General features: G+C 37.7%; 1 protein-coding gene and 1 long non-coding RNA gene across 6 annotated transcripts; one reads left to right on the top strand and one right to left on the bottom strand.

Moving 5' to 3' along the window:
- The first annotated feature begins 1,066 nt into the window (after nucleotides 1-1,066).
- On the top strand, nucleotides 1,067-110,777 carry VCAN (versican). 5 transcript variants are annotated; one of them, XM_055298137.2, is made up of 15 exons: nucleotides 1,067-1,893; nucleotides 13,352-13,427; nucleotides 20,083-20,457; nucleotides 23,525-23,699; nucleotides 23,783-23,910; nucleotides 42,324-42,617; nucleotides 49,479-52,439; nucleotides 67,110-72,371; nucleotides 75,633-75,746; nucleotides 78,076-78,189; nucleotides 83,818-83,976; nucleotides 85,405-85,487; nucleotides 101,762-101,906; nucleotides 109,304-109,486; nucleotides 109,632-110,777. In XM_055298137.2, the coding sequence occupies exons 2-15, from the start codon at nucleotides 13,358-13,360 to the stop codon at nucleotides 109,757-109,759; spliced, it is 10,191 nt and encodes a 3,396-aa protein (XP_055154112.1). In that variant the 5' UTR covers nucleotides 1,067-1,893; nucleotides 13,352-13,357; the 3' UTR covers nucleotides 109,760-110,777. The 5 variants fall into 5 exon arrangements, with proteins under 5 accessions (XP_055154112.1, XP_055154113.1, XP_055154114.1 ...); XM_055298138.2 differs by lacking the exon at nucleotides 49,479-52,439; XM_055298139.2 differs by lacking the exon at nucleotides 67,110-72,371 and having other exon boundaries at nucleotides 1,379-1,893.
- LOC129492828 (uncharacterized) lies at nucleotides 61,462-93,044 on the bottom strand. The gene is made up of 3 exons (XR_008660963.1): nucleotides 92,762-93,044; nucleotides 64,207-64,281; nucleotides 61,462-61,526 (listed from the first exon to the last, which is right to left on the bottom strand). It is a non-coding gene; the product is annotated as an uncharacterized lncRNA (long non-coding RNA).
- Nucleotides 110,778-144,179: the final 33,402 nt, after the last annotated feature.

Genomic DNA, 144,179 nt, shown 5'->3' on the forward strand with positions numbered 1-144,179 from the left:
GCAAAAACAAATTGATTTCCAAATGATGTAACTGATAGTTATATTACTGCAGTGAGCTGATAAATAACAAAAGAAATGGAAGATGCACATGGTGGAACTGAAATTATCCTTACAAGTCTTCTACCTGTTTATCACTTAAAATCAATGACCATGCTGAATGCCTACAAATTACAAAATATAAAAGAAATCTTATAAATGCGCATGCACAGGAGTCTAGGTTACTAAAAGTTTTAAAGCGTAAGTTTAAACCAAGCTAATCAAAGGATTTGAGAGGAAAAATTGGCTTTCATCTTTAATCACTACTGTTTTGAGGTCCTATGTTTAATATAATTTTCTAAGTAGAGGCTTCAGAGAGAAGAGTTGTGAGGACACTTTCATATTTGTGTAGAAGGAAAAGTTTGCCATCCATTCTAGTATCCCTAGTGTTATACTGATGTGCACCTTGGATTTATTTTGTTCCTATTGTATAAACTCATACTTGACTTCAAAGAAAAGGAAAATCCAAAGTCCCTCTCTTCTAAGGGGACAGAAATCCTTTGTGTCAGCTGTTTGACCCTTTGCTCTGTAAGGTCCTATTGGAAATCTTTTGTAACACAATGCAGGGGACTCTTCCATGTGTTAATGCTGTTTACACAGTGGGGTGGGCCTGACTGAAGAAAAACAATCGCATAAACGCATGAAAGATTATGGTCTTATTTCCTGACAGCATGAGAGGTGATTGATACTTCCAAGAAGTCCCTGTTACTCAGGAAAATTATCAAATATTCTACTCAGAGATACTTGGAAAGACTGAAGGAAAGGAAGAAGGAAGAAAGCAGAATCTAGACTTATGTGGGGAGAGATTCGTGGCAGAGGAAAAGTATTCTCTTTGAATCCGACAAGGGATTTGCCTGGGGGAATTTCCTGTCCGGCCTTTTATTACCAGGGTCTTTTGACGCCGGGCTCCCCGTTGGGCAGTTCCCTGGGAGTGCAGTGGGGAATTCTTACACTTTCCCTCTAGGTCCCCGAAGGATCTCGTTTTCTCAGTGTCTCTTTCAGGTTGGCAGGAGCCTTGAGCCTGACACTTCCCTTTGATGGGACAGGCAAGCTCTGTGGGCGCGTAAACACGCTGTAACCAAGTTCTTTGCTGATTTTACAGTTTTGTGTGCTCCCGAGAAGTGATCGTACTCAATTGTCTATTGCTGGCCTGCCCCCTAAGAGCCTGGGGGCTCCTTTCCCCTAACCCAGAACTAGCTGCAGGGGGGCGGGGAAGTGGGGGTGGGGAAGGAGTGGGAGGGCAGTGGTTTCCGCGAGCAGAGCGATGTTACTGAGTGAGTCCCTGAATGGGGAGCGCTGCTGTCCCCAAGCCGATTGGTACTTCTTGTCAGGAAGAAACGCCAAGAGGTGGGAGTGCCTGGGGAGGGAGGCAGGCGGTCCCTACCGCAGGCGCGGGGAGCTGCCTTTCCGCCCCTCCGCCTGCTTTCCAAGCCTGGACTCTTAGGAGTGGCTGAAGCTGCGGAGCGCTTTTGGAGCCTGTGAATGAACCCTCCTCCTCTCCCTCCTCCTTCTTCTCGCTGAGTCTCCTCCTCGGCTCTGACGGTACAGTGATATAATGATGATGGGTGTCACAACCCGCATTTGAACTTGCAGGCGAGCTGCCCCGAGCCTTTCTGGGGAAGAACTCCAGGCGTGCGGACGCAACAGCAGAGAACATTAGGTGTTGTGGACAGGAGCTGGGACCAAGATCTTCGGCCAGCCCCGCATCCTCCCGCATCTTCCAGCACCGTCCCGCACACTCCGCACCCTTCCCCGGGCCACCAAGCTTCCTATGTGACCCTCCTGGGCAACGCCGAACCCAGTCGCGCAGCGCTGCAGTGAATTTTCCCCCCAAACTGCAATAAGCCGCCTTCCAAGGTAATCACGTTTCTTTTGTTCCCCCTTTAAAAAACGAAAACAAAAAAACTTATAGAAAAAAACCCGCGAGCTTAGAAAAAAGAAGCAATTGGTAGAAGGCTTTAATTAAGGCAAGGAGCTGTAAGGCGAAGTTAAGAAAATGTAGGCACTTTAAAAATGCAGGTAACTTTCAAAAGGGCTTTTGGGGGAGAGGGATACAGAGGGACCTTGGTGATGAAAAGGATTCAGACAAAAGAAACCCAGGGTGGGGTGGGGGTAAAATGACTAACGGAATTGGGGGAAGGGAGGGAATAAATTGTAGAGAAATCATAGAAAAGTGGTGGGTTCTTGAGCTGGAGAGAAGAGAGGGACCTTTGGCACTTTGATTTTTTTTTGTTCTTAACACGCTCGAGGCAAAAGTTTGAATGGGGACTACCAAGACTTGCCACAGACAAGTCCCCGAAGCCGCCTTGGTGCAGGCCACCTGGTTTCCCAGCCCCTGGTGTGTGGTCAGTGCCTGGTGTTCCTGGAAAGCCACTCCCGGGCAGCTCCTGACAGTGCGACCCGGCGCCCAAGCAGCCTGGGACCTGCGCGGACCCGACCCCTTCAGACCGCAGGCAGTCTGGGAGGAGGTCCGGCCGGGGGAGGTGCAGGATCCCCGCCGTGTCTCTTTGACGACTTGGGGACTGTCACGGTTCTCTCCCGGCGCCCCTGGGTTCTTTTGTCCTGCGCGCGGTGCGAAGGGGCCAGCAGGGAAGGAGCAGAAGATGGGGGGTGGGGTTGTTGGAGCCCCGCGGAGGTCTGGGAGGCCCCTGGGCGGGAAAAGCCTGTTCTGAATCGGCAGGGGTGTGCAACAATTTTTCTCACCCTGAAGAGTGAAATAGGGTCCGTCGCTCCCATCTCAACAAGCAAACCGGCACCCAGAGCGCACTGCAGACAAAGGTGGCGCGGGCACCCGAATCAGGGGCCTCTGGGTCCAGTCCTCTCGCCCAGACTACAGGAGTCCTCCGTTTCCTTACATATCTCCCACCCTCTCCTAGTTCTCCGCTCTAGTTGAGCAACTTTACTGGCAGGTCTAGCGGCAGCGGCGCGCGCGTGTGCCGGGAGCCCCGGGGGACGTCCTCGGCTGGAGCGCCCCACCGTCCTGCAGAGGCGTGGGCGCTGTAGGGCGACATCCCTAGTGCGTGCAGACCTAGGGCATCCGGGTTGTTCTGGCTCGCGGACTGTGTCACTGGGCGTGGAGCGGTCTGGGTGTTAGGCAGCGGAGAGCGGGGTAGAAAAATAGTGTCATAGCCTAAACTATTTGTTCTCCAATCCAACTGCGTCTCGGCAAGTCCTGCATGTCCCTGGGAGATGCTGCGGGAAGGGAGCGAAATCTACACGGCGCCTGGAGAGTTGTCCTGCCGCGCGCAGACCCGCGGCAGTCTCTCTGGGTCGCGTTCCTCATCTTTGTGTCTCCCTCTGTCTCCATCTTCTCTGCCTCCCTTCCCCTCTCCCAGCCTCTGTTCTGTCTCTCTAGCTTCTGCGTCCCCTCCCCCACAGCTGACAAATGAATGGCTAGTGTGAAATCCCTGCCTTCGCCGTCCTCCAAGGCAGCAGGGAGGGAGGAGCGAGGGAGGCGGTGCGCTCCTTCGGATCTGCCCCCAGTTCAGCTCACAGGACTTGCAGAACCTAGATGTCTAGGAATTGGGAGTTTTGCGGCGGGTGTGGGCGCCCCCTGATGGAGAAGTCCCGCACGGGTGGAGAAAAACAAGCCCCCCCCCTCCCCGATCAAGCGAGCAGCTTTCACAACCTTGTGTTCCAGGATGGGAGGCCCTAGTTTTCCCTTAAGTCATTCATTTTGCACTCCACAATCTGCGGCGTACATCTAGGGGTTTGGAGGACCCTGAAAAAAGGTCTTGGTCTGTGCAAAGTGCAGGGATGCCTTCTCGCGAGTCGGCTGGAACGCACGCGGCGCCCTGGGTCCAGTTCGCCGCTTAGTGGACGAACGCACTTGGTCGGGGTGGAGCCAGGTTTCGGAGGTCTCCACGCGCCACGCTCGGCGTCTTTAAGAAAGATAATACACATACAGTGCTCTCAAAACCCATGACCACTTGAACCCAACGCTAGGGCCCCGCCCCAGGATATTGCAAAAGGAGGGCTCCTAATACAAAACTTAAACTTCCTCAACTTCAGGGCGCGCGTCGGACGGGAAAGTGGAGAGAAGGCGGGCAGCGGGAGGAAAAAAGAAAGGGAAGGAAGGGAAGTGGAAGGAAAGAGGACCGTGGAGGGGAGGGAAAGAAGAAAGGAACGGAGATGGGGCAGATGGCATTCAAACAGCCAGGAACGGACCGGAAGGGTTCGTTTCGGGGTTTGGGTCTGAATTTCGAGACTCGTTTTAGGATGCTTTTTCCTTTCCCAGCGGCAACAAATGTGACTGCAGAGGCGTGCCGGGATGGAAGGGTGGGAAAGAACTAGAAGAGCGGAGGTGGTCCAGCCCCGCCCAAAGGGGCTGGGTCTGGGGGCCGCCCCTACTCGCTCAGCTCGCGCCAAGGGAGGACCCGCAACGGGCGCTCCCCGCAGCGGCTGGGTTCGCCAGCCGCCACGTGGGTTGGAGCTTCGGCTCCCAGCCCGAGACGGGTGTGACTTCCTGGGCTCGGAGACAGCAGTACAGCCGCACAGGCGGACGGCGCAGCCAAGGCCCCCACCCACCGAGGCCAATGGGGGCGGGGCGGGGAAGGCGGGGCCCGGCTTAGCCTAGAGAGCCGAGTGGCCTCGCCCCCAGGATTCGGGGCCGGCTGCGACTGGAGCTGACCCGAGTTCCATCCAGACTGCGCTGACCACTCTTATTAAAAGGCTATTTAAGTTTTTTTTTTAATTTTTATTTTTTGCTTGCTTCTTGGGAGTGGTAGGATGGGCATAGTGCTTTTGTTTTGAGGCAGGGGAGAGGTTAAAATTCACTCCAAGCAAACTTTTTGTCAGAAAAATGAGACGACTTTATACTGTGTTCCATTTGTTGACTTTTTAAATACATTCGGGTCAGTCTAAAGACCATTTTTAGTCAATTAACAGATCCATTTCGTTCCAGACTGTCATAAAGAGTTCGCCTGGAATGGTAAATATTGCCATTCGACAAGACTAATAGAATGTCATGGGGGCAAACATGGAAGGGCTGCGAGGGTAACTGAGGTTCCTGTGCGTCAATGAAGAACCTTAGCGGGGACCTGGCGGGGACTGGAAGCTCAGCACCTATTTAGGGAGTGACTGAGCTGGAGACCTGGAGAAGCTTGGTGCAGACGAGACGGTGCTACTTAGAGCTGCATTTTAAGTCCTCCCATTTTGCTGTATATTGGAAGAACTGGATTTTAAAGGTCTCTTCCATCACCTCAGATTCTGTAGCTAACAGCCACGTCTTTTTCTTTTTGTCTGCTGAAAGCTGTGACCTAATTGTTTTAAGTACTTCTTGACAATTTTGCCAAACCCATCCTGAAAATATTCACATAAAGTCCTAAAATAGGATGTTGTGAGTGTAATATAAAAATAGGAAGGTACCAATGGAAGCAACAATTAGTGTTCTGAGATAGAAGCGGTTCCCAGTTTGTAACTTGTAAATGTTAAGAGCAGTACATCAGGGAGAAGGTCTCCAAGAGTCTGACTTCTGGTTCTCAGCTCTGAGTAAAGAAAGAAATATGTTAGAATTGTATTGTCTGCCGGCTCTAATATTGTAAAGGGTTCCAATGGATTCCAATGTGATTAAGCAATTACTTCCTCCAGCACCAAGTCCACAGTCCTTAATCTTCTTGTGAGAAGATTAGGTAGGAAGCGGGATGAGATTCAAGACAATCATTTAGGATTTATGTCAGAATTCAAAGTTTTGTTTCTTTTGGTAGATAAAAACAGAGTTGGTTTTAAATTGTATTTCCTGCTTTCAAAAAAACGAGGTTTGAAAGGAATCCCCCTAGATTTACATAGGTTTACAGATGTAAGTTTCTTCTTTTTCCCTGTGTTTGCAGACTGGAGGGAGATGCCTTTGATATTCCAGAATACCTGTATCTATACACTTGTAAATTCTGCTTGGAAAGGACCTAAACAGCTAAACCAAAGGTGACGATGATTAATGTTAAAGATACTACCCATTGTTCTCTCTTTTGTTGTATTATTAGGCTTAAATACTTTGGAGTTAATGATTGGTCACTTAATTGAGTAACAGAGCCTTTGAGAGCGCAAAGATCAACTAACTCTGTCTCCCAAAGTCTGGCAACTAAGCCCTCCTTTCCTGGTGAGATTTAAACACTTTTGTTGACGTCATTCATGGACAAACATCAGTAAACACTGTATTTAAAATGGGATATTGCCCTGTGATGGAGCAGAACTTCTCAAGACACACGGTTCTTTTGAGGGAAAGAATTAATGACTGTAGTAAGGTATTTTTTCACCACCCACATAGAGAAACCAGTTAGGACTGACAAACACTCATTGTTGGGAGTTACTTGCTCTGGTCTGAGAAAATATGCTGATTGTTACATAGGTCTGTATTTTACCAGAAAACACAAAGCATGCACTCTCCCTGCTTTGGAATCAGAAAAAGGGGGGGATTAGAGATGAATGTCTTGGCCAAGCTCCATTTCAATTAGTGAATTTTTGCCAGTTTCCTCTTGTAGCCTAGACTTGGTAAATTACATATATATATATAAAGTCTGTGTGTGTGTGTGTTGGGGGGGGGTGTGTATACAGGGTTTTTAAACACTGCTAAGTTCTTACCATTGAATGTGTTAGAGGTGGTTGTATTTCAGAGGTCAGTACAAAGAATCTTTGTTTAATGTGTCAGTTCTGTTTCCTGAAACACACCTCTGGGTAGATTTACCATCTATAAAATGATACAAATGTATATACTTTCCACATCTGTATACATCCTACCTCATTCTTCTAAGGATTTTAAGAGGAGTTTATGTCTATAAAATGAGATTACATATTTTACAATAAACATTTGATAAATTATAATCTTTTTATTATTAAATTATTGATTTGATATTACTTGAGGTATAGTGGAATGAGCACTAGACTTGGAATCAGAAAGTTTGAGTTGGACTCACTAGCTGAGAAAACCAAGCAAAGATACTACTTTTGGACCTTTAGAGTCATAATCTATTAAATGAATATGCAGTTATAAAGATCAAAAAAGTAAGTACTTTGAAAAACTATACAAAAAAGGGATGATAATATATTATGTCTGTGGGATTCATATTGATCGAATTCTATAATTTTAATAATAACTGCATTATCCAAGCCATGTAGTTTCTACTAAATCTATAAAATAAATCAGAGAGGGGCATATTGTTTTAAAAATTGTTTAGTTTCATTAATCAGAAGACAGATTACAGAAATTGACTCAAATGAAGTTGGACATTCAGTGGAAAAGAAGAATTATTCAATAAATGGTTTCAGGACAGTTGATGGGTCCACACAAAATAAGAATCAGTCTCTACCTGATTTCTCATCCTAAAAGAAATGTAAGATGAATCAAATATGAAATGTAGGGAATAACTTTTTAAAAAATGATAAAAGAAAATCATGGGATTAAAAAAATAAGTTAGGAATAGAGAAACCTGTTCTAAGCAAAACATAAAAACCAGTGCCATTCTAGGAAATATTGATAGGTCTGACTAAGTAAAAATTACACAAAAGCAAATAACACATTTGGAAAACATCTACAACATTTGAGTGACAAAAAGCTAATAACTCATGATATTCCATGGACTTTTATAAATAACTTTGAAAAGTCCACATCTATCAAAATATGAGCAAAAATTATGTACAGGTAGTGGCAGAAAGAGACATAGAGTTTTAAAATTATATAAAAAATCGCTCTGCCTCATCTGTAATTAAATAAATAGTAATTAAAACACCAATGATATGCTACACCATTTTTTCACCAATCAGAGGAGTAACAAAAAAAAATAATTTTTTTCTTTTTTTTCTTTGAGTTGGAATCTCAGTCTGTTACTCAGTTTGGAGTGCCATGGCACAATCTCAGCTCACTGCAACCTCCGCCTTCCAGGTTCAAACGATTCTCCTGTGTCAGCCTCCCTAGTAGCTGGGATTACGGGCACCCACCACCATGCTTGGCTAATTTTCGTGTTTTTAGTAGAGTGGGGTTTCACCATGTTGGCCATGGCAGTTGATCTTGAACTCCCGACCTCAAGTGATTCACCCATCTCAGCCTCCCAAAGTGCTGGGATTACAGGCGTGAGCCACTGTGCCTGGCAAAAATAAAATAAAAAAGTTTGATGCAAGTTTGTGTTGGCCAGGTTGTGGAGAAACTGGGTCTCTCATACACTATTGTATGAAAGTAAATAGGTTCCTCTACTTTAAAAAATAATTTGGCAATCACATTTTTTTTGATTCTTTATCAAAAGTTTTTAAAAGATGTATATACTCTTTGATCCAGCAATTCCACTTCTCGACATTGTTATATGGATGGATATTGGTACCAGTGTCACCCAAGACAAATGGACAAGGATGTTCTCTGCAGCATTGCTTCTAAGAGCAAATATCTGGAAACAGTGTAAAGGCTCATCATAGGGAACTATTTAAATAAAAGTTGCTGTATCCACCTAATGGAAAACTATGCAGCTGCCAAAAATAACATGGAAAAATTGTATTTGCTGATTTGGAACATTCTCCAAAATATATTGTATTTTAAGTGAAAAAATTGATAGACAAAACTGTGTATATAGTATACATTTAATTATGTAAAATGGGTGTATATTCATTCTTTTAACAAATATTTACTGAGTGTTCTAGGCATTGTGGATACAGGAGTGAACAAAACATCAAAGACTGCTCTGTTGGAACTTTTACTATGGTAGGTAGAGAAAGGCAATTCCCAATCACATATGCAAAATGGTGATATGTGCTAGGATGAAAACAGAGCATGGGAAAGGGAATAGAGTATAGTATGTCTTAGGTAGAGTAATGAGAAAGGAGTTCACCAGGCAGACAACAGAGGAGTGCTAAGGGGCGACAATGTGAAAAAGCTTAGCCAAGTCCAGGTTCAGGAATTCACATGATGCTATTACTTGTATGAAGTAAATTCATGAAATTTCACACCTAAATCATGTGATTTCTCTCTGCAGTACAATGGTTCTTTCTGTGAGAAAGAACCAATGAGCAATATGATATGCGATGCTCATTACATCCACTTTGTAGCTGAAGTATCCTAGAAAGTTGGTTGTCTAGGGTAACTAATTAGCAGAATGGTGGAAAAAACCATTGTGTCTGTGTCCTTAAGTCACCCCTTGTCAGCTAGGCTTCCCCAAAATCAAGGGAGAATACTAAATATCTATTTAATAGAATCTTGGCTTTCTGAGGCTGCCCATCCCTGGTGTGTCCCTTATCCTCCCTGCAGACATTTCTCATGGATAGGAGTTCTATTGACCTTGTCTTTTATGTCTCCCAGGCAATTAAACAGTCTCAGTACCCTGTACCTGGATTGTTCAATGACTTTCTTCCCTTCTCAATGACTTCACTGGAGTAGAAAGCTAAATATAGGCATTCCCTCTCATATCTCTCAGGTCTTTCCATACAGACAGACTTGTTATCACTAGTAGACGGTGCTTATAAAAGAGACATGGAAAAGTGGAAGAATGGAAATAGGGATTTGGAGTGGTGCTAAAAACAAAGAAAGAGGCTTCTGAAAGCTTTCCATTTAATAAGATCAAACATAGAAGACAAAAGATGTAACTTAATGACCAAGGATAGGGACATAGCCTTGAGAAAATTGGAGAAGTGGAATGAATGCCTTGGACTCCAAGGAAGAGGGAATGGAAATGTACTTCTGAGGCAGCTAAAGTCAATAAAGCCCTCTGATATATTTACTGTAGAAATAAATGATCATCTTTTAATTCAAGAGTTGCAAACTTAGGTGACTACAGGGGCGAGGCATGGAGTGGAAATGCGTAAGAGACTAAGTGGGGGCAGTAATGGCCTTGAGCACACGGACTCAGGGGGAGAGACTGCTGCTTGGTTAATGCTCATGATCAGCCAGCTGAAATATAGACTTGGTGTTGCTAGACCTTCTGATTTTTTGAAAGAAGTTAGAGATCTGATATTTAGTGTAAACAGTCTAATTTTTAAATTGAGTAACTTATTCAAACATATTTATGCAACTTATTCAAATGTATTTAGAGCATGTCTGATCTCCTTGTATTCTTACCTAGTCTTAGGGGTAATCTTAGGGAAAGTGATGTGTATACTTGTTATACCTATATTGATGGAGGACCATTCTCCTCTCCCCAACAAAAGACACATTTATAAGGATTGAGTGTGGCACGAAAAGTTCGATTTTTAGTGTTTAAATTGAGTAGGAAACTCAAATGCAGAAGATCCTCTCCTGGGTCACATCTTTGGCTTTTTTAAATGAGATTTGACTCTCTAGATATTGACAACTGGGTCATGGTAAATCGTCAAGTGGACTGATTCAAAAGTGTTCAAAAGTATTTCAGGTGTTAAGGAATTGTTGGCACTGTTTCAAAGGTGTTTCTGCATAAGAAATAGAGGCGTTGATCATGTATTTGATCTACAAACATTCCTCAAGGATCTACTCTGAACCTGGCACTGAAGAAATACTGTGGGAATTATTAAGTTGAATAAAGTACTGGCTCTGCCTTCCAGAAGCCTACTGTTCTACAGATGAGATTAGACATGTTTACAGATAAGAATTTGAAGTACATAGCAATAAGTTATAGGAGGATTTATTCCAAGCATAAAGTGTATATTGCTACTACAGTGGTAGCCTAGGTTATAATTTTCAAATGTAAGAGCCCCAAATACTATTCTTTTTACTCGTAGTGATATGAAACTATGTTAGAACATCTGCAGAAAGTCTGAATTAGTAATTTTAATAATAAATATTGAGTACTGATATATTGTATATCTCTGAGGTTTATTTTATATACATTATTTTATCAATTCCTATGATCACTTCAATAAGTACAAATTTTCACAACTAAGTAGCTACAGAAAATGAGGTTTAGAGAGATATAGTATTTTACCCAAAGTCACAGAATACAAGTAGAGAATGCAGAACTTGCATTCTGGGCTATTTGACAGTGGAGCCCAGACTTTTAAAATTAGGCTTATAAAGATTTCCTGGAAAAAAAGAAAAATAAAAAATAGAGAACAAATTTTCCTGAAGGGAAGTAGGAAATTATTATTTATAAGTATAATTAAAGAAAGATCTTTAATTTTTTTGAGACGGAGTCTCGCTCTGTCGCCCAGGTGCAATCTCAGCTCAGTGCAACCTCCACCTCCCGGGTTCACGCCATAAAGAAAGGTTTCTTATTTGGATTCAGCTAATACTCATGGAATGCATTTTCTTTAACACCTTTTTTATCATAAGATACAATCTTTTACTTTGTGCAATTGATACCTTTATTTTTCCTTGAAATTTTGTAATAGCATGGAGATGTGCTGTATACTTCCTGCTTGCTATGCTGTCTTATAAGAAATCCAGAAACGTAGAAACATTATGGCATTTCCCAGTTAGTGTTTAACAAAGTCTATTAGCAGATTCTAGTGATTATAGGATAAATAACAAACTGAATTATCAGGGTTAATTTAGGATTATCAACCATATGTTTTTCATTGTGAATTATCAGTTGGTCTATAGATGGAAAATATAAGATGTATAATGTATTAGCTTAAAAAATGTTCTTCAGAAAGTATCTAGAATTATAGAATTTTAAAATTTTGTTTTGAAAAGGTCTAATTCTTATTTCAAAATATATAAAGAAATCAAATGCAAAAAAATTAAGAAAAAAAGGTCTTAATTAATTAAATGCTGTACAAATCCAAGCCCTATTTATGTTCAAGATCAGTTTTGTAATTTATGACTAATTTCAGCATTTGCTTGTTTTCAATCTAGGTTTGCTAAATAATATAGAATTTATTTTCCAAGGAAGTTATTCAGGGTCCCAGCTGAAAAACATATACCAGTTAGGATGCTTTCAGCTGTAAAGAACAAAAAGTCACGATTTTATTGGGTTTAAACAATAATGACATTTATAATCTCATATAAAATGAAGTTCAAAGGCATGGTCCACTCTAGGTCTAATCCTTAAGGACTTACGCCTTGCCTTTGCTGATTCTTTCTCAGCTTCATTTCCAGAGGTATCTCACTTACTCATGGATGCAAAATCCCTGCAACAGTTCTAGCAGAAAGATTCCAGCATGATAATGTCCAGGGAAGAAAACTGACCACCTCTTCCTTTGTTCTCTTCTCAGGATGAATCTCTCTTTCCCAGGGACCCTTCACTGGAGGAAGAGATCCCCTCACATCTCACTGGCCAAAACTATATTATATACTGTTCCAAATCCAATCATTGGAAAAGGGAATGGGACCTCTATAATTGACTTAGGATATCAGGATCATCCCTTGGGCTGGGGTTTGTCCCAGGATCCTCCAAAGTATATAGCTGAGGGTAGGCACTAGAATGGAACCAGAGTCGTGTTAGAAAGGAGAAACACATGGCTATTATAGAATAGTTCTAAATGCTACCGAGGAGGGCACAACTGTGAAAACCAAATAATCTTTTGCCATTCTTTTGAAGTTGGCACTTTGATTTCTAGATCGTTCCCCAACACAAGTACTTATCCTCCTCATAATTATAACTGCCTTGAAATTTGAGCTGGAAGGGAACATTCTGAGACCCAGATTGTTAAATTTCTTTTCCAAAGTCATGCAATAAATTAAATGGCAAAGCCAGGGCAGTTTCTTGACTCAGTACAGGGTATTTTCTTTCATTCTTTACTCTTGAGACTGTAGAACTGTTGGTACTGCTTTAAAATTCATGGCAAGAACTGGTTACTTTTGTAATTAACACCTCCTTATAATACATTTATTTTGTTTGTTTAGCCAGCTAGAAACCACATGGAGTCTGTGCTTTGAAAAGCCTGCCGAAATCCGTATTCTCTGTTTTGGTATTATGTGCATGAACCACCAATTGGTTCCTTCTCACCTTACACTTGATGAAGATGTCTTTCTTTCAACATCTTTCTCTATTGCTCCCCATCTTCTCTTGCTCCATTTATGATCAGCTTTTCATTTCTAAATAGACTTTGTGGTCACCCATTTCTCTTTGTGCCAGCTCCTAGCCACTGGGTACTTGAGCTGTGGTCTCTATTGTTCTTCCTACAGCCTACTCACTTGTGGTTGTCACACACATCCACATTGTTATGTGTTCCCAAACTGTATTCTGGAATGATTTTGGTAATGGCTGCATTGGATGAGATTCAAACTAATAATTAAAGCACTGAGATAGCTTCTGCTATTACAAGTTTCCTCCTGTTTTTACAATCCAAGAGGAGCTACTACTTCTACTCTTATTACTTAATGCTTAATACTACCTTTATTACATACAATGCACAAAAAGCATGTGATTTATGACCTACTTTAAACCTGAATGCTTGTGATTTACTTTGTGTTTTTCTTCATTTCTAGGCCAAGATGTTCATAAATATAAAGAGCATCTTATGGATGTGTTCAACCTTTATAGTAACCCATGCGCTACATAAAGGTGAGTGTGCTAACAATTTCTTTGTTGTTAACTGAAATAAAAATGTAAGTGCTGGAGGATGAAATGGCAATGTGGAATCACTGGAATAAAAGATTGATTTTTAAAATCTATTAAGTGCTGAAAACTATCAGTTAAAATATTATTGGACTAAAAACTTTAGTTTTAAATAAATAAGTCAAAATAAAATAATAAGTAGGATGCTAAAGATGCAAGTGAGCTTTCAGTAACTTCCCTGATTACTTTCAGGCTTTGCAAAAAAGCTCATATATGGTATTGGGCATATTTTAAAATTCTAACACTATTTCTCAAAAACTTTCCTATGCAAAAAAAGAAACACTATTAAACACCCAGTGGGCTAGAATTTGAAAAGAATTGAGAAGATAAAGAGAAAGCTGACAGCCATGTTTTTGCCCTTAGTTCCTTTTCTTTTTTAAAAAAGCAGTTGGATATGCATATGCCCTAGTTTTTTAATTTGAAATTTTATATTCTTCCAATGAGGGTTCTATAATTCCAAATTTATTATTTAATATATTCAAGGAATTTGAAGAAAGATACTATCCAAGAGTTTCACTCATCTGCTTCTGTCTAGTGTACCTCTCCAGACTCAGATTCCATTTCTTCCTCACACTTATATTATGCATCAAACTCACCTTTTATGATTTTCCAGATGAATTCCTTTTGCTAAAGTTTAAGTCATCCATCTATTCATTACCCATCCATCCATCCATCCATCATCTATGTATTCATCCATCCATACCTCCAGCCATCCATTCAATTGTCCAAAATCTTTCCATCTGTTTGCTTATCAACATCTATCCATGTATTCATTCATCCATCCATCCATCCATCCATCCATCCATCCATCCATCCATTTTCCCCACTCACCCATTCATCTGTTCACCCATTGATGATATTTTTTGAATACCTTCTTTGTGCCAGATGTTATTCTGCGTGTCCGGGAATATACCCATGGATGACTCATAACTGGCCTATCTTTCATTAAACTTACTTCTCTAGTTGTGGGAGACCAGCAATAAACAAGTAAACAAACAATCCAGGTACTTTCAAATTGATGAACATAAAACAGAGTGACATCATAGAGAGTGGCCTGAGTTGGGGGAAGTTGATAAGACCTCCTTGAGAAAGTGACATTTAAAGTGAGATGAGAATGATGATGAGGAACCAGCCAGCCAAGACCTGTCTGTAAGTTAGGAAGAAACATCGTGTGTTTGAATAGCAGAAAGGTCACTATAGTTGGAGAGCAGTGATCAAGGGGAAAGTAGGAATCGTGAACAGAGAGATTAGCAGAAACCAGCTCATCTAAATAATAATAACATCCAAAACTTGAATAGAACCTCTATGATCCAGGAACTGTTTTAAGTGCTTAACGCTAACTCACTGAAACATCCATTACCCATGTATTCTATTGAGGAAACTGTGGTACCAAGAGAGGTTAAGCAGCTTGCTCGAAGGCCCATCCCAGTAAGAAGCAAAGCTTGGAGATGAACCAATTCATGGGAGTGTGTGCTCTTTACCACCATGTTATACTTCTTATCTACATGGAACATTGTAAACTTTAGAATGTCTAGATTTTCTACTCAGGAGGCTGAGACAGGAGAATTGTTTGAACCCGGGAGGTGGAGGTTGTGGTGAGCCAAGATCGCATCATTGCACTCTAGCCTGGGCAACAAGAGCTAAACTCCATGTCAAAAAAAAAAAAAAAAAGAAAAGTCTAGATTTTATTCCAAGTGCAGTAGGAAGCATTGAAGGGTTTCAGCAAAGAAAGAAATGAGTTGATGAATGTTTTGAAAATTCAGTTTTTGATAATCTATGCAGATTTGATTGTAGGAGAGCAAGAGTAGCAGCAGAGATATCATTTAGGAGGTTATTGTAGTAGCCTGTGCATGAAATGGGGCAGGGGGTAGTTTAGATCAGGTAGCAGTAGAGATGAAGAGAAGTGAATTGGATATGTGGAGATGGAGGAGTCAGACCCACTGATGGATTGGATGGGGTGTGTAGTGAGGACATGAGAGGAGTCAAGGATAAATTGACTCCTGGGATGGCTCTCTTTCCCCTTTTCACCTCCGGATTCTGCTTTCTAACCAATTTAAAAGCTCCTCCTTGGCTGGATGCAGTGGATCACGCCTGTAATCCCAGCACTTTGGGAGGCCAAGGTTGGAGGAGTGATTGAGCCCAGTAGTTCAAGACCAGTCTGGGCAACACAGTGAGACCCCATCTCTACAAAATTTTTAAAAAATTAACTGAGCATGATGGCTTGGGCCTGTAGTTCCAGCTACTGGGAAGGCTGAGGCAGGAGAATTGTTGATCACAGGAGGTCGAGGCTGCAGTGAGTCATGATCGCACCACTGCACTCCAGCCTGGATGTCAAAGTGAGATCCTATCTCAATAACTAGTAAATAAATAAATAAATAAATTCCTCCTCCATGTTCCCTTTGTCCCCGGTGCTGTTACAGATATAATAACATCTTCCATGCTCTTGGGATAAGTTATTGTTTTTCTTCCCAAGTAGGCTACTGTAAGCTGCAAAAAGGCCTTTCATCTTCTAGCAAAGTGCCTGACACACTGACAGCACTTAGTCATTTTGTGTGTTGACTAAATGAGTGAATAAATAAATAAGTGCCACAGTGGACCACCTGGATGGTTTTTAGAGTCTAGGCTCCACCAATTGGATCATGAAGACATGCTAATCAGATGGTGAAGCCTAGGAGTTGTCTTCCTCAAAGTTTTTGGGAGGTGAAGGTGAAGGTCACAGAGAGGAAAGGACAACAGCAACCAGTGAAGATGGAGAAAGGGATATGAAAAGGGGAGTGGTATTTGAATGGGCAGTATTGGAAGGGAATTTACAGGGAAAGTAGTAGGCGACCATCCCTCAGCTGAAATTTAGACTTTCCACTTAAAGAAAGAACTCATGCAACGAAAAACAACTTGCATTGTAGCTCCTTTACAGTATTTATGACAATAATTTTGATAGCCAACAACATTGAATAATTTCTGCATGTCTTTACCTATTCTTTGTAAATCCATGATCACTATTATTAGATGTCATTAGTTCGGGGCTAATTTCGGAGAATTTTTTTATATCAGAGGTGAAAGTTGCAAATATACGATCCATATAAAACAGATTTTCTGGGTTTATAGTGGAAAACACAGTAGTAACTTGTTGTTGAGTCAAGACAAGTACTTTCATCTTAAGTTTTTTTCTATTGGCCGGGCGCGGTGGCTCACGTTTGTAATCCCAGCACTTTGGGAGGCCGAGGTGGGCGGATCAGGAGGTCAGGAGATCGAGACCACGGTGAAACCCCGTCTCTACTAAAAATACAAAAAAAATTAGCCGGGCGTGGTGGCGGGCGCCTGTAGTCCCAGCTACTCAGAGAGGCTGAGGCAGGAGAATGGCGTGAACCCGGCAGGCGGAGCTTGCAGTGAGCCGAGATTGCGCCACTGCACTCCAGCCTGGGCGACAGAGCAAGACTCCGTCTCAAAAAAAAAAAAAAAAAGGTTTTTTCTGTTTATTCCCAGTCACTGATGAGGTCAACGACTAACATAAATGATCATCTTGTCTATTGTTATGGGCTTTATTTTAACCCAGGAAGAACTACTTCCTTTAACAATAGACATTATATTATCTTATAAACTGTCCTAATCGTTGATTATCTACCATTGGCCTAGTTATTTTGATGTTCCCCTTATAGTAGGAAAAGGAGTCATGCACAGTCCTGGATAAGTGAATGAACTAGATAGTGATATTTGTCACTTGAAAGAGTGATAAATTCCCATATTCTCAATTTGACATTTATTTGGCCAAGGTCTGTGTGTGTGTGTTTGCTCAAATTGTGCAGATGGAATTTACATCATCTTTACTCTAAGGAATCTGCTGACAGAGAATGAGGGGTAATTGGTTATTCATTATTTAGTGATTTCTCCCTTACTGTACTCATTTGGACCACAAACCATCTGGTAACAGCCAATGTTTTGTTAGGATTCATTTTTATTACTTGAATTGTCAGCATTTCAGACAAATTCCTGTAGGTAGCAGATTTCTTTTAAACATGCATACTCTATAAACATTATACTCTGAACTACTGAATTTCTTTCTTAAAATATTTAGATTTAGTGAATTTCGTTTTTGTGACCCAGTGCATTAAGACCGAAGATTTAATACACAAAAGATTTGACCACACAGCTTTTTGTTAATCTTGTTAAGTTTGTATTCACATGAATATATTATTTATATCCAACCAAAGCTTTTAATTTTCTTATATATATAAACATCTAGAACAATAAACAGCCCTTGGGAAATTGCTTTTTAATATTATTTTGTTCCAACATACCTTTTCTTTACAGCACAGCTGTTTAGCAAAGCTGTATGTTTCAGAAACCTCCCTATTGGGTACATTGGGTTGAATCTCATGTCTGTCCCTATATACTTAAAATTGTGAAGAGAAATATAATTTAGTAAGAAATATTGAAGAATTGGAAGACATATATTTTAAACTAATTTTAAAAGACATGATAAAGAGTTTCAAAATTCATACCAGAATTGAAGTTGATGATAAAGCTGTTTATTTTTGCATTTAAAAATAGTACTTTATTTGTGGCAAAGTTAGTCATCTAAATAATTCTTCAGGAAGAAAGATGAGATTTTCTAGAACATATGATGAATATAAATTTGGAGATTTTTAGATCACAAAATTCTCACCCTTTCTCTTCTCAGAACAATATCTTTGTGTTATCATCATCTCCCTAATTAGGTCCAAATTAAAGGAATGTGAAATAGGTAGAAGGTGCTTTCAGAGAGTCTTCGGTGAACCTTATGGATTTATTAAAAAGATCATGAAATTACTAAAATATTTCAGTTCAGATAGTAATTAAATGCTTATAGAAATAGGATGCACCTTGACTTTGAAAAGGAACTGAAATGAACACTTCTTTTGCTTAATTTAGGGGCAGAGGAAGCACACCAGAGCTAAAAGATTCCTTGATTAGGTGTCAGGAGACATGTGTTCTGACTCAGGTCTCTCACCAGCCATCTGGGAGCTTATCCTTCCTCTCAGTGCAGAATCCTTAGTAGGGAATTGGACCAGTTTTACTTTAAGGCTGAGCTAAGTTACTTTGTAAGCCAAGGAGGCCATTAAAAGTGGAATTATTTCCTTGCAATTTTATTCCAAAATGATAATGGTCTTAGCAATATTTCAAAGGATAATTTAGTATAGCTAATAGCACACTTCACTTTGTTTTTATTTAATTTCATTAAGTGCCTTAAGTCTGCTTTGGATAAGCTGCATGTAGATTAATAAAATAATAAACAAATGCACGACAGCAATGGTTATTATATATTTGAAATAAATTAGTGATTTATATTGTAAGTACATTAAATATGATACTATATTAATTATTTTGGATTTATTTGCATCACATGAAAAAATTTATAGGCCAATCTTTTTTTAGGTTAAAATTTTAATCTTCAGCAAGAAAGAGTATTTTTTTCTTAAAGGATATAATATCTCCATAGTATCTTCTTGCAATTTTCAAAATGCTTTTCTCTGTGTTTACATTGAGAATCCAGTGTTTACATTGAGAGTGATATCATTTCCAATGCATGCCCATGTTGAGATGTGTGTTTCCAATATGTTTGACCACTAGCAGAGTGTTAGATATACATCATTTCGTTGGTTAAACAATCATTATTTCATTTCACCTAGAGGCTACTATTAACTTGTTGACCATATTTTCATGAAGTGAGCATTGTTTGTGCATTATCAACAACTTCCGTTATTACTAACATATTGTCTAGCCTAATTAATAGAGGCTGGAAGATAGAGAGGAGAGTGGGAGAGAAAGGGATGGATTCCTCTAAGAGTGAAAGAACATTTATTTTGCATGTAATGGTGTTAAACTGAAGTCAATATATTCTTTATCATTAAAAGTTTAAGAGTTTAAACAGAAGGACATTCTGCAGATAAATATTTTAGGACGGTTAGGTGAACAGAAAGCAACCTTTCCCCATTATATAATTGAAGGTAATGTCTCACTACAAAGTGACGGTAGCTGGATTTGTTATAATTATGAAAGCCTTTGGTTCCAACACAGGACCAAAGAGCATCCTTCAAATGTTAGACTTTCCCTGGTTCCAGTCCTATGAAGCACTTTTTTATTTTCACTTCATCTTTGAATTTTGTTTTCATTTCCTCTAAGGTAATGTGGCAGTTATTGTAACATTTTTTGTCTTTTGACCTGTAGACATAATTTTCATCTTTCAGCTGCTCTTCCTAATGTTGGTCCAGTCCTTTAAACCTGCCCTACGGATTCTAGCCTGCCCTTCTTTGCCCTTAATTGCTTGACCTGTTACGCTTGCCTTTTTTTATTGCTTATTTTGTTCATGTTAAACACTAAGTTAAAAATATTTTAAAATGAATGATACCACATTTCTATATATAGAAATGAGCATTATTAATCCCTGTTGTTGTAAAACATCATTGAAATTGTATACTATTCTCTTTATGTAAAGTCATTCTAATTATTTCACATGTTGAAGATGTAACCAAACTATTATAAAGGCTGCTTATTCATTCACATATTGAATAGATTAAGTTTGGGTTTTTTAAGATTTTAATTTGGTATTTTCTCTTTCCTCTAGTCAAAGTGGGAAAAAGCCCACCGGTGAGGGGCTCCCTCTCTGGAAAAGTCAGCCTACCTTGTCATTTTTCAACGATGCCTACTTTGCCACCCAGTTACAACACCAGTGAATTTCTCCGCATCAAATGGTCTAAGATTGAAGTGGACAAAAATGGAAAAGATTTGAAAGAGACTACTGTCCTTGTGGCCCAAAATGGAAATATCAAGATCGGTCAGGACTACAAAGGGAGAGTGTCTGTGCCCACACATCCCGAGGCCGTGGGCGATGCCTCCCTCGCCGTGGTCAAGCTGCTGGCAAGTGATGCGGGTCTCTACCGCTGTGATGTCATGTACGGGATTGAAGACACACAAGACACGGTGTCACTGGCTGTGGATGGTAAGGCTTTTATTATCTGCAAGAAGATAGTATAACATGACACCTGGTTCAGAAGCATTGAGATATAGCACTCAGAAGTAACTGTTGTTTGGGGTTTGGATGAGCGGAAAAACACCCGTCAATTCAATAGTCCATGTCTTTCACCAAAAATGAACTGGTACTCATTCAAAGGTCAAGGCAGGTGCATTTTTGGCAGCCACTTCATTGATTCCATGGAGGAAAGTATTGTATACTGAAAATAACAAATACCTCAAGGCATGACACATAATTTAATAATCATTACTTCAGTGTTGAGTCTTATCAGTGAATCTTTTTCAAGACTTTGAAGGTGAATCTACATTTTAAAAATTATTACGTGTGTGTATGCACATGTGCATGCATATACACACATACGTATACATATATACATGAAAAGCCTTTCCCCCTTTTTTTCTCTTAATATGATTATTAAAATATTTGAGTTTGCTTTTAGGAAATTCTATCTTAACTTACATTGAAGAAATAAGGTATTTAATAAAAACCATGGTACATATCAGAGTCTTAAAAAGGCCAAGACTTAATAAATATTTGAATTTGATCAAACAGAAATTTGGTATATTTTTAAAGATTAATATCCTAGTTGTTATCCATTAAGTATTGAAGTGAGACATTTTAGTTTCACCCTCTTTTCAGGGGTGGTTTATATGTCATTTGAATTTAAGTTAGGAGACAAAGCAAAGAAAAATTGCTTTAATTGGGTACACACATAATGCCATAGCTCTTGGAAGCGTAATATTTTGGCAAGTTATTAAGCAAAATTCTAATACCCAGACATGATGGAACAGATTTTCCTCCAATCCTCCATTTCCCTATAAAATATTTACCTTTCAGAAATATATACAAAGGGTTTTATTAAAAGTCTTTCTTGTATAGCCAAAAGGAAATACTTTGAATTTCAGATGCAACACATTAACTTTCTGAATACCCTTTTATATTCAAATTCCATTGCCTCCTTCTATAAATCTATTTTTATGTTGTCTAGGCATCCACTAAGTATCCTGGGTTCTTCTAACCTTTTTATCATTATTTTCGTTAGCCTCACTACTGTGATTTCTCTCTCTGTCTCTCTCTTCTGTTTATATATCACTTTTTAAAATCCCCAAAGGAGTTTAACAACTTCTTACAATTTTTCATCATTAAAGAATTAGCAATGGATTTGCCCCTTGCCCCTCTGAAACAATGAAAATCCTCCACTTAATCTCCTTAGCTCCATGGGGTCTTCAAATTATTCCAGCAACTGCAGATACTTATACAGATTGAAGTTCCCTGCCTTGGTGGAGGAGGCCTCTTTGTGCCCCTTTACTGCCAATCTTCAGTGCACATGGAAGATTTTTAATTACCAAGAAGACTATTTGAAGCTTTGATCAACATTAAACTAATCTAAATCTATTCAAATTCTTGCTTAAGCCTTAGAGATCATTTTCAGCTATCTCTTAAATTCACCAGATAGCACCATATATATTTTCTGGCAATTTTAGAGAGGTTCTATAAAGGTACAAATTGGCATTTGATTTTTTTTTTTTGGCAAAATCTCTTATTTGAGTCATAAAATATCAGAAATGAGAAAATGAATGCTAGTTGTCATTGCATCTACTTGGTGCCTGTGCAGGTCTTTTTGTGTTGGCACTGATCTGAGGTACTTATCTATGAGATGGGTAGTCTTTTCCCCTATAGTTATATTACTACAGTAATATAACTCTGGAAGACAGAGACGATCTAAGGATAAACACATGGGAGACAGTCTTATAGCTAGAAGTCAGGCTGCAGAAGATAAACTGTTGTCAATCCCAGGAAATTACTAGGGATAAGAAGAGTGGCACGTATCTTGGAAACCACAGTTTATTCCAAATAACAACAATAAAAAGTGTTCTTAAATGGGATGACTCTTAATAAAATCTCATTCATAAGACCCAGTTGCCTCAATTTCTATTTTTCAGTGACTTCTCTAGCACATTAGTTTGATCCACTGTGATGTCTTGCAGAAATGAGTCATCATATTTACTCCAGCTAAAAATGGAGAGACTCTTGTTGACATGGCAAGAGAGGATCCAGAGCTCCACCCCCTTGCTTGCTCTATCCTCATCCCTTTGAAAATTTCTTGAGCCCTGGAGCACAGTTCAAAACCACTAGTTTATACAACCCCTAAAATGCAACAAAGTGGAATTTGAGGCAAGTATCAGGAGCTTCTACTAGGAAGAATTTGAGAATTTATTTCAGGCTTTCTTTGGATAAAAATTATACATGTTATCTGTTATAGCAGAGACCCTACGTTATGCTGGTCAGGTAAAGAATATGATAAACATTTGAATGGTACATGGTGGTCTACTCAACATTTTAAAATCCTTTACCTAATTTGACCTTCACACTAATCAAGTAACATACGTATTTTTAGTTCCACCTTATGGGACAGGAAATTAAAGCTCACAGAAACTGACTTGTATAAAAGTAAGGAGTAAATTAGGGATTGGAACAAGTCTTCTCACTCATAAATAGTCCAGTGTCTTTTCCACTCTAGTACATTGTCTCTGAAGGTAAATATCTCATTGTTTTATATTTGGAGGAAGTAGTGTTAGTGAATATTTTTATGAGACAGGTGAGTGTTTCATGCATAAATATTGGGTTGACCCTGGATAAAGTCCTGAAGTAGAAGTTGATCTGTGGTCCCCTTAGGTCTTTGTATCTTCTGCAGAATCTACTCCCTTTAGGTATCTGGTGTTCCCATGATTGCCTGAATACTGCCTACAATCAGGACAACTATTGGGATTCAGTGACTTAAATCTCTTCCTTGATCTAGGAGATCCACTAGGAAATTTTCTGGTGGAGCAGAACGGGATGTCTAGATGAATGGCATTTTTGGGGTCCCTCAAATCAACATGATTTTGCATAATGCCGTATAAAGTAAAAGTAAATAATTATTATGATATTACTATGTATCCAACTAAGTTGATACATTGCTCCAACGAGAAATTTTGCACAGGGCAGTGGGAGATTTGAACAGGCTGGCAATTGTTTGCTGTTGTCTTTGCAGGGGTTGTGTTTCACTACAGGGCAGCAACCAGCAGGTACACACTGAATTTTGAGTCTGCTCAGAAGGCTTGTTTGGACGTTGGGGCAGTCATAGCAACTCCAGAGCAGCTATTTGCCGCCTATGAAGATGGATTTGAGCAGTGTGACGCAGGCTGGCTGTCTGATCAGACTGTCAGGTAAGAGGTCTGGGGGCCACAGGCTTCATTATTAACTTGAGAGTGAGAAGAAAGTGCCACTGACTAGCCATTTGTTTCCCCAGATATCCCATCCGGGCTCCCCGAGTAGGCTGTTATGGAGATAAGATGGGAAAGGCAGGAGTCAGGACCTATGGATTCCGTTCTCCCCAGGAAACTTACGATGTGTATTGTTATGTGGATCATCTGGATGGTAAGATGTTTGAGTTTCTATATCTCCGCATGAACTGAGAAAATTGAGGGAAGACCAGAAGTGCATTGGAATAGAGCAAGTCTTTGTGCTTGTTTGGATTCCAAACGGTGGCATTTTGTTTATACGACTGTATGATTTTGTGGTAAAATAAGCCGAAATTAAAGTGGAAAGGGAAGGAGGAGTGTGTAAATGATTATGCAGGTTAGAAATGTCTTCAGTTAATGGCAGGTTTTCTTACAGTCATGCTGCTCTTGGACTGTTTCCAATACACTTTTAGAGCATTGAGAATAGAAAGCTGTAAGGGTGGTACCTATTCTGGTAAGAGCATAAGATAAAAATCATGTGATGACAGTCCACTGTGAATCCAAGTACTGATAAACACCCAGAGCTAACTAAATAACTCCATAAACTAGCCCCGCAGGAATTTTCGAGTTTCACTTCCTGTTTATTTTGTTACACTAATATTCAGAGCAATCCTTCCTTCATTCAACCAATCAATACATTAAACCAGTTAACACATTAAAAATCACCTACTGGGGTTTTTATAGGTACTCTGCTAGTTGTTAGAGATATGAAGTCAGTTAAGGTATAGCCTGTCATTTTAAGTTGCTTACAGTCTGATTTTGGCACTGTCATTTCTCCTTTGCCTGAGTTAGAGATTCTTAAAGACAAATTTGAGCTCAATAGTACCGACATTATCTAAAGAGCATGGTGCAGCTTTATTATAAAGGCACAGGAAGGTGGGCACAGGAAGGTGGGCACGGTGGCTCGCGCCTGCAATCCCAGCACTTTGGGAGAGCTAGGTGGGAAGATAGCTTCAGTTCAGGAGTTTCAGACCAGCCTGGGTAACGTGGTGAAACCATGTCTCCACATAATGCCAAAACTTAGCTAGGTGTCGTGGCATGTGCCTGTAGTCACAGTTACTCAGGGAGTGGGAGAAGTGTGGGGGTGGGGGGTGCTGAGGTGGAAGGATTACTTGAGCCAGGACGTGGAGGCTGTAGCGAGCCAAGGAGATTGCGCCACTGCACTCCAGCCTGGGTGACAGAGCGAGACCTTGTCTCAACAAATACATAAATATAAGTAAAATTAAGGTACATGGAATAGAAGTTTGTACAACTTTTGAAATGGATTTTCATTTGTATTAACAGCTATTATTAGAATCTTAAAGGCATAGATAATAGTGTTAAATTAAATTATACTTTTAATTTTGACTAGGTGCATATAAAAAGAATGATCTGAATTTTCTTATGTTTAAAATGAGGAGGCTGGACTAGATAATTTCTATGGTCTCTTTCAACATTAAAATTCTGTGATTCCCTGATTCTGTGAATTGAATAAGCAACCTTAGAGCCTGAAAGCTAGCATATAAGCAGCTTATATTTTCCTAATCCCTTGACTACATTTGCATCGGAAGGCCTGCTTTCAAAAAGGGTGTTTAGGTGTGGTTCTCTAGTATCTTAGCATTCTTATTTTCACTATCACTGAAGATCGCCAGATGTATTTTCTAAACCAAAAGTGCAGATGTGAGCAAATTTTATTTTTGTATATAGGAAAAGGGAAAACATAACATCCAAGCTATGGTTGAAATATATAAAATTAGAGCTTTTCTCTTGCCTTTATTTTAATTGATTTAAAAAAATAGAATAGAAGATGGTTGGTAGGAGAATCTGATTAAATAAACTAGGAAATAAATTGGGTTATTGCTATTTTGGTAAGGTGGGAATTTCTATCACTATTGTTTTAATTTAGTGTAATATCTACAAGGGTGATATTTATAAACAATACCTGAAATGCTAGTAATACTAGAAATGATCCAGAGGTAGCTTTTGCAAAAGTATATGTAAGATCTAATTAACCTAAAAGATCTTTACCAAATATTATTTAAATAGTGGGCTGTCATGGCCGATTCAAATATGAATAAGCATCCCAAGCCAGACTCCTTGGTGGAAAGACAGGCTTATGTACCCATGAAGCCACCAGCCGGAGAGCCCTAGAGACCCGCCGTGTGTTTGTTTTTCAGTTTACTCTGATAGAGGTACTATCAGCTCTTAGCTCTTTAAGGCTCTAGACTGCCCAAATTCAAAATTATTTTTTCAAGCCCAGAGAGGGATTTTATAGAAGCCCCAGAAATTTCAGGGCCTCTGCAAGTACTGTTTGAAGAACTTTTGACAAGTCTTGTTGGTGGGAGTCCTTCCAGGGATTTCCTAGCCACACTGTCTTCATTGAACGATGGCTCCCCAGAATCTGCTCATAGGATCATAACCAGTGTTCAGGAACTGGACTCTGTCAGAAGAGGAGCTCTGAGGATGTATGCATATCTCCCATGATGAGGGATTTACTAGTCTTATAGACGTCCTCTCCCACTTCCATAAACACAATCACTTCTGAGGAAGCCAGTTTGTGTCCCAATGTAACCCAACTGTATTTTATAAAGTAATTTTGCATAAATCTACATACTTGGTGACTGAAAACTTGTAATGTGGAATATAGCGCAACTTTACTTAGGGTCTTTATACCAAATCAACAGAATTTTAATCTTTTTGTTTTAATATGTAAAAATTGGAAGAGAAATATAAAAGAGTCGGTTCAAATATTAATTCAAGCACTGGCTGAAATTTGTGTCAGCAAAGTAATAAGGCATTTGTTTGTTTCATAGAAGAAACTTGACAATTCTGGAGGATATTCAGCATGTTTACAATAACATTGTTCCTGACATTTTTTTCCTCCTTGTTTATTGGTTCCTGGACTAAGTATCAAATCTTTGGACACTGTTCTTTTCTTTCTTGGCTTGAAAGTGAGCGGGAATGGGGGTGAAAGGTAACTTTTATGGCTGATGAGGTAAGAGGAAGATCACAAAATCATTCTTGTAAGGCTTCTCTCATTTCTTAACTGAAGTACATGTCTTCCCTTTTGAAGTACAGACCATTGGCTAATGTGTGAATTAATAAAAAATTCTTGTGGAAAGTTGACTACATAAAATTACATCTAGTATTTCAGTTGCCACATTGATAAAAGATTATTTGAAGGTGAGTCAAGATTCCTCATAAGAGGCATTGCTAAATTCATGAGTCAAATAATTCTCACCTATATTTTATTGTATTTGGGGGAGTCAAGTGTGTGTGTATGAGAAATGGTGGGGACAGTAAAAGATTTGATATATTCAGAATCATGTGATGGAACACACACACAGGAGCTATGAACCAAGGTGTGATTAATTTAGATCAGAAGCCATATATTCCAGATGGTCTGATGAAAAATCCAATTAAGTATAAAATGAAAACTTGCTCAAAAAGGCAATAAATTTTCTGTTTTAATTTAATTATTTATTGTGAAAGATAAATAGTTGACAGAATGTTGACCTGTTTTTTTCTCCTTTCTTGTTTTATAATGTCATATTTTCCTGACATATGTGTTTCTCTATAAAATTTAAATAATTGCACTAAATTAAATCCTGCCAGTTTTGGGAGAAAAATCTAGTAGGGTTCTTTTTCTAAGGTGGTGATTATAACAGTTATGCATATTCAATGAATATTCAATTCTGCTTTTCAAAATAACCTATTAAGTTTTAAAGAGTAATTACACTAGCTATATTCACTAGTAAACATTTCAGTATCAGCTCGTGTTCTTAGAAATGGTCTGGAAATTATGATGGCTTATTAGACATGATTCAGTCAGTAATAGAATGCTATTATTAAGAAATTAATGGAATTAAAATTTTAAAATGGGAATTTAGAAATTAAGATCCACAAAATAATCCTTATTAGGAATTTTAATCTTTGTTTCCCAGTAAGACAGATCTGGAAAACATTGGGAGGGTTTTAAGGTAGAGTTGAGATGATTAAATGGCTCAAGAAATTAGGTAAAAGATCGGAATTATTTAAGAACGAAATTAATAGACTATTTATTTGGTTTCCCGATGGTAGCAGGTACTTTAAAAAATAAGTTTCTTTTTTAGGCATTTAATTTATCCCACAGATAAATTGGAGGATTGCAGATGAGGTCCTACTACCTTCTTTCATTATTGACCCACTTAGTTTCCTTGCAAATGAGTCAATACTTCCAGTCTTGTCCCCAGACCTGACAAATGGTTGGTTCAGGAGCTTCTTTCCCCTGTGGCATAGGCCTATCCTCTTATGGCCTGCATTTTCTATGTAGCCCTGCCTTTTGGTATTTACTTCGCCTGGGTTAACTACTACCCTACTATTCCAATTCCCTGTTTTTTTCACACAAGCTTCCCAGCACTTTGACAGGCCTATACTGTGGGCACTCTCTTTCATCTCATATTCCCCCCTGAAGACCTAGTTGATTCTTCTCATCTTTACCATCTCTGAACCTTGAATGTATGACTATAATTACCCTCTTGTCAAATATTTGCTTATACTTCTTTCTCTCCTACTAAACTATGGATTTGGGGAAAGAAGGAAACATACAAATTCATTTTTGTATGCCCAATATGTCCTTAGCATATAGTAGGTGCTCCATAGGTAGAGCTGAATAAATGAGTGAATTAATGAATTAACTTCTAAACCATTAATGCCTGCCTACTCACCGAGCTTTACAATTGCTTTCTGGATAGTTTCACACTTCTCCAGCCTCCATCAGTATCATACCTGCTTCCTGATTTTTTCATTGCTTTAATTTTCTTATTAGTTTGTTTAATTTCATTTTTGTTCTCTTGTACATAACTTGTAAGCCAAAAGTCTTGTGGGACATATGGGGCATGAAAGAATACCAAAAGAACAAATACATGAACAATGAAGGTGTTAATTTCGTGTTTAGCTCCCGAATTCTTTTCTGAATTTCATACCCATATTTCTAGTTTGTGAATCACTTTTGAGTTTCATTTTTGGTTTTGGTTGTCACAAGTAGTCCCCATCACTTTAAGAGTCCTTCAGGGGATCTGTTTTACTACCATCAAAACACTGAAATACCCTTGCCATGTAATTCTCCTACTTAACGTTGTGTGTTGGTTTCGTTGGCTTCATCCACAAGCGCATACTCTGCCTGGTCTTCAAAACCTAGACCTGCTCTACTGCGATCTATTCACCCTTCGTTCCCACACTCTTCAATGTGACCCCACACGTGCATCTCGCCCTCCACAGACCCTTTGCTTGCTCCTGCTTGCAAGCCTGCTCTGTTCCTCTCAGGGAATACACACCCCTCATCTCTTCAACATTGTGATTTCGCCTGTGCTTGAAGACTTACTGCTTCCAGGATTCCCGTTTTGGCTATTGCAGCTCACACTGAAATTTCTTGACCCTGAACTTCTACTTTACTTAGAGTTAGTTCCATGTGATTTATTGCTTAATTGTTTTCTGGTTTCTTTGTGTTCATAACATATAAAATGTTATATGTTTGTTTTATTTCAGCAAATTATTGTAAGCTCCTAGTAGAGATAAGACCATAAACTTCTATATCTTTCCCAACTGCAATCAAGAGCCTGTTCCAATCACATTCACATAATAGTTATCCAATAAATAGTTGGTGGTAATTATAGTATTTTTCCAACCTTTGTCTCTTCTGGAAACTGCCTTCCACCACTACCTTTCCATTTTCTATAACACTTGAAAAAATGCTTTGCTTTATTTACCAAATTCAAAAAGATCTACTTTTTACCATTATTTAATCACCATGGTACTATTTTTTCCCCTTTGTATTTCTCCTCTCACTCTTTTCTTTGATGTCTCTTAGAAATTACTCCTTCCCAGAGATAATCCTTTCTGGCCTCTCAGAATAATTTATTTTCCTTGCTTTCCACTCCTTCCCAGCAAACTGTCCTCTCTGGGATTGCTTTTCTTGTATTAATACCTATTCATCAATTATAGGTTATTATTTTTACTGTTTCCTGGTGTCAAAGTCCAGGATGGCTTTGTCACCTCTGTGACTTACCTAATGCCTCCATATCATTCTTGTGCCTCATCTAGAACCAAAAACAACTTTTCCATTTTTTTTACTTTATGAGCTCCTTTAGATATGAAAATCTAAACATTTAGATAAACATCATCAAGTAGGTCTTAGAGCAGAGTTAGTTCTAGCTTTTTTAGAGGTTTTGGTTGGACCAAAATCAGATATCAAATCTAGAAATTGTGTAATTTCTTTCCTATAGATTCTCAGATTGCCTGTTAATTTTAATGAGATTTACAGTATGTAATCTACAGAATACTTCACTGATGGAGATTATTTAAGAATTAGTGATTTGTGTCCTTACTGGGCTTATTCAGTTAAAAAGCCACATATCAGCTTGAAGAACCTCTTGCACACTATGATTCAGCTGATGGTTAAAATCGTGATTCTTGATTTCAGAATCTCTTCACATTTGTGGCAGCTGGCCCTAGAAGATGCTGAAAACTTTTTAATTCTCCATAGCTTCCTATATAGACTTCGGAGATTAACATACCTTGCTTGGAGTTGCTTCTGTGTACAGTGTTTGAACAGTCTACCTAAGAGCCAATGAGGAAAGCAATCAAGCACAGCATGGTGGGAGCACCTCTGGAAGATGATGTCCTTATTCAGTATAGTGACTCCAGTAAGATTGACTGTGAGGTAGCTTCATGAATAGAATGAGGAAGGAAAACATCTACTGTATGGTTGGAGTATTATTTAACTTAAATCTTATGAAAACTTTGTCAGGTACTTTTTAAAAGAAACCTCACTTTTGCCTATAAGGAAACTGAGGCACAGACAGGTTAAGTGATTGGATATGCCTTTTTTCTTCTTCTACTGCCATAAACTCACAGGGCCACCAAAGATTCCCCAGGAGAGTAGCAGGCAGTCTTGCAAGCCAAGAAGATAAAAAGTACCCTCCAAGCTCCCTCAAATCTCTGGTATCTCATTAGAAAAAATCATAATTCTTATTTGAGCAATGGGTGCATTACAGATTGGATTACAATGATTGGGATTGCTGGGTCAAATGGTAACTCTACTTTTAACTTTTTGGGGAAATGCTAGGCTGTTTTTCAATATGGCTGTACCATTTTACATTCTCATCAGCAGTATATTAGGGTCCTGATTCCTCCACAGTCTTGTCAACACTTGCTATTATCTGACCTTTTGTGTAGCCATCCTAATGAGTATAAAGTAGTATCTCTGTGGTTTTAAATTGCATTTCTCTGATGGCTAAGAGCTCCAACATCTTTTTATGTGCTTGCTAGTTATTTATCAATCTTCTTGGTAGAAATGTCTACTCTGAAATTTCACCCACTTATAATTGTGTTGTCTTTATTATTAAACTTTGAGTGCTCTTTGTATATTCTAGATTTGCATGTCTTCTCATGTAAATGATTTACAAATAGTTTTGCCCATTCAGTGAGTTGTCTTTTTACTTTCTTGATAAGGCCCTTTGAAGCCCAAAAGTGTTTAATTTAGATGAAAAGTCCAATTTGTCTATTTTTAAAATTTTTGGGATTTGGTGTCATATCTAAGAAAACATTGCCAAATCCCCAGCCATGAAGATTTATCTCTGTGTTTTAGTCTAAGAGATTTATAAGTTTTAACTCTTTTGCTTTTATTTTGATCCATTTGGAGTTAGCTTTTGTATATGGTGTGAGGTTGGAGTCCAAATTCATTCTTTTGGATGTGGTCCCAGTACCATTTGTTGAAAAGATAATTATTTCTCCATTTAATGACCTTGGCACCCTGTTGAAAATCAATTGGCCATAGGTAGATGCATTTATTTCTAGACTCTCAATTATATTCCATCGATCTGTATGTCTATCTTTATGCCAGTACCACAATGTCTTTATTACAATTGCTTTGTAGTAAATTTTGAAATTGGAAAGTGTGAGGCCTCCAACTGTGTTCTTCTTTTTCAAAATTGTTTTAGTATTCTGGGTTTCTTGAGTTCCCACATGAATTTTAAAATTGGCTTGTCAATTTCTGAAAAGAAGCCAGCTAGGATTCTGATATAGATTGCAATGAATCTCTAGATCAACTTGGGGTATATTGCCCTCTTAGCAATATTATGTCTTCTGATCTGTGAACCTGAGATGTCTTTCTGCTTTTTTTTAGATATTCTTTCATTTTATTCAACAATATTTTGTTCTTTTCAGAGTATAAGTTTTGCAGTTCTTTTGTTAAATTTGCTTGTAAATATTTTACTATTTTTGATGCAAATGCAAATGTAATTTTCTTAATTTCTTTTTTTGATTGTTTATTACAAGTGTATAGAAATGCAATTGATTTTTATATATTGGTCTTGTATCTTGCAACCTTGCTGAACTTGCCTCTTAGTTCTAATTGTTTTTTAGTGGATTCCTTAGGATTTTCTTTATACACTCTCTTTCATTTTATAATCTTACTTTACATAAGTAGAACTGTCTTGACATAAACTCCTTGAAGCATGTGACAGTCATTTGCTTTAAGGTTTTGATGTCAGGGTCTCCTGGAGTTCTGAATCAAAAGAGCTTCTTTGGAAATACAGTCGCCTTTTACCTCCCAGCTGCGAAAAGCCAAAAAAACCCAAACTACGCTGATCCTCCTGTGTTGACCTGAGGTCATTCTGTGCCTGTCAAACCAAATAACACATTCAATCTTTTGTATATTTTGAAGACTCAGAAACCCAGAAATTTTTAGAACCTCTTTCTCACTCTAATTAAAACCTACTGCTCTGTCAATGGGAAAGAATGAGTCCAGACATTCTAAAAACCATACAAATGTGTTTACATTTTAGTGGGGGCTTCCTGCATCTTTAACCTCTTTAAATTGACATAGGTAAGATCTTGTGTAATAACACATTTGCAAATATGCAGATTCATTTTCAAATGAATATAATCTGATTTAGAGAATATTAACTGACTATCATAGTAGACTATGGATAATACTCTAATAATTAATTACAGGTTAACATTTTTAAAACTCAAAGACTATGCTTTAAGCCACGTTATGCTCTACTTCAGCCTAATACAAGGGAGAAATTTGGAGGGGCCCCTCCTAGCTTTCTAGTCTCATTACTCCCAAATTAGAAATATTACCAGCCTAACACTAACTCTAGGGTCTAAAATGAAGTTATTTTGGCAGCCTTAGAGTTTTCTTGTCATTGTTAACAGAAGATTGGCCTTTGTGCAGGTTAAATAATCAAATCTTAGAGGAAATTGACTTGCTTTTAAATTATCTACAAATATTAGCCCTTAAAAGATTATGTAGCAGTATATATTATCTGTTAACCAATCCATGTGCAGCTGATGGACTTTGTGATTCAGTGGATAATAAGTATTAGTTTTTGCTGCTTTGATCTTATGTATATCAATACAGACAAAAATACGATGGAGAGAGAGATAGACAGAGAGAGAGATAGAGAGAGAGAGACAGAGAAGAAAAAGAAAGTGTTGAAAAAGCTTAAAAGTCCAACATTTCAAAGCTAATCATTTTGTTGAATTGTTGCTATCACCTTGATACTTGATATATTCTGTTAGTGATTTTATCATATGGGTATTTAGAAGCTCATTTCATGTAACTACTTCCAGCTTACTCATCCCATTTACTTTTGCATACATTTATTACTTATATACCATTTTGACCCAGATAGCAAGGAAATGTGAAAACATTTACAAATGTTGAGCTTTTGTAGTAAAACAACAACAACAACAACAACAACAAACCAAAAGAGCAGGGAGTGCTGCTCCCAAATGGACAAAGGAAATTATAAATTAGTTTATGAGAACTGATTTTCAGACCAAACAGTGCAGTATAGTAGAGCTATAAGCACGAATGAACAGAAGAAACATAATCATGTATCACATCACCCAGCAAATATACTCTGCTAGAAAACTGGTGAGATCTCAGCTTTGACTGCCACAGAGAGCAGCCCATCCGCTGCAGTCAGGAAAGAATTGTGTAATTATCTGTGATTAAGTCTTCCTTTCACCTTGGTGATTGCAAGAATTATCAGTGGGGGAGAAATATCTTATCCCAGTTTTACTCTAGACTCAGGCTCTTTAATCATATTGTTGAGTGACTCCTGAGTATAAACTCTAGCTTTTGAACACTGTGGGTCATTTTTAATGTTTTGATTTGTTTTCATCATTGCTTGCCATTTCAGTATGTGTCATGTTTGAGTCTGCCAAGAAGCAGCTTTTCCACTTAGCAAACAGAATTGTGAAAAAAATATACACGGTCCACTTTCTAGGGAGTCTTGTAGCAGCTAGTGATCAAATTAGAGTATTTTTTCACTTAATTTCTGATGTTAATTCCCACAATTAAGATAAATGTAGCTTGTGGAATGTCATTAAAGTCTTACAACATGTCTCCCAGTTTCTTCTAGGGTATCCCTGAAAAGTTGAAATAACAGGAATATGTCAAAGCTATAAGTATTTAATTTGAAATTTTGGAAAACTATGGCTTAAGATAGTGCATATGTTTTCCATATGAATATGCAAATTATCCTATTCATGAAAGGCTCTGTTCTATATCATATTTTACATGTACACTAATCTGAATGTATATGTATATACCTTGATGAATTTTTTTTTTTTTTTTTTTGAGACAGAGTCTCTCTGTTGCCCAGGCTGCAGTTCAGTGGCACGATCTCAGCTCACTGCAACCTCTGCCTCCTGGGTTCAAGCGATCCTCCTGCCTCAGACCCCCAGTAGCTGGGATTACAGACATGCACCACCATGCCTGGCTGATTTCTGTATTTTTAGTAGAGATGGGGTTTCACCATTTTGGCCAGTCTGGTCTCAAACTCCTGACCTCAGATGATCCACCCGCCTTGTCCTCCCAAAGTGCTAGGATTACAGGCATGAGCCACTGCACCCAGCCTGATGAATTCTTGTTATAACAATTTAACTTATTTTAAACCTGACATCTTAAGTAATGCATCACTTTGTTTATATAAAATATATTTGGTATATTTCCTGATATATTAGTCCATTTTCATGCTGCTGATAAAGACATACCCAAGACTGGGAAGAAAAAGAGGTTTAATTGGACTTACAGTTCCACATGGCTGGGGAGGCCTCAGAATCTTGGCGGGAGGTGAAAGGGACTACTTAGATGGTGGCAGCAAGAAAATATGAGGAAGAAGCAAAAGCAGAAACCCCAATAAACCCATTAGATCTCATGAGACTTATTAACTATTATGAGAATAGCATGGCGAAGACCAACTCCCATGATTCCATTACCTCCCCCTGGGTCCCTCCCACAACACGTGGGAATTCTGCGAGATACAATTCAAGTTGAGATTTGGGTGGGGACACAGCCAAACCTTATCGTTCCACCTCTGGCCCCTCCAAATCTCATGTCCTCACATTTCAAAACCAATCATGCCTTCCCAACAGTTCCCCAAAGTCTTAACTCATTTCAGCATTAACCCAAAAGTCCACAGTCCAAAGTCTCATTTGAGACAAGGCAAGTCCCTTCTGCCTAGGAACCTGTAAAAATCAAAAGCAAACTAGTTACTTCCAAGATACAATGGGGATACAGGTATTGGGTAAATACAACCATTCCAAATGGGAGAAATCGGCCAAAAACAAAGAGGTTACAGGGCCTGTGCAAGTCCAAAATCCAGTAGGGCCGTCACATTTTTTTTTTTTTTTTTTTTTTGAGACAGAGTCTTGCTCTGTCGCCCAGGCTGGAGTGCAGTGGCGCAATCTCAGCTCACTGCAAGCTCCGCCTCCTGGGTTCACGCCATTCTCCTGCCTCAGCCTCTCTGAGTAGCTGGGACTACAGGCGCCCGCCACCACGCCCGGCTAATTTTTTGTATTTTTAGTAGAGACGGGGTTTCACCGTGGTCTCGATCTCCTGACCTCGTGATCCGCCCGCCTCGGCCTCCCAAAGTGCTGGGATTACAAGCGTGAGCCACCGTGCCCGGCCGGCAGTCACATTTTAAAGCTCCAAAATGATCTCCTTTGACTCCAGGTCTCACATCCAGGTCACGCTGATGCAAGAGGTAGGTTCTTATGGTCTTGGGCAGCTCAGCCCCTGTGGCTTTGCAGGGTACAGCCTCCCTCCTGGCTGCTTTCATAGGCTAGTATTGAGTGTCTGCAGCTTTTCCAGGCACACAGTGCAAGCTGTCAGTGGATCTACCATTCTGGATTCTGGAAGATGGTGGTCCTCTTTTCACAGTTCCACTAGGGAGTGCCCCTGTAGGGACTCTGTCTGGGGGCTCCAACCCCACATTTCCCTTCTGCACTGCCCTAGCAGAGGTTCTCCATGAGGGCCCTGCCCCTGCAGCAGACTTCTGCCTGGGCATCTGGGTATTTCCATACATCTTATGAAATCTAGGCAGAGGTTCCCCAACCTCAATTCTTGACTTCTGTGCACCTACAGGCTCAACGCCACATGGAAGCTGCCAAGATTTGGGGCTTCCACCCTCTGAAGCCATAGCCCAAGCTGTACACTGGCCACATTCAGCCATGGTTTGAGTGGCTGGGGAACAGGGTACCAATTCCCCAAGCCGTATACAGCACGGGGACCCTGGGCCTGGCCCATGAAACCACTTTTTCCTCCTGGGCCTCCAGGCCTATGATGGGAGCAGCTGCTGTGAAGGTCTCTGACGTGGCCTGAAGACATTTTATCCATGGTCTTGGGGATTAACGTTAGGCTCCTTGCTACTTATGCAAATTTCTGCAGCTGGCTTGAATTTCTCCCCAGAAAATGGGTTTTCCTTTTCTATTGCATAGTCAGGCTGCAATTTTTCAAAACTTTTTTGCTCTGCTTCCCTTATAAAACTGAATGCCTTTAACAGAACTCAAGTCACCTCTTGAATGCTTTAGTGCTTAGAAATTTCTTCCACCATATACCGTAAATCATCTTTTTCAAGTTCAAAGTTCCACAAATCTCTAGGCAGGGGCAAAATGCCACCAGTCTCTTTGCTAAACATAACAAGAGTCACCTTCGTTCCAGTCCCCAAGTCCCTCATCTTCGTCTTAGACCAACTCAGCCTGGATCTTATTGTCAATATCGTTATCAGCATTCTGAGCAAAGCCATTCAACAAGCCTCTAGGAAGTTCCAAACTTTCCCACATTTTCCTCTCTTCTTCTGAGCCCTCCAAACTGTTCTAACCTCTGTGTGTTACCCAGTTCCAACATTGCTTCCACATTTTCGGGTATCTTTTCTGCAACACCCCACTCTACTGGTACCAATTTACTGTATTAGTTCATTTTCACACTGCTGTTAAAGGCATACCTGAGACTGAAAAGAAAAAGAGGTTTAATTGGACTTACATTTCCACATGGCTGGGGAGGCCTCAGAATCTTGGTGAGAGGTGAAAAGCACTTCTTACATGGCAGCGGCAAGAGAAAATGAGGAAGAAGCAAAAGCAGAAAACCCCTGATAAACCCGTCAGATCTTTTGAGACTTGTTAACTATCATGAGAATAGCACAGGGAAGACCGGCCCCCATTATTCAATTACCTTCCCCTGGGTCCCTTCCACAACACATGGGAATTCTGGGAGATACAATTAAAGTTGAGATTTGGGTGGGGGCACAGCCAAATCATATCACTTGGCATTTTATTTACTGTTTTCAATTAGAGAAAAATAAAACATTTTCTCATGGATAGGTAACATTTAGCAACATGTTCCAAATCTGTGCTCTAATTACAACTTTGATAATTGTCCTATCAATTTAGCTGCTTTGATGAGGCTACTTCTGGAACTTATTAACAGGCTTCTTGTCAAACTACAAAAAAGATGCTTATTTTCCAGGAGAGCAACTATCCGGTAAATCTAAAAATACATCAAATTGTTCAGGTACAAGTATCCAGGAGCAGAGATAGAACACAACCTTGTTCTATGCTACTAAAATAGGCATTTTCTCTCATCGAAGGCTGTGCATTCCCTGTCTAACTCTAAAGGTTGTACTGTGATTAAAAACTCAGGAAGAACTTTTGTTATTCACATCAGAGATAAAAAGTGGCTTTACGATACCCTCTGGGTAGGAGCTTACATAGCTGGGCCAATTAAATCATGTTGAGAGAGAGCAACTAAGCAAACGTGCCTATTTGATTTGCTTGATTTCCCATGTTTGCTGTGATCAGTGGCTTTCTCTTTTGTCTGTTCCTTGGATTCCTGATTTGGCTTTCCTTCTAGGCATTAGATTTTATCTTTGGAGGCATCCTTCTATGACCATTCATTTTTGGACCAAGCCTGGATTTACAATTCTGTTACTGGCCCAGACTTCATTTCTATCCAATTTCATTCCACTGTGCTATAGTTTACAACATATAATTTGACTTATAAATAATTCCTGACTATGGATTTAAAGACTGAAAATAGATCAATAGAAACTTTGAAAATGTTAACATCTTCATTGCTTTTCTCAGTGTAGAAATGGACAATGTTTAGCTTAAAAATCTGCATGTTTTTAATGAGATACGGAGTTGAAAGACTTATTCCTGGAATTTATTGCTCAGGAGAAAGCCTGTTGCTATCTGCCACACCTTGGTTTACTTTGTGCAAAATGAGCTTCTTTTTAAGTAATGAGCTCTTTCCATGTTCAGCTTAAATTGCTGTCTTAGGCACCTCATCAGGGCTCCCTGCTCTGCCTCATTCCCCCTTTTGCTCACTTGCAGTCTTCGACATAATCCTGGGAGGCAATTGGCATCGTATATACTTTGCTTTGTAATCTCCTGCTTTGATTCTGACTGGATACCCAGTCTGCTCACTTTGCTTCTATCTTAAACAGGTTGACACATACCAGAAACTTAGTATTAAGTTATGTGTGTTGTAAGTTAATTGAGATTCCTCTTCTTGATTAAAATAGACGTCTTTAGAACAGTGTTTTCCAAACTATTCCACAAAACAAATTTATGTACAGATGTCCCTGCCTTAATAATAGAAGGTTGATACATGGGAAGGACAGAAGTTTGGACATTTAACTTATCACGTTTGGTATAGATTGGGTGTTAATTATAAGAGATTAAAAATATACTCAATTCTATAGTGTAAATGTCTCACTATATCATTAGGTTTTTGAGGTGAGCAAGGTAATGTTCACACTAAACAATTATGATTTAGGAAGGCTTAAATAGTTGTTGTTTAGAACAGAATTTAAGTAATTTTTTTCCTTTTCTCATTATGCTGAAATAAAATAATTATTGCTGAATAAAATAACACTGCACATTATCTTAACAGATTAATTCTTTTAATCTTCATCTTAAAGTAAACTCCTCTGGTTAAATCTTCCTTTTTTTCATCTGAATTACAAGAAACCCAATGGTAATGTTTCTTGCAGTATGTTTTATAAAAATTTTATTTGGAAAGTTTGAAAAATTCCTACACATAATTGAAAAGGATAAGTTGGGCACAGTGGTGCCTGCCTGTAGTCCCAGCTACTCAGGAAGCTGAGGCAAGGAGGATTGCTGGAGGCAAGGAAGTTGAGGACAGAGTGTGCTATGATGATGCCTGTGAATAGCCACTGCACTCCTGCCTGGACAATTTAGCAAGACTCCATCTTTTTTGAAAAGAAAGAAAAAGAAATGGCATTGGGGATAACAGAATTTAATCAAAGTAGTAAAATGATCATTCTATGGGTATCAAACAAATAAATGAAAATTGTATACTTCAAACAAGTGAATTAAATAATTGATATTCTGATATAAAGTCCGATTTAACAAGAGTTCCTACATGAAAAGTTCTATAAGTAGGTCTGAACTGATTTACTACTAATAAGAGAATTCTCTTTGTAACAGGCCAGCACCTACTGAAGCCTTTCTTTCTTTTAATACTGCAAACATGTTTGCTGTTTAAAATCGGGAAACCAGCTACCCATGAAATCATGCTGCCATTTTTTCCTCATTAGCCCTTTGGTCTGGTCTTCCTTGGAAAAGTTGATGTTCCTCAGTACATAGACTAACAGTGTAGTTGGAGAAGCAGAGTTTTACTCAATTAATTATATTTCTTTGCCCTGCTGTGGTTGGCTGGTCACACTTGTTACTTAAGAAGAATGGCAATTTTGCCTTAAGGTAGGAGTATCTCAGGAAATGCAGGAAACTAAGGCAACACAACTAATATTCCAGCTGTAGTAACAAGTCCAAGGGTTCTACCTCTCAGGGAAAACTATTGGCACACTGCCTTCTTTACACTTGCAGCCCTTTCAGGCCTCAGGCAAGTGTTATTCTGAGGTGAAGGAGGCTGTTGTTCAAGGTGACGTAATTTCTCTGTCTGCCTTTCTCCATGTTGCTTTGAGCCAAGTCTATTGTGAGATAAAATGCCTGTTTCAGGCAGCAGCCATCTCTCCAAAGCTTTGTAGCAGAGTTAGCTTTATTTAATGTGCTGTTGGGAAGGATAGGGGGAAAAAAGAGACCTAGCTTCTCTTAACAAGAACTTGAAGTGCCATTTGTTTAACAAATCTTATTGAATACATACTATGTAACTGGCCCTGTGACCCTTATGCTTTTAAAATTTATTAGGAAGGGAGACATTGTGAGAGCTGGGAGGGAGATCTTTTTCTTAGAGTGTATTGTTGTATTTGAGATTACTGTCTTTTGCCAGACTAGATAATTAAGAATAAAAAGCTATGTCCACTTCTACCCCTTCTTTCAGTCAGGTGAAGTAATTTCTCTCTCCCTTCTTCAAATAGCTCTCATTGAAATTTGGCCTACTTTCCTCAATAGCAATTTTAGATATATATAGTGAGAAAAGCCGATATGTGTGCTTTGGCCATTTTCCCCATGACTAATTTTTCTTGTTTTATAGTGCTATCACCCACTCAGAGAAAGTAATAGCACTATTCATTTTAAACAATTGCTTGTTACATCTGGATTTAGTCAAGTGAAGTTCCAAATCATGACAGCTCTTTGGATCCCAGTTGTCTAATATATCATAGAATCAGAGATCAGCCTCAGTGAGATGGAAACAGGACTCTCAGCTACAACAGTGGGCTATCAACATTTTAACTTTCTATTTCAGTTTTCATTTCTCCTCCTGCCTGCGATATTGGCTTAGGTATTCTCTAATTCTGCCTCTGTCTTTAGATACTTTTGCTCACATGTGAAAAACATAATTTAATTTGTGTGGAATTTATTTCAGCAAACAGTTAGCTAGGTAAAATTCCAACTTAACAAACTCTAAAATTTCCAGAATCTTTCATTGTAACGTGTTAAATGATAACGAATATACACTCTGCTAATGAGACTTGGTAATAAACAAAGCAACTGTCCAGCCTTTTCTTGTTAATCAATCAGCAAATTTAAAAATCTCTTTAACCAATCTCACCACTTTGGGAGGCTGAGGCAGGTGGATCACGAGGTCAGGAGTTTGAGGCCAGCCTGGCCAGCATGGCAAAACCCCGTCTCTACTAAAAATACAAAAAGTAGCTGGGCGTGGTGGCAGGTGCCTGTAATCCCAGCTACTTGGGAGGCTGAGGCAGGAGAATAGCTTGAACCCGGGAGGTGTAGGTTGCAGTGGGCCCAGATCGTGCCACTGCATTGCAGCCTGGGCTACTGAGACTCCTTCTCGGGCCCGAGTGGGCGGGGTGTGGGGGGAGTCTTTTCTCTTTTTTTTTTTGTTTGAGGCGGAGTCTCGCTCTATCGCCCAGGCTGGAGTGCGGTGGTGCGATCTCGGCTCACTGCAACCTCTGCCTCCCGGGTTCAAGCGATTCTCCTAAAAAAAAAAAAAAAAAAAGTCTCTTGAATCTAGTTAAAGCCCCTGCTAGCACTTGGGGTGTCTTTGTAAGAATTAGCAAAAGGTGCTCCTTCTGCACAGAGCAAGTAAAACAAAGGCTTTATCCAAAGAGGCTGGAGTTCCTTTGGCTGGCTGAGTGGGAGGCGACATATGCCTTCCCTACACACTGGGCCCGGTGTTCCTGTGCAGACCACGACCTTCGTAACCACCATGACAGCCCTGTGCCTGGTACGGGAAGGCAGGAAGTAGAATTCCGTACCACTCGGAGCCCTTCCCATCTTCACATTTCTGGAGGTTTTCTTGTTTTTTTTTTTTTATTCAATGGCGTTAATCCATTTTGTCGGTAGTTATAAATGAGAAGGAAGGCCAGAGAATTAGTATTTGATTTTAGGATAAACAAAGTGGAATAACCGTGGTGGCAGTTCAATGCAAGGTTTCCCTTCCAACATACAATGTTAGGAAGCATATAGCAGGCTTTTTCCTTAAAAAAAAAAAAAAAAAAAAAAAAATCCTGGATAGTAATCTAAAGAATCACTCAGAAGGATATGTTCATTTTAAAGAATTATAAAATGTTATCAAATGACTGATTCTATGGCCAATGTACACACATACACACACACACACACGTATAGAATAAAACTTCTGTGGTATGTGTTATTTATGATTATGTATTCATAATTATAACGAAGCTAAGTCACCATTATCTTTTCTGCTTTAAAGTATCAGAAGCTGCTACCTTGCCATGAAAAAAGTATTACGTGCTCCTTCAATTCCTCCCCCGCCATATTTATCCAACAGGAAAGGAATGAAAAATAAAACTTTGGGCTCTTTTTTCCCTCTTCTTTTTCCAGGTGATGTGTTCCACCTCACTGTCCCCAGTAAATTCACCTTCGAGGAGGCTGCAAAAGAGTGTGAAAACCAGGACGCCAGGCTGGCAACAGTGGGGGAACTCCAGGCGGCGTGGAGGAACGGCTTTGACCAGTGCGATTACGGGTGGCTGTCGGATGCCAGCGTGCGCCACCCTGTGACTGTGGCCAGGGCCCAGTGTGGAGGTGGTCTACTTGGGGTGAGAACCCTGTATCGTTTTGAGAACCAGACAGGCTTCCCTCCCCCTGATAGCAGATTTGATGCCTACTGCTTTAAACGTAAGTGTTTGATACCTTTTTAAAAATTACAGATTTAAAAAAAATGCTTCGAAGCATGCATTGATGTTCAACTAGCCGTTGGAATGGATTCCATGTCTTGCAGTGTGTGCACGGAATGGAAACAGTTCAGTGATTTTTCAAAAGCAAGCAAACCGAACAGCAGTGCTATGGTTAAAACCACAGGAATTTAGACAAATGGATTTTTAGAGGGGTGAGGAAATATCAGGTTAAGCTTTAACTGTGCTCTGTTGTGTCCAGAGTCACAGAGCATATTACTAAGTATTTTACATTAATTGCAGTCCTTAAATTTTGGAATTTGCTTATTGGTGCTACAATGCCGAGGCCAACTGAGGCTGAGTTAAATCCTGAAGATTGTTTATTTTGTCTTCGGTATCACTCTCTTTCTTTGAGATGGCAAAGAATTTAAATTTCAGTAATTACAGGTGAGTATTTGAAGCTGACATGGATACTCAAAATGTTCAAGTCATAACTAAAAACGAACCATTGTTTTTTTAAATAACGTTTCTCAACATTCATGATATAATTATTTTAATTTTCCAGGTGTCCTCAAATAATTTTAGCAGTAGTAGTCATATGATATAGTATTGTAATTGTAGAATGCAAATTAAACGAGCAAGTAATCTAGCATCTCATTGGAATATTTACTGAACCATCTATACTATGCTAGCTAAACAAAGATCTTCCAGAATTTTGGTGACCTTGGGTATATCCAAGACAGAGTTAGGTTATGTTGAAACAAATTTGTAAACAATTTTGACTAAATTTCCAATGTATCTTGTTATAGCAATATGTCACTAAAATGAGTACAAAATGTACTAGCTTATTATATAATTGATTTCTAGAGTGAAATACACAGGCATTTTTAAGCAACCAAAAAGACACAGACTGTGATGTTCTAAGTAGTCAGTAGAATGGATGTTAATGCAACCAAAAGGTTTGTTTTCACACTTTTATCTCCTAGCTAAGAAGCCTCTGCTCAGATCTCCTCCCTTAGACTCAACTTTCTGAGTGTTAAAGCCATGTGTTGTGTATTAGCTTGCTACAAGCTGGTCGCTCCATAAAGGCTGTAGAAAATGCTACCTTTTGTTCTCAGGCCCTGAAACAACAGAATTCTTCCTTAATCATTTTCAGGAAAACAACAATCATAGAAACCTTATCTCTACAAGTATACAGATGTACATTCATTTAAGCTGCATTGTCACAACAATGATTTTTCAATTACTTCAGGCTCTAAAATCAGTTTTACATTACGTGACTGACGTAATTAAGGAGCAAAATCAGATTGGTATGCTGTGGGGAAGGCGTTGGAGAGGTTAAATTAGGGAAGGAGTAGAATTATCCAGCCTGACTTCCTTGTTTGATATTTTCTTGTGCTTCATTAATAAAACTGGCACTGGAAAACTTTTAAAAAACATTTTTCGTCTCTCTGTGGGTAAAATTTAAATCAAAGCCTGTCTATAGCCACAAAGATTATTATTAAAGAATTCATCCTGATGTGTTTTAAATTATTTATTTAATTGAAAAATACACATGAAATAACAAGGTACTTATGTTTAAATAGAGTAACCAAAATCTGCACAAAATTCAAAAAATGTTTAAAAGTTTATATTCACTTTTATCTAATTCATTTACATGTACGTAACTTGTAAATATAATGGATTCGTATTTTGCCTTTTTTCCCACCTAAGCATGTGGCTAGATTCTTATTTTTTTCCTACTTAAGACGTTATTATATTCAGAATTCATTCAGCGCATAGAAGGTTAAAAGAGTTTAGCCACATAGAAGCCTTTCTTAAACCACAGACAATGCCAATAGTTTTCCAAAATTTCAAATTTATTTTTCAAAATTATATATATATATATATATATATATATTTTTTTTTTTTTTTTTTTTTGAGACGGAATTTCGCTCTTGTTACCCAGGCTGGAGTGCAGTGGTGCCATCTCAGCTCACTGTAATCTCCACCTCCCAGGTTCAAGTGATTCTTCTGCCTCAGCCACCCAAGTAGCTGGGATTACAGGCATGCACCACCATGCCCAGCTAATTTTGTGTTTTTAGTAGAGATGGGGTTTCACCATGTTGGTCAGGTTGGTCTAGAACTCCTGACCTCAGGTGATCCACCCATTTCGGCCTCCCAAAGTGCTGGGATTACAGGAGTGAGCCACTGCTCCTGGCCTAGTATATATTTTTAAAGAATTTGAAAAATATTTTCAAAATGACTTAATTGATGTCCACCTTTACCACATAGTCAAGTAGTGACTAAATTCTGTAGGGTAAAATTCATAAGAGTCATGGCCTCAGCTACAGTTCCAAAAGTCATTTCAGAGATATACAGCTGGCTGGTTTTGTAAAGGAATTTAGAAATATAACCATAGTTTTCTTGTTTGCTTCTACCAAACGTAGAAAGTGTTTTCTAAGTCACTTGGTGAATGAACAATGCCAAATCTTACTTTGCTTTAATTCCCTTTGCCTCACAAAGTCACTGGCTAAAACATTCACAATGACAGATAGAAAATATAAAATTAGGCTTTATTCTTTTCAAATAAATTTGAAAAGTAGGCAAAGTAATGTCTTTCATTGTAAGATAAAGTTTTCCTGTATATCTTCTCTTAATGATTAAGTAATTTTGCATATTTATGTTTTTTACTTCAGAATTTAGCAAGTTCTGTGAAAGCTGGAGAGTTATACAAGGCTTTGAAAGATCGTTTCATACGTCCCCAAACATAAGCGAATCAAAACCATTCAAAACTCATGATAATCTCTCACAGAATGTTATTATCTCCAAGAGAGGGAGATGGAACATGTTTCCTAGAAAACTCATTCTAATATTCCATGACCTTCACTCTCAGATAATTTTTCTAATTAAGTACTTTGCATTTGAATTTGAACCCATGTTTTCATTTTTGATTTGGAGACCAAAATCTGAATAACAGCCCTTTCTATTGTTGATCACAGTTGTTTATTTATCCCTCAGCATCTTCTCCAACTGAAACAGTTTTCTTGTTTTACAGTTTCAATCTCCAAATTTCTAATCATTGATATGTTCTTGCTTTGAAGTTTCATCATTGCTTTGCACATTCTTCTATTTAAGATTAAGTTTGGAAATCAAAATGGTGGTCCAGAGAAGGCTAAATTAATTCCCACCACTTTCTATCCTATCTTATATACTCATTCACTGTTAAAATTTGCCTGCCCTTCTAACCTTTGGTTAGTTCATTATCTTTTCTGTGTGTGCCCTAGTTCATAATCTGACCACATGTGCCAAAACTAACCTTTCCCCAATTGGTATATTACAAATGTTTCCTGTTTATTGAATTTGAATTTGTTAGCATTCCATCATTCATATAACTTTAAAAAGATAGTTTGAATTGGCCAGTCGCGGTGGCTCACGCTTGTAATCCCAGCACTTTGGGAGGCCAAGGTGCGTGGATCACGAGGTCAGGAGATCGAGACCATCCTGGCTAACACGGTGAAACCCTGTCTCTACTAAAAATACAAAAAATTAGCTGGGCGTGGTGGCGGGCGCCTGTAGTCCCAGTCCCTAACCCAAACCCTAACCCCAACCCTAACAGCCTGTAGTCCCAGTCAGGAGGCTGAAGCAGGAGAATGGCGTGAACCCGGGAGGCGGAGCTTGCAGTGAGACGAGATTGTGCCACTGCACTCCAGCCTGGGTGACAGAGCGAGACTCTGTCTCAAAAAAAAAAAAAAATTATATATATATATATATATAAATTTTATATATATATAAATTATATATATATAATTACAATTCAAACTATATATATATATAGTTTGAATTGTAATTCCACTGCTCCAATCTTTACAGGTTTCTAACCATGTTTACATTGAGTTATGTATAACAAATTTAATATAGAAGAACCAAGTTAAAATTAGTCATTTCTCAATAATGTAGAGGGCATGGGAATAAGTTAAATTGACTATCATGCTGCTAATAGGGGTTTTAAGTTTTATTAGGAAAATCTGTCTCATGTCTCGCAACAGAAGCAGAGAAGATGGCCCATAGGACAAAAATGCCATAAGTACAGTGATGTGAAACATCTGTGGGCAGACAGCTGCAAAGGTTGGAAAGGAACTTTTGTGGGAAAAGAATCGTGTTGATTTATGTTGGCTTCCTCAATAATAAAGTTGAAGGAATACTGGTAGTTTTCCAGAACCAAAACTTCTCCATGTGAATGCACCTATTGGAAGGACATTGTTAGAATAATCTGGAATTGTTTTTACCTTTACAGTAGTCATCAGAATACAGTGGTATTTATTCTTAAAATATCTCTTTGTAGATATTGTGCTTTATAAAATTATTTCCTTTTGTGGAATGGCTGAAACAAATGGCACAAATCCTCAGATACACTGACTTGTGATCAAAATCAGCTGTTAAGCTGATGAAAAAGCCACCCAAACTGAAAAGGAAGTCTGAGGTTTTCCATTCCAAGTAGTAGAATTAATTAACTTAATTATAAGCAGACCTTTTCTTTTTTTAAATAGGGCTCTAAAATTATTGAAAACCTTTGGTTTTGGAAACAAAGTCACATAAATGCTGGCTTTCTAGAACACATTCTCTAGGATATATTGCTACCACTTTATTGCACAGCAGGACTAGAGGAAGGAATGCAACAGCAAACTCCATAGTAATAATTGACAATGAAATCCAGTTATTTAGTTTTAAAAATATGAGTCAATTTTTAAAACACTATAAACATATTTTCATAGCATTGTAGAAAGTTGCTAGCAGAGAGCTTGGATTGGAACATAGGAAGCCTGGATTCACGGCCCCTTTGGCCGTAATGCAGTTGTACCTGTTTCTAAGTTAATTTCATCAGCCAAGGAAATACTCAGAGGGAAAAAGTAAATTTAGCTTTTTTGTTGTTATTAATAATAATATGATTAAATTTTCTCTAATATGCTGTTTGCTAAGTATTTATATTATGTTTCCATGGGAACTTTTTCTGTATGTATCTTTTTACTATTTCCCAAAAGAATGCAGTTATAAGACAAACATGAAATTTGGCAGTTAAGTGAAGTAATGGTTATGGAATTTCAGAGGATAGAGAATTGAATTAAAATAGTCATCCACATTTTGGGTTTTTAAGTTGTTCATGTCAATCAAAATAGAACAACGCTTCTTCCAGGAAATGAATGTAGACAAAGCTTTTCTTTAAAAAGGGGAGGAAAAGGTTATTTAATGTTTTTAAACTCCAACTCTTTTTTGGTTTAGTTTTGTTTTAATATTAGAAAGATAAATAATGACCGACTTTAAAGAATATTTAAATGTATCATAATGTAAATAGCCATCAAATGTTCATGATAAAATCAGTGAAGCTGAGCTTTAAAATGGTCTGGGAAATGACCACAACTAATAACAGCTCGTGCCAGACAAAAAATAAGGAACCTGTTGTAGCCCTAGTCAGATTTACAGTAAAATCATATCATTTTATGATTACGTTTTTACAGAGCAAATGGAGCTAAAAGGTAGCCTGTTTTGTTTTTTGAGGGCTCCTGTTCTGGAATTATTAAAAGTAAAAAAGAAGACACTATAGATACTATGGCTATTATACTTCTTTTCAGGGTAAACAAGCATTTACTCATAAAACTAGCTTTAAGTCCTATAGGATGTAGCAAAACGATAACTACAGGTTTCTTCAGGACAGTTCTTTTGAATTCAGTGGCAACTATTAATAGTTTTTTATTTTTAAAAATATTGATTTTTTTTTATTTTAAAAAAACAATCATTATATAGTAGGCTGCTGCCTTTTCCCTGTGTTGAGAAAGAATCTTGTTTACAAACTGTTGCTTTTGTACACAATTTAAATTTCTTTAAACAGGCCAGGCCATTCTCTGTAAATCTGGAGACATTATAATGCAGCATTTTATGATGACAGGTTACTTTATATTGCCTGAGCCTGTTCTTTCTGATGCTTAGGGTTGTTCCCAGTGATTTGTAATTACAGACCTAAAATACATTATGTGGGTACTTTACTTCCTGTTCTACATTTGTGTTTCAGGCTAAAGTAAGCCTGGAAACAAGATCTTTAGGAGATACAAACAGAGTGTGTAGAACATAGAACAAAATGTAGAACTACAACAAATGCCAACCAGCCTCTGCCAGGCACATTTTATAATTTATTAGAAACAAATCTACACCATGAAGTTGAAAGAAGGGTGAAGACAAATGTCCAACACCTGGGATGAAGTGAAGAGTGGTATTAAAAAGTTTTAATATCCTGTTTTTATGAAAGTCTCCACATTATGGACAATGTAATGGTTTATGTGCAACTTGGATACATTCAATGTGGCTTTTTTGTTGTTTTGCAATCTGAGACACACCCTCTCCCCTGAGATAATACACAGCAACTTGAAAAGAAGGGAGCATGTGGAGAAAGCTAGAGACAGGGTACAGAAACCTCCAGAAGAATAGTACTAAATTCTCCTGCAAGGCTTCAAGCTGACACTGTAACAGTTTCTGGTAAATAAACAATCTACTGTATCTAAAATCTGCATTTGTATTTTTGGGAGCTTTTCCTTATCTTAAAACTACATAATATTAATTTTCCTTAACTGGTAACAGTCATGCATACTTTTAGGTAAAAGCAGTGATAACCCTTATAACATAAAACAACTGATCAATTTATGACTATTAAGTGTTCAATTATCTGTCCTTGGGTTAATTCAAGTATAGTTTTAAGACTCCTCTCCATCACAGAACATTTCTGGGTCACCCAAAAATACTCCCTACAAAATACTCAGGAGCACTTAAGAAACACTGGGCATACAACTTTTTATTAGTGACTTGTCTAATCAACTCTTTGAAATTATTTTTCTAGCTAAAGAGGCTACAACCATCGATTTGAGTATCCTCGCAGAAACTGCATCACCCAGTTTATCCAAAGAACCACAAATGGTTTCTGATAGAACTACACCAGTCATCCCTTTAGTTGATGAATTACCTGTCATTCCAACAGAGTTCCCTCCTGTGGGAAATATTGTCAATTTTGAACAGAAAGCCACAGTCCAACCTCAGGCTGTCACAGATAGTTTAGCCACCAAATTACCCACACCTACTGGCAGTACCAAGAAGCCTTGGGATATGGACGACTACTCACCTTCTGCTTCAGGACCTCTTGGAAAGCTAGACATATCAGAAATTAAGGAAGAAGTGCTCCAAAGTACAACTGGCGTCTCTCATTATGCTACCGATTCATGGGATGGTATCGTGGAAGATACACAAACACAAGAATCGGTTACACAGATTGAACAAATAGAAGTGGGTCCTTTGGTAACATCTATGGAAATCTTAAAGCACATTCCTTCCAAGGAATTCCCTGTAACTGAAACACCATTGGTAACTGCAAGAATGACCCTGGAATCCAAAACTGAAAAGAAAACGGTAAGCACTGTTTCTGAATTGGTAACCACAGGTCACTATGGATTCACCTTGGGAGAAGAGGATGATGAAGACAGAACACTTACAGTTGGATCTGATGAGAGCACCTTGATCTTTGACCAAATGCCTGAAGTCATTACAGTGTCAGAGACTTCAGAAGACACTATCCACACTCAGTTAGAGGACTTGGAGTCAGTCTCAGCATCCACAACTGTTTCACCTTTAATTATGCCTGACAAAAATGGATCATCCATGGACGACTGGGAAGAGAGACAAACTAGTGGTAGGATAACGGAAGATTTTCTTGGCAAATATCTGTCTACTACACTTTTTCCACCACAGCATCATACAGAAATAGAATTGTTTCCTTATTCTGGTGATAAAATATTAGTAGAGGGAGTTTCCACAGTTATTTATCCTTCTCTACAAACAGAAATGACACATAGAAGAGAAAGAACAGAAACACTAATACCAGAGATGAGAACAGATACTTATACAGATGAAATACAAGAAGAGATCACTAAAAGTTCATTTATGGGAAAAACAGAGGAAGAATTCTTCTCTGGGATGAAACTCTCTACATCTCCCTCAGAGCCAATTCATGTTACAGAGTCTTCTGTGGAAATGACCAAGTCTTTTGATTTCCCAACATTGACAACAAAGTTAAGTGCAGAGCCAACAGAAGTAAGAGATGTGGAGGAAGACTTTACAGCAACTCCAGGTACTACAAAATATGATGAAAATATTACAACAGTGCTTTTGGCCCATGGTACTTTAAGTGTTGAAGCGGCCACTGTATCAAAATGGTCATGGGATGAAGATAATACAACATCCAAGCCTTTAGAGTCTACAGAACCTTCAGCCTCTTCAAAATTGCCCCCTGCCTTACTCACAACTGTGGGGATGAATGGAAAGGATAAAGAAACCCCAAGTTTCACTGAAGATGGAGCAGATGAATTTACTCTTATTCCAGATAGTACTCAAAAGCAGTTAGAGGAGGTTACTGATGAAGACATCACAGCCCATGGAAAATTCACAATTAGATTTCAGCCAACTACATCAATTGGTATTGCAGAAAAGTCAACCTTGAGAGATTCTACAACTGAAGAAAAAGTTCCACCTATCACAAGCACTGAAGGCCAAGTTTATGTAACCATGGAAGGAAGTGCTTTGGGTGAAGTAGAAGATGTGGACCTCTCTAAGCCAGTATCTACTGTTGCCCAATTTGCACACACTTCAGAGGTGGAAGGATTAGCATTTGTTAGTTATAGTAGTACCCAAGAGCCTACTACTTATGTAGACTCTTCCCATACCATTCCTCTTTCTGTAATTCCCAAGACAGACTGGGGAGTGTTAGTGCCTTCTATTCCATCAGAAGATGAAGTTCTAGGTGAACCCTCTCAAGACATACTTGTCATTGATCAGACTCGCCTTGAAGTGACTATTTCTCCGGAAACTATGAGAACAACAAAAATCACAGAGGGAACAACTCAGGAAGAATTCCCTTGGAAAGAACAGACTGCAGAGAAGCCAGTTCCTACTCTCAGTTCTACAGCTTGGACTCCCAAGGAGGCAGTAACACCATTGGATGAACAAGAGGGCGATGGATCAGCATATACAGTCTCTGAAGATGAATTGTTGACAGGTTCTGAGAGGGTCCCAGTTTTAGAAACAACTCCAGTTGGAAAAATTGATCACAGTGTATCTTATCCACCAGGTGCTATAACTGAGCACAAAGTGAAAACAGATGAATTGGTAACACTAACACCACGCACTGGGCCAAAAGTATCTTTAAGTCCAGGGCCTGAACAAAAATATGAAACAGAAGATAGTAGTACAACAGGATTTACATCATCTTTGAGTCCTTTTAGTACCCACGTTACCCAGCTTATGGAAGAAACCACTACTGAGAAAACATCCCTAGAGGATGTTGATTTAGGCTCAGGATTATTTGAAAAACCCAAAGCCACAGAACTCATAGAATTTTCAACAATCAAAGTCACAATTCCAAGTGATATTACCACCGCCTTCAGTTCAGTAGACAGACTTCACACAACTTCAGCATTCAAGCCATCTTCCACGATCACTAAGAAACCACCTCTCATCGACAGGGAACCTGGTGAAGAAACAACCAGTGACATGGTAATCATTGGAGAATCAACATCTCATGTTCCTCCCACTACCGTTGAAGATATTGTAGCTAAGGAAACAGAAACCGATATTGATAGAGAGTATTTCACGACTTCAAGTCCTCCTGCTACACAGCCAACAAGACCACCCACTGTGGAAGACAAAGAGGCCTTTGGACCTCAGGCACTTTCTACTCCACAGCCCCCAGCAAGGACAAAATTTCACCCTGACATTAATGTTTATATTATTGAGGTCAGAGAAAATAAGACAGGTAAGTCTTTGCTTTCTAGACTAGCATTGAAGGCAATCCGCATTTTATCTTGAAAGTTACTTTTGGGAAAAAAAAAGCCAACATACCAAATGCTGCCATTAGAAGATAACTGGAGTGTGAAAAATAAATGTTTTAGCTTCATATATTTGTACAAGAATTGGAAGAATACGTTAAACAATGTGGAAGAATGTTAGATACAATTTTATGTTAAAAGTCATAAGAAGCCCTGCTTTGTCATCTAATATAACCAAATCATCACTGTTACATCACTTCAGAACATGCAAAACAAAGTGTTTTAATTTCAGTGTCTTTTCATACATTACTACTCAAATGTAGCACTAGACTGTGTTAACATTCCATTGGTCTTTAACTATTAACCTTCAGTACTTACAATGTGGACAGCTAAAATTGTTTTGCATATCCCTAAGGTTGACAGAAAGATATTTAAAGGTTTGCTTTGGTTTTTCTCTTCCAGGATTTTACAGGTTATTAGATGACTTGTGTGATGGGTAATAGGTCTCTAATGTAAGTGTTATTTTAATGTAAATGCAGCATATTCTTATGCTATTGTTTTGGGGTATTTTACTGTGGTTTTATCTATTTAGAGCAAATACAACCTAGCTTAGTTGTAGAGAGTATTACAGTTTATTGTGTTAAATATAATTTCAGAAGGTGGCTATATATTCATTATCCTTGCTTCCTAAAAACCAGGCTGTAATGTTGTTTATTTTATGATTTAATTGTTTTACCGCTAGGAATATTTGTGATGCCTTCTATTCCACTCAAATATTTTAGCTCTCTGATAGAACTCTTAAAAGCTGTTTGTTTACATTGATTAATACTTGCAGTTGTCATGATCAAATACGATTTATTGCTGTCTAAAGGTGAGCCCACACCATCTTTTACATTTGATAAGCTGAGTTGAGAATATATAGCAAATGTAGTTCAATAAATCAATTCAGGTTTGTCTCTTTCTAGTTTAGAAATTACGATCATGGATTTTAGTTAATTTGCTGTATTCTCATTTTCATATAAGAATTAAATGAATAAGTATTCATTTTTTTCTTGACCTGGCTCTGAGAAGACAGAATAGAAGAATTTTTTTTTTTTAAGCAGGGTTTCTCTCTTACTGTTGGAATATTCCCTTTCAAGTATCATTTTTTCTGAAGACTGATGCTATCCTCATTAGAGTGCTCAGGAGTGCACCTATTGGAAACAAACAAGTAGCGTTATTGTCAAGTGTGTTTGCATGTAGTGCTGTTGGTGGGCACTTCATGGCTTCTATAGGCTTCTACTCTCCAAAATTTTCTGTGTGAAAGCTTTTGCTTGTCAGTGAATAGTAGAGAAGAGAACACACCCACAGAGTATTAAAATTAATCTCCACTTCCCAATACAGTTTAAAAAGGCTAGGATTTGATCATGATTTTCTTGCTAATGATATTGTTTCTTGGAAACTATAACATATTTCCTCTTTTCTACATCCTTTTCCATCTCTCGGAACTGGTGTAGGAAAGAAAAAATGAATTGCCAAGAAGTGAGAATGAGGATTGCGTTAGTAAGGCTGGAAAAGAGACAGGAATATAACGGCGAAAGAAAAACAAAAAAGAAGTAAAGGGAAGCAAAAAGTAAATGACTACCAACACTTAGTTTCATAATTTAAAAAAATACTTGATCTGCAGATTGTTTTTCAGTTGATATTACTCTGTTAGTGTAGATAATAAGTTGAGTTGAATAATATAAAACCCAGTAAAAATGTTCTGCATGTAGAAACTCTTCCAAGTGGGAAACTGCCAGTTAAAGTTAGGATAGTCAAATTACAAAATGGAAAAAGTGAAACTTGATCTCTCTGAAAGAATTGGCAGTCATCAGAAAAAAGAACTAAGTTATAAATGGTTACTGGAAATGGAGGGTCTGAGTAAGCTAAACCTGAAACAATTTATACAAAGGTGTATATTTATAAGCGAGTTGTGGACTTGATTCAGCTAGACCTGGGAGACATATATAGGTGTTTCTTCTCCTTCCGCTTCTAAAATGTGGGACTATAATCCACCTTGAAATTAATTTTGTTTTGCATAATAATAATAATAGGTCAGAAAACCGTGTAATACTTGGTTACTTCCATCAGGCAGAATTCTAATGTGGGAGTGTGTATATGTGTATACAAGAAGGGGATGTATCTGTGGAATAATTATGTATCTACCTATCTACCTTCCTACCTACCTACCTATGTACCTATCTACCTACCTACTACCTACCTACTTACCTGTCATCATCTGTATTTTTGTGTGTTCTGTATATGCTGTTCTCCCTAACTAAAAGCATAGTTTGTTGTCTTCATAAGACAATGAAGTTTACTCACCTCTAACTGCTCACCTATACTAATATTATTTATTTTATTTTCTATGAGAAATTTTATCCTCCAACATTTTGAGCTTTGGCAAGGGAAAATCCTAAAGCAGATGTTCAATTAGTGAATTTCAAGGCAGGTGTATACCTTAATAAGGAAAAGTGCATATGTGCCTGGAGAACCAACCTTTTTATGTATCAAGGCACAATTTTCCAGACTGGAAAGTCCTTGGTGCATGTGTGAACTTGTATAAATCTATTCACAGGAATAGAATACACCTTTATATATACTGTATATCCAAGTAAGCCAAAATACCACCCATGCTATTCTAAACTAAGGCATTCAATAATTTTTTGCTGCACTCAGTGAGTCATATAAATCTTGTTTTTGTTTTTGTTTTTTGTTTTTTTTTTTTTACTACTCTGAAACAAAACATGCTACTCAGGACACACTTATGTTATACTTGCTCAAATGGATCTTAATAGCAACTTACGGTGCTGTTGCTAGAGGGCAACTGTAGTTAGCAGTTAAAAAAATCTGAAGGAACTTTTCAGCTCATAAAAGTTTTATGAGCTGAAAAATGCAATGGGGTGTGTTTAACAGTGGTTCAGGGGATACTGAAAACTTTACTCCTGTCTATTTCAGGAGTAATTTGCACACCTGCATTTTGAAAAATTATTGAAAGGCTTTCTTTGTGAACATGCATGAAGGCCAGAATTTGAAGGTGTAGGAAGAGTTTCTTCAACTCCAGATTTTTTTTTAACGAGCACTCCTCTAAATCATCTGAAATGTTACAAGGTAGTGGAACAGAACTGTGAATGTTTTTAAAAACTAACAAACAGGTATTTTTAAATCAAAGAATAATTTAGAAATGTATGAATATTAAATACCAACATTATTATGCAAATGCTCATAGTTATAACCTTAAAATAGGCAGCTTATTACCTTTTTTAACAAACAAATTCATATATACTACTTATTATGTGTCAGGCCTGCTTGATGCTGTCTTGTTAGGTGTTCTTTTTCCTACTGGTTTTGTAATTTATATCTACCCAAATGTATGTGTGCAGGTGCAAAGCAATATTAAATTAAATGATAGAAAGATTAAGATGTTTGTAAAATTATTAATGTAATGCTATTAAAGATTAATTAGATTTTGAGAAATATACAAAAAGCTAAAGGCTTATTGTCTAAATATGGTGTTATGGAGAGGATAAAGAACAAGGAACATTGGCTCTGAGGGCAGGAGCCATCTGGGCAGATACCCATATTTACATCATTGATTGCAGAATCATCACTTTCTTTTTTTGAGACGGAGTCTTGCTCTGTCGCCCAGGCTGGAGTACAGTGGGGTGATCTCGGCTCACTGCAATCTCTGCCTCCTGGGTTCAAGTGATTCTCCTGCCTTAGCCTCCCGAGTAGCTGGGATTACAGGCGCCCGCCACCATGCCTGGCGAATTTTTGTATTTTTAGTAGAGACAGGGTTTCACCATCTTGTCCAGGCTGGTCTCGAACTCCTGACCTCATGATCCACCTGCCTTGGCCTCCCAAAGTGTTGGGATTACAGGCGTGAGCCACTGCACCCAGCCAAGTCATCACTTTTTAAAAGGTAATGTTTGTTTAAGATAGTCTCATATAATTTTTTTTAAAATCACACATTTTCTGTTTTTACAGAATTTTATAGAACGTTTTAATTATAGAAAAATTACTTTCTGATTTGTTCTTATAAGATCTGGGTCCTTTCTTCAAACAAAATGCTATTGAGAGCCCCCATATCTCGAACAGACCAAAGAGTAGCTGTGTTGGTTAGTGTTTGAGCGGGACATCAGGAACCTCACTCCCTTGGGACCTCCTCCTCATCTCCTGTGGTGGTTTCTAAAATAACATGTACCTCACAACACAGCTAGAAAAAGAATGATATCTAGACAATTCAAAATACAGCAAAAACAGTTACTCATTCCTGAGAGAATTAAGTTCTTAAAAGTCAAAATGTTTCAAAAATTCGTCTGATTATCTATATCTTTATCTCATTATAATAATACACATTTAACATTTACCTTTGAATAGCACTATGCATGGTGCTGAATAAAACACATTAAACAAATATTGTTTCAATCTTATTGATGCCTATGTGTCATCAAGATAATATATAGTGGTATGTCAGAGTCTCACATGTATGTGCAAAACTAAGTCATCATCAAACTCACACTTTGGGCTTAATACTTTCAGACCACTTTTTCTACATATTATCATGTTTAAACCTCAAAGATAATTTGTGAGACAACTAGGGAAAGTGATAGGCAAACGAAGGTACACTGAGTCTGACATTCTTGGTATTGGGTCTAGCAGCCCTGGCCCTCTTTGGAGCATTTTTGCCATAAAGTGATTCTCTCCCCTGATGAGCTCTGAGAAAACAACAACCCCATGCCCAGTGGCTTAGGTACTGCCCTGTCTTGTCAATTCCTGAAAGAGCAAACTCTGGGAAGACTGGTTTCTCATTGGCATTCTAGTGGTTTGTTAAGAGTATATAATTTACATTTGGTTGCTGCTAATATGGGGCACTATGCATGCTATTCAGATACCTGACATAGCAAGGGAAGAGTGTGCTGAAATTGGTAGTATGTTATTCTGCAGTTCTGGGCAGCTTCTTTCCTGCAGAGTTTTGGAGCACATCTCTGAAAGTGGATGGGTCTGGTGCCTGCACACCTCCGTGGTTCCTTTTCCTGAGCTCCAGCTGTGGCTCTCTGTCAAAGAAGCACATTTTTCTGCAGAGAATTAGAATGGCTTCCCCCATCTCTCACGGACTGTCCCAAGTCTAGAAAAGAATTGAGTTCCTCTTCTATTAGTCAAATAAAAGGGAAGAGAATGTTTGTCTTCCTTTCCTTTCTGTAGTGTTAAGAAAATAAACGAACTTAATGATTCTAAATTATCAGTGAGCTTAACACTGTACTGTAGACCAATGATTACCTTTTAAAAAAGTCCTTTGAGGTGAAATATTTTGTATATGTAACACATAGATGCACATATAAACACACACATATAGAATCTCAATATTTTAACACTTCTTTGGGTAGTTTTACTAACCCACTAACCTTGTGGAAAAAGTTAAGAAATTGAAAGTGTTTTCTTCAAAGGTTGAGGTTTAACAATAAAAGGTGTTACTTTGATAACTAAAAGGAACTTTATTATCTTCTTCCTAAAATAAACCAATGCCTATTGTGAAAATGGCACTTGCAATTACAATTTGCCATTATCAAAGCTACCACTGAGGCAGGGGCATTATCAAAAACAAATACCACTTAGCATTTATTGGCAGTTACCTCGAGAGAGACCCATACACCATCTTCTAGCAGAGCACAGTCAATCAAATTACCTTCAGGTAAAGCTATAGCATGTCTAGTCCTTTGACAGACATTAAAGTGGTCATAAAAGAAACATAAACCATAGGCTGTGCTCCAAAGTCGTATTGGCCAGCTAACATTAACACAATCAAATACAGTTGTCATACTAAACATATAGTTACACAGTAGGTAGTATGATATGACAGATTGTGAATGATAGGTGAGGTCAGAAAAGGAAGGAATCAAGAAAAGCAGGAAGTTACAGAATATTTCATGAGAAGGAGGAGACTTATGCCAGTCTCTGTTGGAGGGATAGATTACAATCCAATTATGAGAGGCCAGTTATTCACCAGTTGCTTCCCAACTTAGGCTCACCAGTGGGGTTAAGGAGCCCCAAGTATAAACAGCTGTTTCTCTAAATAGAGCTTCTAAACAGCTTCTGAAGGAGGCCATGTCATCCCAGCGCTGTTAGACATGGCCTGCTTCAGAAGCTGAATACCTTCTTAGGCCTCACACAGAAACTAATACAGCTCATGAAAACCAGAGATACTCTGCCAGCTTCTTGAGGAAGGAGTGTTGTCATACTTTTCTGAGCTTCAGTGATTCATACGTTTTGATAAGACAGCATGTTCTGTGGGTTAAGTACATTTACCTTTTCAAAATATATTCCTATGAAGTATCATGGTTCAGAATTACACACTTACAAAGTTAAATGGCATAAAACTACTTTGTAAAAAGTGCCTACACTCTAAAAGGCGATTTAAAGGTTTATGACATCTTAATTCAGGTGAATACTGAATCAGTAGGATTATAGAGCAGGTGCTCTAAGTTAGGGAATCTGGAATCAGTCTCTCCTTTGCTTATGTGCAATGTGGACCCAGGGATTTCTCAATTTCTCTGTCAGAATTTTTAACACGGTAAAATGTCTATTATTATATGGAATGGTATTTCCTAAGCTTTGACACATACTCTCTCCAAATCACAGGGTTTATGAAACAAAGATACACACACACACACACACACACACGTATACACACATATATACAGGTAATATACAGATTTTTTTCTAATTTATTCAGCAGTCAGGTAATTACAATATACTAACCACATTAGAAGTGGATTTTTTTGAAGTACATTCTAGTTAATATTCTGAATCAACATGGAGATGTAGTTAGTTTGCTTCATAGGATACATGGAAGAGGCAGTTAATGCGGTAGAAAGGGCCTTTGGAAAGAGACCTGGGTTCACTGTCAACATTGTTACAGGAGACACTGTGTATCCACAATTCTTTATCCTCTGATTTGACCAAAATGGATAGAGAATATTTGAAAAAAAAGAAAAAAAGCAGCACAATAAAAAAGAACAATACAACAATAAAAAAACACAAATAAAAACCCAGCACACTATAATAACTATACAGCATTTACATTGTATTAGGTATTATAAGCAATTTAAATGATTACTTATAATACCTGATTTAAAGTACATGAATATGAATGTACGTGTAGGATTCCTGCAAATACTATGCCGTTCTATAAAAAGGACTTGAGTACCATGGATTTTGGTATCCTCCTAGAACCAATCCCCCATGGCTACTGAAGGATAACTATATTTACAGTCCGTTTGGTCTTGTATAAATTACTTAACCTCCACAGGCCTCAGTTGTTATATAATTAAAAATTTATAATAATACTACAACCTCACCACATTGCTTAAAGAAGGGGATCTTTGAGTGATTGCCACATGCAAGTCGCTGTGACAGGCATTTCACACATTTAATATTCCTTCAGTGACTAGAAAGCACCAAGCACAATGCCTGATACATAGTAATGACTTAGTACGAATTAATCCCCTGTGAGCTTTAAAAATTATTTCATTTGCAACTTCTAAGTACAGGAAAATATAGACTGTTTTGTACTAAACAGGTAAAAGCCAAATGATCTTAAAATTCAAGATCATTTATGCCACAAGGAGCCAAGTATAATTGTACTTTAGTGTCTGCTTGACCGAAATAACTTCTTAAAATCTGAATCCGACATAGGTTGTGTTTTTTTGGGTGGTGCCATTTTGGGTGCAAATCAGAAGCAGCTGCAGCCGTTACTTAAAATTTAAATATAGTATTGGCTCTATAGGACCTAGGAGTAGAATTTATTAGCTTTTTGCTTTTCCTCAGGTGTGAAAGTTGGGCTTGTGATTTTGATAACTACCAATTTAACTTTTTTCTCATAAAAATCATTTTACAAATTCTTGATACATTTCCCCAGGTATTGGGCCTAGCTTCTTGCATATTTACAGAATGGATGGACATTCCCTGCTGTCTTTTTGTTGTTGTCAAGGAAACCCCCAGTTCTCTACACAGGGATTACATTCTTCTTTCTTAAGAGCTCTTAGATCGTTCATTTGTGCAATGAATAAAAAATGTATTCACAGGTCCAGACAGTGCTCAGAACTTTTTTGGTGGGTGAGGGGCGTAGCTAAGGGGAGAGACATGCCTAGTGAGACAAGCAATAGGAATAAAAGAAAAGGAAAAAGAAATGCTTGCTGAGGTTCCAGCTTCATGAGGTAAAGCTGAAAAATTTATGCTTTAAAAAAGACATTGCCTATTTTTGTCAGTTTAGAAAATGTATAACATTACTTTTCATTGAGGCCAGTGTTTCATGTACAAAAATGTTAGTTATTAAGTGGCTTCGTTAAGAGAATAGCTCCAAGAATGGGGCCCAGGTTGGTGAGGGTGGGATGGATGAGGGAGTGGTGATGCGTTTTAGTAGGAGCTGTTTTTTCATTTCTATTGAAGTATTTTGAATTTTTTTACAACCTAATTGAGGTGACACAAAATATAAAAATATTCCTTCATCCTGGGGCATCATGTGGACATCTGAGAACTCATTTGATTACATTAAAAATGGTGTTCCTTAGAGAGAGAGTGCTAGTATTTAGACTTTTTGAGTGTGAATCAGGACAGAAACACACATCCATTGACAAGAAGATGGATATAATTATTTTTAAAAAGAGTGATTTGATCCTTTGAAGGAAAATAAATTCTGGTGGACCTTCTAAGTAACTGCTAGAATGATTGGGTAATGTATATAGCTTTTGATTCTCCATAAATAATGTAAGTCTTAAAAAGGAGATTTTAAACTAGAAAGAAGGAATCTCTGGAGTGAGAGGAAAAGTTTAATTGTATTTCAGTATCTATGTCTATGAAAAGTTGATATATGGTGTCACTGTGGTATACCCAAACTTGTTTATACACACGTATAACCAGTACACAGTAAGGAGTGGCTTTTAGTGATTTTATCTTTTTACCTTGTAGTACAGTCTCCCTGGTGTCTCACAAGGGTAGTTTACTTACTTTGGCCATATGCTTCACATAGTAGGTTTCTGGCGGTTTTGTTTTTTCTAAGATGAGAAAGGGAAAAGGTAATGTATATTTCTGGAGAGTATATTGGAATATAGTATAATCATCATTTTCACTATGCTGCACTTCAGGACGGCTGTCTATTGTGTTTTTTAAATAGGAAAACAAAATTTTTTTGTTACACATTAAAATAAAATCCATTTTAATAAAGAAATGTGATCCTAATATATCTCTGCTGAGTAGATTGCTATACATTTACCTTTAATTAAAAGCTCTTAAACTTAAATTGTAAAATTCCCCAAAGAGAACATGAACTTTAACCAGCTGCCTATGCATCTTAGCAACCATGTTTTGTGTCTGGTAACAGTATGACTGGAAGACTTGTGCTCTGTCTACAAAACTTTGTTATGAAGTGCTTAAAAATACTTGGTGAATAATTTGAGGTCAGCTAGCAATAAAGCTTTGTGTGAAATGTCATTAAAAAAAGCCTATTAACCATGGTACTGTTATATTCAAGTCAAGCTGTTAAAATACATTCATATAAACGTAGAAAAGATTATGCATACACTCTGTAGAGTTCTGTGGTTTGACTCTTGAAATCCAAATAAAAGTTATATTGCCTTTTGAGTAAAATTCTAGAATAGAGCAGTCTTTTATAAGACTAAGAGCTTCATCTAAGAGCTTGGAATGTCAGTTACACCATTGGGTTGCTCTGTTCCTACGAAATAGAGCAGATCACCATTTCGGAATGAGATACCTCCTCTCACAATAGCACAGGTGTACCTCCCACCCCCTTGCTAAACACCACAAAGAAACTTTTCTGGTTTGCAATAATCTCTGTTGAGATTCTCTGATAACGTGTGTGGTGGGTAGAGGTGGTGACAGGAAATGGGGATGAAGAGGTAATTTCAGAGGAAGAATAAACTAACAGGGGGCAAGTAGGATTTGGTGAGATGCAAGGGGTTAGTGATAAATAGTTGGGCGATAGGGCAGGGAAAAATTTATCTGCATATATTAATAATAGATAGGTTTTATACCCCACCTCTCCCTGCTATGAGATGTTATAAGTATGGGAAGAAATAAACTATACTGACAGAATAAAATTTAGATTGTATGTATAGGAAATGTCAGCAGAAAATTTTAACTTGAAAGCCCTAGGTAATTAACATTTCTGTCTGCTTCAAACTGACATTAAGAAATCCAGCCAGGTGCAGTGGTAACACACCTGTAATCCCAGCACTTGGGGAGGCTGAGGCAGGAGGATTGCTCAAACTGAAGAGTTTGAGGCTGCCTGTAATGGTACCCCTGCACTCTAGCCTGGGCGACAGATCAACACCCTGTCTAAAAAGAAAATTCAGTAAGACCATTTGGAAGTTGTCACGACTTATTTAAAGAATAATAATAGTTGCTTAATTGTGAGACTATTACTTTCAGAAAAAGGAAACAAAATAATTTCAACTCCCATTTTGCATATTTTTTGAAATTAAAGAATTCCCATTTAGTAGACAATTTTTTTTCTGGGGATCTAATATACAACATTAAGACTATAGTTAATAAAATTGTATTGTATTAGAGATTTTGTTAAAAAAGTAAATTTCAGTTGCTCTTCTCACAAAAAGATGGTATATATGTTAATCTGCTTCCTTTTACCATCTATATATATCCCATAACATCATATTGTAAACCTCAAATACACAATAGAGTTTATTTTAGAAAAAGAAAATTTCTCTTACTTATTAAATGAGCATATTAATTTATATGTAGATTTTCTTCTCAATTAATTTATTTTGATGTGCTGCCAGCTTCATGATGAGAAACATAAGATGAAACTGCATAATACATTTCTGTTTTCTATCATTTTGAAGGCAAGTCAGATCAAATAGTTGCGAGGTGGGTGGAGAAAGGAATCCTAATCTAAATTTAATGATTGGTACATTTGCAATAAGTACATTCCAAAAGTTTCCCATTAAAATAGGAGAAAAGAGTTTAGTAAGGCCAGTTCTCTAACTTACTGGCGGGAACATTTGTTTCAGAGAGAGAGTGAGGAAGGGGGCAAGGAGAGACTTGGAAAGTATACTTAGGTCTCTCTGAAGTTGACAAGAGAGTGTTTGCCCTAGGGTCTGATACATAACAGGTACTCAGTAAATTTTGAGAAATCAATTAGCACCTGAAGAGATATTACATTCAGGGCAGCGTGCATGGTTGTGGTGGTAGTGAATTTAATTTTGTGTGTAAAAACCAATGTGAAGCAATGCTGTGTTTGTGAAATGTATGCAAAGATTCTGTCTCTGAAATGCTTATACTGCTGTGATTGAAACATTATCATATTTATTTAGGTTAGAAAATGGAATTTACTACATCTGAGTTGGGTTTTTGGTGAGAAATTCTGATGCGATAATCTAAAATGGCAAGGAAGTCCTTATAGATCTATGAGCAATTGGAAGTGTTAGAGTTCTGGATGTGAGAGAAATACGACCTAAAAGAATATTATACTTTATTAATTGGAGCTAAAATCAGAAACTATAAAGTGAATGCCATGGTCTTTAGTAGAATTAAGTATTCTTAATATGAGTTGATAGTTAGCTAAATTATTATATAGCACTGATTTACAATTAGAGTTCTTTTTTATTTTCTTTCCCGGGGGGGGGGAAAAAAACTTCAGTGAGCATTATGACCATCCATCAGTTTCTTATCATGTTGACATGTGACATGTTGGCATACCTTTGTGTCTTCTTTCTCTGCTTTTCTCCACCCCACTTTTTTTAGAGCCACCAACATACTTGACAGAACTTCCATCTGTAATTACTCAATAAGAAGATCATGAGATATGTTTGTATCAGTCTTATTTTTTTGAAGTAAAGAATTTACTTAGAAACTCAAAGTAAATCTATAATAGCAATGAGTGTTTTTACCCTATTCTTGGCCTAGGAGTTTGTAAATACACAATATTAATCAGATATTTCCTTATTTATCCTTGTGTTTTGCTGGAGAAACCTAGCTGAATGGCTCGTTTTAACTTCATTATTTACAAAAGGGTACAAAATATGGTAGAGGTTCCTTATATGCTTGACACTGACCCATGTTTCTTATTTAAAATCTTCTCTCTGTATTTAAATGAAAGTTTTGGTGTCACCAAACAGGGTAAGTAAGAATTTAGTGTACTTGTGTCTAATATTTCTTAATCATGAATTCTAGTTTTATTTAAGTTAATGAAGCAAAATAAAAGAGTTGCTTGCATGTAAAATGATAGTATGAGCAGTTTAAGATATGCACATTTTTAAACTCCAGTTAAATCCCATGAAGTTGTACTGAATAGTTAACTGAGTCTGGCTTAATTCAACTGTATTCAAATAGTTTTAGCAATGAGAGCCTCCTGGCTTGGATAAAATTATTGACGTGAATATTTCAAGAGATTCTTTTGTACAGAAGGCATTTTAAATGCTTCCTCTCATATAGTTTAAACATTTTCTTCACATTCTTTTTTCATAGCACAAAGTTTACCTTCAATGCAAACTGAATTAAGAGGATGTTATCATCTGAATATTTTATGGTGTCCTATTTTAAAACATATACACCATGGGTACTATATATAAGATCCACGTAACAACTTTAGTGACCTAATATTGAAGAAACCTAGTCTTTTTAATTACACATATTTTTAAATGACAAGGCATTTAATCATTTTCCTGCACTTAGCAATTAGTAACAATTGCAACATCTGTGTCAGAAATAATCTGTATTCATTTTATGTTTTTATAATACACTAGAGTTATATATTTATCTCGCTTCTCTTTGTGGTAGAAATATTTTCTCACTTATTTGAATACCCATATGCTGTAGCTTATGTAGTTGAAAAGCTGAATGTATAGAATGGAATGGAATGGAGAGATAAGAAATGAATTGCAGTGTGTAAAATTTCAATAGGAAGGGTGTTTAGTTAGGATAAGAATAACCCAGTCCTACACAGAAGTATTTTAGTGAAATAATTTAGTGAAGATGTGGTGGCACACAAAAGAGAGTTTTCTTTCTTGTTTCTATTAGAATAAAAGGGATAAATGTATATGTCTTCTCATTACATAAAAGGCTTATTGTCTGGGTTTTTTAATTTAAAAATATTCAAGGAGCTTCTGTGGAATTTGTCTTGGTAGTTCTTACACTTCTATATTTGTCTTGATTCATAAAATAGATTAGAATGTAAGCAACACTGATTCCTCTTCAATAGGGTTTTTTCTTCTCTGATGAAACAGCAAATGCTAGATATTGTTTCTTCTGTACATAGAAGGAAATAGCTTCTTGCAACAGGAACAATTCAGGAGAAAACAGTTGTTTTCTCCCCTTTAGATGATAGGATGGGAAGCAGGGTTGGCTCCGTCATAATGATTTCTCCTAAACACTTCTCAGGTTCGGCCTATGCATGTGTATTATAGATTGGGGATAGTTTGAAAACTAATTCTGCAATATTATTCCTATGGGCAAGGTGGTGAGTAGTGTGTAATTCTTTATCTTCTTTATGGGTCAGTATATCCACAGGCACATTTTCATACTGCCTTGTCACTAAAAGTAAGGCAGCTGCAGTGGCAGGACCCTGTTCTAGGACAATTGAATGCCTCTATCATGAGGCCTCAGAATTTCCTCTTTCCTAGTGCCCAAGACAAGGAGCTTTGCTGATGTATTTCTGATAGCAGAAAAGGCCATTGAGCTTAGTGGTTGGTACCATATGGCAATTTACAATCTAGGAAGTATTCTGATGATACATACTTTTCAAAGAATGCTAGTTAGAATATTTAGATAGGACTCCTGAACTTTCTTTGAGAAGATGTTAATAACAAGAACTAAAATTGACCTAATCTGGGTCACATCTCAGGAAGGATAAAGGTCTATAGGTGTGGAAGGCTCTTTCTGGTCCTTTCAGTGAGCTATTTCCAACAGAGCCCTCCTATCCAGAGCTTCCCACTCTTGTGCATGGGATGTGGTTAAGCTCTTGTCTCAGTGCCACAGTAGGTAGAGGATGCCATTGCAACGTGAAAGGGCTATAAATAAAGCTCTCTTGTTTTTCCATAAAACAATCTGCTCTAGAACAAATTATGAAGGGGCCAGAAGGAATCTCTTCTCATTTTCCTATTGAATAGTGTATAAATTATTCCCTTACACAAAGGACAATTACTTTTTCTATATAGATCATATATAGAAATAGAGCTATAGAAAAAGTAATTAATTCTATATGATATGGCCTTAATTTTTAATTTTTAAATTGTTTTTATATGAAATAGTCTTAATTTTACTCTTTTTGCAGTTCACACAAAGATGAATTCCTGCACTTCAAGATTACATTGTATATGTAATTCCTTGCTTCATTTTAAGGACTATGTTGTTTTCTTAAATATGTTGATGAGTCTTTATAACCTGTTTTAATAATGTTAAATTGAATTCATTTTTCTTATTGTTAATACAAAAACAGTAAATTTGAAGACTGAGAACCATATAAGAGGGTGATTGCACTTATTATGAAAAGATTTGAATCCTTTCTTTGTGTGTGTGAGTGTGACCAGCCTTGCTATCAATTTCTTCTGTCATACACTACCAAATTTTCTATTTAAGTATTGTGAAAACTCTGTTTTTTTCAGGTCGAATGAGTGATTTGAGTGTAATTGGTCATCCAATAGATTCAGAATCTAAAGAAGATGAACCTTGTAGTGAAGAAACAGATCCAGTGCATGATCTAATGGCTGAAATTTTACCTGACTTCCCTGACATAATTGAAATAGACCTATACCACAGTGAAGAAAATGAAGAAGAAGAAGAAGAGTGTGCAAATGCTACTGATGTGACAACCACCCCATCTGTGCAGTACATAAATGGGAAGCATCTCGTTACCACTGTGCCCAAGGACCCAGAAGCTGCAGAAGCTAGGCGTGGCCAGTTTGAAAGTGTTGCACCTTCTCAAAATTTTTCGGACAGCTCTGAAAGTGATACTCATCCATTTGTAGTAGCTGAAATGGAATTGTCTACTGCTGTGCAACCTAATGAATCTACAGAAACAACTGAATCTCTTGAAATTACATGGAAGCCTGAGATTTACCCTGAAGCATCGGAACATTTTTCAGGTGGTGAGCCTGATGTTTTCCCCACAGTCCCATTCCATGAGGAATTTGAACATGGAACAGCCAAAAAGGGGGCAGAATCAGTCACAGAGAGAGATACTGAAGTTGGTCATCAGGCACATGAACATACTGAACCTGTATCTCTATTTCCTGAAGAGTCTTCAGGAGAGATTGCCATTGACCAAGAATCTCAGAAAATAGCCTTTGCAAGGGCTACAGAAGTAACATTTGGTGAAGAGGTAGAAAAAAGTACTTCTGTCACATACACTCCCACTATAGTTCCAAGTTCTGCATCAGCATATGTTTCAGAGGAAGAAGCAGTTACCCTAATAGGAAATTCTTGGCCAGATGACCTGTTGTCTACCAAAGAAAGCTGGGTAGAAGCAACTCCTAGACAAGTTGTAGAGCTCTCAGGGAGTTCTTCAATTCCAATTACAGAAGGCTCTGGAGAAGCAGAAGCAGATGAAGATACAATGTTCACCATGGTAACTGATTTATCACAGAGAAATACTACTGATACACTCATTACTTTAGACACTAGCAGGATAATCACAGAAAGCTTTTTTGAGGTTCCTGCAACCACCATTTATTCAGTTTCTGAACAACCTTCTGCAAAAGTGATGCCTACCAAGTTTGTAAGTGAAACAGACACTTCTGAGTGGATTTCCAGTACCTCTGTTGAGGAAAAGAAAAGGAAGGAGGAGGAGGGAACTACAGGTACGGCTTCTACAGTTGAGGTATATTCACCTACTCAGAGATTGGATCAATTAATTTTACCCTCTGAATTAGAAAGTTCAAATGTAGCTACATCTAGTGATTCAGGTACCAGGAAAAGTTTTATGTCCTTGACAACACCAACACAGTCTGAAAGGCAAATGACAGATTCTACTCCTGTCTTTACAGAAACAAATACATTAGAAAATTTTGGGGCACAGACCACTGAACACAGCAGTATCCATCAACCTGGGGCTCAGGAAGTGCTGACCACTCTCCCAGGTAGTCCTGCCTCTGTCTTTATGGAGCAGGGCTCTGGAGAAGCTGCTGCTGACCCAGAAACCACCACTGTTTCTTCATTTTCATTAAATTTAGAGCATGAAGTTCAAGCCAAAAAGGAAGCAGCTGGCAGTTTGTCTCCACATGTGGAAACTACATTCTCCACTGAGCCAACAGGACTGGTTTTGAGTACAGTAATGAACAGAGAAGTTGCTGAAAATATAAGCCAAACATCCAGGGAAGTACTGATTTCAGAGCGATTAGGAGAACCAAATTCTGGGGCAGAAATAAGGGGCTTTTCCACAGGTTTTCCTTTGGAGGAAGATTTCAGTGGTGACTTTAGAGAATACTCAACAGTGTCTCATCCCATTGCAAAAGAAGAAACGGTAATGATGGAAGGCTCCGGAGATGCAGCATTTAGGGATACCCAGATTTCACCATCTACAGTACCTACTTCAGTTCACATCAGTCTCATACCTGACTCAGAAGGACCCAGTAGCACCATGGTCAGCACTTCAGCCTTCCCCTGGGAAGAGTTTACATCCTCAGCTGAGGGCTCAGGTGAGCAACCGGTCACAGTCAGCAGCTCTGTTGTTCCAGTGCTTCCCAGTGCTGTGGGAAAGTTTTCTGGTACAGCTTCCTACATTATTGATGAAGGATTGGGAGAAGTGGGTACTGTCAATGAAATTGATAGAAGATCCAGCATTTTACCAACAGCAGAAGTGGAAGGTACGAAAGCTCCAGTCGAGAAGGAGGAAGTAAAGGTCAGTGGCACAATTTCAACAAACTTTCCCCAAACTATGGAGCCAGCCAAATTATGGTCTAGGCAAGAAGTCAACCCTGTAAGACAAGAAATTGAAAGTGAAACAACATCAGAGGAACAAATTCAAGAAGAAAAGTCGTTTGAATCCCCCCCAAACTCTCCTGCAACAGAACAAACAATCTTTGATTCACAGATATTTACTGAAACTGAACTCAAAACCACAGATTATTCTGTACTAACAACAAAGAAAACTTACAGTGATGATAAAGAAATGAAGGAGGAAGGCACTTCTTTAGTTAACATGTCTACTCCAGATCCAGATGCAAATGGCTTGGAATCTTACACAACTCTCCCTGAAGCTACTGAAAAGTCACATTTTTTCTTAGCTACTGCATTAGTAACTGAATCTATACCAGCTGAACATGTAGTCACAGATTCACCAATCAAAGAGGAAGAAAGTACAAAACATTTTCCCAAAGGCATGAGACCGACAATTCAAGAGTCAGGTACTGAGCTCTTATTCTCTGGACTGGGATCAGGAGAAGAAGTTTTACCTACTCTACCAACAGAGTCAGTGAATTTTACTGAAGTGGAACAAATCAATAACACATTATATCCCCACACTTCTCAAGTGGAAAGTACCTCAAGTGACAAAACTGAAGACTCTAACAGAATGGAAAATGTGGCAAAAGAAGTTGGACCACTCGTATCTCAAACAGACATCTTTGAAGGTAGTGGGTCAGTAACTAGCACAACCTTAATAGAAATTTTAAGTGACACAGGAGCAGAAGGACCCACGGTGGCACCTCTCCCTTTCTCCACGGACATCGGACATCCTCAAAATCAGACTCTCAGATGGGCAGAAGAAATCCAGACTAGTAGACCACAAACCATAACTGAACAAGACTCTAACAAGAATTCTTCAACAGCAGAAATTACCGAAACAACAACCTCGTCCACTGATTTTCTGGCTAGAGCTTATGGTTTTGAGATGGCCAAAGAATTTGTTACATCAGCACCAAAACCATCTGACTTGTATTATGAACCTTCTGGAGAAGGATCTGGTGAAGTGGATATTGTTGGTTCATTTCACACTTCTGCAACTACTCAGGCAACCAGACAAGAAAGCAGCACCACATTTGTTTCTGATGGGTCCCTGGAAAAACATCCTGAGGTGCCAAGCGCTAAAGCTGTTACTGCTGATGGATTCCCAACAGTTTCAGTGTTGCTGCCTCTTCATTCAGAGCAGAACAAAAGCTCCCCTGATCCAACTAGCACACTGTCAAATACAGTGTCATATGAGAGGTCCACAGATGGTAGTTTCCAAGACCATTTCAGGGAGTTTGAGGATTCCACCTTAAAACCTAACAGAAAAAAACCCACTGAAAATATTATCATAGACCTGGACAAAGAGGACAAGGATTTAATATTGACAATTACAGAGAGTACCATCCTTGAAATTCTACCTGAGCTGACATCAGATAAAAATACTATCATAGATATTGATCATACTAAACCTGTATATGAAGACATTCTTGGAATGCAAACAGATATAGATCCAGAGGTACCATCAGAACCACATGACAGTAATGATGAAAATAATGATGATAGCACTCAAGTTCAAGAGACCTATGAGGCATCTGTCAACCTTTCTTTAACTGAGGAAACATTTGAGGGCTCTGGTGATGTTCTGGCTAGCTACACTCAGGCAACACATGATGAATCAATGACTTATGAAGATAGAAGCCAACTAGATCACATGGGCTTTAACTTCACAACTGGGATCCCTGCTCCTAGCACGGAAACAGAATTAGACATTTTACTTCCCATGGCAACATCCCTGCCAATTCCTCGTAAGTCTGCCACAGTTATTCCAGAGATTGAAGGAATAAAAGCTGAAGCAAAAGCCCTGGATGACATGTTTGAATCAAGCACTTTGTCTGATGGTCAAGCTATTGCAGACCAAAGTGAAATAATACCAACACTGGGCCAATTTGAACGGACCCAGGAGGAGTATGAAGACAAAAAGCATGCTGGTCCTTCTTTTCAGCCAGAATTCTTTTCAGGAGCTGAGGAGGCATTAGTAGATCATACTCCCTATCTAAGTATTGCTACTACCCACCTTATGGGTCAGAGTTTAACAGAGGTGCCTAAGGTGATGGAAGGATCCAGTCCCCCGTATTACACTGATACAACATTAGCAGTTTCAACATTTGCAAAGTTGTCTTCTCAGACGCCATCATCTCCACTCACTATCTACTCAGGCAGTGAAGCCTCTGGACACACAGAGATCCCCCAGCCCAGTGCTCTGCCAGAAATAGATGTCGGCTCATCTGTAATGTCTCCACAGGATTATTTTAAGGAAAGTCATGTAAATATTGAAGCAACTTTCAAACCATCAAGTGAGGAATACCTTCACATAACTGAGCCTACCTCTTTATCTCCTGACACAAAATTAGAACCTTCAGAAGATGATGGTAAACCGGAGTTATTAGAAGAAACGGAATCTTCTCCCACAGAACTTATTGCTGTGGAAGGAACTGAGATTCTCCAAGATTTCCAAAACAAAACCGATGGTCAAGTTTCTGGAGAAGCAATCAAGATGTTTCCCACCATTAAAACACCCGAGGCTGGAACTGTTATTACAACTGCCGATGAAATTAAATTAGAAGGTGCTACACAGTGGCCACACTCTACTTCTGCTTCTGCCACTTATGGGGTCGAGGCAGGTGTGGTGCCTTGGCTGAGTCCACAGACTTCTGAGAGGCCCACGCTTTCTTCTTCTCCAGAAATAAACCCTGAAACTCAAGCAGCTTTAATCAGAGGGCAGGATTCCACAATAGCAGCATCAGAACAGCAAGTGGCAGCGAGAATTCTTGATTCCAATAATCAGGCAACAGTAAGCCCTGTGGAATTTAATACTGAGGTTGCAACACCACCATTTTCCCTTCTGGAGACTTCCAATGAAACAGATTTCCTGATTGGCATTAATGAAGAGTCAGTGGAAGGCACGGCAATCTATTTACCAGGTAAGATCTCAACATTGATAAATCTGTTTCCAAACCTGGAAACAGTCCCTTGGTGCTAACATTTATATGTATATACTTTTTATTGTGATGTTAAGTCAATGGAGAGTTTCATATTATTCACATAACAGCAGGCCAGGCCACAGTATTGAGTTCATAATGAGATGAAATGGCAGTAAGTATAGATTAGTTTTAGACTTTACGAGTAGACTTTGTATTTTTCTGGGTTTTAGAAATAATATACAATTACAACGTGGAAAAGATGAAATTATTAATGTTATAAAAACTCAATTTGTTTTTACTCACAACTAGAGTATTGCTTTGTCATATGTCTCATAGTTATACATCTTAGGTTTAAAAGTAGAAAAAAAGTCCTATTTTTAAAAACCCTCCCATTGATGGATGCTATTGATGCAGTATCAAAATCTGTCAGGCCTTTAACATTTGAGAGTAGTAAATAGCTCTAATAATTATTTCAAAGTTTGTGCAGTGTCAATATCAGCTCATACTTGTATGCAATGTCCTTGTTTAAGACAGTCTACATAATGCATCAAACACAGTGCCTACCGGTAGCGAGTAGTCATTTATTATATAAACATACTGCCTGTTGAGAGAAGTTTTCTGTTTATTCACTGAATGTATGGAAAGCATGAATTTGATACTGATTCATATAAACCATCTCTTCTGATTGTCATGAAAAGGCTATAAAAGCCCTGTGTGAAAGGGTAAGAGGTGAACATTCAGAGAGGTTCAGTAACTTGCCCAAGGTGGCACAGCCACATTTTGGTAAAAGTCGGATTTGAACCCAGCTTAGCTCCACTCTAAAGTCCATAGTCTTTTCACTGCTCTTTGCTGGTTTCAGTACAGTATAAAAATAAGCAATTGATATTGAATAATATATGAACCAGGAATCTTGGAATATTTACTTTGCAGAATTTATTTTCCTCTTAATCTAGCCTGAGAATGTTAAGAAATCAGCTCTAATGGTGTTTTCCCAGAATGTTATTATTTAAATTAACAATGTCAGTGGAATCCACAAATAGACATCACCACCTAGCTGCTACCTGGAAAAAGAGAAAGAAAAATTAGTACTTTAATGTCTGTCTTGGTTGAAAATATATGTTTTATTTTAATTAATGTTTTATGCCATGACTATCGTTAAAATTATTCTTCTGATCAAATCGATATTACCTTTTGTGCCACCAATGCTTTATTTTGATGTGCTTCAGAAAGAGTAAAATAGTCAAAAAGTACAATTTTTAATAAATGGCTTGAAATACTTTGAGGAAAGTTGATCAAAGGTAGTTGACATTGGGTTTTTTGTTATCACTGTGTGTTAAATCTGTAAATGATGATCTAGTAATTTGGCTAATATTTATTTTTTAAATTTAGTTTAATATACTTCAGTTTGTTAAAAATATGATGTAAAAATAACTGGTTAATAACTAGGTACATATAGAGTTAAGTTTGATGAATGAGAAATATGTACCAATTATCCAGTTTACAATATTTACCAAGATTTATAGTTTGCGTCTTCATTGCAAAACAAATGGTCACTTTAGCTTAATTCAGTAAACAGCAGCTCATATGGGATTACCTGGTCTATCTGTTGCGGATTCAACTTTCAGAGGTTAATACGAACTGTTTAGGGGAGAATAACATTCATAAAAACAGAAGTTTCCTGTTAATTGGAACGACTTCCAATTCACAGGAAGGCTGACTCCCTCAGTCCTTGTTTCATGGTCTCAGCATGGTGTCCAGTGGCAGTGGTGGGAATAGTAATGGTACTTCTTCACATTTGTGTGGCACATCACAGTCTGATAAAGCACTTTCACATAGTGTCATTTGGATTCAGCACAGAGGGCAGCATGTGGCTATGGCCTGTGTTAACTGCAGCCTTGTCATCCTGGCAGCGTACTTGTACTTTAAAATTCAGAAAGCTAAAATTGTTAGGGGGATTTCAAATAGTTTTGGAACTATAGGAAAAAGTGTCTTAGAAAACTCGGGGGAGTTTTCGGAGGAGTTGATGTACTCATCTGAATTAACCTAATTTTAACGTGAATCCCAAACATGGGAATGTGTACCTATCCAGGTTTATAGTCATTCATAATTTACTTAACACTCAGAAAGTTTGAGTTTGACTTTCTGGTGTGGGAAGCCTCAATTATCTTTTATAGCAGCACCTTGTTTATCCTGATATTCTTTAAGCTAATGTTTCATAAGAAGTTAGACATCTTTCTTCTTTTATGTGTAATTATTTCAGGGTTTCAGGACTTAAGATTCTTGAAAATATGGGTGTATTCCATAGATAATCAATTTTATTTCAATTATTTTGTAAAACTTTCAACTCTTATTTGGATCTTTGAAGATTTAGAAATGTAAGCAATTCTGAAACAATATACAAAGAATAAGTATAAACTCAATGAAAATACACTTATCCAAGCAATATTGCAATATAAAATATATGCTTCAAGTGGTGTAAAAGTGTTTGCACTTAGAAAATATATTTAAACTGTTTGTCCTCATAAATTTATGTCTTCTGCCTTCGTATTTATCTCCCAGGAGTGTCGGTTTTATTTGTATTTTAATAAGAAAATTATAATAAAAACTTGGAGTTTCATTTTAGGTGAGGTTTTTGTATTTGGGTTTGTTTTTCTACAGTAGAGTTTAATCCATGTGTTGCTTTTCTTCAAGTATAGTTTAAAGGAGTACATTTGGAACGTGTTTTTGGAAAAAGCATATTAATGTAGCAGAAGAGACTTCAGTGCACACTTTCGAAGAAAAACAGTTTCTGAGCATTAAGTGGTAAAAGGCAATAATAATTCAAATGATGATAACAAGCCAACCTGCTAAAAAGAATGCATGTTCTGTGTATCCAGCCATTTCACATGAACTAACCCCATTTAAAAGAATACATTTTCCATTCACTGTGCACATATGTGTAATCATTTTTGACTAAAATCAATTGCCATTATCATGCCAACTAAATCTGCAGTAGAATATATTAGTTGCCAGATACAGTACAAAAATATCATTTAAGAGTAATCATGATTGAATCCCAGAAATGAATAGATGCAATTTGTAACAATTAGTTATAATGCCAAGAAACACTCCAGAGACTAAAGTTAATTTTTATATGTAGTAACTCTAAATTGCTATGGTAAAGCCTATAATATGGTAGCAATATGGGGCGTTTTATGCTAAAATACACGGAAACATTAGAGATGAGCCTAATTGCTTTTCTTACTTTCCTGAATATGGTAGGACCTGATCGTTGCAAAATGAACCCGTGCCTTAATGGAGGCACCTGTTATCCTACTGAAACTTCCTATGTATGCACCTGTGTGCCAGGATACAGTGGAGACCAGTGTGAACTTGGTAAGATGGTACTTGGCTGAAAGGGTGCAGTTCTTTCACAGAAGATACATTGGGGGAGAATTTATGTTGTCGAATCAATCAGAGATTTCAGAGAAACCCATATGTAGATTAATTATATGTTAAATGAAGTTAAAATCTGAGGGTAATTAACTAGGGGCTGGAAAATGGGTACAGATGTTCAGTGAATTCTGTTGACATACCCAAGACTCAGTGAGGCCTGCTGAGTCTTTTTGTGTATTTTACAGGTAGAATTTACAAATGTAAAGATGCATAAATATTAACAAAAATGTACATCTATCCCCCAAATCTGCATATAAATAAAAATCAATTTCAGTATAAAAATCTTTTTAGAAAGCTAGACTTAAAAATTAGGAAAATAATAAAAATTAGAGAGCTTTGTCCTTAGTTTTGGGATAATTTTTCTTCTCATTTGGCATGGGAAAGACCCTTCCCTGACTCCCAGCAACCAGTCCAATGTGCCTCTGCCTCAGGGAGCTGTGCAATTGTTGTTCCCTGCCTCTATTTTGGTTCCAAGGAATATAATTGACCCTCACACTCCCATATTCTTATTTAGGCATCATTCTCTTTAAAGAAAAAAAAAAGGCACCAGTGTTGATTTGGCTACACATAGACCTCACTTCTGAGAAAAGAATGATGGAATATGTTGTCCAGATGTTCCTTTTAGAGATATCATGAAGGTTTACTTAATTTGCTTACAATGATTGAGTAAAGAAAGCTCAGCAATAACACTTTAAATTATACATAAATATTGGGATACAATCTCAACATTCATATTAAAAGAGTACTTAAAAAAAAAAAGTCGAGGCCAGCGCAGTGGTTCAAGCCTATAACCCCAGCACTTTGGGAGGGCGAAGTGGGCGAATCGCTTGATCCCAGAAGTTCGAGACCAGCCTGGGCAACACGGCAGAACCTCACCTCTGCAAAAATAAATAAAAAAAAAAAATGCAAAAACTAACCGTGCCTGTAGTACCAGCTACTTGGGAGGCTGAGGTGGAAAGATTGCTTGAGCCCAGAAGGTCGAGGCTGCAGTGAGCCGTGTTCACGCTACCGCACTCCAGGCTGGGTGACAAAGTGTCTGGCACTCAGCAAGCACCATAAACATGTTTGGTATTGTTACTATATAATATCATCATTACTAAGACCATTTCTTTAGGTAAGAATACATTATATGACGAAGAAATTTAACTTGCTTTGTATATTCATTTAGAAACATTCTTAAACATTAAATTTTTAGTGTAATTGCAAAATGCTATGGAAATAAAGTCACTAATTTCATCAGGGTAGATCATATGTAGAAAGATGAGAATCTGTGTAGAAAGATTTTATTTGACATAGATTTTAAAGTTGGGAAGATTTGACAGGTGGTGGAGGGAGATATGGACACAACAAACAAAAGCACAGAGCCCAAAAACTACAGAAGGCATTTGAATGACAGCCTGGATCCAGGTATGCCTACTTAGGGGTTTGGGAGAGGGAGACGTATTGGGAGACAGTACCAGAAAGCAGGTTGGGTCTAGAAAGCCCTGACAGTCTAAGAAGGTCCTGAGTTCAGGATACTGAATAGTGTTACTTCACACTCTAGTCAAGTGATTCTGAGACCTTAGCATGCATCAGAGGGCTGGTAAAACAGATTATTGTCTCCAGCTCAAAGTACATGATTCAGTAGATTTGGGGTGGAATTGGAATTGTGGATTTTTAACATTCTTAGGTGATGCTGATGTTGTGGTCCAGGGAGCTCACGTTGAAGACTGCTGCCCTGGGCAATTGGGATCCATGGAATGTTTGGAAGTAAAAGAATAAAATTATCATGACTGTCTAAAAAAGATGACATTTAACAGAGTGATGGATATATTGGAGAGGAAAGGGCCCAGGGATGGTGAGGCCAGTTAGATACTTCGAGTAGTCCATGTGTGAGGTAATCAGAGAATGAGCCATGATTGGAGATGGGAAGGCTGGGGTTGTTGATTCTTCATTCGTTTTAGGGCTTATCTGATTCATTTATTAGCAGTGGAGACAATGACCCTACTCTGAATACCTTTGACATTTTCTTAGGGTTGCCAAATTTAGGAAATAAAAATTCAGGATGGCCACTTATATTTGAGTTTCAAATAAAAAAGGAATAACTTTATAGTATAGGTTTGCCCTAAATATAGCACGGACATACTTACGCTAACAAATTATACTTTTTTTAAAATCTGAAATTCAAATTTAACTGGCTGTCTTGTATGTTATCTTGCAGCCTCACACTAAATGGAATTCTTTGATACTTTTTGAAAGTATTTTGTGAGCTTTTACTGTTTTGTTTCAGATTTTGATGAATGTCACTCTAATCCCTGTCGTAATGGAGCCACTTGTGTTGATGGTTTTAACACATTCAGGTGCCTCTGCCTTCCAAGTTATGTTGGTGCACTTTGTGAGCAAGGTAAGAGCTATTGCAGCATTTGTGTGATGAACATTATTGATGTTTTGTAGCAATTTTGGCCTCAATGCATAATCTTTCCTGCAGTGGAAATTCACATTTCCTTAGGTTTCCTTATTCGTGGATAGCTCAAAACATCTGAATCATAGTGTTGACTTGATTATGGTTGTTTAGCTGATAGATTGGAATTGCAGGCAGGCACACTGAGCTGAATTTAAAGACGTCCAGCCAATAAAAGGAGTATTGTCATATGTATTTTTCTTGGGGACAAACTAAGCACTGATCTTACTGTGGCTCATGTACGAAGGAGTACTGAATTCAATGTTAGCTGTCTTTATTTTCTCCTCCTAAGCACTTGAGACTCAATGGACTTATTTTTCATTGTCAATCATATTTGGAGAATGAGTTGATATAGTTGTTAGAATACATTTGCCTTGGCACATGCTAAGTAGAAGATATTGTGAATCTGCTCACCAGGAAGTTTTCCTACTAAAGAAGGATTGACTTTTTCTGAATGAAAGAAAGCCCTATGTTCATGATGGCTTGAATCTCATGATCCCTGTAATTTGCATTTTATGGTCAACCTGAGACTGTATTTTAGGTGGTTAATGGGAGCATTTCTTGGTCCATCAATAAGAAACAGATTGCCTGCTAAGCACACTCAGCTTTGGAATGTCGATTTCCTCTACTTAAACTCGTACAGTGGTTTGGCTTTGATAAAAGTGTTCAGTGCCAAACTTCCATTCCACCAGACAAACTGAAAATGCATTAGACACTCAGGCACATTGGTCTGGTCCCACATTCTGCTTCATGGTGTTAATCTGGACGTCACTGCAATGAATGCAAATCCAAAAGGAACATGTATTGAATTGCCATTCCAAGTGGATGGATGATGGCTACATTTTTAGGTGTTGGTTTTTTTCTTTTTTTATTGCATAGGGTAAATCTGTTTGTTTTAGATTTTGAATATGCAGATAGACCAAGCAAGATCCTCTTCTTAAAGTAAAAACATTAGAAAGATGGCATTTGTTGAAGAAAACAAAAGCCTGAGACAGTTGAGACATTGCAGTATGTTAAACATGATTCTGGCTTCTGTTAGTTCCAAGTACAAGAAGCAATTCAAAAAAACATTTGTTCAACATGCATTTATCGGGCACCTACTGTCTTCCAGGCACTCTTCTGGGCATTGGAGATAGAAATATGAACAAAACAAAGTCTCTGATCCTGGTGACTTAGCATAACTCTTGGCAGAGAATAAAATTTAATTCTTTACAGACTATCAAATGCATCCTGGCACGTTATTTCATTTGGTTGGCATCACATTTCTATGCATTAAATGGGCTAGAAATTAAGGCTCAGAGAAAAAAAGTGATGTGTTTAATGTCACACAGCTAGTAAATCATACAATGGGAAAAGTGAACCTAAATGGCTTAACTCTACAGCCCAAGTTTCTCTGAATATCTTCACACTTCTAAAGTAACTCTCAAAGATAAACAGTTTATTTATATGTTTATCTGATGGATTGAGTGGTAACAGATTTTTGGAAGGGACTTTGGTGCCGTTGACCTTTTCTCTTTCTTTTCAAAGGCATATTGAAAGTAAAAAGTGTTAATTAATTTTATTTCTGGTGCCACCTGACTTTCAGGTACTTTTTATTGTATTTTCAAGCAAGTTTGATTTTCATGCACATTTTTTGCTGAGAAACATCGATCTCAGTCTGTTTACGCAGTGCAGCTGTGCTCCTGTGATTTATTGCCAGGATACTGAAAGATTTTTTTCTCCTCTTTTCAGGTTGCCTAAGAACAAATGTTTTCTTCATTAACAGCAGCTTTGTTGTCTAAACAATTTTCTATCCAAAGTTTGGTGATGACTGTGTCGGTGTTCCTTCAGCTGACGTTTTCTGTTCTCTGCACTAGTAACTTCCCAAGTCACAGTTACTCCAAAATAGGGGACACATTATCTGCAATAATTACAGATACAAAATTACACATACAAAATCTAGAAAGGGCTGTTGGAATAGTAGAGAGGCAGTTCTGGCTGCACAAACTGCCCTAGCCAAAGTCAGTGATACAGCTTGCCTAGTGAGAAGTGTAGAGGATGGGCACTTTCTTAGGACTTGACAGCTATGTATCAGAGATGTTGAAGACATTACCTGTACAGTACCAAAAGAATAAATTTTGGGTGAAATTGTTTGTGATAGTTTCACCTTCTATGTTCATGAACAGGAGCTGTGCACGCTACAAATCTGGGTTTGTATTGTAACCTATTGAAACAACCAATTTTTTTGTAACCTCTTTAAAACCTACAGGAGTTTTAAAGCATAAGATGTCTTTCCATGCATCAAATGATTTTTAAGAAAATGTCGTCCACAAGGGTTGCCTTTTAATAAATAAAAAGAGTTTCACATAATTTTTAGGTAAGGTTGAAAAAACAAATAGGCTATTTCTATGAATAGTATCTCCTATCAGAATAGCATCCTGGGAGATGCAGCTTGACACATGATCCTTCATTACATATTTGTTGAATTCATGAATAATAAAATTTAAGTGGCCAGGCATGGTGGCTCACGCCTGTAATCCCAGCACTTTGGGAGGCCAAGGCGGGCGGATCACCTGAGGTCAGAATTTCGAGACCAGCCTGGCCAACATGGCGAAACCCTATCTCTACTAAAAGTACAAAAATTAGCCGGGCGTGGTGGCGGGCGCCTGTAATCTCAGCTAATCAGGAGGCAGAGGCAGGAGAATAGCTTGAACCTGGGAGGCAGAGGTTGCAGTGAGCAGAGATCATGCCACCGCACTCCAGCCTGGGTGACAAGAGTGAGACTCCATCTCAAAAAAAAAAAAAAAAAAAAGTAAGTGAATCAATGTGGATAGTTGGCTTTATTTTTTTTTACACAAAAACCACTCTAAGTGGTTTTTGCAGATATATTTATAATCATTGGGAAGCTATGATTTAGATAGTACAAATAAATACATTTTCCCAGTTTGGTTTGAACAGAAACTCCGCCTCTATTTTTTGGACCTGTGTTCTGATAGGAATGTATGCATCTGCTAACTGAGACAGGCATTGTTGGTAGTGAAGTGGCCACACATCTAAATTTTGTGATCATCTGGGTTTTCTTGTTTAGGAGGAAAAATACTTAATGATAAACTATTTAGAAGACAAAAAGGGGCTGGGTGCGATAGCTCATGCCTATAATACCAGCACTCTGGGAGGCCAAGACAGGTGGATCACCTGAGGTCAGGTGTTCGAGACCAGTCTGGGCAACATGGTGAAACCCAGTCTCCACCAAAAAATACAAAAATTAGCCAGGCATGCTGGTGCATGCCTGTAGTCCCACCTACTAGGGAGGCTGAGGCAGGAGACTTGCTTGAACCCGGGAGGCGGAGGTTGCAGTGAGCCAAGATCATGCACTGCACTCCAGCCTGGGTGACAAAGCTAGACTCCATCACAAAAAAAATAAAAAATAAAAAATAAAAAAGACAAAAAGGGGGAAACCAAACTAATACCAACTGGGTTAATAGCAGATAAAAAAGGGTATGTAGAAAAGCTTTTTCTGATGTATTATTCAAGAGGTTAAGATCCTCCAGAATTTTACATTGTGTATCTTAAATTAAATGATGATGTCCACAGTTAAGGAGAGTTATGTCATTATAAATCACATTATTTACTTTGGCAGTAAGAATGTTCAAAAAAATTTTTTGATTCTGCTCTTCTGTAAACTAACACCCTCATATAGGAAGAGCTGTGTTCTTCCTACCCCCTCACCTTACCTCTAAATTCTTACAAATGAACTTCCCCAAAGTGGAAATACTACATCCAAGTAGCCAAATTTGCTTCATTTTGAGGCACTGAGTGCTACTTTTATACCAAACCATCTAGCTGTGCCTTTAGTCCTTTCCTATGAGACATGGTGATCTCCAAACAACACTTTAATAAACGCAAAACTTCCAGTGCACATTACTCAAAAGAATTAGTCAGCTGGCTGCAACTAAACAACAGGCCTGATAGACTAAACTGAAATAAATACTGCTCTCAGATAAGCTGCATCTGTTGTGTGAGTATGGTTTTAATCACTGAAGCCAGGAAAGAAATGAAATCTTTCAGAATTCATACTTTCCCACGGTTATAGAAAGAGGAGTAACAGGAATGAGAGTCAAGAGACAGTCTGAGTTTCAATTTGGCCACCAAAACTAACATATAAAGCAAACATTTATTTAATGTAGTAGGGTTGTGTTTTCTTCTATTAATCAGCAAATTTGGGTGGGGGGAGATACTTATTAGGTCATCTGGAAGGTTTTGTTGGTGCCTGAAATTCTATAAACTTTGCAGTTTTGTTAGTTTTTACATGTAACTACTTCAATACAATTGTGGGGTGTATTTTGTGAAAGTCAACCCCACCTGTGGATGAGCAATTCTATGGGAAGATTGCCAATGAAGAATACAGTGCTATGAACAAGGCTACTTTCTTGTGGAATTATGTAAAAATTGGCAACCTAGAAAGTGTAGCTGATACTGCCAGTGTAAAATTTAGATATATTTGAAAAATGTTTTTGTCCCACTGGAATATCAGTTATAGTGTGCTTATTGTGAAACACACACACACACACACACACACACACACACACACACACACACACATATGTATATGACCTGGTGGAATGGGGGGGTGAGTTAAATAATTTATTTCATTTTTAATAAATTTAAAATCTTGATGCATTTTCATTGGGCGTTACCTATCTTACCTTTCTTTTTAGGAAGAAGGCATACAGTTCTAGCTATATCCCAAAAGATACCTATTCATGGCCGGGCGCGGTGGCTCACGCTTGTAATCCCAGCACTTTGGGAGGCCGAGGCGGGTGGATCACGAGGTCAGGAGATCGAGACCACGGTGAAACCCCGTCTCTATTAAAAATACAAAAAATTAGCCGGGCGTGGTGGCGGGCGCCTGTAGTCCCAGCTACTCGGAGAGGCTGAGGCAGGAGAATGGCGTGAACCCGGGAGGCGGAGCTTGCAGTGAGCCGAGATTGCCCACTGCACTCCAGCCTGGGCGACAGAGCGAGACTCCGTCTCAAAAAAAAAAAAAAATACCTATTCATAAAGGATTTTTTTTCTCTTTGTCAGTTTTACATGACAAGAGCCTGTGACTTCTCAGATATCTCTTTGGGAAGTGGAAGAGGACTACTTCCAGAACCTTTGAAGTTGTTATGCAAATAGGGCATTCATAATCCTATTAGCCGGAATTCTTATCTATCACTTGAATGAGTCTCTTAGAAAAGTTGTGTTGGTAAGGAATTAGCCCCAGTTGCTTCACAAGTAAGTCAGCCAATGCTATAGCAGCCCAAGAGATTTTGGCTGGCCCCTCTTCCAGTTTTCTCTGGCTTTAATCAAGGAAGTTGCTGTTAGATCTGCTGCCTTTGCAGTCCAAAGATGTATAGCCATCCACTTCGCAAGAATCAGTTGGGCTCACTTTATAGTAATTTCTTTGTCATCGTGACCGAATTTTATGAATCAGTTACTTCAGGGACATTGCACAGATACTGGCTTGGGTATCCTATTAACACTTGGATGGGGATGCCAAGTTTGAATGACGTATGTGCGTTTAATAAGCTCCTGCCTGTTTCTTCTCAGATACCGAGACATGTGACTATGGCTGGCACAAATTCCAAGGGCAGTGCTACAAATACTTTGCCCATCGACGCACATGGGATGCAGCTGAACGGGAATGCCGTCTGCAGGGCGCCCATCTCACAAGCATCCTGTCTCATGAAGAACAAATGTTTGTTAATCGTATGTACCAAATAGATACGAGTTTCCAGGAACTTCACTCCTCATCACTCTCTTAGTTTTGTCTGTGTGCAAGTGAAAAGAAGTAGCTTTTTCAATCATAATACAACTTATCAAATCCCTCATCTGTGAATTACTTAAAATCATCTCACCTATGTTAAGTCCCCTATTTTGGGAAACATTCAACTATAATATAGGTAGGCATTGGTTTGTCTGCCAGCAGTAATAGTTGAAACACTTGCTGTAGGTTGAATCATAAGAAATTGCTGTTTGATCATTTTTAAATATACAAAAACAGCCACTTCTTATGGCTCAATAGAATTCTTACTATGGTTATACTTTCATAGTCTCTATTTTGAATATTTATATGCCTGTCTAAAATTACAGTTGCTTTCAGTTATTTTTGTCCTGCTAATTAAAATTGAATTGTTAATAATAGCACCCTAATCTTACCTTTTGGGCATATTGATTCTCATTCAAGTTTCTAAATATTTTAAATTGTGGAAAGTGAGCTACATCCTAAGAACTTGAATAGGTGGAGATTGAAAGCTAATGAAGCTTAATATCAGAGCTGTTTAATAACTCCTTCAACTGCAGCAAAAAGGAGGGCAACTAGTTTTCATGTAGCAATATGTAGAAATTTGGTGCTCATAAAGCATTTTTTCAAGAGATAGTGTCTTGCCATGCCGTCCAGGCTTGTCTTGAACTACTGGCCTCAAGTAATCCTCCCACCTCTGCTTCCCAAAGTGCTGGGATTATAGGCGTGAGCCACCATTCCCAGCCTCATGAAGCATTGTTTGATGTTCTATTAAATATTTTCTCGTGATGCCTACTATTGTTTAGAAGTTTGTTAATTTATAATCTGGATAGAGGTTCATTTAACTTTACTGCATGATATCCTTGCCAGTGACTCACCTCATGGTAAGAGTAAATATTTTTGAGGATAAATTTGTAGAACTGTCCAATCTAGGTGTTTATTAATTAAAATACTTTGAAAAAAAAAAGTGGCTTCCAAAATGAGGGTAGCGTGGATAAGATCTGGCACATTTTATTGGGTCACTGAATTTTTGCCAATGGCATCACTTAACAACAACAACAACAAAAAAATTGAAAATTTCTATCATAAAAAAAGAAAATTTCTATCATGAGTGAGGATGGAAAAAAATTTAATTATAGTAAATTGCTAGGGAAATTATTGTCTATGTCTTGATATTTTAATGCTTCACAGTGTTTGCACATTAACTTTTTCATTTAAAGCACATTGGGCAGAAGAACAAAAGATAGACTAGGAGAGATTTTTATGAGCAACTAAATAAAAATCCAGCCAGTGAAGAGGATGCATGATTCATGCTGAAAATAATTTTCTTTGATATATTTTCATCCATATATGGAAAAATAGTACAAATATCTGTGTGGTTTCCTATCCCTTAGGTGTGGGCCATGATTATCAGTGGATAGGCCTCAATGACAAGATGTTTGAGCATGACTTCCGCTGGACCGATGGCAGCACACTGGTAAGATGCCCTTGAGAATGATGTCAAGTTCTACCTTCTGGAAATTTGGTACTGTGCACTGATTGTGCATTACAGAGGGTGCATTAGACTGGAGACAAATGACTTGCTCAAGGTCACTCAGTGACACAGGGAAGGGTTAGAAGAGTTCCAAGCTAACGGATCCAACATCCAGTTCTCTCTTCAATAGTTGTGGTTCTCTTTAAAAGAGGAGTGTACCAGATTTCCATCAAACCAGAAAACCAGACAATTAGTAGAATTGCCTTGGGTCTGTCTTTCAGATGGTTATCTTTGCTTTTTCTAGCTTCAGAGCAAAAAGAGAAGAATAAAATGTAGGAGAAAAGTCCTTTTAAAAAAATACCTTTCCCTCTTAAATAATTGCACTGGAAATCTGCTATAAGGCATGACTCATTTCCAAGCAAAAATATTTATTTATTTTTACTTAAAGAAGATTGTTGATATGATCTTGTGAATCTCTGCTGACTAATTACATATTTCAACATGTTTTCTATTTTTTGAAGAAAGAAGTGACTTGGAAATGCTGGCCACAACTTTGAGTAGGCTGTAAAAGTTTCTTAGAACAGGTGAAGCTGTTTTGAGTCACTCCTACTAAACTCAAATAAATCTAATTTTTTAGAAAGAGTTCAAATGTGATGGGCTATACTAGTGGTACTCAATGCTGGCTGTTCATTAGAATCACCTGGAATATGTAATTAAAAACTGGTGCTTAGGCCTTATGCCAGGTCTATTACAGCAAAACCTCTAGCCGCTGTATTTTCTCAGTGTTCCACAGGTAATTCTTAAATGCAAAGTTGGGATCCACTGGGCTAGATAGTAAGTGTAAATTAAATTCTAAATTAGAAACAAAGTGTAAAAAATTGAAGATAATTTTAAAGGCCTTTTTGTGTGTGAATTACTAGGTATTCAGTTTCATTCATTATCTGCCACTTCTTTGGGTTTAATGAGTTTGGCAAAATATAAAGTTCATTCTAAAACAGATGTCAAAGTAATCTCTGCTCTCGGAAGTTCTGCTCTGTCTTAAGGGAAACTGCTCCGTCGTGGACACACTACTCACTTTATCTATGTGTCAGCCACTATATTAAGCACTTGCATGTGTTTATTCCCCACAATAACTTTTAAGAGAGGCATTGGGTTGTCCTTCACCTGTTTTACAGGTAAAGAAAGGTAAGGTCAGTTAGGCTGAGCTATTTGCCTGGAATCACAAAGCTGTTAACTGATGAAGCCAGAATTTGAACTTAGGCTTGTCTCCAAAGCCACAGTTTCTTCTGACTGGTACCTCCTTGGTTTTAAAAAGAGTGTATCCCTTATTACATTTTCGCTTTGAGCAAACAAAATAAGACCTGAGTTTCTCTCTCTGTCACCACTGTTTATGTTTAATCAGCACTGTTTCACTGTTTGTCATTCAAGTTCTTAAGTAGGTTATTTGGCAAGATGTGAGAAAAATAGGGAAAAATAGGTTGTTCTTAAAATATGTTCCCAGTAAGCTATAGGAAACACAACCTTAGCTTCAATAGTCTCATTTTCTTCTATTAATAATTGTCCTGGCTGGATGTATTGGATCTGTATCTGCAATTGTTGCCTCTTTATGTTTTCATTTTGCTGTACTTAGGGGGATAATACTGGCCCATTAGATTTATAGCGATTGGTATAGCATGAATCTTTATATTACATTCATTTTAATTGAAGATAATTTTGTTCTTATTAAATTAATTTCTAAGTGAACATATGATTAAGATTATTTCTATATATTATAAGCTGTTTTTATAATTTTATTAACGTATATCATACAGTGAATGCATTTAATGAGTTTTCCTTGTTAAATGTGTACTTCATTATCATGGAATAAATTGGGTTTTAGGGTGCCCACTATTAAGTCTACCTCCCACAAATTTCCCTTATTTATAGCCCAGTGAAAAGTGCAGGGTTTTGTGAGCCCCCATGATGTATACAGAAGCTGGCATGCCCAGGACTCAGCTGGCCATTTCTATCTAGTTACTGCTTATTTGTGCCTTGCAGATGCAGCCCATGACTTATCCCAAAGTGTACCTGTTGTCTGGGTTCCTTTAGATTCCAGCCCTGAGCCTAGAATAGCTGCATCTGGCCAGGTGGAGTGTATGAAAAATCTTTTTCCTACACACTTCCCTGACTGAACCAAGTCCCATCTATTTCTAATCTGTCATTGGTTACATAGATTTGATGTGTGTGTTTTTATTCTTAGCATGTATGTGTGTTACTAGATGTTTATTCTGGTAAACAGTTCACCTCTTCAAAGAAGTAATTCTTAGGCCGGGCGCTGTGGCTCACGCCTGTAATCCCAGCACTTTGGGAGGCCGAGGCGGGCGGATCACGGGGTCAGGAGATTGAGACCACGGTGAAACCCCATCTCTACTAAAAATACAAAAAACTAGCTGGGCGTGGTGGCGGGCGCCTGTAGTCCCAGCTACTCGGGAGGCTGAGGCAGGAGAATGGCATGAACCCGGGAGGCGGAGCTTGCAGTGAGCCGAGCTCGCGCCACTGCACTCCAGCCTGGGCGACAGAGCGAGACTCCGTCTCAAAAAAAAAAAAAAAAAAAAAAGAAGTAATTCTTTTCCCTGCTTTTTATTTCTCATGGTGTCTGAGATAAAGTGTTATCCTTTATTCCTGTGTGCTTGGTTAAAGAGACTTCATATTGGCCTATATCTGGCAGCTATGTGGGTTCTGTAGAATATCTCAGGAAATTTATCTTCCCTGTCAAGTGCCATACAGGTGAGCTTGATTCATCATATGTCATTATTCCTCTATGCCAAAGCAAGGCAACTCAACTAGTTTTTGTCTGTGTCCATTAATTTTTAATGTAGGGACACAAATACTCTGAAAAACATAACAGTTACCATTTCCATAGTCTAGAATGGTCCTAAACGTTGTAAATTAGTGAGCATTGCACCTTGTCAAAAAAGAAATATTGATTTTCCTCTGAAATTTTCCTCTGAAACTTCCAGAGGAAGATAACATAAGCTAACATAGATAACTATATAACATAAACAAGAACCCTACTCTTAATTAGTTGGCACTTTCACTTGAAACGTAACGATTATGGAGAATGCACTGAGGGCCTCAGTTTGAAGAAGACACATGATGAAATGTATTAACAAGCAAAGTTTATCAAAAAAAATGACACAAGTAAATCCAGAAAAAATCTCTGACAGACCCTCGGTTTCTTCTTAATTCACTCTTTGTGTAAAATAAAAGTGTGCTAAGGAGTGTCCCTTAACTTTGAAAATTCTGGAACAGAAAAGACCATCTGTCCTAGAGCCGGTCTCCCTCGCATTCGACTGATCTCCTGCCCACTTTCTTGCTTTTGTAACCACCCTTTCCTCTATCCTTTTCCTCTCTGAAACAGCCTAGGTGTCCCTTAAACTCGTTTGTAGTTTTTTCTACAGTCACCATCCCCTTAACGGGTTCCATATGTGTGTAGGCCTTTGAATAAAATCCTTCTGCTTTGTTTCGCTGTTTACTCCAAGGTTTTTGCTTTTGAAAATATCCCTAACAGTAAAGTCTTGGTCAGGGGGATCAGTATCTGCTTATACTTGGAATGGTGTTAACTTGACTGTGTGCAATTTTAAGGACTTTGTTTATGTTTTGGAGTGATTTCTCTCCTCTTCCACACCTTCTCTCCCTCCATTTTTTTCTTTGAAAGATTTATTAGAGCTTCTCCGTCTTGGGTGGTAGAACAGTATTAAAACAAAAAGAAGCTTTCATATTTACCTTAAAGTATCTTTTGATATTTAGCCTTACAATCCAGTAAGAACAAACAAGTTTATATTAGGTCTCAATTTCCATGATCCCTTTTATTGAAATAATTAAACTTTGCTTTAAATAAACTTACAGTATAAATGTATCATATTTAATGTTATGCTATACAGCTAGACTAATTCAACTAATATACTAAATTAATGATGCTATTTGGCTAAGTTATCTAAATTGCCCTTATTCTTGAGATTCTGATGGATTCATTCCACATTACTGGCCTCTATGATAGGATGTTGTTATCATTGATAAAATGCCAAATTCTTATTTCTGTTATATTTTAAAAATCTATTACTTTTTTTGGGGGGGGGTATTTGCCCAATAAATTTCACAAAAGTGAATTCATGAATAAAATTGTGTCTAGCCTTACCCTTGTGATTATTTCTTTTAATACATTTCAGTTTTTACTTTGTCACTTGGCTTTCTCCTAACCCAGTTATTCTTTAACTTGACTATTGTTAACTTGACGATTGTTCTCTATAGCAAAATGTGCCTACTGCTTTGTTGGAAACTCTAACAAATAACTTCACTAATGAATTGCTTTGCTTGTCACACAAGTAATATCTTCAAAGACACTCAGTTCAACCATCCAAGTTAAATATACATTAAAGCTGGCGAACTTAAACAAACTTTTCTTATCTAGCTTATATACTGTTAGCTGACTTTAAAGTTCTTTCTTAAACCAACTGTTAAATGAATGACTAGTCAGAGTGTTTTCCTTCAGATCTGTTTTCCAGTGCTAATGACCTTTCCCGTCCCTGGCTATGAACTCTTGTTGCTCCCTTAAAATTCTTCGGTGTCTGCTCATTACCTTCAGTATAAAATTTTAATTATTAGTATGGCAGACAAAACCAATCCACTCCGCCTGCCACTTCCTAAGCTATAGCATCTCAAAATACTCTCAGTTCCTGGAATAAGCCATGGGTTCTCACTCCTGGGCAGCTTTGCCTGTACTGGCCCTAGTGTTCAGCATATTCTCACGTCTTATCCTAATTTTATCTCACAAACAGTCAAAGACCCTGCGTAGCCAAGGGTCTCCTCCTTGCTGGGAATGACTAAGAGCTCCTCTTCTGCGCTCCCACATCTTTTTTGTCTTCCACCCATCCTAACTCAGGCTCCTGTGAAATCGACTTCCTCTGACACTGAGTCTTCTGAGATAGGAATTAACTTTCGTCTCTGTTTTTTCAGAACTAGCAGAGTAGTTGATATAGAATAGAAATTTGATAAATATTTGAATGAACAAGTGATCATCAGTATACACACATTGCTCAGCCAACTCTATCTTTTGAATCGTGAAATGAACACATTATGTCTTTCAGCTGAATCTCTTTGTGACATGTTTTGTTTACCTAAATTAAAGATTTTATTTAAAGTTGTACCAGTATGAAAAACATCAAAACATAATGGATGGGTTTTATGGTGAAAAGACCAAAAAAAAAAAAAAAAGATATTCCTTAAAAATAGAAGTATATAGTTGAACATACTGCATCTTATAAATGTAGCAACCCAAAGGAAAACAAGTGTTTTTACTAGAAATGATGACAATTTTGTCCACGGTTGTCCTAGAAACACCTTTGCAATAAACTTTGGAAATTAAAAATGGAAAGTAAACTTTCAGCCTCTGCCACCCCTGCAGGTTTGAATTATATCAGGGCAGGTTTTCCATGAAACTTTAAGAAACCAACAATTACTCAAAACTTTGGAGGAGGATTTTTTTTTCCAGATAGGCACATATTCCGTAGGTATACTTTCTGAAGAAAAATGAGTTTTAGAAACCTTATTATTTATATCCAAAATGGAGTGAAACAAACAAAAGGAAATATCACTCTCAAATGTTATCAGCTCATTTTACTTTTTATAGATGCTTTGGCTAAGGATGATTTGGTTGCATAAGATGGGATAGGGCTTCATTTGTAAATCCACTATCTGAGGCTGTTTATTCAAGTGCAGAGGAAGCCAGACAGGCAGGGAACGTTATGGAATCATTAATATTTATCTATAAGTATACCTCCTGGCAAAATGATTTTCACAGCACTGTTTTCAACTAAACACTATAGTGTCTATGGGACAGCCCAATTAAGGAGCTCTCAGAAACTCTTACATGCCTTCATCATACTGTTCTGTCTGATAAACCTCTCCAACAAGTGGTTTAAAATCAAATTGTGGAGCTCAGAGATTTAAAGCTGTCGTATTGCTTCCTTCTCTCTTGGACCCTCTGGAGTAAGATTCTCACGAGGGGATTCTCTGGGCTCCACATTGCTCCTTACTCACCTTTCTTCAATGATTCCCCCCAGCACCATCAAAGCTGACCCCTCCCCACCGGACGCTGGTGTCTTCAGTGGATCAGACGCACTTACTTGAAAGGGAACCATCACTTTAGATGGCCTTGTGTAGAGGCTGAGGACTGAATAAAACTGCCATTGCCATTCCATTTTTAAAATATTGAGGAGCTTTTGGAATATTTAGTTTGTTCTGCAGAAAAAGCCCTGACTTTATTCCTAAACATTTTAAAAAACATTTTCTGCATCCCCTTCACTTGTTTTACTTCTGTCATCTCTACATTGTCGGGACTCAAATGTCACCCCCCATGAGGCTGCTGGCTTCCTTGCTTCCTGGGAAATTGTCACAGCTTCCTTCTTCTCACTTTCCATTCTACAGTTAGGAGAAAACAGAGAGACTTTCTCTCTTCTTCATTTGTCCAAATCTGGTCAGGAAGTTCTAGAACAAGTTACTAAATCACAGATTCATAAATATCTTATTTTCTAGCTCTAACCAACTCATCTTGCTATGATAGTTGTGATATAAACTTAAAAAAAAACCTAATTGATAGGACAATTAGTACAATTAATTGTACAATTAACCTTCATTACTTAAATTCTTCTTAAAAATATTTCTGGAAGATAACTCAATTTTGCATTTTGTTTTTCATTTTGGTAAGCATAGTTCAGCTTTGGCAACTTAACACCTACAATTTCCAACACCCACTTGTCCCCCTTCACCAGTTGATTCGAGCTGATGCACAAGAATGGCCAGATGTGTGGATTTGACTCTAAATCCAGAGGGCCCTTCTTCTTCTTTCATAAATAAACACATCAGTCTGTCAAGCAAAGTATTGTGAGAAAAGCCAGCTTTGAAAAAGGTAGAAACAATAAAGAAATAGCCCTTACCCAGGAAGAGACACTTAAAAGGGGCAGAAAAAAGGGAGTAACAAATCACAGACCATAAACCACTATTCTTTTTCTGCAGCAATGTATCATTATTACCCTTTCATAAACACAAAGTTTCCTATTCCCCTTCCTCTCCCAGATGTCTTGGACATTGAAAAGAGAATATGGAGTATTCATTAATTCCAGTGCTTTCTAAGCTTGTTTGTAGATTTCTGCTCATTTGAAAGGATTTCACACGATTTGGCGGAAAAACAATGCAAAACAGAATCCCCACAACAAAAATTTAAGTTTTCCTTTTCCTACCTGAAGATCTTAGAAGACTTTCTATACAACATTTGCAGATGGATGTGTGTCAGCTGTGGTGTGGCATTAGCTCTAAGTCAAATACCATTTCTCTGTGAACAAGTCACACTGCATATCAACATTAATTTAATTATGTTAAACTTCACAGGCTTTATTGTATTAACCCAAAAGCCAAGGAAAACATATGCTCTTTTCTCATTCTTTAACACATTACTCGTGAGTGGAAGAATTCTCAGATTCCTTTCTGTGAAAGACTACTGAGTTAATGAAAATTTTGACTTGTGTTGTAGTTTAATTTGATTTAGAATCAAGAACTGATTCTTCTGATTCTAAATGTGAGATATTATGAGTCATAGAGTAGCTCTAGAACACAACTCTTCTCTCTGCCTTGTCTTTCAGTTCAGATAGCTAGTGGTGGTTTGAACAGCTGGAAAAACCATATTTACTCACTACTGGAAAATCATTTTATAATTGACAAGATTATTATAAAGAATAAGAAAAGGAGATTTGGTGCAGTAGCATCTCACAGATGCTTTTCCAACAGTCTTCTGTGCAACTTTAAAATCACATGCAGATATTTGAATCTAATTGCTAATTAGTTTAAGGCAATGCATAATCATGGAAAAGGCCAAAAAAAAAAAAATGTTGAATGAGTTTTGGCAGTCTCTCCTTACATTTGGATCGTTAGCCCTTCATGACTGGAGACCTGTGCAAACAAGCTTGGGGTAAAGGAGCCTATTGGCACCATTCATTCTATGGATCAAATGCAAGTTGCTCTGTGGGCCTCTGCCTGAGGCCCCCCCCTCACAGTGGTCTCACAGTGCGAGTAACTCACATCCTTCTGAAAATGCTGTTGATAATTACTGCTTTGTAGGGCAGTGAGCTCACACTATTACACAAGATTAGTGCTGTTCTCAAGAGCTGGCCGGATTGTCTTTCCCGCACAGAGGTTTGCCAGCTAGGAAAATAATGGGCATATTGCCACTTTAACAACTATCAGGAGACCCCAAGTTAGTTTTTCTTCCCTTCAGCATATTCATGTTTGTAGGATCCAACTCCAGGCTGCCAGCATAGGGTAGTGACACCAAAACAAACGTCTCTTTCTCCTTTAAAACAAAGCTGCTCTTTTCTTTTCAGTTGTCGGTCAGCGAATTACCCTGTTCAACTAAAAGACAGCAGCAAAACCATAACCTCCCTTAAAACATAAATAAATAAGGACCCAGGCTAGACTAACCTTAAGCAAGTACAAGGATCAGAAGAAGGTTTATCTTTACCTTGCAGGGAAGTCGTTTGCCCCTAACAAACAAGACAAAGTTAAATGCACCACTCCCCCTCCAGACTGCAAACAAATGCCTATTGTGTACACCAGCCATCTAGGGATAAAAAAGTCATTTTAAAGGTACCAAATGTTTTGATTTCTGTAATAACTAGTCCTCATAGCCTCTTTTCAGATTAGTGTTTGACCTGTGTTCTGAAAGGCTGAGGCTAACCCCAAGTGGTTATTCTGTTTGTTATTTAGTGAAAAGATGGTTTCTTATCGGCGTATGTTTCAAACAGGTACCTGTCCTCTTGGGAAAGTGTTTTCTATTTGGAATTTGCTTTCCTACTTCGGTGGTTATCTGCTTGCCCTTGGCATCCAGTGTGTTTGGATTGAATTTTGTAGGTCTGGGAGTACAGCAGTGGCAATATGGGCCCCAGGTGATGAAAAGAGTTTGAACACAAAGAAGTCAGCTCTTACTGCAGGTGTCATGTTTTCATAGCTAATCTAGATAAATTTTTACTGAAAAACAAACTAACCGTGATTCACACTGCAGACATTGCATTTGTGTGCTTAGGTGTTTATCTATGATCTGACCTGTCCTAAGGATTTTAGGTGGGTGTTGCACATTTGGCTTTGGTTCTGATGCAATTTCACCATTGATGTAAATCATCGGATAATTTTAAAAGACAGAGTGGAAAAGAATAAACTACCGTAGGTGAACATTTTAGTCAGAAAGAAAATTCAGATTATAGATAGAATGGCCTGCAACAGAATAGAATGCAGTCACGGTTCACTGAGGTCTGTCTTCTTGCAAAGTGTTCTCTTTGTGTTATCACTCACAAAACTGAGAGAACATATCCCAGACAATCTTTTATTTTTTATTATTTTTTTTATTTTTGCCACATGCAGTACATAATCACGATTTTGGGGGACATATTCTAAGTTCTCTTTTGTTAAGTGGTGTAGCTGTTAATTCATAATGTAAGAATGGATATATATCACCACCTAGTGGTCGTATTGTATTTTGTGTTTCAAAACCACATTCACAGAACTCCACCCAGATACGCACAGGAATAATACTATCTGAAAATCAAGTTCCTGTAGCTTTGAATAGTTTCTAAATTCTAGTATAAATTGCATGATACTGTGATCCTGAAAGTTACATGTGAAATGAGAGAATTTTTCCAATGCAGCATGAAGCTAACACATGTAGTCAAATGCTTAGTAAAATCCTAGCAACTAACGCAAATATTAGGACCTATCTGTCCTGTGTTTTCACTTTATACACAATAGTAGAACCCTGGAGAAAGTTTTCCTTGGCTAGTTTCCTTGGGAGGTGAACAGAGAGGGCTTTTGCAGGGTTTTTTAGATGATTTTTCTTTTTCACTCTGAACTAAATTGGAGGAAAAGAGAGTAAGTGAAGAGCAGTGACTGAACCGTTCAAGAAAAAAACTCCCAAATTATAGTTTGAAGTTCAGTAAGTTCTCCCAACAATTAAAATAATGTATTGTGAATGGCTTGACTAGACACATATCAAGAATGGTTTTTCTCAAAGGGATGTGCTTGGCAAAATCCATAAAATCTATAAAACATCATCTTTAATTGGCCATTTAAGGTAATCTAAACTATGGCAAATTTTAAAAAACAAAAGGTGACTGCACCTAAGCTGAAAAATTATAGATAATATGTGGATAGATAGAGAGAGAGTTGGAAAGTAGGCCCTTGGCAGTTACAGATTCAAGATCTGCCGCTCCAGTTATACGTGAGATCCTGAAGGTCTGCAGTATGAAAACATTTGTACTTTTTGCTCAGGCACAAATTTGAACTGTACCCAATGACTGGCTAGTGTGTAAAAACTCTCAGTGAGCTCTCAAGTCTGTCTGTTGGACAGCTCAGTTTTCCCATCGCAAGAAGTAGGTTGCTGTCTACTCTGCTGACCATTTTGGTTGTTCTCTACTGAATTTACAGCATGTATGGCAGGAAATTATCTGCTACACAGATGTGTATGAATAGAAGCATTATCAAGTCTTAGGTCTTAGGCACTTCTTTAATGCCAAGAAGTATTGTATGTGTAGGGGTGTGCGTGCGTGTGTGTGTGTGTGTGTGTGTGCGTGTGAGAGAGAGAGTCTCAAATTTATGACTCACAAAAATATGAACTTTAATTTTGTCTAGTGTCTATGAAAATTCTGTCTCTTTTTACTTATATTGTATGATTTAGAAGCCAGTAGAGAGGAAAAGAAATAGAAAGATTCTAAACAGTGTCTGACTCTTCTAGAGAACCAGTGCTCATTGATTATTCTTTGTAGTTATTTGACCAAGTTAAGGAATTGTGAAATCTCCGTGAAAATAACTTGAAATGGGTTGAGCATTATAAAGAAACGCTAGTTATTGATTAGGTTTTGATAAGAACAATTGCTCTTAAAACTTCTTAGTCTTTTGCTCATAGATGAATTTGCTTCTGTATGTGATGTGCAAGGACCAGCTGGGACTTGACTGTGACAGCAGTAACTGATACTGGATGGTCTAGTTTCCTTTCTTCAACTGAAAGTAGTACTGAAGATGAACCCAAGAAAACTCATTTTTTAACACAAGGAAAAAAAAAAAAAACTCATTTCTAAGTCTTATCTATTTCTGAAAAACTGCTTTTTTTTTTTTTTGAGATGGTGTCTCACTCTTGTTGCCCAGGCAATGGCGTGATCTTTGCTCACTGGAACCTCCGCCTCCTGGGTTCAAGTGATTCTCCTGCCTCAGCCTTCCGAGGAATTACAGGTGCCTGCCACCATGCCTGGCCAATTTTTGTATTTTTAGTAGAGACAGGGTTTCACCATGTTGGCCAGGCTGGTCTCGAACTCCTGACCTCATGTAATCCGCCCGCCTCAGCCTCCCAAAGTGCTGGGATAACAGGCATGAGACACCGCACCCGGCAACTCTTTGATTTTTATGTCACAATTTCCTCTGCCATCAGAAGAGAGTGAAAATGCAAAGTAATTTTAGGGTTCTCTTTCAGGTATAGTAGTAATCTAATTCTTGTCCCTGGGGAGGCAACAAGAGTTTGAGGTGTGTAGCATGAACTTGAGTCCCTGAGGCACAGACAAACATGCAGGGGACTGATCAGCATTTATTTTTCCCTAAGGGGTTAAAATGAATTTCCCCAACCCATGCTGGCTTCTGGGAATAATTCTTAGTTTGCACATTCAGCCCTAGAAGAGGGTTGATCCAAGATAGATCGCTCAGGATGTTTGCTCATAATTCCAAGTGAAAAATAAAGAAATCCAGATGGGAGGCACTGAGTTTTTCCCTGCTAATTCCAAGAATCTGTATTCCTGTATATATGAGATACCATAACGTGCAAGAAGAACTATTGCCTTCTTATAACTTAGAATTGATTCTCTGAGAAGGGATTTCTTTTTAACATTTAACTTTAGTGAAAAGAAAAGTACATTACTGAAGCTAAAGTTAAATTTTTTTTATACTTTCTCCCTGTAAGTAATGTTAAATAAGGCTGTAAAGAATTCAGAAGGACACAAAGAAAGTTGTTAAGAAAACTGGAGTTTTCTTTGCTAAGTCAGTTTGGCAATAACACGAAGCAAAATCAAAGCATCCTAGCCAAGATAAATCTGCACAGTGGAATGATCAGATATGAGGTAATAGTGTGACATGCCTGTGGGTATCAGACATTCTTGTAAAAACCACAGAGCTAAAATTTGGTCCTGCACCATTAAACTACAGCTCTGCCAAGCAACAACAGGAACACTCGTTTTAAGTCATTGCTGCAAGCCAAATGTAATTCTCACCCAAAACAATTAAATCTTTTAACAGAGGCCTGAATCTGGGCAGTTTGAGCCCTGAGAATCACTTTAGTGGCATGGAATCCGAATCTCATTTCAGTGTGAAAATGAGATGGTTATTGTTCAGATCAGGAGGAAGTGTCAGCTGCAAAATATAGGGCACTCAAGTGACTTTAGTAACTTGAAGTGATATTTGTTAAGATTAGATTTAAAAAGGGTTAGTTAAGAAATTTGTATTTTTTGTGAGAAATGCACGTATCATTTTATAAATTTCATTTTTAGCAATTAGAAAAACAATGCTCACTCTAGAGAACTTGGAAAATATACTAAGTAAGAATATATAGAATAAAATATTATCTCAGTCTCACATCACTCAGACATAAACTCTGGAAGATTTTGTTGCATTTGCTTTTGGTCTTTTATATACACACACACATGCAAACACAAACACACACACATCCATCCATCCATACACACAGCTGTATCTGAGAGTATGAGTAAAATTTGGATCATTGTAATATAATAATTTAACACTTCTTTTACTATCCCCCATTTCTTCATTTATTCTTCAAAGAAAATGTTAAATGGTGATATAATATTCTATTTGTCAGGCTATATCATAATTTATTGAACATATGTTTACTCTATAAATTGTTTTCCCTTTACTGCTAATAAACATAGTATTTCATATAAAATGTCATTCACATCTCTGATTATTTTTTAGTATAGAATTTTAGAAGTGGAATTTTGGGGTCCAAAAGCAATAACTTTTTGAGGCTTCTGCTATGCATTGCCACCTGTTTTCCAGAAAGGTTATTTACTTCCACTGGCTATGTCTGTAATTGCCTGTCTCACCTATTTGCTAGCAGCAAGCAGGATCTTTGATTAGGGATTGGTGTGGGTTGGGAAGAATGAAACACCCTCTGTGGTTCGTTGTTTCTAAATATCAAAAACTATTTATTAAACAACATAAGTATGTGCCAAACATAGTTTCTGGCACTGGGGATACAGTAATGAGCAAAAGAAACCAAAGCCCTGTCCTCAATGAGTTTACATTCTACTAGGGAGAAAAAAAAAGCAATTAATGAGTAAATTATATAGGATGTTAGAATATGATAAATGTTATGAAGAACAAGAAATTAAGAAAGGGAGATGGGACAGTGTAGGTACGGACAAAAAATGAGAGAGCAATGCACAGTGTACACATAGTATTAGGATGCTGGAAAATTTTCCACCTTTGAGGACATTACTGGTTTCCTGTAAGAGACTAGTTGGAAAGTAAGCTACAAAATATTGAGCTCCTAAATCCAAATTTAATATTTGGTGAACTCTGGAATCTTTGACCATAAAGAGTACTAAATATAGATTTTTGTTAGTTTTAATGGATTCTTATTCTTTGGTTTTTAATTTTTATCCTACTTTAACTCATTCATTACAAACAACTTAGTTCTATATCAGCAACAGGCAGAACATGACATATCTCTGAAATGTTGATTATCTATCAGAGGAGAGTATCAAAAATGTAAAAAGGAGGCTTGGTGAGTGTAGGGTGAGGGATGATAAGGGAAATGAGCAAAGAAAAAAAAATAGGGAAATAATTAGAAACCCAGTGCAGAGCCAATGTGAGTTCCTGGCTGCAGGGAGACCTACCAGTCAAGGAGAACTTCAGTGAGTGTGGTTCCCTGAGCATCTTTTCCGGGCCATTTGGAGAGTAACACAGTGGGGCCATTTAGGCTACGAGTTGGATTTAAATTTGCCTCACTTCTGGATTAGGTTTTTCCCCCGAGAAATAAAACCACCCTTCATGCTGTATTTCGGCAAAAAAACAACTTCCTTAAGGGTCTCTTGGTTTTTTGCAAGTTTATCACTCTTCGAACACTCTTTTTTTACATAGCAGTGATCTCTTGTCTCATATCTTAATTTTGGCAGGATTGAGGAGGACTTTAAAGTAAAGCTAAAAGACTGAAAGAAAAGTAGGTTTTCAAACTTTACGTCTTTTCACAAATTATTTTATGAAAGATCTAAATTTTTTCTTTCTTACCATATTTAAAAGTTTTGAAAACCACTTTTTCTGAGAAGAAAAATTACAGACATCCTCTAGTATATTAATTATACTGTTTTTGTTTTTAAACTAGAGTTTATTGGTATACAAATCCAGTTTCATAGGTAGGAGGATACCTTTTGAGGCTTTTATTGTGCCAAGTATTAAAGATAAAAAACACAAAAGAAACATTTGGTATTGAAAACACTGCAGATAGCTAAGTATAGTACTTTGGTAAATACAGTAAAATGGATCAGACATATATTTTAAAAGACATAAAAATAGTGATGGTACTGTTGGGAGTAAGTAGGTAGTAGAGTAATTGGACCTTCCCTTTTTTTTTTTTTAATTTTTGCATTCACTGATGCTCTGAATTGAAAACAATTGCCTTAAATCTTATGTACACTTTATTCTCTTTCCCTTTGCCAAATAAATTCACTTAACTCATTGTCTCAAACCATAAACGTATTTTAAACTTAATTCAAGGAAAGACTAACAGATCTGTAGGCCCAGAAAAGACAGTCATATTAGCCATTGTCACATAAATCTAAATCTGTATTTCTAGCATATTTTGGAAGTTTGTCACCACTAATGTGGTCATGCTAGACATGATAAAGCATGAGAGTAGCCAAAGCATGGTGGGAAAGTGATGCTCAAATTGACCCAGAAAGGCGCTGAACAAACAAACTTGTCTCATACCACATTCTAGTTAAGAGGACCCAAGACTAGGAAACTGGTCTCTTATTTATAGGCCAATATTATTTTCATCTTGTCAAAGTTTGTTATTCTTGAATAGGCACAGCAACTATGTTTTTTATATAATTATTGTTGCCAGGAAGGCAATATTTTAAGTAACAAAGAAATGAACCTAAACCAGAGAGTTCTGGGTGCATAACGTCTCTAAGGTCCAAATAATTCCCTATTATGCTGCACTGTTGTAAGAGACAATGCATATCAAGTACCTAGAAGAGGACTTCATCTATTATAGATGCTAAATAAATGACACATATAATGGAAGGCAAAAGATATTTCCAATTGTATATTATTGCTCAGAGTAGGATATATATATATACATGTATATATAAAGGTAACCAGCAGAGAAATGTCAAACCCATAAAGTCCTTTTCAATGTACATTACACACAAAAAAAAATCTGTAGGAAGATATACTTTTGAAGGTGTATCTTTTTATATCAATATGCATAAATGTCATTAATGTTTCTACTAAAAAGAAAACATTTCATATTAAATCATAAAGCACAATTCAACTGTATGGTGTAAATAAGAATCACGTCTAAAACAAACTAGCTCTGAAAGGTTGTATATAAAATGATTAGCATAGGTATGTCAGATAAATACAAAAAATAAATATTGCAACTATCTCAACTTTTTTAATCAAGTAGATGAATTTGGGTGAAAAGCAATTACAATAAATGAGACAAAGGTACTTTATAGTAGTAAAGATAAGACAAGACAGGCTGAAAATTCGATTGAAGTATCATCACAATTATATAAATTTATGTGTGCACATAAGAGGTAGAAGAAAACAATGATTAGAGTGATGAGATTTTTTTTTCTCTAGTTCTACTTCCATTAATTTTATTGAATTAGTAATATGATGAAATTCCTAAATTGAGGGTTGTTGATATATTTAGAAATCTAGAATAACTAGTCCAAAATTTGTCAATGATATCTCATTGCCAAATAGTAGACATTTGTTGAATGAAGACTTTGAGACACATATATTTTCTACTCACAGTTTAACAGTCTTTCTCTTTACCACCAAAGTAATTTCAGCTATATGAAGCAACAGAAATTGTTGAGTCTATTCCAATTAGATTGTGATACAATACCGTCGTTGATGTTACTTTTTGACTAGCAAGTAGTTACCTTCTCCCTCCATTTTTACAGCAATATGAGAATTGGAGACCCAACCAGCCAGACAGCTTCTTTTCTGCTGGGGAAGACTGTGTTGTAATCATTTGGCATGAGAACGGCCAGTGGAATGATGTTCCCTGCAATTACCATCTCACCTATACGTGCAAGAAAGGAACAGGTAGTGATTACCCCATTAATAATGTGTACTTAATCTTCGTTTCAATTATAAAGATAATTCAGGAATTTGTGTCTCAAATTCATTGTTTGAGACACAAACTGGATATGTCCATGTGTGTCATCTCTCGTTGCTCTGGAATATTTCACTCTTCCAAAACAATTGAAAAGTTTGTTTTCAACAGTGTTCTCACCTTAGATTTCAAGTCCTTAAGATAACAATGTGGCATTAATGTAGGAATGCTGCCTGGTAATATCTTTAAGAAGAACAACTGCCAGTCCAAAGGCCAATAGACCTTTTTATTTTTATTTATTTATTTATTTATTTATTATTATTATTATTATTGTTTTTTCAGACAGAGTCCTGCTCTGTCGCCAGGCTGGAGTACAGTGGTGTGATCTTGGCTCACTGCAACCTCCGACCCCGGGTTCAAGCAATTCGCCTGCCTTAGCCTCCCAAGTACCTGGGACTACAGGCACGCACCACCACACCCAGCTAATTTTTGTATTTTTAGTAGAGGTGGGGTTTCACCGTGTTAGCCAGGATGGTCTCAATCTCTTGACCTTGTAATCTGTCAGCCTCGGCCTCCCAAAGTGCTGGGATTACAGGCGTGAGCCACCGCTCCTGACTGACTCCTTTTTTTATTTTGATGAGAACATTACAAAATAAAATAGTTGTCAACAGTTAAAAATTAGGCTATATTTTTTAAATCTAGATTTTTAGCTTTTTTAAGAAATAAGAAGACCTGGTACCATGTGGCCCATATTCAGATTTGTCGGTGGTTTGAAGTACTAGAGCTGAGAACCACTGCCCTCCCTTGGTTGGGGCTGCAATCTCCATTTATTGCAGTCCTCATCGAGTCCTTCCTTTGTTTTATGTGAGTCTGTGCCCCAATCCTGAAAGACACAATCCCAAATGCCATAATCCTAAATGTTGAAATCCTAAAGGATTAAAATCCCGAAAATAGAATTCTGGAAAAAAACAAATTTTAAAGACATTTATTTACATTTTAAAATGATGATTTATTGGAGAAACATATAAAAACATGACAGCGTGCTTCATAAGCCACTTTAGACAATAAAATAAATAGACAATAAAAACATATATATATTTTCAAGCATAAGCACTCAGGTATACTAATGGCAGTTGGGGAAAAACCAAAATATATGAACGCACATCACTCTGGTTGTAATTGTGTGCACAAGCTTTATAACAGTGGTCATCTGAAATATCATGATGAACAACATAAATCTTTTCACAAGATTGATGAAAAACTGAGATGGGTTACCACCGCATATTCAGTCACTCAAAGAGCCGAGATCTTGAGAAATCTTATCTTTCATAAATGGAGATGTATAAAAGAACATCTCTTCATTTATTGAGGAAGTTTCAATATTTTTATATTGAGAACCAAGGAAGCTGAAGCCAGTAGTGTAACTCTCAGTCTGAGACCGAAAGCCTGAAGACCTGGAGGGCCTCTGGTGTGTAAGTCCTGGAATCCAAAGGCTAGTGAGCCTGGAGTTCGATGTCCGTGGTGGCAGAAGTCTGTCCCAGCTCTCAGAGAAAGACCAGCTTGCCTTCTGTATCTGTTCTCTCTGGGCCCCTGGCTGATTGGATGGTGCCCATCAACAATGAGGGCAGATCTTCCCCACCTCATCCACTCACGCTGACACATTAATCTTCTCTGGAAACACTCTGAGACATGCCCCAAATAATGCTCTATTAGGTTTCTAGGTATTCCTTAATCCAGTCATGTTGACACCTAAAATTAAGTCTACAAGTCTACCCCTTGCAACTTGGCACCCATATGCATCTTGTTAAACCGTATTTAAATCTCCAAATAAAGACAATAACAAGGTAATATAATAATTTCTCCTGACATAACTATCCTGCATACAACCAAAAATGCACTAATCCCTTCCCTAGAATTTGGCTTTCAGGATTTCAACATTTGGGATTTTAATATTTCAGAATTATGATTTTGGGGACTTTAGATGTTAGGGATTTTAACCTCTAGGGATTTTGGTCTTTAGGAATTTCAAAATTTGGGATTATGACTTTGGAGATTGTGTCTTTTGGGATTATAATTGGCACCGGTTTTTGCCAACTGCCTGGTCTCTGTAGGCATTTGAGTTTTTTAATCATTCCCTTAGAAGTTTATTTTATGCTTATAAACTATGGATCACAAATGCCATCCTTATATCTATTGTTGAATATTTACAAGATATAATAAAATAAGAACATGTGTAATATAAATTTTATGAGAATTGTTTAGTTAACATTAAACAGAAAATATTTTAAAAGCTAATTTTTTAAAAGGTGTGTTTATCATTGGCCAATTTCTAAAGCACGCTGTACAGACTTTTTCCCTAAACAAATAGAAATTCTGTAAAATATTTTAACCTATTTGCAATTAATAATGGTGTTATCACATGAATATTTAATCCCTAGACCCAGACTTTTGCCCATCTCAAATAAGAGTACAAAGTACAAATGTAAAATATAAACCTATTTGATTTATTTGTCTTTGAATACAAAAATAATAAAACTAAAAACCACACTCTATAAATATTTTAGGAAAGATTTGAACCCCAATAATGAGAAATTCTATTAGAAGAAAGAGAACACTAACATACATCAAGCCCCAGTCGCATATGAAAGTCAGCTGTTAGCAATGAGTACGTTAGTCTGCTATTTTCTCACCCAAGGTAGAATGTATTCTCAATACCTTTTCTACATGAGAAACGTTCCTGACCATGTCCCTCACTTCAGCACCTCTGCAATGAGATTTGTAAAAATAGCGAATCAAGTATTTTCTATTTTTGTTTTTCCAGTGTAGAAAACTTTACTAAATTATTCGTCTCTATCCAAATGTCATGTTTGCCCTCTTATGTCTCCAGTGGTCCCTGGAGTCATACTTTTCATTTTGTGATTTAAACATTCTTACGTTTCCTGTTTTATTTTTTCCTGTAGCAGGGTTTCTCAACAGCAGAGCTATTGACATTTTTGGTCAGATAATTCTTTATTTTGAGAGGCTATCCTGTGCATTAAAGCATGTTTAGCATAATCCCTGCCCTTTGTATACTACGTGACAGTAGCACCTTTACATCCCCTCTGCATTGTAAAAAGCAAACATGTCTCTAGACATTGCCATATGTCTCCAGAAGAGGCAAACTGTCCCATGTTAAGAACCACTGCCCTATACCAAAAAAGATTCACAAAAACACCATGATTGTTTACATTTCACAATGGATAACAAGTTTTATAAAATACTGGTTCTACCTCATTAAAGAAGAAGAAGGAAAAAAAACCTATTTTTGCATTTTATCTCCCCTACTCGCTGACTTTTATATTTGTGCAGTCAATTCTTTACTAATCATAACTCTGGGGAAGTTTTTAAATGTTTATAGGCTTTTAAAAAAGATATCCTTTTCTCTTTTTAGATATTTTAAACCTACAGACCTAAGTAGTTCTCCTTTTAATTAACTATTAAATACTTGTAAAGAATTATAATATATACAAAAGGCATACTTTTTAAAAGAACACCTCAATGCATACTACCCATATATCTGTGGAGTATCCTGTGAGTTCCTCTCAATCCTATTTACTTCTCAACTCCCACCAGAGATAATGACTTAATTCCCTTGCTTTTCCCTTTTCTATTATGATATACACTTGTTTCACTAAACAATAAATTATTTAGTTTTGTACATTTTTGAGCTTTAAATAAGTGGAATCATACTGTATATATTCTGTGCTTTGCTCTTTTTTTTGTTCGGCATTATGTTTGTGAGATTTATTCATGTTGATGCATGTAGTGGCATGTTCTTTGTTTTTGTTTCTGTATTGCATTTCTTGCATAACTATACAACATTTTACTTATCAATTCTCCTGTCAGTGGACACTTGAGTCATATTCAGTGTTTTTGCTTTTATAAACAATGTTTCTATGAGCATTCTTGAACTTGTTCTTGGTCAACTTTTGTGAGTTTCTGTAGGGTATATTTCCAGGAGTGAAGTTGCTGAGTCATAGGATATATGTACCATAAAATCTACTTTTAAAAGCCAAATTTTTTTCCAAAGTGGTGGTACCAATTTTCACTCCCACCAACAATCTGTGATAGATCCTGTTGCTCTACATCTTCTCCAACATTTGGCACTATTGGACTTTGAAATTTTTGCCAGTCTGGTGGGTATAAAATGTAATCTCTTGTGACTTAATTCACATTTTTTGATACGTCTCTCTGAATATCTTTTCATATATTTATCAGTCACTTGAAGCTCTGCTTTTGTAAAGTTTCTGTTCATATCTTTTGGTTATTTTTGAAAATTGTTTGCTTATAATCTTATACATACTAATTTGTAGGAGTTCTTTTTATATTCTGGTTACTAATCCCTTGACAATTTTATATGTTGCAAATGTCTTCTCCCAGTTTGTCGCTTGACTTCACCCTTACCTTATAATATTTTCTGATGAACAGAATTCTTAATTTTATTTATTTTTTTTCCTTTATGATCTAATCTTTTTTGTGTTTTAAGAAATCTTTACCTACTGATAACCTACAGGTCACATTGGCAGGCTTCCAAATTAATCTGCCTGGGGGAGGTCTTATGATTCCTGGCTTACATCCTGTCCCTGAGTAAACAATTTTATCGTGAGTTCCTCCAATCTTATCATGAATTCCTTAAACTGTTGACATACTGATTAATATGTAGCCTACTGACACTGGAAAAACACTGATTTGTTTCTGAATCATGAAGTTTTACTGAGTGTTTTGCACATAGAGCATTTTAGCTTGTATTCTGTAATCCGTAGCCAATGATTATAAGCTCTGTATTGTACCCTCCAATGAAAATCACAACTCGGGTCTGAGGAGTTGCCCTCCCTTCTGAACTTCCCCATAAAAGCCTTGCAACCTGTAGCAGATTCTGGAATATGCCCAAATTTGTGGTGTGTCTTCCCAGGTGGATCCTGGCATTTGGCTTCCAATAAGCCTTTATCAAATTATTTCTGCCTCAACAGCCTTAATTTTGGTTGACACTATCCTGAAGTCATAAAGCTATTCTATAGTTTCTAAATGTTTTATAGTTTTGCCTTTTGTATTTATATATTTCAACTATCTAGAATTGATTTTTAATGTATTCTCTGAAGTACAGAACCAAGTTTATTTTTTTCTGTATGAATACACAAGTGTTCAAATGAAAAGACTACACTTTCCCTCTGCTCTGCCATGTTGCCTCTTTCAAATATCAAGCATGTGTGTAAATCTATTTCTGGTCTATTTTCCTGTCCTGGCCAATACCACACTCACTGAATATTATAGCTTTTTAATAAGTCTTCATATTTAGTTTTAGAAGAAATCTATACAATTATTTCCTCAAAATTATAAAAATGACTTCAAATTTGTTAGCACAGCACCAAATCAAGTATATTGAATTATTGAATTGATCATTTTTAACCTTCTCTATCACTTTGGTCTTACTCCATCTGATACTTGCTATTATCTGGACCCTAGTATAGGCTTTCCATACTACAATAAAAGAAGTGTGCACCATGGAATACGATGCAGCCATAAAAAGGAATGAGATCCTGTCCCTTGCAGGAACATAGATGGAGCTGGAGGTCATCATCCTTAGCAAACTAACACAGGAACAGAAAATCAAATACTGCATGTTTTCACTTATAAGTGAGAGCTAAACAATGAGAACATAAGAACACAAAGAGGGGAACAACAGACACTGGGGCCTACTTGAGGGTGGAGGATGGGAGGAGGGAGAAGATTAGAAAAATAACTGTTGGGTATTAGGCTTAGTACCTGGGTGACAAAATAATCTGTAAAACAAACCCGTGACATGAGTTTAGCTATATAACAAGCCTGCACATTTGTCCCTGAACTTAAAAGTTAAAAAAAAAAAGTGTGCAGGTATCCAGATTGTGGTCAAGCAGAAGTAAATTAGAAGAACCAAACATTTAAATTAAACCAAAATTTGTCATTGCAAAAGAATATGGTTGTAAACAGTCTTCTGAATATGTAAATAAATTTAATAATTATAAACTTTTAATATTAGGATGTTGACATTCAAATATTTGGTACCAAGGTTTCTGGTAATTATTTTCCCACTGAATATTTGCAATAATTCATGAGAGAATGTGGCATGCTTTTGTGGGCCTGTGGTGTAAGAATTCTTAAACAATAGAAATTTCCACTTAGGGAAAATTATATTTAAGTTACATTTGTATTAAACATATATAGGAAAATACAATAATTTAATCAAAGTTGATTTTTTTTTAAAGCATATCGTTTAAAATAAGTGTGCTAATGTTGAATAAAACTATGTTAACACAAATTCAATTAAATCAATTTTCCAAGCTTTTAAATTTTTTTAAAATTCAAAATTACAGAATTTTTCATTGTAAATTTAAAATGATGGTTAAGAATTCCAAGCGTTACCCTCATTTGCCTGTCTCAAGAGTTTAAATTTATATTCATTAAGGTATTTATGACACTCAGGCATGAATATTATGGTCTGTTTTTCTTGTCTCAATACAGAAGACAAAAAAGAGCAAATAAACATAAGTGGAACCAAAAGATATTTGTATTTAGGAGTCTTTGTCCATATTTCAAAACTATGATGTTATTGTAGATTGTAAGTTTTTTTGTTTGTTTGTTTGTTTGTTTGTTTTGTTTTGTTTTGTTTTGTTTTTGAGACAGAGTCTTGCTCTGTTTCCAGGCTGGAGTGCAGTGGTGCAATCTCGGCTCACTGCAACCTCCGCCTCCCAGGTTCAAGTTATTCTCCTGCCTCAGCCTCCTGAGTAGCTGGGACTACAGGTGCCTACCACCATGCCCAGCTAATTTTTTGTATTTTTAGTAGAAACAGGGTTTCACCATGTTGGCCGGGATGGTCTTAATCTCTTGATCTCGTGACCCACCCCCGTTGGCCTCCCAAAGTGCTGGGATTACAGGCGTGAGCCACCGTGCCCGGCCTGTAGATTGTAAGTTTTTATAAGGAGGTAATAGTAATAGTTAAATTCATTATTGTCCCAAGTGAAGGTAATTAACAAATAAAAACTTAGGGACGGTGATGAAGACAGTATGCTTTTTAATTTGGAAATTTTGTCAGAATAGTGGCCCTTCCAGAGGGGTAGATGAATGTATGACCATTTAGTCCTATGGTTGTTTTAATAAAACAAATTTCAAGATGGCATAATATGGGATTCAGAGTAGGCCCAGAGCCTCAACATTACATTTTTTTTGAAAAATTTCATATTCTTAATTCTAAAAGATTGCCTTTGATAAAGTTGCTTACTTTAGAACCGTAAAGAGAGAGAGAAAAATAAGAGACTCATATTAGTTGAAATACTCAGATTATTTGGAAATAACCCAATTTGCTTTCCTTTAGTTGCTTGCGGCCAGCCCCCTGTTGTAGAAAATGCCAAGACCTTTGGAAAGATGAAACCTCGTTATGAAATCAACTCCCTGATTAGATACCACTGCAAAGATGGTTTCATTCAACGTCATCTTCCAACTATCCGGTGCCTAGGAAATGGAAGATGGGCTATACCTAAAATTACCTGCATGAACCGTAAGTGGTCCTTTAGAAAGAATGGACTACCGTGCTATAACAACTACTAGACACCTTCATTTTACGGCTGTGGTATCGACAGTTTAGGGTATGGAGCAAGTAATATTGTTGTGTTTTCTTTTTTTCTTTCTTTCCTTCCATGTAGCATCTGCATACCAAAGGACTTATTCTATGAAATACTTTAAAAATTCCTCATCAGCAAAGGACAATTCAATAAATACATCCAAACATGATCATCGTTGGAGCCGGAGGTGGCAGGAGTCGAGGCGCTGATCCCTAAAATGGCGAACATGTGTTTTCATCATTTCAGCCAAAGTCCTAACTTCCTGTGCCTTTCCTATCACCTCGAGAAGTAATTATCAGTTGGTTTGGATTTTTGGACCACCGTTCAGTCATTTTGGGTTGCCGTGCTCCCAAAACATTTTAAATGAAAGTATTGGCATTCAAAAAGACAGCAGACAAAATGAAAGAAAATGAGAGCAGAAAGTAAGCATTTCCAGCCTATCTAATTTCTTTAGTTTTCTATTTGCCTCCAGTGCAGTCCATTTCCTAATGTATACCAGCCTACTGTACTATTTAAAATGCTCAATTTCAGCACCGATGGCCATGTAAATAAGATGATTTAATGTTGATTTTAATCCTGTATATAAAATAAAAAGTCACAATAAGTTTGGGCATATTTAATGATGATTATGGAGCCTTAGAGGTCTTTAATCATTGGTTCGGCTGCTTTTATGTAGTTTAGGCTGGAAATGGTTTCACTTGCTCTTTGACTGTCAGCAAGACTGAAGATGGCTTTTCCTGGACAGCTAGAAAACACAAAATCTTGTAGGTCATTGCACCCATCTCAGCCATAGGTGCAGTTTGCTTCTACATGATGCTAAAGGCTGCGAATGGGATCCTGATGGAACTAGGGACGCCAATGTGGAACTCTTCTTTGCTGCATTCCTTTTTCTTCACTTACAAGAAAGGCCTGAATGGAGGACTTTTCTGTAACCAGGAGCATTTTTTAGGGGTCAAAGTGCTAATAATTAACTCAACCAGGTCTACTTTTTAATGGCTTTCATAACACTAACTCATAAAGTTACCGATCAACCCATTTCATACGGATATAGACCTAGGGCTCTGGAGGGTGGGGGATTGTTAAAACACATGCAAAAAAAAAAAAAAAAAAGAAAAGAAAAAAAGAAATTTTGTATATATAACCATTTTAATCTTTTATAAAGTTTTGAATGTTCATGTATGAATGCTGCAGCTGTGAAGCATACATAAATAAATGAAGTAAGCCATACTGATTTAATTTATTGGATGTTATTTTCCCTAAGACCTGAAAATGAACATAGTATGCTAGTTATTTTTCAGTGTTAGCCTTTTACTTTCCTCACACAATTTGGAATCATATAATATAGGTACTTTGTCCCTGATTAAATAATGTGACGGATAGAATGCATCAAGTGTTTATGATGAAAAGAGTGGAAAAGTATATAGCTTTTAGCAAATGGTGTTTGCCCATTCTAACAAATGAGCGAATATATAGAAATAGTGTGGGCATTTCTTTCTGTTAGGTGGAGTGTATGTGTTGACATTTCTCCCCATCTCTTCCCACTCTGTTTTCTCCCCATTATTTGAATAAAGTGACTGCTGAAGATGACTTTGAATCCTTATCCACTTAATTTAATGTTTAAAGAAAAACCTGTAATGGAAAGTAAGACTCTTTCCCTAATTTCAGTGTAGAGCAACTTGAAGAAGAGTAGACAAAAAATAAAATGCACATAGAAAAAGAGGAAAAGGGCACAAAGGGATTGGCCCAATATTGATTCTTTTTTATAAAACCTCCTTTGGCTTAGAAGGAATGACTCTAGCTACAATAATACACAGTATGTTTAAGCAGGTTCCCTTGGTTGTTGCATTAAATGTAATCCACCTTTAGGTATTTTAGAGCACAGAACAACACTGTGTTGATCTAGTAGGTTTCTATTTTTCCTTTCTCTTTACAATGCACATAATACTTTCCTGTATTTATATCATAACGTGTATAGTGTAAAATGTGAATGACTTTTTTTGTGAATGAAAATCTAAAATCTTTGTAACTTTTTATACCTGCTTTTGTTTCACCAAAGAAACCTAAAATCCTTCTTTTACTACACTGTGACTGGTCTGGTTATTTACAACTTTAAATCCTAATGTGCACCCACATTTTTACATTCTGGTTCCATCATGGAGTGCAAGCTTCTAACCTGGATGAAATGATTTTGTGGCAAGCAAAGAAATGATTATATATACCCATAAAAGTTGTGATAATAATTCTGATAATGTTTTCATCTGACTACTACGTATTAATTTCAAATACGGAAAATATGCAATGGGAAAAGTGATAGCTCACATCACAGAAATCTTCCTATGAACCAAGGCAAGTATTTTACATGTAACATATCATAACAAGCTTATGAAACAGGGGTCATCATTACTGACTGATGAGGGATCAGGCATAGAGGGCTCGTTATTTGTCCAAAGTCATGCAGTTAGTGTGTAGCAGAAGCAGGTAATCCCTACAGCCCACACAGCATTTCCAAGAAAAATGTAAAATATTATATCCCTGATTGTTATGCATTTAAGAGGTTAATTTACTGGTGAGGAAATCATATGTAAATAATTATCAGAAGCTGTCAAAAATATAAAGTTATCACCCATTCAGATATCCATCCATTCCTTCAGTTTTCATTCATTCATTATTTAAGGATTTAATGTGTGCCAGTCACCGTAATAGGCTCTGAAGATTCACCAGTGAATGCGGTAGACAGGTTTCTGCCCACATAAAGATTTTATACTGGCTGCATCCCATGGAAATTATCACAGAACCCATTCTATTCAGTATCTTTATTGATAATCTGGAAGAACCAATACATTTTATGCTCCGAAGTTATAGCAAAGATATAAAGGTCAAAGGTGAGCTGAAAATTATTTTAAGGTTCTTTCTAGAAATGTCAAAAATATACAGGGAGATTGGCATGAATAAGTGTGGAAGAGAAGAGATTATTTTCCTTTCTGAGCTTGTCCTTTTAGTGTGCACTCTGTCACATCTTTTACATAGAATTTAAATATGATCCAAGGGAATATATAAGAATTTATATTAATTGTGCATATGTAGCCTTCTTAGATTATTGGTGGATCTAGGTACAAATAACAGAATCTGTAGGATGTACAGAATACTGGGACAGAGTGAGACCTTAAAAAAGACTTACAGTAGTCAAAGTCAGCAAGAAGTGGTTCTTTGTCCATTTTTAAAGGTTAAGTGGCATATCAGAGGGAAGAATGTGCCCCTGCATTGGGGGCTATTTAAGAAGAGGTGATCTTCCAGGGTAGCTGTATTACTAAAGAGGTAAGAGAGGTTGTATAGGGAGAGGTGCATCATTTTAATGTGATAGTAAGTAGACCTTTGCTGATCTTAAGTAAATTTTCAATGAAGTACCAAGAGTAGGAACTGAATTAGCCACAAGCTATTTGCCCGGAAATCATATATCACGTACAATAAACTCATGGAGTTTGCAAATAAACAGAAAAAAATAAAGTAGTTGTAAAAAAGTTCAGGGTTAATTTTGTGCATGACTTGTGCATGACCATTTCCCATGAAAAAGATCTATGAGAGAAAATATATTCTAGATAAGGGAAAAAGATGTTATTATCAAGTGGCTAAAGACTCAGTGATGAATACAACATTTGTAAAGTGTTTCCTTTTATGTTTCTTAATATTAGAAATGCAGTGAAATTGTTTCTGAAAAAAAAAAAGGTTGGCAGTGATATGTTAGCACTGATATTGGTGCATCTTTCTTTTTGCTGTATTGCAACTTGCATTTGCTCTAAACAAATCAGAATTCATCCAAATGATTCTTTTCTGAAACAAGTCTAAACAGAACATTTGTAAAGGTCCTTGAGTGAGTCATTCAAGATTGTATAATCTTTTCCCATTATTACTCATTTCTGTATGTTTAGATCCCAGCTGGACAAGAAAGAGCAAATGCCAAAATAGAACAAGAATGGTTTTGTTGAGGTGTTTACAAAATAAGCAAAGCCTGGGTTTTAATTGGAATTTAATTCAGAGTTCTGTCTGAGTCCATCAAATGATCCCTGTTGAAGATTAAAAGTTTACTGCCTTAGGCAGTAAGTCTTAAATTATTTTTGATAGTATTTATTTTAAAATTTTAAAAACTATGTACCTCTCACATTTTAAGTTGTCAACAAAACTTTTTTCATCATAAAGTTAAACAACTATAGAGGATGTGATTTTTGACCTATTTTAAATATTGCCATTCTAAAATAAGCATATAACATCACTTTCAGGATATATACGGTGGAATCTAAATATCATAGTGGTTTGACCTACATCATTCTTTTAAGAATAGTCTTTATTAACAGTCAAAAATTTTATATTTTTATTTTCTTTGGACTAATTTTTAAATTTAAGTTCCTCTATGGAATGTCATCAAAAATTATATAGTTATATGCTTAGAAGTCTTCTATTGATTAAGCCATCAAACTGAAGTACATCAAAATTTGTACTTTAAAGTTTAAATTTTTTTTTCCTTGTGAACATAATCCTATAAACTAAAATTTTCCTTGACCAAGTAATTTTTGTAGTTTACTAATATACAATTGATCAAAACAATATAAAGCTATTGTAACATTTGAAAGATTATACAAATTGTAAAATTTTGTTGGAAATATGTCTTAATGAGATGATTAGGGCTGTTTTTCCCAATTCACATTTCCGTAGGGAAATATTCCTTAAAACTAGAATGTGGCATGGCTTAGCACATTTCACTCTCATTTTGTTTGACAGATTTAAATACCAAGAAAATCTGTTTACATAAGTAGATGAAAATGATAGTTTTGTTGTGCACTGCTACTCAATTTTTAAAGCAATTTCTTAGTTATATGCCAAAAATCACAGTGATCTATCAAAAGTTATTTTCAAATTACTTCTCAGCTGACATGTCAAGTCTTCCTTAATTTTTTTTTTTTTAAATTAACACTTGGTTTGAAAAAGGATTTGCCACACTAGTATCAGAATTATTCAGTGTGAATTGTCTTTCATTTGTTCTAATTCTTGCATTCCATGGCAATGTATCCTAAGACTCAGAATGAATAAGAGATATGTTTCATGTAGTGTTTTTTTTTTTTAAGTAAAGTAGAAAAGGAGCAATTATCTGAAGTATTGGTCCTCAAAGTTTGTTCCTTGGAACAACAGCATTAGTTTCACTCAGGAACTCGTGAAAAATGCAAATCCTCAGACCTTACCCTACTGAATGAGAGATTATGGGAGTGGGGACAGCAGTATGGTTTTTTGCAGGCACTCCGGTGATTCTCACGCATTCTAAAGTGTATGAGAACTGGCATAAAGGGGGATGCAAAAGCAGAAGCAGCAGCCTCCACCACAGACACCTCCCTAGGCGGATGAGTTTTAGAAAAGCATCTAGGTGGAAATTAAAGTTCTGGAAATGGCTTCCCTTTTATGTATCCCTTGGAAAGTCTTAGGGCACTCACACAGTAGGCGTACTACCCTAGGAGTACACTAAGTTTTCCCCTGGTTTGGAGAAAGCTGCTTTAAGATACAGAGTCCTTAAAGTGCTTTCTGATTTTTAGTACATCATCTGTCCATATTTGTGAGCATGTGTTCTACCAGTCTGGTGGTGATTACTTTCCAACCTTTTAATGGGCCTCTGGTTTTAAAGAAAAAAATGAGAAAGGTTTCCTTTGCAGGAAAAACTGAATAAAGCAGCATGATTAAAAATATTAATTTCTTAAAGACCTGATACAAAGTTTTAAGTGTAGGAATTAAGAGAAATTTAAAAACAGAAATAGAAGCAAAGAAGATATATTGTAATTTCTCTTCAAGAGCCAACCAGGAAAAGGAACCTCAAATTCAACGATGAGCCCTAAAAGAGGCCTAAGTGGGAGAATCCTTTGGAGTGGATTGATCTCTACATTGCTTCGGTTCCCAGATCATCTCACCCTCTCCTATGTTCATTAGCCAGATTAAACCCATTTTTCATATAATAATACATATTGAGCACTTATCAGGTTCCAGGCACTATGTTAGGTGCTGGGGATACTGTTATAAACAAGACTAGCTGAGTTTCTGTTTTTAGGGAGCTTACAGTCTGATGAGAAAGATTAGTAATGGCATTAAAGTAGGAACAGTCTGATTTCTCAAATGCAAAAGACTCTGTTCTTGATCATCTCTTTTTTTTCCACTCTCCATCTTTGCCTGATTCCATTCATAACATTGGCTTAAATCCCTACATGATTACTTCCATGTCCAGTTGGTTGGATTCTATAGGCACATGAAGAGCTTTATCTTTCAAGTTGAACTATTATCTCTCTCTCCCCCAACCATTTTTTTTTATAACTAGTAGTCTAAGAGTCATTCTGGCTCCTAATTTAATGCCCATATTCAATCAATTGCCAAATTCTATAATTCTACCTCCAAAGCCTTCTCATATCCATTCTCTTCTCTCTATCCCAACTGTCCTCAATATCGCAAATAGGCTTACTATCTCTAGACACACTGCTTTCCAAATTACCTTTCAAACTACTGCAGAGTATTCTTTAAAATGTGCAAATCAGAGCTTTGGCATTCCCCAGCACAGAATTCTTCAGAACTTAATGCCTACAAAACAGAATCTAATTTCATATGCATAGACCTTACCTACTTGTCCAATCTAATATTCTGCAAAATGCTGTGAAAAAAAAAAAAAAAACCCAAACTGTTCAATTTCAGGTCTTGATTTAGAACTCCTAAGTGGAACAACTATCAAATTTAAGTTCCAATGTTTTTATTTAATTAGATCAGTTTGGTTTCCTGTTCAGTCTCTGATCAAATGTCAGACTCTCCTTGTAGCAATTGTATGGGAGGCAGAAATGGAAGACTAAAACTGCTATTTGACTAAGACATATGTGTGTCTTTCCAGGTACACTGTACACCCTTCTCCTGCTCTGTGCTCTGAGATACTGACTGTATAGACTGCTCCTATTGGGTTCAGCCATGGAGAGCATTGCAGGAAATCCGAACCAGAGAGGATAACTCTCTATCAGTGTGTAGCCACTTGGCTCCTCCCAATCCTGTGGGATTGCCATGGGCTGGTGGTACTCTATAATAAAGTTAGTAGATCCTCCTGGGCAGCAGTCTCCACAGAGCCCTCTTTGCCTCCTGGTTCCACAGCTGCTCATAAGACCTTTCAGGACTCGTCTATCCAGAGCTCTCCACTATTTTTGGCTCCATGGATACTGTATTATGAACTGTGATTTCCTTAAGCTTCTCACTTTTGTAATCCCTTTATTAAACACTCTTTGACTAATTTTATTTGATTGTGTCATCTGTTTCCTGTTGGATTCCTGGCTGACAGTGTTATTTGATACATTTCATCAGGGGAAATTATGGAAGTAACCCCATTCATTTCATTCATAGGATAGGCATGCTACATTGCAGTCTGGAAGCTTGCACACTGGTTCCCTTGGGTTGCTTCTATGGCGTCTTATTGTGTACTTATATGAGGTTATAGCTTTAATTCCTTTCTTGTAACCATTAAACACAAAGCATGTGATTGTTGCAACTGCCAGCCATTTTTCTGCCTCGGCTATGCATAAACATGGCCACACTGCAGACTTCTTGGTCCGAACGTTGTGTTTTCTGGCTTAAACTTCCAAAACAAAATGTATTACTCCTCAACTTGAGTTCACAATCAAGGTCAGTTTTCAATGCTTGTTTTATAATTAGGAGGAAAAAAAAAGAGTAGGAGTGAAGTTATATAGGTGCATAACAAGTTTCTCTGAGACTAAACCCCAATATCTTTGAAACTTTTTGGTTACTCACCGAGAAAGTAGGATGAGAAGGGAGGAAGACATTGCTATTTTAAACCTGCCAACAGATTTCATTTCTTTGGATAGAAGTATGCCTTTATCTTTCAGAGATGAATTTTTCCCTCTGGTTTTTGGAGAAGTCATTCCAGGGGAGGTCTTCAAGTTACACAAATTTAAGACCAAGCTCATACTTCGGGATGAATTGGTAAAAGGAGAAGCTGAGCTGCTCTGCATTAAAAAGTAGATGTTGTTTTCTTCTCATACAAAATGTTGTATCTTTTAGATTAAACTTTAATACATATTCTGTTCGTTTTCTCTGGGGTCTTGATTCCAGGGCATGAAAAATTCTTGGCAGAGGCTTTCTGTGTTGAAGAGGAAAGCTGATTCCAGCAACATGGTGGCAGATGTGCTGAAATCAAGAGAAACCTCTCCTAGAGATCTGTGCAGAGGCCTATAAACTCTGGAAGTAGTCCAATAAAGTACACTGTTTTAAGTGTGGCTTGGTTGTGTTGGAATTCTTTACATTTCCTTAAATTCTCAGGATAATTTGGTTAAGTCTTGACTATGCTTTTCAGAACTAAGACATGGACCATGGCTTCATCTGGGTAGGGTGGAGCAATAATAGATCAGCAGCAGTCTTGGTAAGCCAGATAAAGATGGTTGGGAATCACATGCCTGGTATGCGAAGGCTGGCTGGGGTCAGAGTGATATGCAGGGCAATTTATGGAATAGGGCAGCTTTCCTTAACAAAATGTGCCAAGAATATTTTGTGAGAGGGGCCTGATATGATTGTTAAATTTTTGGTAGGTAATGTGTGTTTTGGGGAATGCTGTTTTAGCGATAAAGGGAAGTGCAACTTCTTAAAACTAAATTTGGGAATAGCTATATTATTCAGGCTTTCTTATAAGTAGTATCTTCATTGCTTAATATGTGGCAATATTTTGACTTTTAACTTTGAGTATCTTCTCCTTAAACATGAGGTAAATTAACAGATAATTTCATTTTGGATAAGGATATGTCGTTCAAAAAAGTGATTAGAAAAATTGTTAATGAACATAATAAGCAAAGAAAATAAAAGTAACCCGGAAAAGAAGTAGAAGAAAGTTAATTCCAATGATGGGGAAAAAATGGAATAGAAAATTGGTAAAGTAATTCCAGAAGAATGAGAGTAAAACAACAATATCATTGTTTTGGAAAAAGATTGAGGAAAGAAACAGGGATTTTAGAGGCTATACTAATCTAGGTTGAGCCAAAACATACCATTAAAAAGCAGGCTTTGGGATTCAGTGATGCTCTGATTATGAAAGGAGGAAAGAAGAAAATGGTAAGTGCAACATTCAGCATACAGAGTTGAGGAAAACAGAAATACTATAAAGCATTCATGTCAACACACTAGATGGGTTACATGGAACACCAAGAAACATTGGAAGCTCGCTACCAAAAGGACAAATGTTTGTGAGGGGCTTGGGAATTTCTGATTTTATAAGAAGGAAACAAATTTAGAATTATTTTTATTTAAATGAAGGTTTGAAAATACAAAAATAACAGCTCTGATTATCCACAAAGGAGGAAGTTCAGGATAGAGATTAGACCAAAGGACGAGAGATGCTGAAACAACTGAGAATGAATGGGCCATTGTGCTAAAGCTGGAAAGTATGCATCTAGGCTGAAAATAGCATGGGCAATTACTTATTGAATATTACCTAAATCATAACTCTCTCCATTACACACCATGAAAACACTTTAGAAATGTGCTAAATTATGTCCTTGCTCTTTTGTTGTTGTTATTGTTAATTTATTAGCTAAGTAACACCTGTTCATTGTAAACTTGTGGGAAAATACAGAAAAGCACAAATAGGAAAGTAAATATTCAAGAGACTATTTGCTTCAGATCACTATTTTTAACCCACAGGGATCCAAAGAGCGCTCCATAACTATATGTAGAGGGAACTATTTATTGGGTGCCAGTCACTCTCCTAAGTGTATTGCCATCTGTTTCTTTTCACAAGAAAGTAAACTCCGTGAGCACAAAGCCTCCTCTGTCTTGTTCATCACCATGTTCCTAACACCTGCAGCAGGGCCTGGCATGCAGCAGGCACTCAATAAATATTTGTTAAATGAAGGACTAAATCACCTCTTCTAGTGTTTCCATAGATTTTATTGTCATGCCTATTTGCTGATGAGGTACAGAGAGATTATACTGACTTCCCAAAGCTGCTTAGTGATGGGAGGTAGAGCTGAGATGTACACCTAGAAAGTTTGATTCTGGAGCTCATTAACACATTTGGTTATTACTCTGTGGGCAGTGGGGAGCCGGTAGAAAATAAGGTCAATGTGATGATATTAATAACATCACACTGGGCCGGGCGCGGTGGCTCACGCCTGTAATCCCAGCACTTTGGGAGGCCAAGGTGGGCAGATGGTGAGGTCAGGAGATCAAGGACATCCTGGCTAACATGGTGAAACCCCGTCTGTACTAAAAATACAAAAAATTAGCTAGGCGTGGTGGCACGCACCTGTAGTTCCAGCTACTTGGGAGGCTGAGGCAGGAGAATCGCTTGAACCTGGGAGGCGGAGGTTGCAGCGAGCCGAGATGGTGCCACTACACTCCAGCGTGGTGATGAAGCGAGACTCTGTCTCAAAAAATAAAAAATAACATCACACTGAAACTAAAACAGAAACCCCTTACCTCCATAAGACAGGTATTGTCAATAACTTATTACATTATTTGTTGAGCAGTTCTGTCAACCAGCAGCATCAGAAGCTGAGGACAGAGAAAGTAAAATGTAAAGCCATTTGTCTCTCACCACTCTGCTCCAGAAATATGCCATCCATGGTTGTCTGGCACCTAAATTAGTGGCTGAATGGTTTAACAAATAAGAATCATACAGCCTGTTGGGATTTCTAGAATTTCACATAAATGAATGTTTAGAAAAAAATACAGGTACAATTTGTGTCTATTTAAGACTGCAGAGTCAGAGTGAATGTCAGAGTCATTTCATTCTGGATTTCAGCACATCGTGACTTTTATTGTTGCCTATTTTATCAAAATAAATATTTGCCACTTATTTTGTGATGCTGGGAACATGCCAGGGCATCAGTGGGAACGTCTGGAACAGAATCGGAAGTTGTTTTCCAGCGAGCTGTGGACAAATCTCCATGCAGCCATTTTGCATGATCCTGGAGATCAAGAAATGCTTGCATGAATTTTCAAATACAGTTTACATTTTAGCATTCATAGGAGTCACTGACATGCCTATGACGTATCCTAATTCACATAAGCGTATAAGTCTGTGAATTTCTGAAGTGAATGGAGATTAAATAAAACAACCCAACTTTTGATTTCAAAGAAAATGTAGCAGAAAAAAATGACAATGTGTTCTAAGTTTTGATTACCCTTAAGAATGTACTTCGAATTAGTCTACAAATGTAAGAGCACAAATTCATTCCTTTGGTCATTTATTTTCGCATTCATTCACAATGTTTTTTAAGCACAAACTACGTTTCAGGTATTATTTTATTTCTGAGATTCATTTCAGACTTTATTACATTGTTATTACAGTAGGACAAGACTCTTCTGGGTTTTAGTAATTGCCCCTGAAACGATCTGACAACATCCAACACTTATACTGGCACACTGAAAAGATATGTTATCTGTCTCAGGATTAAAGACATTACAAAGTAAAGCAGGCTTTGTTGGAAACTAGAAATAGCCTGTGAGTTCAGGTTGGAAATAAATGTTTGGAAGCAGGAAGGAAGATTTACATTCAAGCAACAAGTAGTTGTAATAACAAGTTTGTAATAATTCTGTTCCAAATAGAGACTCTGTATTTGAAAATATTGCCTCAAATATTTCATTCAATGTCATGTCTTATGCCATCTTGTAAGTTGATTTAAAATGTACTGAGACAATGCCAAACAATGTTTTAGCTGTTTCTTTTCTTGTGTCTCTCAGTTCCTTGTTTAGGAGTTGGGAACTGGTTACTTACACTCGAAATAGACAGGAAAGCCCCCTTGAGTATCCTGAATGCCACTGAAAGATCCCGAGTTGACCTGTGGAGGGTGATTGGGGCAAGGCAGGATTGTCAGACCACAGCCAGCAAAGGCAGAGCAGGTGTGGTAGAAAGCAGATGGGCCTGAAATCAGAAAATGTAGGATTAGGCTGGCGTGGTGGCTCACACCTGTAATCCCAGCACTTTGGGAGGCCGAGGTAGGTGGATCACTTGAGGTCAGGAGTTCAAGATCAGCCTGACCAATGTGATGAAACCCCATCTCTACTAAAAATACAAAAATAAGCCAGGCGTGGTGGCGGGCACCTGTAATCTCAGCTACTCGGGAGGGTGAGGCAGGAGAATTGCTTGAACCCGGGAGGTGGAGGTTGCAGTGAGCTGAGACCGTGCCACTGCTCTCCAGCCTGGGTGACAGAACGAGACTCTGCCTCAAAAAAGAAAATGTAGGATCAGACCCCGACATGTCCATCCACTAACTGAGGGACTTTTGACACCCAGCCCCTGAGATTTAGTTTTCTCAGATAATGTAGCTGGCTCCCAACTGGACCTAAGATGGTTGTTAGGATTTGGTGCTGTCTGACAAACTGTGAAGAGGTCATTCTTAGGTATCATTTTTATGAACACTTTTTTTGGGGGGTTTGGTTTAGCTGAAAACTAAAGGAAAATATTTTTCCTTTTTGTTTTCTCAGTGGAAAAGTGAGAGAACAGAGGTCTATCCTGCGTATATCTATCACTTAAGGCAGAAGCCGAAGGAACTATTTTTATTAGAGATTGAAACCAAGACTTATGCAGTGCTATGCTTCACAACATGAGGGGCAGAATGTGATCCGTAGTCACATGGCAAGGGGCAAGGGAAATTGTGTGGCCCTGGTACCCGACGGCTTCAGGGAACATGCCAGGGCATCAGTGGGAATGTCTAGACACCCAGACACAACCAGAGGCTGCTCTGGGAGCTGGGGATGCTGTTAGGCCCTCTGCACAGATGGAATCAAGAGTCAGATGATTAGTTATTTAAGCCATTATGATCACTTCAAGGCTGTTCTAGTGAAGACAGGGGTAAATGAGGCTTAAAGTGTTTCAGACACTTTAATTTAGTAGTAGTAGAGCCCTTTCTACTCACAGTGAAAGCTTATTCTGAACACAGATACATAATACAGATAGAAGTAGAGGTCTCTGTGTTGAAATGGTAAGAACCTGGAGCTACCCGCTTAGCTCAACCGTGATCTATGTTTCTTACAGCTCCCTAAGTGCTTCAAATTTGCAGCCAAGGTGGAGGACCACTGCCTTAGAGAAATGCTTCTCAAACATTAATGTAATTACTAGTCACCTGGGGATCTTGTTAAAATGCAGGTTTCTATTCAGGAGGTCTGGGATGGGGTCTGGGGCTCTGCAAGTCTAACAAGCTCCCAGGTGGTTCTGATGTTGCCGGTAGGTAAAACACACTTTGAATAACAAGGTCTTGGAACATTGGTTCTCTCACTTTCGTGGGCATAAAAATCTCACAGGGTGCTTATTAAAACACAGATTATTGTGCTTGGCTCTCAGAATGTTGGATTCAGTAGGTCTACGATAGGGCCTGGTAATTTGCATTTCTAATATGTTCATGGGTGATATAGCTCTGGGCGTGATCACGTAGGGCGTTTCCAAAACCTGGCAGAACTTGGCAACCTCATAATGTATACTCATGCTTGGCATCTCCACCCCTCCCCACTCCCCTTGACCCTCCATCCCTGCCTCTAGCAGAATCTGCTTTAAAGGCCCCTTGTTGATTCTAATCAAATCATTGATATAAGGCTTTATAGGTCACATGAAGACGAGATTTCATTCCAAATACATACTGTATATTCATTGTCTCTGCTTTTCAAAATAATTCTTGACTGGATTAAAGATATTTTAAAACAGATCACTGATGAAATCTTAACACCTAAACTATACATTTTCATCTGGTTCCCTATGAATTATGTCATCTAAATATTATCTGATGAATATTATTTCAGCAGATTATTTCATCTGAATAATCCCTATGAGGTAGATACTGTCTCCATTATCTCTTTTATTACAAGCGAGGGAGACTCAGAAATGTTGTTAGCCAGACAATTCTTTAGTTCCTGTAGAGAAATAGATTAAGAATTCAAAATTGGTTGATTTTGGAATCTACTCATGCCAAACTAGCTATATTGTTTTCCTCCCACTTTCTATTAACTTGGGTCTGTTCCATTATGGGTTATGTGGCAGAAGCTAATTACTGGGAGCTTGTCATTTGAAGTGACAGGTAATTGAAACTTCAGTCCTCTATGAATGTCTGTGTAATGCATAATACATTATTAAGCACTTATTATTTAAAACACAAATGAAGCTGATTGAAGTCAGCTGCAGGAATTGTTGGTTAATATTAAAATTGAAACTACAGATAATTAACTTGGGTCCAAAAAAGCTCATTTCAAGCTAGCCCACAAAAATTATTTTTTGTCATTTGGTATTAATTATGACATGATAATAAGCCTCATTTTATTCGATCCATGTACATTTGCCTCATGTACTCAGGATAAAAAGCAGAATAGAATTTCTAAATCCAAGAAAGGAAGAAAATAATCTATCGCACACTTGTATTAATATTTAATTTTTTGCTGAATTAATAATCAAAGGTTGCCAACACAAACCTCAGTGGAAATGGTGATTCTTTTAAAAGAATATTAAATTGGATTTTAGTTTCAAATGGGATGTTATTATTTTATAAAATTTTATCAGTCAAATTTTTCTAAATGGAACATCTTATTAGAACAACAGGATACATATCCCCAGTAGTTTATGTATATATACTGTAAAAATATATGCTATATACATAATATATTATGACATATATTATTATATGATATATATCATAATGTTATATATTATGATATATAATATATTATGTTACATATATAATATGTTACATATTATGATATATAATATATTGTAATACATTATATACCATATTATAATATTATACATAATTTATATTTATATAACTTATATATATAATTTATATTTATATAATTATATATAATTTATATTTATATAATTATATATAATTTATATTTATATAATTTATATATATAATTTATATTTATATAATTTATATATATAATTTATATTTATATAATTTATAATTATATAAATATATATTATATAAATTAAAGTGTTTCAGACATTTATAATATTTATATTATAAATATTATAATATAATAATTATATTGTAAATATTGTAATACATTTAATTATATTATAAATATTGTAATACAATAATTATATTATAAATATAATACAATAATTATATTATAAATATAATACAATAATTATATTATAAATATTATAATACAATAATTATATTATAAATATTATAATACAATAATTATATTATAAATATTATAATACAATAATTATATTATAAATATTATAATACAATAATTATATTATAAATATTACAATATAATTATTGTATTATAAATATTATAATATAATAATTAATAATCATATTATAATATTATATATAATAATATATTATAATATAATATATTTTAATACATTATATATCATTATAATATAAAATATTTTAATATATTATATATCATTATTATATACAATATTTTAATATATTATATATCATTATTATATACAATATAATACGTTGTATATCATATACATAAATATTGTATCTAATTTCCTTATTGGTTTTTGTTTCTGGAATTGTCCACCTGAAGCTTTGTATCCTGCAGCAGTGTATGATGATGTATCTTGTATAAGCGCAGGAAAAAAGTGAAGATTTTTTAAAGAATAGTTGGAGTAGTACCTATCGATAAACATATTTCTGTGATTTGTGGAAGAGATCCCAGAAGTGTACATTTCTCCAGTACAAATATGCCATAGTGCTATGAAGAAGCAGCTCTAACTTCCTCTGCCACCTATCTGCAACTTGGGGCATTGGCAGCAAAATTAAAATCCTTGCCCATTAAAATCCTTGTAGGGCTTTAGGACTATAACCTCTAGTACTTTGTTTTCTTCAAGAGCAACAATCTCCAAGGCTAGCTAACTTGAGGATTTATAAGTTTAGTATAGATAGAAATGACAGATTTTCCTGCCCGCAGGTCTTCTTGTTGATTATTGAAAAAACATAAATTATTTTCCTCATCCAATATTTAGGGGAAAAAAAACTGATAAAGATAAGATTTCTTAAAGGTCTCCTGGCCAAGGTGGACACATTGGCAGTGCTTTTTTTGGTAACATTTGACTCAGTTGATCTTTCATTTAAACGCCTCATGTAAACATTTTCTTCACTTGACTTCCAGGAATCAAATTCTCCTGGATTTTCTTCTATTTCTTAGGCATCTTCCTTGCTGGTTGCTCCACATCTTTTCTATTTATGCTTTCTCTCTTGTTGATAGTATCAAGTCTTGTGGTTGTAAACAGCATAAATGTGTTTATGACTTGGCCTAGACCTCTATATCAAGCTCCAAATATAGCCTACCGTACATCTCCACTTGTATGTTAATAGGGATCTCAACTTAACACACCCAAATGCAAACTCCTGATCTCCCTCCTGCTTGCTCTGTCCATCACCTTCCCTATTTCAGCACCACCACTGCTACCACCCTGGTCCAAGTCACCATTATCTTATGCTTGAGTTAAGCACTAATAGCCTACTGACTATTGGGTCCATCCTTTCTCCACTTTGGTTTAATTTTATCAGGGCAGCTAGAATGAGCCGATTCAAACCCAAGTCAGAGTATGTCACTTATTATTGAATGTCTCCAGTGGTGCCCATCTATATCAGAGTAAAAGACACAATTGAACCCATTTGTGTAGGGTGCCTGTGCCACTGCTCCTTGAGCCCTCTCTGATTCCTTCTCCTGCTGTTCTCCCTGTACTCACTCTGCTAGGGCCTCACTGGTCTTCTTGCTGTTCCTGCGCATACCAGGCCCACTCCCTTAGTGCTTTGCACTTGCTTTTTGGTCTGCCTGGATCAGTCATCTTTCAGATACGTGACTGGCTTTTTCTTTCACCTCCTACAGAACTTTACTAAAAAAAAAGGCCACTTTCTCAGAAAAGAATTACTTTTTTTTTTTTTTGAAAGAGAGTCTCACTCTGTCACCCAGGCTGGAGTGCAGTGGTGCAATTTCGGCTCACTGTAACCTCTGTCTTTTAGGATCAAGTGATTCTTGTGCCTCAACCTTCCACATAGCTGGGATTATAGGCAGTGCCACCACGCCCCACAGTTTTATTTTTTCTTAATTTTTAGTAGAGACGGGGTTTCACCATGCTGGCCAGGCTGGTCTCGAACTCCTGACCTCAGTTGATCGGCCTGCTTCAGCCTCCCAAAATGCTGGGATTACAGGCATGAGCCACCATGCCTGGTCAGTAAAACCTTTCTTGAACATCTATTTAAAACTCCAACCCCCTTGTTCAACTTCCATCTTCATTGACAACAAGAACACCTGGCCCTAAGTAGGTACCCAATAATATTTGTTGAATGAATTCTTCTGAACATTTGAGCAATGGGCGACCCACTTTTACAGAACTGTATCTTACCATACTCTTTCTCCATATTTCTCATTGCTTGTTTGTTCTAAAAGCTAGATTTCCATTTTCTATTTCTTTCATTCAATAAATACTTATTGATTAACTTCTATGTGCTGGACCTAGTGCTAGGTGCTGAATAATACAGTAATGAAATAAACATTGTCCTTATGATCAGAGAAAGACATTAGATACATAACACAAAGACATGTAATATTATAAATTGTTGTAAGATGTTGTGAAGGCAGAAACAATGCACTGTGAGGAACAATAAAGTGGAAGGAGGGTATTTACTTCAGTGGGATGGGAAGGCCACCCTAAGGAGGTGACATTGAAGCCAAGGTGAGCTGTGAAGAACCAGAAGAAACCAATAAAACAAAATGTAAAGACTGGGTTGGGTGGGGGAAGTACACAGTTCAGGGAAAGAAAACAATCCTATATGAAAGCTCTGAGAAAATAAAAAACATGGCATATTTGAGAAATCAAAAGAAAGCCAGTGTAATTAAAGTGGGAGATTGGCAGTTCCTGTAAGTTCTACAACATCGTGTAATGATTAAGGGCTTTGATCCCTAGAGGCAGACTCCCTGGGTCAAATTCAGGATTCACCTCTTAATAGCCTGTCATATTTGACAAGTTATTTACTCTGTGCTTTAGTTTTCTCATCTGTAAAAGGAAGACATAGTGCTTATCCCATATGGTAATTGTGTTATCAAATTAGTGATTGGATGCTAAGTACTTAGGACATCTTCTGCAATATAGTGTCTTAGTGTGTGTGAGCTGCTACAACATAATATCATTAATTGGGTAGCTTAGAAAAAACAGAAATGTATTCCTCACAGTTCTAGAGGCTGGAAAGGCCAAGGTCAAGGTGCAGGCAAATTCAGTGTCTGGTGTGGACCTGTTTCCCAGTTGCCTTTTCCTGTGTCCTCACATGGTGGAAGAAGTCTCTTTTATAAGGGCACTAATCCCATTCATGGGAGCTCCACCCTCGTGATGTAATCACTTCCCACAGGCCTTACATTTGTCAAAATTCTCTCTTTCGTTCCTACCCAATGAATAACAAGGGTCTTCCAGAGATTTCTGGTAAATAAGATTTTCACAGGTCAAGTCTTCTCATTGACTCATTAACGAAAATACTTCAACAAAGCTTTTAATCCAAGTTAGCACCTAAAAGCTAAACACTTACATCAGGCAATTAGAGTGAACCCAGTAAAGTGGAACATAACTTTCAATATTCTATTTGCATCTAAAACTTGTTTTGCTAAAATAAAAAAAAATTACTAGTTGATATCACCAATTTGCATTAGCACTGGTTGTTCAGTCTAAATTAATTTTCTTTTTTGCTTCCAGGATATCATTATATTTTTCATGCCTTATTTCTATAAATAAAATAAAAATATATTAAGCATATCCATACACAACCTATTGGCTGCAAACCAGGTCTGAACGCAGAATTGGCAACACATATTGGAACAATTACCAACAAAAAAGTCTTTTTCAAAGTTCTTTATGTGTTTCCCTTTCATGACACAAAGGACTAAGCAACACATCATTTTCTGTGCTATAATAAAATCATCCATTTTCAGCATTCTAACTGATGGAGAAAATTGTTTTGTTCTAAATGAAAATAGAAATTCTAAGTGCTGGTAGATGAATTCATATCTAATTATCTAACTTGTCTTATAAAAAGGCAATACTGGGATATTTAAGTTGAAATATTCTGCCTAGAAATCAATGTAATAAAAGCCTGATTTTTTGTACAGAATGTTTCTTATTGTTGTAAAACATATTCCAAATTTCCAAGTATAGATCTATTTAATAAATGTTTACATCGATCCAATTTTAGCATTTAAATGTATTTTCAGAGGGAAGGGGAGGGCCCTCTTTTCACAACAAAAACCTTGTGTTGACTCTTAGGATAGTTAAATTCTCGCAGACACTTACGTTATATGTTCCCTTTTCTAACAGTCAGATTTGTAACAACCTATCTGGTATAGTGACAAATAAGCAAGAATTGCCCAAATCACCAGAGGATCAGGGCACATCTTGCACTTTGGGTCCCCCAGAAGCACCTACTCTGCAATCTGCTCTAGTTGTACCATTTTTCTTAAACCAATGAGATCTGAGATAACAAAGATGAGTCCTAGGGAAAGAACAAGGAAGAACAAAGAAATTTTATGTAGATCATTCTAAATTTGCATTTGTATATCGTCTATATTACGCATGGCATCCCAAAATAGTACGATACTGACTTAGGGTAATAAGGGCCTGGAATACAAATGGAGAAAGGACACAATATTCTACACGAACTGCCTTTATGTGAAATACTCCATTTGTAAGAAGTCTTTACAAAGTATAAACAACCATTTGTAGTTACAAAAATTATGTACAAGGACTTGGACGGTTCCCACCAGGATAGAATAATAGAGACCAGATTTATCGTTTTAAGCAGCAATTAGAAAAAGTATATTAAAAAATGGTTTTCAGATATTGAACATCAGGCAGCACAGGACAGTGATCCCTGAGAGAAAAGAAAGCAATGTGGCAACTGAAAAGATGCTTTTGTATTTGCATAGATGAAAAGAATATAGCTGAGAGAGAATATAACATTGGAGCAGGGGCCAGAGGGTGAGAAGGATGCAGCATGGTACAGGAGAAAGAGCAATCCTTAAACTCCGGCATCAGCAAGACCTGTGCTTCAAGCTCAGCTCTTCCATTTACTAAATACACACAGCAGGCATTCAAAAATAGGAGAGAATATTTATCAGATATCACACTTGAGGCAGAAAGTATCACTGAGGGATAGAATAATCAATTCAGAAATAAAGAGAAAAGGTTGTAGAACAGGCCATTTTTTTCCTTAAATATTGCTTCTGCCCTATTCTTTCACCCCTTTCCTTCCTGTACTCCAATTAAACAGATATATACCTTTTGATTATGCTTTGCACATCTCTTGCTTTATGTTGTTTCTTCTATTTTTCTTTCTCTTTATGCTTCTTTTCTGCATATTATTTTTCTTCTGCTTTCTGGTTTACTGATCCTGTTTTATATTGGGTTCAGCCCATTGTAAAACCCATCCAATGATTTGTTAGTTTCAAATATTATATTTTTTCTATTCTAAAGCATCCATTTTTTTATATTCCAATTTTCAACTTAATTCTCGATCTTTTCTACTATTTGACCAAATTTCCCTCTAATGTCTAATGTCTAAATCACTTCTCTCTCTCTCTCTCTCTCTCTCAGTTTTTAGTAAACCTAATGTATCCTAGGTATTTGCATGCCTCATAGGTTTGGATATTGTGAATAAAAACAAAGAACTGTAGAGGCTTTTATTGATTTCTCCCAAAGAGAGTTATTTTTTCTTCTGGTAGGCAGATCTTGTTAAGGTGTGATTTTATATGCTCTGTTAGGGTTAGGCTATAAAGTTTTCTGCCTTATTTGATCTTATGTGTTGCAGTTAGTTCTTGTGAGTTTTTCCCACTTCTAGTGCCTGCCCCATCTGAGTATCTAATAAAACTTTGTGATGTTTACTGATGCCTCTCTACTTTGGTGGAGCTTAACCTCTATAACCTCTGTTTTCTCAATTCTGTATGCTGCGGAAATCTGTGATCAGCTTTTTAGCTTCCCAGCTGCACTGGGTTTTGTAGAGTCTCACTAGACCATGGGCAGCTTATGTACTGACCAATAGCTTGTGGGGAATACATATATCATTATCTGAGCTTCTTTTCTGAGTTTGACTCAGTCTCCGGAAATTTGCTATGTAAGTCTGGGCCCTGACCACCAATATCTGTCTCCTCATCCCTGCAGTACTTTCTGCTTGGACCCAATTTCCACACGCTTGAATGTGGACAAAAATGCTTTAGAGAAAAAGCAAGGGGAAATGTGGAGCTCACCTTGTACGTTTTGCTTCTCTCAAGGGTTACTGCACCTGTGTTGCTTTCTCTCCAGTATCAAGCAGTTGTTTTGTATATATTACCCAAAGCATATGTTTTGTGTGTCTCATTAATCAAGGACAAGATTCTCTATCATGGCCAGAACTGACTCCCCTTTACTCTTCAACTTTCTATAATTTCCATTCTATTATTCCATTTAAGCTGTTCTTGACAGGGTCACCAATGACTTTCTTTTTTTTTTTTTTTTTTTTTTTTTTGAGATGGAGTCTTGCTCTGTCCCCCAGGCTGGAGTGCAGTGGCGCAATCTCGGCTCACTGCAAGCTCTGCCTCCCGGGTTCACGCCATTCTCCTGCCTCAGCCTCCTGAGTAGCTGGGACTACAGGCGCCCGCCAACACGCCCGGCTAATTTTTTGTATTTTTAGTAGAGACGGGGTTTCACCGTGTTAGCCAGGATGGTCTCGATCTCCTGACCTCGTGATCCGCCCGCCTCGGCCTCCCAAAGTGCTGGGATTACAGGCTTGAGCCACCGCGCCCGGCCAACCAATGACTTTCATGGTGCCGATCCAGTGTGTTCTTTTCAGTCCTTATCCTACTCTATCTCAGTAGCATTTGACACAGTTGACCACTTTCTGTCTTTTTTGGATTGCATGCTGTATACCCTCGGTTTTCCTTTTATTTCAGTGGCCATTCTTTCTCAGTCTCCTATATTGACTTAGCACTCCTTTACCCAACTTTAATGCTGGACTTCCACAGCCCTCTGATAGGAGTCTTAGGTGCTCTTGTGTCCTACTTTACAATCCTTCCATAGGTGATCCCGTTCAAATCCATGACCTAAATTTATCTCTTCTCATGATTACCACGATATGCTGAAACTTTCAAGTTTATACTTCCAGCCCAGGCTCCACTTCTAAGCTTCACAACTTAGATCTATCTAATGGTCTACTTGAGATCTCCACTTGGATGACTTACAAGGATTTCCAAACTTAACAGGTCTAAAACTGAACATTTTTGTGCTCTATCCTGACCCCCTGCCACACTTCCCATCTCAGCAAAGGACATCTTTCTTCCCCTTGTGACCCTTGTTCCACACTTGAAATTAACCCTTGGTTCTTCTCTCTCATTTAAATGCACCAGGTTTCAGTGCCTTGTATTTTGGTCAGATTTTCAACTTCATGAGAGTCTCATAACTTTGTTAGCTGATGACCTGACTGTTGCTTTGCCCTGGACCAAGTCCACAGTTCTGGAGCCCTCAGAATCTTTTCTGTTAGGGCACTTGAAATCTCACTGTATTGTAGCATAGCATAGATACAGATATTTGTAAGCCAGGCCAAAGTAATAATAAATATTAATTCATGTCATATATGTTGTGTTTTAGATGTTTAGAACATTTAGGATTAATTTTTTAAAAAAATTCCTAAGAGCTTTAGATATGTTGAGAGCTAGAGAGGTGGGGTAAAGATAGATTCTATAAGGCTTGTCTTATGGAACATAGTTGTCATTTCATGAAACAGCATTTGCAATTTCTGAAACTCTATTAACTGGATGGACCATCAATTTATGTTTTACAGGCTGAAATTTTAGGCTTTTGTCACTCATAGATAACTGAAAGCTTTAGATTTAGCATGGCCTCTAGTTTATAAATGTCTTAAAAAATTAAAATGCTTATTAAAAAGAACAGTATATTTTAGCTAATGAGTTCATCAAGAATGATCTGAATCGGGGGTGTCCAATCTTTCGGATTCCCTTGGCCACACTGGAAAAAGAAGAATTGTCTTGGGCCATACATAAAATACACTAACACTAATGATAGCTAATGAGCTAAAAAAAAAATCACAAAAATATCTCATGTTTTGAGAAAGTTTACGAATTTGTATTGGGCTGCATATGGCCTGCAGGCCACAGGTTGAACAAGCTTGGTCTAAAGAAAATGATATTTTTATTTTTTGTAAAATTGCTTTAGAACCCCTAGATAAAGCCTAGGACCCACTGACCCTGGGTAACCTTGAGCAGGCCACTTACCTCCTCCATCTTCATTTTCCCCATTTATGAAATGGTGAGCACGATGGCTCTTCATCTGCAACAATAAGTAGCAGTGGATATTTCCCTTGTGGCCAGCGCTCTATGAAGTGACCTGCATCTGATTTCATTCCTACAACAATTCCTCTAGATATGAGGTAAAAAAAAAACATCTTCATTTTACCTGAGGCTTAGAGAAGATAACTTGCCAAAAGTCACACAGCTAGTAAGTGTGGCATCCAGACAGTTTGTCTGTCTCCAGAGTGCAAAGCTTCTAACCATCACTCTGAGATGATCATGATCATTCTTCCCCAGTGGGCGCTTATGTCTTACTTACAGAGAGTGATGCTTAGTTTTATGTGTCAACTTGACTGGGCCGTGGGATGCCCAGATGCCTGTTTTGTGTTGCTGTAACAGATTACCTGAGACTGACTAATTTACAAAGAACAGAAATTTATTTCTAACAGTTCCAGAGGCTGAGAAGTCCAATATCAAAGCGCCAGCAGACTTTTGCGTCTGGTAAGGTCCTGGTTTCTATTTCCAAGATGATGCCTTGAATGTTACATACTCTGGAGGGGAAGAATTGTGTCCCTCACACAGCAAAACGGCAGAAGAGAGAGAGCCCACTCCTGCAAACCCCTGTTATAGTGGCATTAATTTATGCCCTTTAAACTTTCCATTTGGGCCCACCTCCCAACACCATTTCATTAGGGATTAAGTTTCTAATACATGAGCTTTGAAGGGAACAGAAACATTCAATTCATGGTGCCAGATATCTGGTTAAACATTATTTCTGCATGTATTTGTAAGAGTGGTTCTGGAAGACATTAGCATTTGAATTGGTGAACTGAGAAATGCAGATAGCCCTCCCCTGTGCAGGTGAACATCATCCAACCCACTGGGGGCCTGAGTAGAAGTTAAAGGCAGAGAGAAGTCGAATTCTCTCTCTTTGCCTGATTGCTTGAGCTGAGACGTTGCTCTTCTCCTGTCCTTGGGCTGAGACTTATGCCATTGGTGATCTTGGTTCTCAGGCCTTCCAACTAGTATTTATACCACTGGCTTCCCTGGGTCTCCAGGTTGTAGATGGCAGATTGTGGGACTTAGCCTACTTCTCTATCTATCATCTATCTATCTATCATCTATCTATCTATCTATCTATATCTATCTATCTATCTATCATCTATCTATCTATCTATCTATCTATCATCTATCTATCTATCATCTATCTATCTACCTATCTAAAATTGGTCCTGTTACTCTGGATGACCTTGACTAATAAAGTTTTTGTTGTTGTTGTTGTTGATGGAGTCTCATTCTGTCACCCAGGCTGGAGTGCTGTGACGTGATCTTGGCTCACTGCAACCTCCACCTCCTGGGTTGAAGCAATTCTCCTGCCTCAGCCTCCTGAGTAGCTGGGATTATAGGTGCCCGCCACCACGCCCAGCTAATTTTTGTATTTTTAGTAGAGACGGGGTTTCACCATGTTGGCCAGGTTGGTCTCGAACTCCTGACCTCAAGCGATCTGCTCCTCTCGGCCTCCCGAAGTGCTGGGATTATAGTCATGAGCCGCTGTGCCTGGCCCCAATAGAGCTTTTAGGCATTGGAAAGCAGCCCAGATTTCAGTCAGGCCTGTGCCTTTGAAAACTGTCTGCAGTTTTGTCTATAGTGGTCTTTGAGATTGTGAGGGGACCCTTACTGGAGTGAGACATCTCTGTTGACTTCTAGTGCAGTTTGGGTGTAGCCTGATTCAGCAGCTCACGATTTGCTTCTAGAGATGAATAATGGGAGCTTAGACTGGCCTTTGTTCCTCGATTTTTGGCTCGTCTCTGTAATTTCTTTCTTTCTAGGATATATTTGCAATTATAACAAAGAAATCATGCAGACTCTAAGCATTATGTTACCTCTTTAGCATTTTCTCCACTGAAACATGCCCTAGTTTCCCTTGGCAACCATACAGATTAACCTCTTACAAACCAGGTCTCGCTGTAGTTTTAGCATTTTGTAACTGAATCCTGTTTGTCAATATCCAGAATCCAGATTATTCTTGCAGTGGTCTTTAGGAGACAAGGTATTTGTCCATTTATCATTTAATACCTTTTCAATCCTGATGGTGAGAAGAACAGACCAGGAAGAAGGGAAGGATGATAAGGTGGCAGGGTAGTGTGTTTTTAGACCAGGAGGCTTTTGTGATATCTACTCAATCACACTGTGTTTGGTTGGGGTGGGTGGGGATTCATCTCCTCCTCCACACAGGGCCAGTAGAATCAGTAAATGTTAGTGCTAGAAAGGATCACACAGCATTCCAGTCACAAAAGAGATGAGGACATAGAGGCCCCTAGGAGCTCATTGCCTTGCTCAAGGTCCAGCAGTCACTATACATTTGACTAGGACCAGCTCCCCTGGCACTGGTGCTCTCAACCATGTGTAGTGTCACCTCTTCCACCCCCAAACCACTACAAAACCGAATCTGTGGACTGGGATTCATACCTTTTGTGTTTCTGAAAAAGATACGTTCAAGTCTTCACCCTTGGCACCTGTGAGTATGACCTTATTTGGAAATAGGTTCTTTCTGATGTAATCCAGCTAAGGTCGTATTAAATTAGGATGAACCCAAAATTCATGGACTGGAATGCTTATGAGAAGAGGAGAGGACATGAAGAGACTCATGCAGAAGTCCATATGAAGATGGAGGCAGAGATTGGAGTGATGCGCTCAAGCCAAGGAATGCTAAGGATTGCTGGCCACCAACAGAAGCTAGGAAGAGGCAAGGAGGGAGTCTCCCTGAGGGTGTCTGGAGAAAGCATGACTCTGCCACCACCTTATTTTAAACTTCTAGCTTTCAGTCCATGAGAGAATAAATTTCTGCTGTTTCAAGCCACCCAGTTTGTGGTTATTTGTCATGGCAGTCCTAGGAAACACATACAATGTGGTTATTAAATATAATTTTATTTTTCTGTAATTCAACATAACATTTATTTTTGCCTCAGTTCTTCCAGGTGTGTAGATACTTAAGCTCAGTCAATTTAGGTTCACCAGGCCTGGCATGGTGGCCCATGGTTGTAATCGCAGCACTTTAGGAGTCTGAGGTGGGCGGATCACGAGGTCAGGAGTTCAAGACCAGCCTGGCCACATGGTGAAACCCTGTCTTTACTAATAATACAAAAATCAGCCGGGCATGGTGGCATGCACCTGTAGTCCCAGCTACTTGGGAGGCTGAGGCAGGAGAATCACTTGAACCCAGGAGGCAGAGGTTGCAGTGAGCCAAGATTGCGCCACTGCACTCCAGCTTGGGACATGGAGTGAGACTCTGTCTCAAAAAAAAAAAAAAAAAAAAAAAATTAGGTTCACCTGCCCCTTTCTTCCCCCCAAGGCGGTGTCTAAGCTATAAACCCTTCATGCTTGTCCCACCCAGTTGTTTGTGTCCCCTTCACCTCTACAGGTCTGATGGCCCTAGCAGCTTCCAGCATATCACAGGTTACAAGATTGTCAGACAGGCAGTTTACACTCCTGTACACTTAGCTGTGGTGTATAAACATTTTCTCAGTGAGAGTTTCGTTGTCACGACAGATCTGTCAGGGACGAAGGCTTTGAGTCTCCCTTCCGAAGACCACTAGGTATTTCTCTCATCTTTACCCTACCTCTGCAATCATGAAAAATAATTAGATCCAGTTTTCCCCAACCCCACTTCTTAGCACTCTTCCTGTACTCTTTATCTACGCTCTGAATTCTCTTAGACTTTAAGACCACAAAACCCCAATATTTGACTGCCTTTTCAGTTTTCTGTTTTGTCACATCCCTCCCCTGAGGCAATGACTGTAGAATATTTGCTACAAGGGAGAAGGGGAAGGAAAGTGAAAAATACTGATGGAAAACCAAAAAATATTGGTTAATTAGTCAAAACTATTTTCTAAATAAATGTGATATGGGAGAAAAATACAGTCCTGAAGTCAAAGAGACATGGAATTGGATACCAATGATGCTACTTTCTAGCTTACTAGGGCAAAGTACATTTCGTCTCTGTAGGCTTTGCACTCCCATTTACTCATATGGGGAAATTAAAAGCCCCATCTTCTAGAGTTGTTGGGAGGATTAAATTTAGTGAGATAATATATGCAGTCAAAGTGTCTCCCAGGCTGGTGTGGTGGCTCACATCTGTAATCCCAACACTTTGGAAGGCCGAGGAGGTCGGATCACTTGAGCTCAGGAGTTCAAGAGAAGCCTGGGCAACATAATGAAAACCCATCTCTACAATAAATACAAAAATTAGCCGTGCATGTTGGCATTGTCTCTAATTCTAGCTACTCAAGAGGCTGAAGTGAGAGAATCTCTTGAGCTTGGGAGGTGGAGGTTGCAAGTGAGCAGAAGTGACAGAGTGAGACACTGTCTCAAAAACAACCACCACAACAAAGTGTCTCCTTTCAGCAGAAGCATAAAAACGAACAAACAAAAAAAAACACGTAGCCAATATTGATGCAGAAATTATTTAAGACTGAGCTGATTTCCCAGTTCTTCCTAAATGGTTCTTTAGGAAGACCCATAAAGCCTCCATAAAGACACCAGCTATTAAGTTTGAATATTCATGTTGAATGTGGTTTCCCAACGGTAAGCAAGATGCAACTATGGCAGATGTCTGGCTGTTTAATTTTCTTCCTTTTGTAAAGAGAGAAATAGCCTGATGATGAGAGCTAGATTTTCAATTCACTATTATCTTTATTTTTGAGGTTTTGCGCACTTTGGCCCTTGTGCTTCCCTGTATCCAGGGGAATACGCTACAGACAGAAAAATATTTTATATTTTAATCTACCTGGCTCTTAAATTGTGACACTACTGAACACTCCTCTAAGGAATTAGATGTGCTCTAGTGCTTTTTCAGGAGCTGGCAAAATCCAGTCAGAGCTGGGGTTGACTTTGCCAGATTTTCCTTCTCTAAGAAGTTGTCATGCAGAGGCTGAGCCACTAGATGTCACAAATGGGGAAGTGTTCGGCCCTGCTCTCTGCGGTTTTCTTCTGCAAGGAGAGGTGGTGAGACCCTATACTCCTTCTTCAGCTGGAGTGACCACCAGCGTCATACCAGTGACAGGCTGGGAATGTCTGTGGTCCATCTTTATAGCCAGGAAGTCTATACATCTTCTCTATCCATATATATATATGGATAGAGAATATATATATATATATATAGAGAGAGAGAGAGAATATATATATATCCATATATATATACACACATATACTATATATGATATCTAATATATGTGCATATCTATTTAATATATGTGCTTATTTTATATATATGTATGTGTATATATATATACATATATATATATATATATATATATAGACTTGGAAAACTGGCTATGCAGGATAAGAGGAAGATAAAATGATATAATTGAGGCAAAGACTACAGAATTACCACCCTAGGGATTTTTTGTATTGTCTTGATAAGTGGTTCCCACAGTGACCTATGACATGTGAGAGACTGTGCTAAGGCCTAGGAAAGAAATGGCAAACAAAAACAGTGGGTTAGTGCAGAATGCAGAAAGGTGGACTGTAGTGAAATCAGAAACACAAAGACATGTAGTGAGTTTTCCTATAGCTAAAGATATTTACCTTGAAGAATTGGCCTTTCAAAATTATTTCTGTTTTATGTTAATGTTGAAATGCCCTTTATTTTATGAAATGATAATATTAGTAGGAAGTTTTTATTTTAATATTCTTGTTGGAAAAATTAAAACTTGGCAGCTTTATTATGGTGTTCTATTTTTTTTGTTAATTCTCTGGTCTTTAAAGTCTTCAAGTCTGGGATCCCTTGTGTCTGACATCTCTAAATGTCTATTCTCAGAACTGAAGACGCCTCCCACTACAGATTATTATCTTCATTACACCCACTTCTCAGCCACTACCATTGGAGAAGCCAACAGAGAAAGCAGAAGGAAACACCCTCCAGATTAATTCAGATAAAGCTGAAAATAAATAGAATTATATATTGGGTAATGAATAGCATTAAAGCTTTCCCTAGGGGAACAGTTTTACTAAAGTACAGGGTTTTGCCAGAAGATTGTTGCTACATATTAAATTTGGATCTCTAAAATTGCTTTATAGAACATACTTTATTTTTTATAGGGTCTCCAGTGGAATTTAACCTATCCAGTATTTTTTCTGGTAAACAGTTCCGGGAGGTGGGGTGATATCAGATTGGATGACTCTCTACCTAAAATAACTGACCCTATCAAATGAACACAAGGTTCTCCTTCCCCATCATAGTCCATTTGGCTCAGATTATTTAAGAATCTATAGACAAATCTGTTGCGAAAGGATGTTTGGTTAGTGCCCATGAGAATCAAAAAATGATCTACAAGCCAGGCCTGGTGGTTCGTGCCTATAATCACAGCACTTTGGGAGGACAAGGTGGGTGGATCACCTGAGGTCAGGAGTTCCAGACCAGCCTGGCCAACATGGTGAAACCCTGTCTGTACTAAAAACACAAAAATTAGCTGGGCATGGTGGTGCGTGCCTCTAGTTCCAGCTACACAGGAGGCTGAGGCAGGAGAATTGCTTGAACCTGGGAGGTGGAGGTTGCAGTGAGCAGAGATCATGCCACTGCACTCCAGCCTGGGCAACAGTGCGTGACTCCATTTCAAAAAAAAAAAAAAATGTGTGAATATCCAAAAACTAAATGTGACCATATTAGTGTATGTACAAATAGCCCTCAAGTAAAGAACTTGCTTTTATACTGGGAACAAATGTTGAAGTAATCAAAAATATGGATGAATGAGAGGAAATAGCTCTTTTCTCTAGAATGGTGAGCAGGACAAAAAGTGAAAATTAAGCCCTTCAGGACAGCTATGATATACTCCAGGATAAACAATACTTCATGATAAGCATCTTCTTGGTGCCTACAAACATGAAAAATGCTGGATGAAGAGCAGCGCTCTCCTTGACTGGAGAATTCTAAAGGAAACAGAGTTGGCATGGGCTGGCAAGGTGGTGGTGCACAGATTACTTGAGTACAGGCACAGCAATGTGTACCTGGACAAGTGTCCAGAAGAACAGAACAATTTCCCCAAGACAAGGAGACATATGTGATCAACGTGAAATGGCTCTTTAAGGAAGGCTTATTGGAAGTGTTCAGAAGATGGTCTTTAGCTGTCATCCGTTGAGGAAGTGACTGTGCTCCAGGTGTTCACATCTTGCCCAAAGACACATCCTTCCTAGGGCAGCCCACATCCAATGACTGACTGCTATATAAAGGCTCAGACTCATTTCACCACAATCTGGGACTACTCCGAAGGGCCATTTGAACTCCAGGACTCCTCAAGGAATCAGTTGAAGCTGTGCTAGTCTGAATCTTTTTGTCCCTTCAAAATTTATATTTTGAAACTTAATTCCCAATGTAATTGTATTAAGAGATGGAGCCTTTAGAAGGTGATTAGGTCATGAGGACTCCACCCTCATAAATGGGATTAATGCCCTTATAAAAGGGGCCTCAGAGAACTTGTTTAGCCTCTGTTACGTGAGGACACAGCAAGAAGGTGCTATCTATGCAGCAGAGAACCCTCACCAAACATTACATTTGCTGGTGCCTTGATCTTTAAATTTCCAGCCTCCAGAACTGTAAACAACAATTTTTTATTGTTTATAAATTACCCAGTCTAAGGTATTTTGTTATAGCAGCCCGCATGGGCTAAGAAGAAAAGTGGTATCAAGAGTGGGGTGCTGATGTAACAAATATCTAAAAATGTGGAAGCATCTTGGGAACGGGGTAGTTGACAGAGGCTGGAAGAATTTGGAGCTGCATGCTACAAAAAGCCTACATTGTTATACATGGAACATTAAGGTGGATTCTGATGAGGGCTCAGAAGAAGAGGGGAGACGTAGAGAAAGCCTCAATCTTTTTAGAGATTACCTAAAAGATGGCAGGCAGGATGTTGGTGGAATTATGGATGGTAAAAGCCATTTGGATGAGGTCTAAGATGGAAATGAGAAATACGTTATTAGAAACTGGAGGAAAGGTGATCCTTGTTATAAAGTGACAAAGAATTTAGCTGAATTATGCCCATGTCCTAGTGCTTAGTAGAAAGTAGAACTAACTGATGAAAGAAGATATTTAGTGGAACAACTACCTAAGCAAATTGTTGAGGTACAATATGGCTTCTCTTGACTGCTTACTGTAAAATTTGAGAAGATTAAATTTATAATAAAAAATGAAGCAGAACTTATGCCTGGCCATGTTGTAAAGAACAAAAAACATGTTCAGGACAGAATACCAAGGGTGTAGTCAACCTAACCCTTGATAAGGAGATTAGTATAGATAGAAGGAAGTCAGATGCTACTTATCATGACGATGGAAAAATAACACTGAATGCATTTCAGAGATCACTGGGTTTGCCATTTTCATCACAGGCCCAGAGTGCCAAGGCCTTGGGGACAGAATTATGTCAAAAAAGGAGGCTTCAGTGCCTGTGGGGCTTTGGTGCTCACCCTGTGCTGCCTAAAGTCTCTGCTCCCCTCATTCTGGCATAGCACTCCTTAATCATACCATGTGGTTCAAGCTGATTGAAGTGTAGCTCAGGCCACCTCTCTAGAGGGCAGAGATGGTAAACCTTAGCTGTATATGTTCAATGGCATCTCCAAAAATGTGAGGAATACACAAGCTGTTCAGCATTACTACCTCCATTTAGATTTCGAATGATACCCTGTTGAGTCTTGGGGCCCTGGTGGAGAACTGCACATGGGAATGGGGTCACCACAGAAAGCCCCCACTAGGGCAATGACTAGTGAAGCTATGGAGGCAGGGGCGCTGCAGAGACTCCTTACTAGGGCAATACCTAGTGGAGCTGTGAAAGTGGACTCACCCTCAAGAATCCAGCTCAGTAGAGCTAGCTGGGTGCAACTCCACTCTGGGAGAGATACAAGCACAAAACTCAACCCATGAGAGTTGTGGCATTGGCCACACCCAGCAAAGCCATGGGAGCGGGGCCACCTAGAGCCTTGAGGTTCCAATTCCTGCCCTAGTGTGTCCAAAAGATAGAACATCAAGTCAAAGAACATTATTCTCCAGCCTTAAGATTTAATATTTGCCCTACTGAGATTTGGATTTGCTTGATACCCATTAACCTTTTCTCTTTTTTTCTAATTTCTTCCTTTTGAAATGGGAATGTCTATTCTATGCCTGTCCTACCATGTATGTATTTTGGAAGCACATAATTTGTTTGATTTCCCAGGCTTGCCAATGGAGGGAAATTTACCTCAGGGTGAATTGTACCTTGAGTCTTACCTATATTTGATTTAGCTGATATTTAGGTGAAATTCTGAACTTCAGACTTTTGAGTTCATGCTGGAATGAGTTAAGACTTTGGGGCTGTTGGAATGAATGTATTTTTCATGTGAGAAAGACATGAACTTGGAGGTGCAGGGGCAGAATATTAAGGTCTGAATATATCCCCTCAAATTCATGTGCTGAGATTTAATTCCCAATGTAATAATTAAGAGGTGGGTATCTTTGAAAAGTGCTTAGGTCATGAGGGCTCCATTCTTACAAATGGGATTAGTGCCTTTATAAAAAGAGGCCCAAGAGAGCTCATTTGGCCTCATACCTTGTGAAGACACTGCAAGAATCTATGAACAGCATCTACAAAGCAGAGAGCCCTTACCAGATACCAAATCTGCTGGTGCCTTGATTTTGGGCTTCTCAATCTCCAGAACTGTAAGAGATAATTTTTTGTTGTTTATAAATTACCCAGTCTAAGGTATTTTGTTATAGCAGCCCAAACAGACAAAGACAGGCTGCTTACCAGTCCTATATGGTAGCCTGCCTTCCTCCTCTGCTAATTCTTTCCTTTTCCTCTCCTACATGGGCACTCCTTAATAAACATTCCACACGCTAACCTCTCCCTCAAAGTCAGCTTCTTGGAGAAACCAACCTGCACTTGAGTAACATTCAAGGTTTTTCTTCTCATCTTGAAACAAAACTGGGACACGTTTTAGCTGATGTAGCTGGAGGAAATACTGGTTACAAGTATAAATAAACAGTATTACTGTACATAAAACAGTAGATTCAAAATAACAGTAGGGAATAATGTTTTATTGTATTCTAATTCCAGATAACTTGGTGAACTCAGTTCTTTTCAAAATCCAATTTAAATGTCTGTGACCCTGTTATTTTATCTGTAGCTTTCTCAGAAAAAAATCAATCTCTTCTTTTATTTTGCTCATAGAGCACTTAATACCAGTGTCATACCAAGGGCATGGGAGATGGAAGGGGGTTTGGAGAAGAGCAGTCAGTCCTGGGCAGGTAACACAGGGGAACATTGTCTGTGGAGAATTTAAAAACTATAATAAAACTGAGTAGAAGTCAGCCTGCTTTGTATTATCACTGTGCTTATCCAATTTTAAATGATGTCAGTAACAAAATACTCCTTCCATCCATGGAAAGTTGTTGCCCCTTTCTACCCTCACAACACTTACACACATATACTCCCTTACACCTTGGTATACTATGACTCAGTGTATACCTTAGTTATGGCATACATCAGCCACCTTGCATTATAGTATTAACTCCCAGACTATGAGTCCTTCATGTCAAACTTAACTATGGTTGATCTTTGTCCCCTCCTTTTCATTTCTGTGTGATCCTTATTAAAGTAGCTGATCCAGAGTAGACACCAATAATTTTTAGTTGAACAAATAAAGGACTGTAATTCAGTTCTTCATCCACGTGTGGGAGTAGCTAATTAGCACAGAAATAATAAAGTCTTCCATCCCCAAAGCTCAACCAATGTCCCAAATCAATGCAATTATGATTCCCACAAATGTGTTTCTCTTAGTTTTCCACATAGTTATTAAGTCAAAACTTCACTTTTTCTGGTGATATGGTTCAGGATACACTAACCCGAAATATGACTGTAAGAGACCAGAATATTTTTACTAAAATGCCAGGGGTTTAGTCCCACTGCTTGTCCCACAGAAAGCCAATCACCGACGCAACAAGTATTGCCAGGGAAGAAGGCTTTTTATTTGGGGGACTTCAGCTGAAGAAGTGAAAGCCAAACCTCAAATTTGTCTCGCCCACTTGACTAAATTCAGGGTTTATATGGTAGGGAAGGAAGGCAAAACAGGAATCAGAGACAAGTAAGAAAGCAATCAAGATGGATGAGGGGCCTGGCTTCTCATTGTCTGGATTTGAGGAGTTGCAGTTTTTGCCTGAGTGTTGGTTTCCTGAGGAAGGAATTAGAGCAAGACAAATTTAAGTTTCAAGTTTTAAAACCAGGGAGAGTCAATTTCTATGTTTATTAAAAAAAACGTAAACATTAGTTCCGTGGGACAATTGAGCCAGTTTCAATATGCCACCCCAAATAAGCCTCTTGG

Source organism: Symphalangus syndactylus, chromosome 11 (assembly GCF_028878055.3).
Source record: "Symphalangus syndactylus isolate Jambi chromosome 11, NHGRI_mSymSyn1-v2.1_pri, whole genome shotgun sequence".
Lineage (NCBI taxonomy): Eukaryota > Metazoa > Chordata > Mammalia > Primates > Hylobatidae > Symphalangus > Symphalangus syndactylus.

Coding starts and splice junctions, on each gene's coding strand:
- VCAN (XM_055298137.2), top strand. CDS start 13,358: ATGTTCATAAATATAAAGAGCATCTTATGGATGTGTTCAACCTTTATA. Junction 13,428..20,082: donor AACCCATGCGCTACATAAAG/GTGAGTGTGCTA, acceptor TCTTTCCTCTAG/TCAAAGTGGGAAAAAGCCCA. Junction 20,458..23,524: donor GGTGTCACTGGCTGTGGATG/GTAAGGCTTTTA, acceptor TTGTCTTTGCAG/GGGTTGTGTTTCACTACAGG.